This window comes from Bacillus rossius (assembly GCF_032445375.1).
Source record: "Bacillus rossius redtenbacheri isolate Brsri chromosome 9 unlocalized genomic scaffold, Brsri_v3 Brsri_v3_scf9_2, whole genome shotgun sequence".
Taxonomy (NCBI): Eukaryota; Metazoa; Arthropoda; class Insecta; order Phasmatodea; family Bacillidae; genus Bacillus; species Bacillus rossius.
This window is the reverse complement of record NW_026962013.1, coordinates 6,790,184-6,893,646: the sequence shown is the minus strand read 5'-3', so window position 1 is coordinate 6,893,646 and position 103,463 is coordinate 6,790,184. Positions and strand designations below refer to the sequence as shown.

The following is a 103,463-nucleotide window of genomic DNA, read 5'->3' as shown; positions in this document are numbered from 1 at the left end:
TTTTTTTTGGCCGGGAACTTTTTGTAGAACTAGATTGTTGACTTCATTGACAGTGTAGTTCCTAGGCGACACTATCGTCCTTGAACACAGCCAATGAAAGTCTCTATCGAGTAGTTTTTCAATGTAAGGATATACTGCATCTGTAAGATGCTGCAGACTGTGAACTATTCGACCTAGTGTCTCATTCAGTACCATTTCAGCACCGTTAGCGCTCCAGTTGGAGAAGAAAATACACCTCCAAGGTTGAGAAGTTGCTGTGGGAAATAATCATCCGCGTTTCCGCTAAGACGGGCTCTCGTGTTTGCAAATTCAGTCTTTGAATGGAACTCCACAAGAGAAATGATTTTGAGCGTGCTTTAATGATATCTGTTCGTGTCCCTTTCGTCACTACGGGATGTGTCTGCCGAGAATCACCAGCAAGCACAAAGGTTCTGAGGTCCTTTATCCAAACTTACAAACTTTAACTCTTTATAATATTAGTTTAGAAAACTGTTGTGTTGGTTTCGTCCTTTTCGTTTGGTCGTGTTTTTGTCTCGTTTTGACTGTAGTGATAAATTTTTTTGGGTTTTAATTTTGTGCTGTCATCATGTGTGGTTTTTTTTGTTTCTCTTTTGTTTTTGGAAAACTATTGTGTTTGTTTCGTCTTTTCGTTTTGCTGTGTTTTTGTCTTGTTTCAACTGTTGTGCTGAATTTTTTGAGTTCGATATTTTTGTGCTGTCATCATTTGTGGGTTTTTTTTTTTCGTTCTGTTAGTCCATTTTTCTTTGTTTTTCTTTGTTGACCATATTCCTGCTGTGGAGAATTGTGTGGTGTTAAATCCTGACAACAGCAATTTTTTGCTTAGTTTGTGATTTTTGTCATTTGTGTTTTTTGTAGTTTTCTTCTACAGACATACATGTGCTAAGCAATGGCGTATGTCCAAAAGCTTACATCAAGTAATATTAGTAGGGACCGGAAAAATTCGCGGATTCAATTACCTCTAGGATAGCCTCCATTATCCTCTGCACTTCTCAAGTAAACACGCGTGTTCATTGGTTACTAAATTGTGAGTCGTCTCCACTGGGTAGCTTGTCATTCGACGCTTCTTTGGTCGATAGTCTCTCATTGGCCCAGAGAGCTCCAGTTAAACCGCGAGCCAATAGCAGAACCAGCAGAATTGTACACATGTTTGAATTTCAACCTATCACGAAATTAATCAGCGAATTTTTCCGGTCTCTAAATATTAGTATAAATTTCCCCTTCCCCTGCACAACATCACCGAGCAAAAAAAAAAAAAAATCCTTGAGCCGTGCCTGCGCTTGGAAAACTCAGCAGTCTGCAGATTGCTGTGTGAAATCCTTCTTCGAGACACGACCCGAACGTTTTTTTTTTTTTTTTGCTTGTGTTCCTGAGCATGCACTCTATTGAGTGCCGCCCGGGGACCATTTATTTGCAGTTTGTTATGGAGTACTTTGTCCATACGACCTTTACCCCCCTCCCTTCTTTTTCCCCCTGGCCCAGGCAACGCGATATGGAGGTGATAAAGCCCACCTCCACACTATGCCCATTTTCTGCTATACCTTCTGCTATACCCATGGGTATAGAAGCGGGCTTTAAGGTTTGTATAGCAGAAGAGAAGAAAGAATTCGTGATTCAATATTCACGTTACCTCGAACGCTTACGGAAAGCCGTGCAATGGAGTTCCCGACCAAAGAAAGAATATCGGAGTAGGATAAACTAGTTTCTGTCCATTTAAATAAATTCTGAAAAAAATATGATAATTGCAATTATTTTTTTTTAAATTATTAGACCTGGTGAATGATTTTTTTTTGTATTTTATCTTATATGTTGCACTTGCAAAAAATATAACAAAGATGGTTTAGTTTTTAAAAAACAAATACAGAATAAATGGGTGGCACTCTGGCAAGTTTTGACAGTCACCAGTTTGCCAGTCATCTCCCCCCTTAATGTTGTATTTTTATGACACCCCGAGTGATTGTGAAATTGTAGTTATGGTAATTGGTGCATTAAGACAACACAATTTACATATATGTCTAACCCAGGATTCGAACACAGGGTCCCCGCACCGTATCCCCGTGTCTTGTCGACTGCGCTAGGGAGGCCGATTTGCTACTGACACTTAACGTAGTACCAAATGCAGACTAATAGTTGTTAATCTGTAACGCAGTTTCATTACGTATTTTAAAACATAGTAGTTCTTCTTTCTATGACTATTTTAATTTACCAAATATATTCCAGGGTAGTTTTACTATAATAAAGTTTCATTTGGCATACCTACTATTACGTTTTTGACGTGACGTCTAATAATTCGATGAACGCCGGCTGCACGCACGAATAAGTGTCCCGTTACGCACATTGTTCCGTTACGCTGTGTCCCGTTACGCTCATTGTACGCTTGCGCCGCATCTATCTCTCTTCCACTCGATTGGCCTATGCGTCCGAGGAGAAGAAAGACAGCGGCAGCACACAACTTACATCTACACGTGAACTGTTTCGTCGACTGTTTATAAAGTGAAGTGAAAAGTTAATGTGGTTTTCATTGCTTATTACAACAACAATTTCGGCAATAAAGGTTAATTATTCTTGCATTTTTAATATCTGATTACTAGTATAATTTCAAGTATTTATTATTTTCTTATTAAATAAAAATGATTCAATTTTATTCATAAAAGTATGCAATCATTTCATCAATGTTTTGTTATGTCGTTGTCACGTTAAACTATCGTCCGTAAACCGACTTTACAGACAACTAATTTTTTTACGTCCTCTAATGTTTACGAAAGGGACTAATATACGAGTTTATACTGCTACACGTGGGCCCGCCATCCTGTAGACTTCGGCTAGTGGGTATATCAGAAAAACGGAACACGTTCTATTGCGGTTTTGGCTAAGCCAGAACTCTTGGAAGGGTGCTGCAATGTTACCTAAACGAGAGCAGGCGCGCTAACAGGAACGAGAAGCCTAAGATGTACATCAAGTTCTGTCCCTGCCCGAACACGCCCGAATATTCACCTTCGGCCAACCTCGGGATTTGTTTTATTTTTGGGCAGGAAAAATGAATTCAAATATTTAAAGTGGTCGGTTAGGTTAGCTACATTAAAACACTTTAAAACACTATGGACGGTTAGTTAGGTTAGTATAGCTACATTAAAATAAACAGAGAAATATAAATATATATAAATAAACCCGAGGTTGGCCGAAGGTGAATATTCGGGCGTGTTCGGGCAGGGACATAACTTGATGTACATTTTAGGCTTCCCAACAGGAACAAGTATGAAAACTGCTCAGTGTGACGAAGTAGTTCACATTCATACCGCAGTTACAGCTTCTGCAGCACTCTTCAGCTCGTCTTTTTTCTGTGAATGTTATGCGCGAACAAATCCGAAAAAACTGGAAATTTGATATAATTTTTTTTACCTCCGATTCGTTTGAGAGTTTCATACATCGCACTGACGTGTGATAGGTACCAATCGATTCTTCACAACCTTGTCTGTTTCTCATTTGTATGAGCCGTCGTGTAACACGTACGAGATGAGCAATATTACAGAACCATGCACTGGTTTGAAGTTAAAACTGGTTGCAATTAACCTTAAACTTTGAGCATTCTCAGATATCGCCAGAACATAATGTTGAAAACTCAATCATTCCGTAATGAAATGTGTATCCAGTTATCACCTTTTCAAAAAAAATTCGCGGATTCATTTCGCGATAGACTAGAATACAAATACGTCTGCCTATTTTCTGCTTGACTGATTGGGCCACAGTTTATCTGAAAGACTCTGGGCCGATTAAAAACCTTCAAAAAAAAAGAAGTAACGAGTTACGAGCATCCCAGTTGACAGGTGTCACGAGCAGGGGCGCAACAACAAAGGGGGGGGGGGCAAGGGTATTTTACCCCCCCCCCTCTGAAACCTTGAAGTGGGGGCAAACGGGGGCAAATAAAGTGCTGTGTAATCAATTTTTAGATAGTAAAACTGCTTAAATAGCACCATTTTCCACCTTGAAATACAAATTTTTCCCGGGGGAGGACCCCAGGACCCCCCACTGCAATAGGGGGGATCAATGATTCTTTATAAAACGTTATATTGCCCCCCTTTGGAAATTTTGTTGTTGCACCCCTGGTCACGAGTCAGCAGCCAATGAGCATGTGTAATTTTCCCGAGTGCATAGAGGTTCATTGAGTCTCTCCTATAGGTCATTCAAATCGCGAATTTTTCCGGTCTCTAGCCATAGCGTGCCAGCTGGACACCCGGAGATAGAGACCTGAAAAACTTGCGGATTCATTTCGTGTTATGATAAAATTCAAATAATTATACCTTAGTGCTGCTTCTGCCATTGGTTTACTGTTAATCTGGAGGACTGAGGGCCAATTAGAGACCCTCGCTCATAGACGTGTCGAATCACAGGCCACCCAGTCGAGACGACTCACAAGTCAGCAGCCAATGAACAGGTGGTATTTGCCCGAGTGTGTAGAGGATAGTGGAGTCTATCCTGGAGGTCATTGAACCCGCGAATTTTTCCGGTCTCTACCCGGAGATTAGCGTGTTGAGCCAGGCGAGGCGGGACCGCCAAGTAGGGATGGCAACGATATATCGATATATCGGAAAAACCGTTATTAAAGGATTCAACTATCGAATTTGGTTCCGATAGTATCGAAATTGAAATATATATGTATATATATATTTTTTTTCAAGTAAAGGGAAAAAACAATTTCATTAAAATTATCTGTAAATATATTTGGCATAAAAAAATAATAAAGTTGTGGACTGAAAGCTTCGGGAGAAAAAAAATTATTATTTAAAAGGAAGGAATAAAAGGAAATATTGGAATTCTCACTAGTGAAGTTCATAGATTGGTAAGTGAAGCATTGCAATGCAGTGACAGGTCGACTGTGCAAGTAGATACGCGGACTTTCGTCTAGTAACTGATTTTATGTTCGTATTCAGTATTTTCAGTGTTGTAATGTGACAGAGTGATTTTGTATTCAGTGTTTTGACAGTATGGCTCCTACGTGTGGATGCACTTAACAAACCTCAGTAAAATTTATGCAAAGTGAAATTCTTTTATACAGAATTTCCATTAAATAATGTCCCTGTTTTCAATGGCATATTGAAACAGTTTAATTTAAACTATTTACAACAAATCATACATCAAATTTAAGTTTTTATTACAAATAATATTCAATATGTTCAGCTTTAGTTATACGGTACACATCCAAACTAAGTCTAATTCTTCCCACACTTTGGTTAACACGTCCGTAGTAATGGAAGCAATATCCTCTTCAATTGTGTGTCTCAACTCTGGCAAATCATGAGGTAGAGGCGGGACGTAGACACGATCTTTCATAAAGCCCCAAAGGAAAAATGTCAGATGAACGTGGAGGCCAGCGAAAAAGAGCTCTGTCGTCTCGAGGATTACGAACAATCCAACGGTCGGGAACTTCGACGTTCAACCACTCTCGTATCAAAGAGGTTCCATAGGGAAGGGGCTCCTCCATCCTGTTGCCAGATTCACTCTTTAGCAAACTGCAGAACACAAAACGAGTCGCCAATTCCGCGCAGGTGGCGCTGCAGGCGAGAAAACAACAAAGCAGTGTTCGGGCACGCACTTAACTTAAAAAAAAAAAAAAAAAAAAAAAAAGCTGTTTGAGTTATTCTTTAATTTTTACCTTTAACCAAAAATTCTACAACCATTACAGTTGATAACTATTAAAATTTATAACTGGTATATTCTTTTATGTACATACTATTCAAATAGCTTCATATCGATATTTTCCAGTTGATATGTAATCGGTGTCGATATAGTTCGAGCGATATATATCGAAAGAACGATGTATCGACGTGTTGAAAAGTTTTTGCCATCCCTGGCGCCACGTGAAGGAGGTCGAAAAGGCGCGAGAGAGAGAGAAAGAGAGGGGGAAGGTTGACACGGGGGAAGGGGGGAGGGGGTGGAGGGAGGGGTTGGTAGCGGAGGGGAGGTGTTTGGGATCCCCTCCTCGCGGGGGCAGCGGGTGGAAGTAAAACACAGAGCGCCTCTCGCAGGGAAGGGCAGTTCTCGCCCCAACGCCAGGGGGAGCGGACGAGCGGACGAGAGCGCCCGCGGCAGTGCGGCCAGGCGCCGGGACGCCGGGCGTCGAGCCAGCGCGCGGCGACGCGGGTGAACGGGACAGGTCTGCTCCCGCCTGCAAAAGTAAGTGCTGCTGCATCAGTTTCACGTCGAGCTCCTCCACCACCCCAACGAGTATCGCATTCGCATTCGCGCCAGTTCGATGAACCTTGAAAACAAAAACTGACTTCAACTGCAGTGGAATGATTTTACCCGTCTGGCGAATGCTGTACCCGGTTTACCAACCCGCGCTCATTCATACGGACAGCAACGTTGATTACCCGGAAACTCATCTGAAATAATTCAGGGGTATATCCTTATAGAACTTAAGGTAGAAAAAAATATATGTGTGTGTGTCCATGTGTTTGTGTGTTACTAAAAGCCTATAAGGATAGTGTTCAACCGTGAACATAGTAATGGTATTTCAGCGGAATATTGAAAATAAGATTTTAATTAAACTACAACCTCGAGGATAGCGTTTTATGCCAAGGAGGTTTTTTCCCTCGTTAAAAAAACTTTTAAAGAAAATAAAATTTTGTCTTCCGAAGTTATAGAAATTGTATGCAGTTTTATTGGGAACGAATCAAAATAACAGGAGTTGCCCAGGATTTACGCATCGCGAAAAGGCTCATTTTAGTATATTAAAAATTGCATAATTAAAATATATTAAGATCCATAAGTGAATAATGCATTAACAACGTAATAGCCATTGCTAGTAGATGCAGAAAGCATAAACAATGCAAAAGCCATTTCAGGAGATGAAGGAAGCATCAACAATGCAATAGCAAAACTTCATCAAGAAGTGCCAAAATTCTGCTTCAAGGATCGAGAAAAGGCGACAGGGGTGGTTTTCCGAAATCTCGTGTAGATAGTGACCTCTCTTGTTTTGAAAGTCAAGTTTGCACAATTTCGTGGAGATCGGAGTAAAGCTGTATATATTAATAAGCAAACAAATAAAGAAAGTGAAACTATTCTTCAATATATGGAAGAAATATAGATGGATTATGATCTAATGTACAAAGATTCTCTTCGTGTTGAAAACATCTGACGTATCGTTTAAGAGTACCACGTATGCAACAATTTCTAGATTGGCTGATTTTCCGTAAAAATAAAACAAAATTCTAAAATGAATGTTTTTTTTTCACCGTACAGACATTCCTGTATTTACTTTTAAAAGATATTTGGGGAATTCCTTCTGGATTCTGAGAAACTCGCTAGTGGGCAGTGCCATGAAGTCGAGAGAAACTGAGGGTGAGAAAATCCATTAAAAAAGAGAAAAATATTGAACAATAAACCTGTTTTAGGTAATTAAAATCTAATAATATTATATTCGTATCTTATCGCAACCTCCAAAATGGTTTGTGGCAATAAAATAAGACACATTTTGGATTATTTTTTTACGCAGAAGCCGCTACTGCGACATTGACAACAACGCCTGGAAGCGGGCAACACTTGGTGAACTCTCAGGCAAACACAGTTACTGATGCGGGGAAACGCATACATACACTGGTTGTCGCACAAAACAAACAGCAAACAGTTATAGAGGTCAACACAACCGGACGCAGGTATTGTGTCGATTTGTAAGGGGGAGGGGGGTATTTTATTGCCCGTCACAAAGTTGGAAAATAGTTTGCAAAATATCAGTAAAGGCGGTATGTTATTCTAGACGATGCATGGTGTACTGTTACGCCTCCAAATCCAACTGTGTGAGAAGCCACATTGTCTACGGCTACTTCTATAGGCCCATATGCCATTGTGTTAGCATAATTGGTATAGTAAATAATTTTTTAAAACACGTGTTCAAAATGTAATTTTTTTATCAGTCCCCTCCCATTCATGAAAATTGAATTTCTGTATCCGCCTCTGGGCTGGCATTCACCCACATCAACTGCCGTGACGTGTTTCAGTTGAGGCCGTCGTGTTCAGACATGCGTTAGTAACTTACCACGTGACTAACTCTGTATGCAGGAAGTATTGCCTACGTCCCAGGCAATGTATCACTGCCGCTCAAACATTTGAGCTCTGGCCAATACTTTCATTATTTCGCAAGAACCACTTGTTATATTCACCTGCGGCTTTCGTGTTAATGGAATTTAATGATAATGATCAATCAATTGTTTTAATCGGCATAATGCTAAAAAAATATTATATAGTACTACTAAAAAATATATTCAAAGTCAGTCCAGCGAACAGCAGCCAGTGTCTCGGAGCAGGCGAGTAATGCCGGGATGCGCGGCTACCCGCAGTGCAGGCGAGTAGAGCGGGAGGCCCGCACACAGGGGCAACCCCGGGCCCCGCGACGACCAGGCCGATGCCATCTGCTCGAGTCACGCGCCCGGCAGGCGTGGCTGCTCGCCGGCAGCCCCAGGTGACGAGAAGAGCGAGGTCAGACATCTGAGTGCTAACGCTCTGATTCCATTTCTGTGTGCGAAAGGATCTTCACCTGCCCCTGTGTGATGCCCCTGTGTGTAGGCTTCCCGCTTCACTAGTCTGCACTGCGGGTAGCCGCGCTTCCAGGCGCATTTGATTCCCAGGCGGCGAACTTCTATGCAGAGTGGTTACAGAAACTGGTACATCGTTACGAAAAGTGCTTAGAACTGAGTGGCGATCATTTTGAAAAATGAAGTAGATATGCAGTAAACTAAATCTATCAATAAAAACTTTTTTTTTAAAAATTAGTTGTTTTTTAATGACCAAACGTACCTTATTATTCGACTATCCCTTCTACATGTTTATCATGGTAAATCAAATTACATCTTTCAACAAGAAACTCGAAAATAAGCATTGATGGTGGGGTTTTTTGCTGCCGTATTAATTGCTGTCAAAAAATTATTAAAAAGACATAAGTTTAATATGCCAGAGGCATACGCTCGAGCCTGTAGCGTCTCTCCCTCGGCGGGCTTGGACCGCTGAGTGCGCAGCTTCCCGCCAGCGACTGGACCAAGAGAATGTGGTTGCTGCTGTTGGACGTCTTTTACTCGCGTAGGCCGTGACCGAATTGGCTTGTACACAGAAAATTATTTTCCGTACATTTACAAAAGATCCCTTTGGAAAGAGTTTATAATGCTACAATATACATTGTATAACCTGCTACAACACATGGGTATGTTTATTTTTGCATGCATGAAATACGTTTTTCGAGATAGTAGTGAGTATTTCTTACGAAAAATGGACCAAAATTTATACATTAATTTGTGTTTCATTCAAAAAATTTTTCTTAATCCATGGAAAATATAATCTAATATTAAAAAATTTGACTTCATTTTATTATATTATGCTTATTAACATGCGCAGTTAATACTACAAAAGCTATTCAGGGAACGAATAATATAAACTTTAACTATTATAGGTATTGGGAATACGAACCCAGTATTACTGTGAACAATATTTTGTAGTTTGTAGAGATACAGATGTTTTCGCGGTTATGCACAAATTTACAAATATATGTAATTTTTCATGAATATTTCTGTTCAACTAAGAAAAAAATTTACAGTTCATGAATTCGTTCAAAAACAACCGGGATAAATCGTGCATGTTTGAAGTTCTTTTGTTTTATTTATTTATTTTTGTTCCTGCTGGCATTTCGGCAGCACAGGAATCACCACACCACGCCGAGTCTGCTTGGAGAGACAATTCGGCATGGAAAATTAATGCCACATAGGTAACCAAAAAAAAATTTGTATCCTTATGCAAATCGCCATGAATAATGGAACTGCGAGTGGAGATGATTTCCTGCGGCAGGCGGTGGAATTCGCACACGCCCATTGCTCCCGAGCAGTTGGTTACATTGGAAAAAATTCAGGTTGAAGAGAATGAAAGAGCGTGCACGCGTTTCACGAAGGGTAGTTGGAGGGAAGGTTGCAGTACCATCCGTCAACTAGCGGTCTTTTTTGCTGAATGCGCTGTTGGAGGAAGGATGTGGAAGGCCTCGTTTTTGCTACCATCCTCGTTGAATGTGATACCCAACCACCTGGAATGCACCAACTGCATGTGGCGGTCTTTCGTGGGAAAAAATAATAACCCACTGCCGCATTCTTACGGAGAAGACCACTGGCCGAGACTGTAGTCGCGGGTATGGAGGTGACCTAGGGACGGGAGAGGGGAGGACCAAGCCCCATGATTGTAGGAGCCACACCCCAGAAATTAAAATTAGTTTACAGTTAGTTAAAATTATAAGTTCGCATCAGACAGCGGAGTGATGGTAAGATTACCATATCTTCGGGTAGGCCTTTGTTCTTATAAATTTCTGCTGTAGCAGTGGCTACATAATGATACACAATACTGTAACCAATTTTGGGCAGGGAGACTTCTCCTGACCACAAAACATACTAGAACAGCATGTATCAGTAATCCGGAGGTAAAAGAACACCATGTCACTATGTATTTTTTTTCTATTTTTTTAGGGTTATTTGCTTTATATAAGAATTTTTTTTGTGGAAGGTAAACACATTATTCTGGGTAGATGAGATGAAAATGCTATTTTTAAGATGTTCGACATTTATAATTGTGACAAACTATTTCATAAAAAAATTACAATGTTGTCATTACCTCCATATTACAGCTGTAACATTGGATTGTTGCTAAAATCAAGTGTAATCATTACTGTGAAATGTGCTTGCGAAGTCTGTTTTCTTGGTGGTCATACATTTTAAGATTAAAATTACACCTTCAAACGGCATATATTACCACTCTTCCCACCCCCACCCTCCAGATGAAGCGTGAACACCGAGCAGCACAGCGTGACCATCCTAGCCTGAAGCTCAGGGAAACTGGAAAATCCCGGAATCCCGGAGTTCCAGTTTGGAGCAACCTTTAATTACCAACATTACCAATACAGCACACGTTTAACATCAACGGTGGTAACTTCTATTTGTGTGCAACCTTTTTTCAGATAACATATATACTTATTATATTTAAATTATGCAAAGATTTAAGTTGATAGATGGATTGCATCCCGCTCCGTCATCTCTTCCCGGCCAAAGCGTGTCTTAACACTTGCTTGGAAAAAGCGTGTAGGCGAAGAATCGAGAAATATGAAGTATGACATGAGTTGTGACAGGCAGAATATGTTACAGAAATAAAATTTTTCACCCACTCGTTCACAGCGAGATTACTTGCGGCCGGCCGGAGCTATTAGCTTTGAATAACAGCCCGGGCAGAGGGTAATATTTTTTACGAGTGGGTAATACAGGTCTCGAAAGGATAGTCCAATCAATAGTTTTATTTATTAATTACATTGCAGAAATCTAAATCTACGACCACAAATTAATCACACTTTCGCAAGTCCACTTTTCACTCTCCCTTCTGGAGTGCGGCTCGACAGAGGCTCTCTCCACTGTTAGTCTGTTACCGTACACCTCGGTCACACACTGCCTCGCACTATCCACTCGCCCGTGCCGCGAACACAGTCTCCGATATCCCCCGATCTTCGCACGCGTAGCCCGTCACTCGTCGCCCGCTGTCGCTCGCCAAGGGGGTTCATCACCCTCTTCACTCCACTGCACTCGCACGCCGATCCCTCCCGTTCACATGCAGCTCATCCCCGCTCTTGAAAGGTCTCATAGCCCTTCGAAATGTGGTGAGAACGATGGCATCCTAGTTATACTTCACGCATATGGGGCTCTGGGAACTTATTGAACTCTCTCTCTCTAGAGAGACAGAGGGAGGGAGAGAGTGGTAGAGACGCACCGCTACTAATCGGATTACTGGTATAGCAGTAGTTGAGGGATGAGCTTGCCTGCATCGTGCCCCTCCCGCAGGCTGGCTAATTAGCCTCGTCGCTAGCAACCTCGTAACAATATGCATCATGGGCGAGAAATTCACAGGGGGGCCCCCCGCGTAGCCCGAGAGTTCTGTGCGTGGGGTTAACCGACACATGTCATCTCTGGATACTGTGCTTGTATGTTGTATACTGCCCATATTTGGCCTACATGCATGCCATAAACAGAAAACTTAAGAAAAATATATACAGAAAGTTTTGTCATCAAACCTGTTTCATAGTAACGTTTTTGCATGAGAAAGTGCCCCCCCCCCCCCTCAGTGAGGGGCTTTTCAATTAAAGGCTCCCCTCACCTCCCTCCCCTTCAGAGATCTACTCCCATGGTCTGGATAGTGTCTGATTAAAATTATATATATTTAATTCAACCACCGCAAGAATTTGTCACTGTCGTAAAATCATTTTGTGTTTCAACATTATTTGAAACACCCATTACCCACTCAACACTTGGCATCCATTTAGCAAACGATTTCAGTTTCATTTTAAGCATCCTAACGAAATTACTTTAACAAAATGGCGAAAACCAATAAAAATGAATATTTTCTAATTAAACACAAAAATAAATACTTCTTCAAAGAAAATAAACTCACGTAGGCAACAGCTAACTAAACATTGAAGAAAGTTACCGGAACCGGTTCACAAGAGCTTTATACCGTGAGTCATTATCAGCGTGATATTATTTTAGGTGGTAAATCTGCAGCGGAAGTTTGGCGGTTGAATTCTGACGCAGCCCATGAGCGGGTGTACGCGTCATCTTGTCGCGAGGAACTCGGCAGTCGCACATCCGGTCTGCACGGCGCGGCGTGGGAAGCGCGCGTCAACACGGGCTCACGCCGCGATTGCAATCGATACAGCTGTCTAACCTACACATTCCCCCTCCTCTCTTCTGACCCTTCACTTTCCTCTCGCCTGTCACTACGTCGTCAAAGGCTTCCTCCTCCCCACCCCCCCCCCTTTATGTGTGGGGCGGGAATAGGATTCGCCGGGCGGGAGAGGTTGATAGAGGGTATGTGGTGGTGTGGGTTAGCGTCCGCGACAACTCGGTCTGCGGGCCAGTGTTGCCAACTGCTTCACAGACTCACTATACAGCGTCTGTCTTTTCCCAAGTCTTTTCATTAAAATTGCAGTACGGGGAATAGACATTTAAAGTAGAGGGAAAAAATTTAAGTTAAAGAGTTATTGATGAATGCGCCTTGAGATCAGAAACTCTGTTTACCTTTAAGAATTTTTTTATTTTATCCAGACATTTAATTTACAAAAAAAAAAATTAAAGATACTTCAACTGTACTAAAATCATCCGAAAGATTGTTAACCTAGAATATATGAAAAATATTTAGTCCTAAAAAACAATTCCCTTTTAGTAATATTGAAGAGCTTAGATGCTAGTACAGTCACATCAGATGCGGTTCTGCGTTTTGATGTATTTATTCTCAATCTCACAATACAGCACACGGCAGATGCCCTACCTCCTTCCTCCACTAATGGAAACCACTTGACTTGGCGTGACTTTCTGGCAATTTAGTATAATGATATAAAACAAAGGCAATCATTTTTTTTCCGATTAAAGAAAAAATTTATTAATATTCAATATTTTTATGTATAGTACAAAAACTAGAATTATTTCTGGTGACTAGATACACTGTAAAAGAATTTTGATGAAATTCGTATTCATTAAGTGGAAGATAATCGCCTATACAATTAATAGTAAATTTACCGTGCTAATAAGATACTCTTCCTATTCATTTAACGTGTTGCTAAACAGGTGTAGGAGGGATATGTTATTACACTAATACAGGGTTTCCCAACCGGTACGCGTAACACGGTGGTATGCGGCAAAGGGAGCGTTCAAGTATTACGTAACGAATTTGGGGGGGAGGGGGGGTCTTGTAAAACGTTACGATGCGTTACAGGGTTGGGAGGGGGTTTTTTACCTACGCGTTACGTCACATTTTTTTTAACCCTTCAAAACGGTCGCGTAGAGACAGATTCTTTCACGCATTTTTTAAAACTTTTTTTTTCCTCAAAATTTGAAATAGCATGATAACTTATTTTTTTTTTTACCTTCACAAAATTGCTTCTGCTTGCTTTACAGGACTAGTGAATAATGTTTTTTTAACTCCAAACGTAAAACAAAAAATATATATATTTATCAACAGCTGTGATAGTTTTTCTCGTCACTCCAGTAAAGTTGTTAAAACAAACAAGCTCGTGGTACCTAGTCAGATAGACAAGGGATCATGCAAGTTTTCGCCACTTCTTGTGAGGTTGTCTGTTGATCTGTCGCCTGCTCTAGAAGGGTTTAAGCAGATGCCTTACAATTTATTTTGCCCATCAGTACAATCCGACCTACAGAACCGAGTATGCTCAACCTGTGGGATTTATTTTACACCCCACAAGAGTGAGCAAATGCACAATCGTTACGTGCATGGCAAGACTGCCCAAGACCTTCGTGAAAGTCGAGTACGGCCACAGCGACTTGCTGCAAGAAGGGCAAATGAGCTTCTCTGCATTGTGCGTCGCTGTGAAACATCGTCTGAGGATGCCGATTGGCTCGATGAAGACGAAGTTGATGCAAGCGGGTTAACAATTCCGGAACCTTCTTCGTCTGGTCTCCGGATGCCAGTAATGAAAGAATCTGAGTGGCTGGCAAACCCATGGACAGAGGAGCAGTAAAACTCAAATTGAATTGTTTTTTTTTTTACAATCTACTTATTTTAATTATGGCTAATTTTATTTTAAATGTTTTCGTTTTCGTTCGATCGTATTCTTAAATACGATTATATTTTGACAATCATATTTTATTTCAGTTAGTTTTATGTTTGTAATTGCATTACCAAAGGTAAAAATAAATTATTAGAAATAAATTTTTTTATTTGATTTTAATAGCTTTATTAGTAAAACGCTAAAATAGGAGAATCCATGAGAATAACAATGGCGGATAAAGCAAAAAGTATGTAAGGACAGGGCCAAGTCAGGAAAACGACGTAATTAAATGTATGATTGCTAAATGTATGATTGAGTAGTAAAAATTTATTAGGACAGAAAAAAACATTAGAAAGCTCTTGCTTTTAAAAACAAGACATTTCAAATGTTAATAAATAACATTAACGCAATTAAAACAATAACAAAGGTATTTTAGTGACTTATTCCGGTACGTTACGCCACATAATTGTAACTTTTAGGTAAAAATGGTCACTTGGGGTTACGTAACGTTTTACTAGGGGGGGGGAGGGGGGTACAGAAAAACGTTACGGCGCGTTACATAGGGGGGAGGGGGGGTCAAAAATATCCAAAAATTGCGTTACGTAATACTTGAACGCTCCCAAAGTCGCAAGTGCGCAGCAGTGGCGTACCCAAGAAGAGGGGCAGGTATTTAGAACATGGCAACAGTGTTCTTCTGTAGCGAAGCACGAGTGTGTAAGCTATTGGTAAATACAGGTTGTCCATATAAAAATTGTTTGTCTGTAAAGTCGTTTTACGGACAATAGTTTAACGTGACGTCATAACAAAACATTGATGAAATGATTGCATACTTTTATGAATAAAATTGAATCTTTTTATTTTAATAATAAAAGAATAAATACTTGAAATTATACTAATCAGATTTTAAAATGCAAGAATAATTAACCTTTATTGCCGAAATTGTTGTTGTAATAAGCAATGAAAACCACATTAACTTTTCACTTCACTCTATAAACAGTCGACGAAACAGTTCACGTGTAGATCTAAGTTGTGTGCTGCCGCTGTCTTTCTTCTCCTCGGACGCATAGGCCAATCGAGTGGAAGAGAGATAGATGCAGCGCAAACATACAATGAGCGTAACCGAAATTGTTGTTGTAATAAGCAATGAAAACCACATTAACTTTTCACTTCACTCTATAAATATATTCAAAGGTACTACTGACCAGCAAATATAAATAATCTGTTTATAACGGCGCATGCGAAATTCCTTACCCTTCCATGAACAATTCAGATATACTAAGCCCGGTTTATATGTTATAACTTTTCAAAATCCATCCTATTTTCGTTTCACTCCACGTTTCAAACTAGCATCCCAATGTATAAGACGTTTTCAGGTCGAACTTCGCTTGTGTATTGCAAAACGAACGGGCCATACGTATGCTCGGTATTGTAAATTACATTAAACCTACGGACATTTCAACGAAGGCCTCACGAATAAAAGAAGGGTTCTTCGTTCTTCCAGACGACTTCGTAAAAACAAAATACGCTGGATTTCATATTCCAATTTTAACTTTCTTTCGTTGCAAACAGAAAAGGATTTGCATGCGGAAAGACAAAAGAATTTTCTTTTTTCTGTGAACCTGAAAAAGTTTTTTTTAAAAAAGGCTTTTGTTAACGATCGAATATGATCTTGTGAGTTCGCAACTAAAAAGTAAGTAATATCGATAGTCGTAAATTTATGAAAATCCCTAGGTGATATATACATAAAGGTTAAGTGTAGCTACCTTAATATCTAGGTAAAAGAAACAGAAAATTTAATATGATCATTTATTCTAAAAGAACCCATGCAAATCTTTGTTCTCCTCTAATCCACTACGGTCTGCAAACGTCCTACAAACGTTAGTAAAGATTTATTTTTACAAGCGCCGACGGCTACAGATTAAACGTGATTTTAATCGGCTACGTAGCCCTTTCCACTGTTTATTATTTTGTTTAGATATTTTCAATTTATTTTAAATAATTGTTGAAAATTAGTTGGAAAGATTAATTGAAAAGAATGACAAATCGTTTTCTGTTTACGTTCTGCTGTGAAAACAAAGCGAATAATTGTTTGTGTATAATTAAAATATAATTTATCCAACGAAGCAGTCAGATGAATAAATAAGTCAATGTTTCAAGTAGGTATTCGTTATTGTAAAATATAATTATATTACATTTATCAATTTTAGCAAAATTTTATTTCGTATAGATTATATTTATTTTAACTGTTCTTAAAAAATATATTCCATTAATATACATTTAATTTACTTTTTTTATGCTGAAATTGAAACACATGGCTAATTTTCATAGCTCGCTGACGTTGTCATTACTCCTACGAAAGAAAAATATTTAAATTATTTATTATATCTGAGAGGTTAAAAAATTGATTAAACGTGATTTTAATCGGCTACGTAGCCCTTTCCACTGTTTATTATTTTGTTTAGATATTTTCAATTTATTTTAAATAATTGTTGAAAATTAGTTGGAAAGATTAATTGAAAAGAATGACAAATCGTTTTCTGTTTACGTTCTGCTGTGAAAACAAAGCGAATAATTGTTTGTGTATAATTAAAATATAATTTATCCAACGAAGCAGTCAGATGAATAAATAAGTCAATGTTTCAAGTAGGTATTCGTTATTGTAAAATATAATTATATTACATTTATCAATTTTAGCAAAATTTTATTTCGTATAGATTATATTTATTTTAACTGTTCTTAAAAAATATATTCCATTAATATACATTTAATTTACTTTTTTTATGCTGAAATTGAAACACATGGCTAATTTTCATAGCTCGCTGACGTTGTCATTACTCCTACGAAAGAAAAATATTTAAATTATTTATTATATCTGAGAGGTTAAAAAATTGTAATTGGAAATAAATAATTATTATTTTGTAAATGTACTGAGTATTTATTACAAAAAATTGGCGCCTAATTTTATTATTTAATTGATGTGGCATTAAGCATTTTTTTTGCCCATGAAAAAAAATAATAGAATATTCAACAATTTGAATTTAATTTGTTTTACCGCATTTCCCCCCCCCCTTTAAATATACTGTAGAATTGTAGTTTTTTTTATTTATTAGAAAATAAAAATCGTGGCAACTGCATTCCGAAGACAACAAATGGTAACGCATGATGGGAATAGTTAGGTACGTGGTGGGGGAAACCGGCAGAGGAGGAGACGGCAGCGGAGACGTAGAAATGACGCAGCATATTTGCACACTTGCATGCTATCACACTTTCATACTTGCACACTACATACTTGCACACTTTAATACTTGCACACTTGCACCCTTGCACCCTTGCACACTTTCATACTTGAGAAATAGCATAATTTATAGAGACCTGAAATATTCGCGCTTTCTATGACCTCTAGGATAGACTCCACAACCCCCTACATACTCAGGCAAATGCCACCTGCTCATTGGCTACTGACTCGTGACACCTGTCAACTGGGACACTTGCGATTCGATACTTTTTTTGGTTGAAGGTTTTCCATTGGCTCAAAGTCCTTCAGATAAACTGTAAGCCAAACACAGAAGCAATATAAAGGTACAGTTGTTTTGATTCTAGCATATAGTGAAATGAATACTTACGCGAATTTTTCCAGTCTCTAATAATTTAGCACTCGCATACTTGCATATTTATATATTTTTTTTAATAGCGACCTCCCAAAGAGCGTTTTAGAGACCGGAAAAATACGCGAATTCATTTCACGATAGGCTAAAATACAAATAGTTATAACTCAGTGCTGCCTCTGCTATTGGCTCACAACTCACCTGGATCACTCTGAGCCAATGAGAAACACCTAACCAAAGCTTTATCGAATCACAGGCTGCTACGTTGGGACGTCTCACAAGACAGCAGCCCAATGAGTGGGTGGCATTTGACCGAGTGTACGTAGAACTATGGAGTTCGTCCTGCAGGTCATTGAATCCGCGAATTTTTTCCGGTCCCTAATTACTAGAGACCTGCAAAATTCGCTTTTCGATGGCTTTCAGGATAGACTTCACATATCCCTGTACACTCGGGCAAATAACGCAAGTTCATTGGCTGCCGACTTGTAAGTCGTCTCAGCTGGTTTGTCTGTGATTCGATCCTTCTTTGGTTGAGGGTTTATAACTGATTGAGATTCGTCCAGATGAACAGTAAGTCAATAGAAAAAAAAATATTTAAGAGGTATATGTGTTTGAATACTAGCCTATAACCGAATGAATCCGCGAAATTTGCATGTCTCTACTAATTGCATCGTGTTTCCTGCCCTAGTAATACGATGAGCGAGAAGTCTCACCTCTGTCTGCAACTTTGAATATATATACTGTATAGAAGTCGCGAGTGGATAGGATTTACTCTACGTTTTTCAGAAGCGTATAATGAGCAGCTTGGGAACTTCACCGCTGCAGTGCGCTGCCGTAACGCCCTGTATCGTCTTAGTTGTTATTCACCCGTTAGAGCGCAGCACTGTCGCCCGCTGTCATTCCCCGCACCCTTCATCCATCATTCACTGCAGCTCAACGTTGTTAAACGGGAGGGGGAAGGGGTGTCTGAAGAGTTGGACACTTGTCCGCTAGGGACCACCACAAGTCGATGCCCTAGAGATGGTGGCGATTGCGGCGGTGAATTAACCAACTACCTCAAAACCGTATTAGAAATGTTAACCTGGGCTGGCGACTTCTATACAGTATATATATTCAAAGGTTTGCAAGGACGTCCCCCGCGCGTGTTGCAGATGGCGCCGGCGCCGCCGCCGTAGTCCGCCAGAGGCCTCGCCAGTCGGCGCCATGGGCCTGCTCTGCGGCGCCAAGTGCGTCAAGGTGCTGCTCATAGCCTTCAACCTGCTGCTGTGGGTGAGTCCCGAGTCCCGCCGTCGACCAGCCTTAGCCATCAGTAGAGTCCCGGAAATTTCACGGATTCCTCTGGCCTCAGGATAGAATTCAAAGTTATAAGTGTGTTCGACCCATGTTTACTTTCCCATTGGTTGATTTCTTAGCGAGAACATTTTATCCTTGTTGTTTGGCACTACCTGATTCGCTTACTTCTCTCCTAGCTGGGCGTCGTTGGCTCACGGTCGTATAGGGGCGTGTCCAAACAACTGCGGTCCAATCATGAACACAGAGCGAGAGTGTAGAGGTTTGCATTCTAGCTTGCGACTAAACGAATGCGCGAAAATTCCATCACTAGCCATCAGACGTGAAGCCGGTTCCCCCCCCCCCTTCCCCTTATTTCATTTCTTATTTTCACATACCAATATGGCGGACGTTATATTTGTATCAGCTGTCCGAGCCTACTTCGCCCCCCCCCCTTTTTTTCCCCATATTATATTTCTGATTTACACAAATATGGCGGACGTTATATTTTTAACAGCTGTCCAAACCCACCACTTTTTAGTAACGACATTATTTAAGCTGTTCGAAAAAAAAAAGATTGGAATATTTACTAGTTTGATATGTACAAAAACGAATCTTCATAATACAAAAATGTAATGATACCGAGTTGACATTTATCCCCGACATTTAACCTCCGAATACAGGCACGGCCGATACATTTTTGTGGTGTTATGGAGGAGAGAGTTAAGTCAAAAACATTAAATTTTAAGAGAGGTGGAAGAAAGTCTAATATTATTTTCACGATCAAATATTAGTCGATATATTATTAATTATTGATATCTTATACAGGAACACAAAACTACAAACCATATAAAATGTCAAAAGGCATATCCTTCAAATAATCCTTGACTTTCTTCCACCTCTCTTAAAATTTGATGTTTTTGACTTAACCCTCTCTTCCATAACACCACAGATTTTTAAACAATACGGCGGTCATGTTGGTACGTGTATTACACTAAATTCCCCCCCCCCTTCCCCCCCCCCCCAACTTTTGGCTTCGCAACCCTCATGTATATTTTTTTCTGACCTTGTGCTCTATCTGCATGCTTCCCTGATCACGAACGTCCCGGGATAATTTGTCAAACCCGTGTTCTGGTAGAATTGGAGGACAGCAGTTTCATAGTGTTTCAAGCTTTAGGGGGAGGGGGGAAAGGCGCGTCACGTTGATACCGTTAATGGTCACGAGACGTAATTTAATTTTGTAATTTAAGATTCTACACACAAACTTTTAAGGACATGAAGAAGCTTACCTTTCATGTTAGCGGGTAGGAATAAACTGACATCTTGTGACATCACGACTCATAGATAGGCTACGGCTGTGTGCGGCAAAGACAGTGCACTTTCACACAAAAAAAAACATAGACAAAAGTGGAGACTTCATTCCAACAGAACATAGAATTCAGTGTTACCAACTACGGATTTAGCAAGAAAAAGAAGAAGAAATCACGGAAATCGGTTATATATATATATATATATATATATATATATATATATATATATATATATATCGATTATGTGAACTGGTGTGATCACGACTCGAGTCGTTGGTCGACGAGAGGCGCGCAGTCCCTGCGACTGGTCGCGACACGCGCCGTCCACGGAGCCGACAGGAAGTCGCCCCCCCTCCCCCCTATCCAAATGCGGGAGTCGTCGGCACGCGCCGCGCATGTTACACGAGTCCGTCTCCCCAAGGCCGCTCGCTCGCGCGCGCCACGGAGCCAGAAGCTCGCACCTCGCCAACACGCCAGTGACGCTTCACCTTCCAACCTCGGGCGACGAGAACATTCGCGCGTGCGTTTCCGAGGCTGCAAATAACACATGCAAACGCAAAGCTACGACACGAAATTCGTCGCAGACTTATTTCAAGTAACGCCGAGCGTGTGAGAAAACACAAACACAAAAATTTCTGGACGCGAATCACGCGCGTACTTTCTGCTGCCCGCCGCTAGAATTCGCTGCCTGAATCGTGAAACGTTGCTCGCCGCCGTCAAAAACGCAGATAGCAGCCGGGGATGAGCGGAAATGGTTATTCGTACGTTATTCGTACGTTATTCGTAACCGGGAATGTATGAAGGTCTGTTTTTAAATCATTCACCTTTCAATTTGCAAAGAGTGACTAAAAAAAAATCATTACCGCCATCAAAATTATGGCTTGATTTTAACACTAGCATTGTAATTTATATTTTTTCATTCAAAAGAAAATAATATTTTCTAGTGGTTGCAGGTGTAAGCACGAACTCCTACCACCGTGATACTAAGCCAATTGGGAATCTCGAATGAGAATATGGAATATATTCAACGTAGGGAATGCCAGTTTTCTCAGGTGCAGGAAGAAACAAAATCCCTGCAAATATGCGAACACAACGATGAAGGTAAACAGACACTACGGACAACACCGACGAACACGGAAGGTTTCCTGTGACAAACAGTGCAAAAACTGCAACGGCGTTATGTCCAAGAAATTGTATTAAACCGTTTGTATTTTGTTCGGTATGGTATATGTATACATATATATATGTATGTGTGTGTGTATATATATATACACATACATATATATATATAGTTGTGTATTTCCAAAACCGGCCATCTCCACAAAAAAAAAGAAAAAAAATGGTTTTGTCCTAGAAAATCAAATTCCATGGTAACCCACAGTGAATAAGGAGCAGTTAATTACAAAAGCGGCCATAATCACTTAATAAACCGTCTTGAATGCCACATCATGGAATTGAGTAAACAGTTTTCCTCGATTTCTCGCAAAACTGTTCTGAGGGAGATGACCAGTTTTGGAAATACACGACTCATATATAGGTTCCGTGGCAGCGCAGTGAGTTGTAGAGCCGCATGTCCAGGATGTCCAGGGTGTCGAGGCAGACGGACGACCGAGGCTGCCGACGGTACAGATCCCGTCTCACACGATCGTCGGAGTGGCTGCCGACGGTACAGATCCCGTCTCACACGATCGTCGGAGCGAGTGCGTGTCCAGGCCACGCGGGGTGTGTTCCGGACAGCATCGCCGCCTCGTCAACGTTTAATCATTAAGTGCCACGACCACCGGCCTTCCCCTGAGATATCGTCCCCCCCCCCTCCCCCACCACGCGTGTGAAAACGACAGCGTTAGCCCATTAATTACCGGTCGGGCTAATGGAACCCTCACAACATTTTTAGCCCTACCTCCCCCCCTTTTTTTTATTCCCACCCTTGCGGCGTACTCTTTTTTTTAACAGATGGGTTTAATCACACTCGCACGGCGCCTTTTTCACTCGCGTGAATCCGCCGTTGGTACACCGGTCGGATGAACCTTTGATCAGGTCGACTTGCGCGAGCATTATTATTTGGGTACCAAACATCTGGTGTATTTTCTAAAATCAAGCCGCGTTTCTCTCAAGTAATGTTCGCATTCGTTCGTTTAGGGGCACTATATCGACCATGCGACAAACGAAACCAGATAGTTTGGGGAGTTAAAGTCTAAATCTTAGAGCTGTAGCAAACCGTATGTATTCGTTACTGAGTAACGGGTGCGGCATCTAGTAACGAGTAACGAAACGTTACACACGAATGCATTTCGTTACTCGCATCTTTCGTATGTTTCACGCATGCGCGCGCGTATTCGTTACAAAGAACGATGTTTGTTTATTAATAAAAGTATAATTTGGAAATTCGTCGTCCAAGTTTTTTACTGTTTATTAAAGGTACTGTGTGTGTAGACAAAGTTTTAGATTCGAACAGAAACAACGTATGAAAGTATTTTTTACAAATTATAAATATGTATGTTTTTGTTTTTTATAATTGCGTATTTTCACGTTTTATGTTCTTATCTTAAAATATATATTATAATAAAGCCGCTCTAATGAGAGTTAATTGTTTCTTGGTTAACAAAAGCTGTTAATTATCAAATATTTTTAATTGTTTATATTCGATTTATTTTTATTTACGCGACGTCATACTGTACGCGTACGAAATACGACTCGATTAGATGCTGTTACATAACATAGCATGTGCCATGTCATGCGGTATCAGAAGTAACGAGTAACGATACGAAAGTAACGAGTACTAATTGTTATAGTAACGAATACATACGGGTACACATTTTTTCGTTATTTTTACACCTCTACTAAATCTACTGAGATGAAAAAAAAAAAACTAATATTTCCCATATGCTGATTAAATCTGTCTGTTGTCCCACACACTGTCCATTTAGTGGCTTATCAAAAACAGAAAGACTCTTTTGTCATTAATAAATAGTTTTGGGTAGCTAAGACGTCACATAACATGGGACTTTACGATTAAAGATGTTTAAATTTTTTTTGTATATAAAACTTTAATTTAGTCCACGCATAATTATGCATTTAAAAAAACAGTTATAAAACGTGCCAACTTTGAATAATATGAAAGAGAGTGGACTACCAGTTCCATTACTAGGAACGTAATGATTTTAAAAATATATAGGCCTACCTGTTCATCTACATCGCGTTGTGTTCGCGTGTTTTCTGCGTTGTCCGGTTTTTTTTCTTCTGCATTTACTATTATTTTTGCAACTGTCTCGTCGTTGTTATCCTACTGTGTTCGTGTGTGTTTTGCATAACTAGATTCCTTCCACGGACTTCTCGTGCTGTCTGGTATTTAAGTTGGAATGTAATGGTTCATGATACCTGTTTAGGTACATCGTTGGGTATATCTGTTTGACATCAGCTGTCTTTTATTTTTATTTTCTTATTTTGCGTTTATGAAATTTTACCGTGACTAACAGTGGAAAACTGCAATGGAGTAAGTCCAAGAAATTTTATTAAATGGAAACTGCTGCAGTTGAGCTTGTTTTAAAAGGGTCGTTACCACAACGCCGAACGTGCAATAACGCCGAATACCATAATGCCGAATGCCAAATTGACCGCAACGCCGACAGCTAGAAAACTGCTGTGTACCACAACGCCGAAATACAGTAACGCCGAAAAATGTACCACAACCTAACCTAACCTAGGCTAGCCTAACCTAACCTAACCTAACCTAACCTAACCTAACCTAACCTTACATAACCTAACCTAACCTAACCTTTGTGGCAGTCCTGCAATGACATTTTTCGACGTTAATGTATTTCGGCGTTGTGGTAATTCGGCGTTGTGGTACACAGCAATTTTCTAGCTGTCTGCGTTGTAGGCAATTTGGCATTCGGCGTTATGGTTTTCGGCGTTATTGTACGTTCGGCGTTGTGGTATTTCGGCGTTGTGGTGCGTCCCCGTTTTAAAACCTGGGGCGCATAGCGGGCGTCGTCCACTCTGCGCTGCTATCTGCGAGATCTGAGAGTGAGACGCCCTGTGGAGCAGGATGGACGGCTGGCCCGGACAAGCCAGAAGCAGTACGTAGCTGCAGGAAGCGACCTTCACAGCGGCGCTGAAGCCTTTGAATATATATACTGTATAGAAGTCGCGAGTGGATAGGATTTACTCTACGTTTTTCAGAAGCGTATGATGAGCAGCTTGGGAACTTCACCGCTGCAGTGCGCTGCCGTAACGCCCTGTATCGTCTTAGTTGTTATTTACACGTTAGAGCGCAGCCCTTTCGCCCGCTGTCATTCCCCGCACCCCCCCCCCCCCCCCACCAATCATTCACTGCAGCTCAAGGTCGTTCAACAGGAGGGGGAAGGGGTGTTAGAATAGTTCGACACTTGTCCGCTAGGGACCACCACAAGTCGATGCCCTAGAGATGGTGGCGATTGCGGCGGTGAATTAACCAACTACCTCAAAACCGTATTAGAAATTTTAACCTGAGCTGGCGACTTCTATACAGTATATATATTCAAAGCTGAAGCCGAGACGAGCTGACGGCGATCTGACGGCAACACGCCATGGCGCAGCTCTTCGGGATAGGTCACGCGGGTCACCTTCTCCTGGTTATATTTGTCGACGACCGCCCGCGCCCCGCGACGAAATTTTTATTTTTCCCAACCTAACATAAACCTATGAGTGTGCGAGAGAGGTCTGGGTAGGGAAGACTCTTAAGTGCGTCTCAGGCCGAAGCCTATACGCTCTAAGCAGGGAAGCCTTCATTTCACAGACGAGAGAGCCACACCCCAAGTTCCCCGAAGTTCATGCTCGCTTTTTTTTCCCCGTATCTTTAATGTAGCTATCCTAACCAAATCAACCGTCCACAATGTTTTAAAGTATTTATAATGTAGCTAACCTAACCTAATTTACCATTAGTATCCTTTTATCAACACCGCCATATTTATTTACAATGAACCAAAAAAAAAAAACCGAAGAAGCACGATCGCTCGTTCGGCTCTCTCGTCTGTGAAAAGAAGGCTTCCCCTCTAAGCATGCGGGAGAGGTAGCATGCATCATGTGCTAGGAGGGGAATTGGCCAGCCATGGCTGCGATTGGCGACAATGACTGACTCCCCTCACCGACTATCCTAGATCAAAACTAGGTAAGTTGGGCCCAGGTAAAACCTGCATGCACACAGGGGAAAACCCCTGGGCTTTTTCATACGGGTTGCAAAAATCATGCGTTATGCGTGCAGGTTGGTTACGGGAAACAGAGGGATGGATCTGGAAGAAGATTTGGACAGAGTAAGAAAAGAGTCTACCCTGCGGGGGGTTGGGCACTTGGACATTGCTGTCCGCAGTGGTTTGGTTGGTGCCTACTGGTTGTTTCGGGGGCGGCTTTCGTCGTTTCCCGCCAGGCTGCCAGCCAGCCTCTAATTGCGTGACTAACAGACATTGAAAAGGGGGGGGGGGGGGGGTAAAAACATGTCAGCGAGTCTTTCACCAGAGAGTGTAACATCTAACCTCGGTAACAAGCAAATTCTTGGGTTCTCGTGTTGCAAATGCACTTATAAATACTGATCTCGGACACGGAATTTAACGTACAATTCCTTAAAACAATGCGCGAGCGTGAGAAATATACACGAATTGTATTTCCAACTAGATTTCTGGGCGCGAATCACACGTAGTTACTGCACCCGCCGCTAGAATTCATTGCTGGAGCAGCTACGTCGACTATCGAATCATTCCATTTGCAGACCGAAATTTTAAACTGTATAACGAAACGGCTCCGATAAAAGCGTAAAATACTTGGGAAAAAATTGGTTGTCTGTAAAGTCGGTTTACGGACGATAGTTTAACGTGACGTCATAACAAAACATTGATGAAATGATTGCATACTTTTATGAATAAAATTGAATCATTTTAATTTTAATAATAAAATAATAAATACTTGAAATTATACTAGTAATCAGATTTTTAAAATGCAAGAATAATTAACCTTTATTGCCGAAATTTTTGTTATAAGCAATGAAAACCACATTAACTTTTCAGTTCACTTTATAAACAGTCGAGTGGAAGAGAGATAGATGCTGCGCAAGCGTACAATGAGCGTAACGGGACACAGCGTAACGGAACAATGTGCGTAACTGGACACTTTTTCGCGCGTGCAGCCGGCGTTCATCGATTTATTAGACGTTGTCACGTCAAAAGACTTTGGACGTGATTTTCTACAGCAAAATTGTTATTAAAATACTACCCACCTTGTTAAAAATTCAATAAACAGTTGAAACTATAAAGTTTCATTGGGCTTTGTGAACTTTGGTTCACGCCATCCACCACAGATGTCAGCGCATTTCGGTTCAATGAGACTTCCGTTCCATTCAGGAAATTACAACCCCCCCCCCCCCCCCCCAAGTGCCGTACGCCGCGGACTAAGACGTCACCTATCAAAAAAAAAAATTCTGGTTGGAAATGTTTTGTGATGAAAGCAGAATTAATTTTTTTGCTGACTCACAAACAATTGATAGTGACAACTAATTTTGTTTGTAGCTGCTGGCAGTTTTTTTTTTACTCACTGCAATATTATTAATTTCGTCATCGCAAAAAAAAATTCGCAGGGTGTATTGTCGCTCAGTGCAGGATTTATAGTTCAGCCAATATTAACAATCGATTAAGGATATACATCAAAGTTGCAGCCACCATTGAATATATGCAGCCACGCATTTTCGCTTCCGTGAACTTTGCCGCTGTAACTAGGAGTTGAAGTTTCTTGAAAAAGAACTCGCCACTGGCAAAAATAAAAGTTTTGGTTTCAATCACAAATTAATTCAAACGAAGGATACAACTCGTGTTGAAGTAGTATAATGATACGAAATCAAAAGAAAAGTCCATTTGAAGTGAACCTAACTAAAGAGAAGTTCATTTGTAAGCATGAAATGGAATCGCGTGCACACTGGTACAAAGGACATCCTATTGGAAAATAGGGGGAAAATTGGGGGGGGGGGGGGGGGGTTGAATCTAATACCGAAATGTATTGCTTCTAAAGTTAAATGAAACTGCCGCATGACGTGGCTTCGTAAAACGTTTTCAAAGGAATAGTGAATTCACAATTACGTCGCAACGGTTTTGACATAGAAAACCTACTGTGTTCTTCGGTGTTTCGTTTTGTGATCCATTATACCTGTTCATCTACATCGCGTTTTGTTCGCATATTTGCTGCGTTGTCCGGGTTTTTTTTTTCCCTGAATTTTCTGTTGTTGTTGCAACTGTCTCTCGTCATTGTTAGCCCTCTGTAAATTTTCATTACGTGAAGTGATGCCGTTGTACCTAAAAAGTTTCAGTTCTGTTTTTACAGTTGATTCTCCTTGTTTGTACGCTCAAAATACGTAATTAAGTTAATCATGCAAAAAAATTAAGGTATGCGACGTGCATATATTTTTTCATTTCGTAAAACCACCGAAAAAATCCTACGTGTTTGCGGGTGTTGGACTCAAATATAAAATACGCACCGCCTCGTCAGGGGTGTATGTGTGTTGGTGAGGCGGGATGATAAGTGCGACGCTCGCTGGTGCTTCCAGCGCGGTATAGCCTCTAGGCGCAAGGCTCTGAACTGGCGCGCAGTCTTCTCGCAGTCACAGGGTAACTGTGAAATCTGAGCGGTGACCGTAACATTACATGGCTGAGTAATGAAGATACAGGTGTAATGCAAGTCCCTTAAGTGCGTTCAAGAATCTGTTATGGTTGATTTACGCCTAAAAATTACTCTGAAAACATGCGTTTTAGCCATTTTAACTCTTCTAAAAATACTGTTTAAAAGCTTAATCCGAAATCAAAAGTACTTTTTTCGGCCCTCAACGAACTCTTATATGCTTTTCGTAAGCAGACCCCACTCGGATAGGTATCTTGAGTAGTTTTAAAATCGCGTTGTTTTTCCTGAAGCTCTGCACACCGTGTGAGTGTCCGGGTAGACGGGGGCCTTAAGGGAAGCCTTCTTTTCACAGACGAGAGAGCCAAACGCCCGATCGTGCATTTTCGGTTATTTTTTGTTCATTGTAACTCATGATAACTAATGGTAAATTAGGTTAGGTTAGCTACATTATAAATACTTTAAAACATTGTGGACGGTTGATTTTGTTTAGGATAGCTACATTAAAGATACTGTGAAATCATGTAAACGGTTTCCTAGCCCTGGATAGCTAGCTACATATTAAAAAAATTGGTTATCTGTAAAATCGGTTTACGTACGATAGTTTAACGTGACAACGTCATAACAAAACATTGATGAAATGATTGCATACTTTATGAATAAAATTGAATCATTTTTATTTTAATAATAAAATAATAAATACTTGAAATTATACTAGTAATCAGATTTTTAAAATGCAAGTATAAGTAACCAGCAAACATAAAATGATTTCACAGTATTTTTAATGTAGCTATACTTACCTAATATAACCAACCATCCACAATGTTTTAAAGTATTTACAATGTAGCTAACCTATCCTAATCGACCGCAAAAATTTAATGCCGCACCGGTTCATACAATGAGATAGAACGGGGGGGGGGGGGGGGGAAGCGAGCATGAACTTGGGGGAACTGCGGGTGCGGCTCTCTCGCCTGTGAAATGAAGGCTTCCCGGGTGTTAAGGCCCCGCTCCACGCGCTGGTCGCGAGCGGCGCCGACACAGATGGCAGCACCGGGCAGCGTCGCCTGGGCCCGATCGAACAGGGACGGCCCGAGCGCCTAGACCCCGGCGGGGGGACGCAACACTCCTGGGACTGCGGGGGAGGGGGTTGTCGCCTCGTCCCTCCGTCGCGGGACCTGCGAAACTTTCCGCTCACTGCAAGAGTAGATGACTGCAAGTGGCTGATGAGATCGGGCCACTGGCTCCGTGAGCAGTTCTCCCCTTGCAGCTGCTAGCGGAGCAGTGTTCATCCACTGCTGGGATACTTGGCATATGTCCTCCTGGATTAAGGCACGCACCAGGAGCAATTGACTAACCACTGGTAAGTCAGGGCCCTAACGGGAACTGGCCCCAGTGGACAGTCCCCAATTATGGAAATACCTGGATTGACTGATGGGTAGCAGTGTGCTGAAGCATGTCCGGCAATTTGTATAGGGGTATATAATGGATACATAATCAATATAAAGGACATATAATGGACATGTAATGGACATATAATCAATATATAATGGACATATAATGGACATATAGTGGAATGTATATATATATATATATATATATATATATATATATATCATGGTGATTAGTTTGCTGGACTGTGGAAGCACCTGACTTGAACCCTTACCCGGATGTGGCTCCACCTGGGGATTTCAGCCTCCAGGTTCCTGTGAAGCCACTCTTCTAGCCCAGCGGGTGCTGTAGTGGTGGAGGGGACATGTTTTCTGGATCTGGTAGCTTCAGAAGGCGGAGCTCTGGACTATACAGGTCTGCAAGCAGACTCCCAATCTACCCTTAAAGGGCGCACATTTGGGAGGGGCGTAAGGAGGGTGCGTTGGCCTTCGGGCCTCCGAAAACATGCAAGAGTAAATCGAGTAAGATATTAAAACAATCCAATGTAATAATTAATAAAAATTACATATAAATTTGAAAATAAATTATTCATATAATAAGTAGAGACCTGAAAAATTCGCGGGTTCATTACGTGCTATGCTAAAATTCAAATAATTATACCTTAGTGCTGCTTCTGCCATTGGTCCACTGTTAATCTGGAGGACTGAGGGCCAATTAGAGACCCTCACTCGTAGAAGTGTCGAATCAACAGACCACCCAGTCGTGACGACTCACATGTCAGCAGCCAATGAACAGTTGGCATTTGTCCGAGTGTGTAAAGGATGTTGGAGTCTATCCTAAAGGTCATTGGACCCGCGAATTTTTCCGGTATCTAATAATAAGATATTTAATAGCTTTTATTTAATTTTGATTATTGAAAATAATACACGTATAAACTCTCTACATACTTACAATGTTATCCCTGACGTATCTATAACCTACAACATTTTTTTTAAATTTCCAAAAAATCTCAAATATTTACAATATACTATGAATAAAGTTTATAATATTTGTAGCATAATTGCAAATGTTAAATTTATTATCAACTAGCTAATGCTCGGCATGCGTTAAAATGCCTCATTAATTTTTTTTTTTGTAATTTGTTTGAAGTAGGTACACATATACAAAGCATATCTCTACGCCTCACAGTAACAGTATTTTAATAATAGTCTATAGCTTCTGCTCGGTAAAATTAAGTGGAATATGAGAATAAAATAAAATATAAAATGTGTCATTCATTGAGTCAGTAGAAATTTCTTCGTAATCATGCAAATAAATAATTTGCTTGGATCAAATTATATATAATTACATCTGCAACCTCTAAAAAATATTCTTCTCTTTCGAACGAAAAAAAAATACAATGCCAGTGTTAAAATTAAGCCATAATTTTAATGGTTGTAATAATTGTTATATTCACTTTTGCAAATTGAATAGTGAATTATTTAAAAACAAACCTTCATGGCCAATAAACGAATAACTTTAACCACCTAAATAACCAGTTATTCAATCGGAACCATAACTGCCAAAACTGTTATCAGAAAAATAACCATTTCGCTCATCCCCGGCTGCTATCTGCGTTTTGACGGCGGCGAGCAACGTTCACGATTCAGGCAGCGAATTCTAGCGGCGGGCAGCAGAAAGTACGTGTGTGTGTGTTTCGCGTCCAGAAATGTCGGTGTTTGAAAAAGCGACCATTCTACTTTATCGGTTCGTTTGTCACGTTCGGCGTTATTTCAGATAGGTCTGCGTTGAACTTCGCGCCGGGTAGAGTTAAGGCCGGTCCACACGCAACGTTTTGTACACAGTTTTGACTGCGCAGGAAAAACTGTGCAAACAAAAGGTTGCAGTTTAGCCGTGTCCACACAAAACAGTTTGCAGCCAAGTTTTATCCTATCAGTTACGAGAATTCCTTACTTTGGCCAATTCTTTCCGGTATACCGACCTCAAAGAATTAATTTTTTTTTTTGTGATTTTATCTCTGTTAGCCGCGATGTCAACCTCTTTGTATTTCTGCACAAGTGCTTCATACGCTTGACTTTTTTTGTCCCTATCGCTATATTCTTTTGATTGGACCCGCCACAAACATGGAAAAGACTTGTACAGACCAATGAGCTCTGTTAGAAATTCACGTGAACACAGTCGCAAATCGGTCATTGTTGAACAGATTACACTGTTCCGGGCACAAATACCGAAGGAGAACTGAGCCCCGTGTACGGAGAAGACGGAGGAAGTGTCCACACGCTACGACAAGTCTGTGCAGGTTGACTAAACTGCGCGGACATAAATGCTCTCGGCCACAGTTTTCCTTCTCCGTGTTCCGTCTCCGCGCAGTTCACAAAACTGCGCAGTTTTCCTGTCTACACGCTACGTCTTGTCTACAACGATGTGACCTGCGCAGGTAAATCGTTGCTGAAAACGTTGCGTGTGGATCGGCCTTTAAGCCCGGGCGGAAGTTCAGAACCCGAAGCCGTCCCGTCGAGACACGCCTGTGTGACACGCGGCAGAAGGCGTATCCAATCAGAGTTCCCCGTCATCTCCCGGGAGGTACAACGCACACGCTGCTGCTCTCTCGAGTGCCGCTTCGTGTGACATGACCTCCCGGGGTTGCTGCCAAAGCTGCTGAGGTGTGTGTGCTTTGACGAACCGCGTAGTCCGTTGCCGTTCACTTCAGCTCGTGTAAACCGGTGGAGGTATATCCTGGTTCACACGAGCAGGCGGTAGTTTCACGCCGCGTACATCACGTGCCGGGTTTTTTTTTACACGCGAATATTTACAACATCTTTTAGCACTAAAATAAAATACAAAATGAAATTGGTTGTCTGTAAAGTCTATTTACGGACGATAGTTTAACGTGACAACGTCATAACAAAACATTGATGAAATGATTGCATACTTTTATGAATAAAATTGAATCATTTTATTGAATCATCACTATTTTGTATGGATACAAAGAAGGAGTGAAATGAAATCTACAATTTAATTGATAAATTTACTTTTATTTTCACTCATTAATTTAAATATGTTTATTACTTTAACGAAGAGATTATTTTAACTATAACTTTTATACATGTTTGCTATTTAACTTCTTCCCATCTGTGTTATTCTGTTAAGGATAGGACGATGATAGGAAAAGTAGGAAACGAATGGGAGTGTTTCAAGTTTAATGTGCCTCGAAAAAGTCAAATCGATGGTTGTTCCAATCGAGTGGAATAGAGATAGATGTGGCGCAAGCGTACAATGAGCGTAACGGGACAATGAGTCATCCTTTTTCGTGCGTGCAGCCGGCGTTCATCGATTTATTAGACGTTGTCAAGTCAAAAAAAACTTCAGGCTTGAATGAATGTCCGTCCACTGTCAAGGAATTTCCGCCTGGTAAATGTTAATATGAAACTTCCGCTACATGGCCGATGTGTTTTACACTGTGGTATCTTAAAAAACCTACGAGTCCATGCACCCTACACTTTAAAATTTTTGTTGCATTCTCGTACTGGAAATAAATTATGGTACCCATGGCCCATGTTTAATATAGGAGAAGTTATCTGTTAGGTTTTTGGTACCATACAAACAACTGTTCCAGGGACACCCAGAACTATTATGAACTGTGGTTTGAAATGTAAGTTATATAGGTCATTTTGAGGCTGGCCGAGAGCTTTCCAACTGCTTAATGTAAAAATATTTTACTATCAGTTTCTTTTAAATATTATTATATATTTTACTAACTTTCACTGTACAATACCACTGACATTCGTAGAGGATTTTGAATATCCGAATTTTTCATTACTTTAATATATCTACTGATTATGAACCTGGAAACAATTATATTTTGAAAATGATAAAGAAAAATTTTAAAGCATTTTTTTTGTCGATTGGCTATCTGTGGCAACTCAATCATTTTCCAATAGAAACGTCATTTGTAAAAACAAAAAGTTTTTGAAAGTGATATTTTATGTATATTTTTGCATACGATCTTTTTTTTTTTTCCCCACAGCGCTCGAATCCAGCATCTGAGATGAGGAATATTGTGTTGAGTTGTTTTTTTGTGTTTGTGTGTGTGTGTTTACATTGTGACTGGTCGGAGTTCCTCGCGCGTCCGCCGGCCCAGGAAACAAAAAACAAAAAAAAGGAAAGGAAAGAAAAGGCGCGCCTCAGCGGCTAATGGCGCAGAACGCCGCGGCAGTTCGCTGGAGTGAACGGGAGGGGTGGGTTTTTATCGAGTATGCCACCCTCCATTGGCTGTTCTGTCGCGTGGATGCTGCGCGCTGCAGCCGCTACGCCACGCAGCTAAGGACGAAGGACGGGATAAAAAAAGAAACTCCGTGTGCAGAAATGGATCTTTGTGCCCCCCCCCCCCCCCCCCCCGACCCTCCCAGGTCCCATACAGGGGCCCCCTGATAGACCGACAAAACAAAATATTTGGGCTACAAAAAGTATGAAATAAAAGGCGAATAAAAATATTTTACAATAGGAAAAAATTTGTTCTTATAAAAATTTTATTTTAATTTTACAACAAAAAAATAATTTTATATGTATAAACGGAATTTAACCGTTATTATTTGAACATCATATTTCCTTAATTGGAAATATTTATTCAATTTTATCATTAAGAGTGATTGAAAACGGTAACATCCCATAACTTTGTACAACGCATGGATATGATCATTTTTGCACACATGAAATAGCCTGCGTTTTTTCGAGACTTGGAACATAAAATTATGCGCCAAATTTGGCGCATAAATGTTTTATTCTAATTGATGTTTCCTTCTAGCATAATATTTTAAAACCATGGAACAGATAATCAAATATTCAATCATTAGACTATATTTTGTTTTCTTATGCTTATTAATGTGTGCAGTTAATACTAAGAAGCTATTCGGGGAACGATTTGCAAATACTTTTAACTGTTGGAGGCACTCGGGGGAAACAAAGCAAGTAGTGTAGTTTTTTTTCATGTAAATGTACAAATTTACAAATATCTGTATCACTACAAAAATAGTGTTCGCAGTAACACTGGGTTCGGATTCTTACCCGGGCATTTATGCCTTGTTTTGTCCCAGCACCTCCGGCAGTTGAAGTTATTAGTAAACCGTTTCCTGGATAGCTTTCTAGTGTTAACCGCGTATATTAATAACCGCCAAAAAAAAAACTAAATAAATTCAAATAATTGAATTTTCGGTTAGTTTATCTATGGATAAGAAAATTATGCTTGAAAACATCGATTAAAATTAAAAATGATGGGTTGATTTTCGTAAGAAAGGCTCATTATTATTGCGAAGCAAGCATAAATAACCGCAGCCGTGTGTTGCACAAGCGTGTTTCTGGGAAACTGGCTCCGTGTAGACGGCGGCAGTCGGGGCCTTCCTCGGAAGGGAAGCCTTCTTTTCACAGACGAGAGAGCCAAACGCCCGATCGTGCATCTTCGGTTTTTTTTTTTTTGGTTCATTGTAAAGGGTTACGTTAGCTACATTATAAATACTTCAAAACATTGTCGACGGTTGATTTGGTTTAGGATAGCTACACTAAAGATACTGCGAAATCATGTAAACGGTTTCCTAGCCCTGGATAGCTACATATTAAAAAGTTATTTTTGCTAAGCAACCATAAAATGATTTTACAGTATTTTTTTTTTTTTAATGTAGCTATACTTACCTAATATAACCAACCATCCACAATGTTTCAAAGTATTTATAATGTAGCTAGTCTATCCTAATCGACCGCAAAATTTAATGCCACACCGGTTTATATACAATGAGATAGAACGGGGGGGGGGGAGGGGGGGGAAGCGAGCATGAACTTGGGGGAACTTGGGTGTGTGGCTCTCTCGTGTGTGAAATGAGGGCTTCCCTCCTCGGAACTGCGAGCGGGGTCTGCGCGCCCGTCACCCCGGGGGGCGAGGTCGTGTCACGACGTCAGCCCTCCCCCCCCCCCCACCCCTCGGGGAGCAGGGCGTCACGACGCAGTCGGGTGTCGACCTCCCGTCTCGGCGCCCGAGCAGGAGACGTCCAACTGCGGCCAGCGAAGCGCGCGCCTCCCTCCGGGGGAGACGGAAGCAGAGAGCGTGTTGCACGGTGCGCGCGCGGCTTCGTGCCACGCAGGGGCGTAGGAACCGGGGGGGGGGGGGGACAGGGGGGACGTGTCCCCCCTGAACTTTTTGGGTGGAGGGAACTTCCCCCCCCCCCCCACAACTTTCTAGACCGTGATATTTTTATTTTACAATATTATTCTGCCCAACTTTATTTGTAATTTATTCACTCTCAAATTTTATCTTAAGGAAACAATAATTTTAACATCGATGTATCCAATGGTTAGATACAAAAACTGCTTAAAAAGCGCTATTTTGCACTTTTAAAATCAAAATTTTCCGGTGGAGGACCCCTGGACCCCCCGTCTTAGTAAGAGGGGAATGGGTTTACATGACATCAAAATCATTATTTGTCCCCCCCCCCCCCCCAACTTTATGAACACAGCTACGCCAATGGTGCCACGTCAACTACGCTGTAACGTATTTTGGTTGCGTAGGAAAAATACGTCAACTACGCTGTAAGGTATTTTGGTCGCGTAGGAAAAATACGTCAACTACGCTGTAAGGTATTTTGGTTTCGTAGGAAAAATACGTCAACTACGCTGTAAGGTATTTTGGTCGCGTAGGAAAAATACGTCAACTACACTGTAAGGTATTTTGGTCGCGTAGGAAAAATACGTCAACTACGCTGTAAGGTATTTTGGTCGCGTAGGAAAAATACGTCATCTACGCTGTAAGTTATTTTGGTTGCATAGGAAAAATACGTCAACTACGCTGTAAGGTATTTTGGTTTCGTAGGAAAAATACGTCAACTACGCTGTAAGGTATTTTGGTCGCGTAGGAAAAATACGTCAACTACGCTGTAAGGTATTTTGGTCGCGTAGGAAAAATACGTCAACTACGCTGTAAGGTATTTTGGTCGCGTAGGAAAAATACGTCAACTACGCTGTAAGGTATTTTGGTTTCGTAGGAAAAATACGTCAACTAAGCTGTAAGGTATTTTGGTCGCGTAGGAAAAATACGTCAACTACACTGTAAGGTATTTTGGTCGCGTAGGAAATATACGTCAACTACGCTGTAAGGTATTTTGGTCGCGTAGGAAAAATACGTCATCTACGCTGTAAGTTATTTTGGTTGCATAGGAAAAATACGTCAACTACGCTGTAAGGTATTTTGGTTTCGTAGGAAAAATACGTCAACTACGCTGTAAGGTATTTTGGTCGCGTAGGAAAAATACGTCAACTACGCTGTAAGGTATTTTGGTCGCGTAGGAAAAATACGTCATCTACGCTGTAAGTTATTTTGGTTGCATAGGAAAAATACGTCAACTACGCTGTAAGGTATTTTGGTTTCGTAGGAAAAATACGTCAACTACGCTGTAAGGTATTTTGGTCGCGTAGAAAAAATTAATAATTCTTTTACGGCGCGAATTAGGAGCAGTCGAGCTCTGATCACTAACAAATCTTCAGTTCGAAATACAATTTCCGAGGGCGCCAACTTGACGTCAAGTTAGTCAAAAACAATATAATCATAGACACACAAACAGTGAGTTGTGTCATTTCTCTATGTCCGCCACGCGCTCATATAGTAAGGTCTGGAAACTTCCTATCCTTCTCCTTGGTGAGACCTGTCCGCTTAGTGGAGCTCGCGGTGGCTAGCGAACTACAGGGGCTAATAAAAGTTTAGTTTAGAACTTCATCAACAGTTGGCGTTGCGCGTCCGTCACGTCTTGCCTAGGGGTTACCTGCCTGCCCACAAAATGAAGCTGAAGATTGGCGTCCCGGTTTTGCTGATGCGTCGCCTTAATGCGCCGAGATTGTGCGATCAATTGGACTTTAGATCCTGATTTCCCTTTCTGCAAGGGTTTGTCCTACAGACTCGACACTCAGTAGTGATGTTCCTTGTATTATGGCGTGTTTAGCCCGGGAAACACCAGGTACTTATGCTGTAACTTGTTTTGTTTACACAGCACATAATTTCGAAACTTTGGCTGCTTGCAGAGCAAATTGAACACTATTAATTCGTGACGTAGCAACGATTCTAGAAAGTCTATATTTTCCATGGATGCCTACTTGACCTCAATTTGGCACACAACCTATGATCAGATAAAACTATTTGGTTTACGTAGCACTAATATTTGATAAATTTGGAATTTTAAGCTGAAGTGTGTTGTTTTATACAATTTTTGGACATAACGCAAATACGGTGCTTGTCTTAAAAAAAATTTTAAGAATACAAAATAAGAAATAAAAAATGAAACAGAAATGTACAGAAACAAGTCTGAATTAGCTGATGTCGAACAGGTTTAGACTTAGTTTCTGCGTATTTATGTTTCCATTTTAATTTTGCATTCTTGAATTTTTTTTCCTTGACAAACAGTGCAAAACTGCAATTGCGTAGGTATAAAAAACGTTTTAAATGAAAATTCCCCATTGCACGAATCATTTGAAGAGCCTGAAATGTGTGGGAGCTAGCTCACAATACGTCAGTTCCGTGGATGCGTCCTGCGTCTGGCTGATACACCGGCGCAGCGCCGTCTAGCGCAAGGGTGCGCTTGGTGCTTGCGAACATCGCCCTTATGTACTCGACACAATAGAAAAAAAATGATTTGTACCCTAATGGACTTAAATAAGTAAAATGAAGTAAAAAAACATCAAAAAGCTTCAAAAGAACCCTTTTATAACGAAATAAGTGTACTTTAATAGAAACAAATTTCAAAGATTAAATGCATAAATTGTAACGAAATAAATCAAAGGAAAGGACTCAAATGCGTGGAAATGTTATCTCATTGAAATTATTAATGTGAAATAACTGAAATAATCTTAAACGATACCTACCAATGGAAATGAAATAATTCCACATAAGTGTTCTGGTCTGGTGCTTATGCCACGCGACTGTTCCCGAGTCTCGCGAAGCCATCATGGAATAAGGTTGTAAATGTTATGCATACACAATCGTTCTGTCGCTTCTAACTCGGTTGATGGTTCCTGCCACCTTGTAAACCACGTATGACGTGATACGTCAGACGGGTGTTGCGCAAAGACTTTGAGAAGGTACGTTCCTGTTCCAGGTCATTGTTTTATATTTACGTTAAACACTGTTCAACTTGTGGACTATTTTATTGACCTAACTTTAATGCATACGTTTTTAGCGTTTAATAAACTTATTTGTACTGTACTGTACCGATAAGTAGAATTTAATTAATAACGGAACTAAGCCGATTTAAGGTTCGAAGTCGTTTCGTAATATGGTTTGAATTTTGTTCAGAAAAATTTTACCGCGTTTTTATTAAATCGGTTTCTTGTCTGTCTGTTTGTCTGTTGAGTACAAAATTTTCAACTGATTTTTAACTAACTTCCCGATGAGCTGGAGAGTTTAAACTTTGAACATTACTCATAACTGGATGACAATGCAATATCAACTCACTTTATTGTCTGTCTGTTCGCTACAAATTTGTTTGGTTTTGTTTAGCAATTCTCCCGGATTTGTAGCGTTAGACTACGAGCAGAACAGCACAGTGTTGCGGGATGCATAACGCAACACTCCGCAGGCGGTGCCTACATCACCGACTGCTCCAGACCTTTAAAGTTTTCAATAGAATGGAGGTCGGAATAACTTCATAAACATGATATAACATTTAACCTAAATCTTTTGTCAATTCTTCAGCTATGTTATTAGATGCTCTTAAAAAATTCACTAACACATTTAACCCTTAATTTCACAGGCTGAGAAAATACAAATATATATCATTTCTCTGCATTAAGACTATTCAAAATATAAAATATTAGTTTATAATTTAATTATTGTTAATTGCTTCTTGATACAACAAAAGGAGGGGGGGGGATGCATACAACTCAGATGCAACTGCAACTGGTGCAGATTAATAAGCATAATAAAACCAATTGAGTATTCTGTTATCTTTACATGTTTCCAAAAAAAATTATACTTGAATGAAACATCAATTAAATTATATACTAGGCGCCATTTTTCGTTAGAAATACTCAGTATTAACTCGAAAACGCATTTCATATATGCCAAAATAACCATAGCCATGTGTTGTGCAAAATTACCTTTATTGTAGTATTACCACATTATTTCTTGGCCACAGTTTTCCAAATGAATATTTTGTAAAGGTACAGAAAGATGTTCTGTGCAGCTGAGACCTGCCAGATGCGGTCTCGAAGCGGCCGGGCCTCGTGGCAGCGGGAGGGGGAGGGGGGGGGTTGGGACAGCCCTCTGGCAGTGATTGGCACAATCTACAGCTCACAAGGATGATAGCCACGACCACGACCCGAACAGTTCCGAAGTTTGCCGAAGCAAAAGTTTTAGGTTAGGTTTCGGTCAGAGTAATAAAATGATAGTAGTGCTTTTTTTTTCTTTTTCGGGAGGGTAGATTAGGTTAGGTTATCGTAACTTTAAATGAAATATTGGTTAGGACAGGTTAGCGTTATTTGAAATACTCCATGACCGTAAAATATATATATACGTGATTCCTTTTCACGGGCGATCGGCATACTTCGGGGAACTTGGAACTGTTCGGATGTGTCTCTCATCCCTGTGAACTAGGCTTCACCGATGGTTTGGTGGTGTGGAGGAGGGGGTAGAAGAGGGGCGGGCGAGGGTTTCCTGGATCGATACTCTCGCCTCGCCGCCCAGTGACCGCGCAGAGTCGCTTCTGTTCCCCTCCGCCCCCCCCCCTCCCCGCCATATATCACCCCTTCTTGCCGCGGCCCGACGAGCCCAAGTCGATCGATCCACTCCCCCTTTCCCTCCCCCTCCCCGTAGCCCTTCGCTGTTCGCTTCGACTCCCCCGCTGAGTCGGAATACATGCAGGCCACGGCCTGGGAGATGGTCGAGGGACGCCTCAGTGCCTGTGGAAACGACTCTGGAAGTAACATTTCAAACACACAAACACACGCCATCTTTTTTTTTTCCTCCATTTTCCAGCGATTGCGTGTTGTGTGGAATTTGTTTTTATTTTTGAACTGCAACTTCTTTGCATCCGGTAGGGTGAATCGAGGCAGTGACGTAACGTCAAATAATAACGGGGGGGAAAAAATAAAACTAACTTTCACGGTGAACAAAGTAGAGATTCGGAGAACTGTAACACTCTTTGCGGGTTTTTTTTTTTCTGTCGCCATGTTTGGTTTGGTTTCGGATTGTGAACCTACATTGAGTACACTGTTAGCTATCGAATTACTTGCTGAAAACACTGGTGGCAGCAGATGGCCAGTGTTGCCAAGGTAGTTGTTCATTTTTACCCGTATGTGAAAGCCAAATATACCCGCTTTTACCCGCCCTTCTAAAAAAAAAAAAAAGTATTAGTATGATTTTACTTCAGGCAAAATGAAACACATTTTTCTGGATATAAAACTTTATGATCGCTTAATGCAAATAAAAGGGTGGAAAATTAACAGTAAACTCTATTGAAGATAAGATTTACTAGTTTTGACAGTTCTAGAACTGACATTCGTGCTTTGACAGCTGAATATACTTATCAAATAAACAAAACAAACAATTCTACATGTAGCATTAGCAGCGTCAACCGTGTGAAATTGATTTGTTTGGTATATGTTTATAATATTAGTAATGTTTATAATATATGTAACGTGACTGTGAAAGCGTAGGCCAAAATAATGTTTTTAGTAGAATCGGTTTAAGTTACAACAATGACATCTTTGTTCAAAATTATTTATTTTTTTCCTTGGTAAACATTTGGCAGCCGTTACCTCATTTCCGTATTCTAATAGAGTCAATAATTCACAATCATTTGTAATGAATAACGCTCTCGATATTTGGCCGTAGCACTTAGGAAAAAAAAATCACAACCAGTGGTTTCATTTGCACCTGCTTGTATCGCAACTGCACGGTGCTTTTACTTCCACGAAGTTTAAACTAAACAATTTATCTGTAGTTATATTCCCTCGCAGTTGGTTTATTTGTTAAATGGTCGGTTGGGAGGTTTTTTTTTTTTTTTTTTTTTTTTTTTTAGTTTTTTAAGTTTTTGAACTGAGCCGAGCCGACAAGCGCGCAACTGTGACTCGGAGGTCGACCCGACCATCCTGACGCCTGATCCATAGAGACTTGAAAAATTCGCGATTTCAATGACCTGTAGGATATACTGCATGATCCTCTATGCACGCGGGAAAATTACATTTGCTCATTGTCTACTGACTCGTGACACCTGTTAACTGGGACGCTAGTGATTCGATACTTCTTTTGTTAAAAGGTTTTTCATTGACCGAGTATCATTCAGATAAACTGTGGCCCAATCACTGATGCAGCAAAAGGGCAAACGTTTTATGGATTCTAGACTATCACGAAATGAATCCGCGAATTTTTCCGGTCTCTACGTGGATCCATAATTCACTCCACAGTTTCAGACTTCCAGCCGTATGAAATAAATTACAGGTATACTGCTTTGTTTCGCAGACGTCAGAGTTGTAAATAGTAACTCCAACCGAACAAGGTTTATTCCCAGAATAGTCCTAACCTTCGCCTTTGCACCACGTCAAACAGCAAAACTAATACGCTGAGATCCGCAGATAAATATTTAAAATTACAAAATGGCGAGTATTGATCCATTTGAGACTCGGTACCATTGCTCCCGTCTTCTTGTTGGCCTTTCTTATTCGATATGTCTTTTTTTTTTTTCCTTCATTTAAAATGTTACCAGATACACCAACTGCACAGTAATGTGTTCATAATCAAAATTGCAACATGGTCACGAAACAAATGTTATTTTTCTGTGTTTCATCAGTTGGGTAACACATGTACCTGAAGCACCGATGTTTTGCTAAGATATGCCTTCGTTAAATTGCAAAGTGTATATATATATACCTATATATTATAAGCAGTATTTATTTACTCCGTCAATATAAGTATCGGGGCACTATTGGTATACCTAGATCACACTATACCTTATGTACCAAATATTCAAAGGATGGACTCAGCGGCCTTACACATACTCTCCGCTAGTCACTGGCAACTCGCTTGTGAGATGTGTTTGTTAACGTTTTTTTTTTTGACGGGTTTCTCATTGGCTCATAGTCCTCCACATGATTTGTTGTGCCAATCACAGCAGCAAGCAAACAATGTGTGTGTGTGTGTGTGTGTGTGTATATATATAATTTTAGTTCATAGCGAAACTAAACAAGCTATCCCTGTCCCTATTAAGGTAACATGAGATATAATGCACATAGATTTTTCATGTTATGTTAATTTTTATATGCTTAAAATTTATATAATGGACATATATATACATACATATATATTTTCCATTTGCGTGAGAAGCCTGGAGTAGGAGGGAAGTTATGGAAGCAGAAAAAATATATATATAACATGCTTTTTTTTTGTCCTTGTAGATAGGACTGTAGTAACCGAATTCGTTGTGAGTAGTTTTCAGTGGCTCTGATATATGCAGCTTAATTATAAATGTATTTCCAGAATGAAAATAAATAATTTCTTATATAACTTTTTGGTTCAGCTCGGGCATAAAATTTTCTGATACACTCCCATTGGGACGCAGTTTGCCCGCACGGAGAATGGAAGACGGAGCCACGGCTCACTGAACAATTCTCGCCTGCAGAATTTCAAAATGATTGCTTTTCTGTTGAGCACCTCTCTGCAGAGAACTCTTCTGAGAGCAGAGAACTCCTTTCTCGAGCTCACTTTAAATAAAGTCGTGGTTTGCGCACAATGGGTTATCCCTGAGGCTATCATCTATTTTTTATTCTTCAGTTGGTGATGGTGCGTTTTTTGCAGACAGAACAAAAGACCGCGACGCTGCAGACGAATGAGATAGACTATAACGCAGACAGGTGGGAATAAGGACTCAGCGGAGAATCAGGCAGACATTGGATTACTAGGATAATCACTCCTATTGTTTTCAGGCGAGTTAATAAAGAAAATGGTGCGATGCATATAGTTTTTCTGCTTTGAGGATTATGTTCCAAGAATTTACGCCGCCCTTATTTTATTATAATTTTTTTTTTTAGTTTAATTAGCAAGCTTGGAAAACTTGAGCATAGTTGGACGCAGAGTTACGCCTATTAGTATCTAATTACAAAAATAAACACTTTTCACGGAACTTTGCAAATGAAATTTTAAACTTACTCGCAGCCACATAGTTTGGCTTCATTATTTTACACACTGATTTATTTTCAAAGCAACTGACAAGTTTTCACTTTTTGTTTCCGAATTTAAGAACTTGCAGTTGGTTCCAGACTGCGTAATTGCGTCCAAGTTGTGTTATAACTAGAGACCGGAAAAATTCGCAGATTCAATGACCTCTAGGATAGCCTCCATTATCCTCTGCACTTCTTAAGTAAACACGCGTGTTCATTGGTCACTAAATTGTGAGTCGTCTCCACTGGGTAGCTTGTGATTCGACGCTTCTTTGGTCGATAGTCTCTCATCGGCCCAGAGAGCTCCAGTTAAACCGCGAGCCAATAGCAGAACCGGCAGAATTGTACACATGTTTGAATTTCAGCCTATCACGAAATGAATCAGCGAATTTTTTCCGGTCTCTAGTTATAACAACAACTATGTGCGCCTGTTCTTGATGACGCAAGCTGACGCGAGGTTGGCCCCGTTTGAGGGTAGCGACCCCTGTGCTGCGTGCCACTGATGTCTGTGAAACACCGAGTGTGTTTGTGTCGTGGTCGGCAGTTTCTCACCCCCCCCCCCCTTTCTCTCACCCCCTCCCTGGCGCGCGGGTGAAAATAGATTTATAATCGGCCGTTGCGCGTTAGCTCAGCAGTGCGTGTAAAACACTGGTGCGCTTCGCAGAGGCCGTATATTAAACCCCGCGTAATTAGATTTGTCGCGCCACTCGGTTGGCCGCGAAGTCAGCCCGACGCGACGCCCCATTTGACGGTCAGCGCGAGTAAACAACACTGTCCGAATCACACACGCGGGGATAGCGTTCGCCAGGCGCGTCAGAAAGTTGAGGAACAAGTAGAGACGTGGAAAAATTCGCGGAATCATTTCTGGATAGGTAGGGGCAGGCATTTTTCGCGAGGAAAAAAAAAATCTGCACGCCAATTAGACTGCAACAAGGTATTACCGCACCGGAGGTTACTTCCTTGTGATTGGCCGTCTGCGAGAGAAGTCGTTAACATGTTTAATCTTCGCCTCGGCTATAAAATAATTTCACTTATTTTTTTTTTAAAAATAACATGTACACAATTTTTTTTTTGATATTACATTTTTTCGTTTTTTTTTTTTTAATTTTGTGTAATTACATACAAATATTTCTTTGATACCAAATTGTACTACATGCTTCGTTTAAAGTAAACTACACATTTCTATTTAAACGTGAAGCCCCTTTAATTTACAAAATATTATTGATCATAATCAGGAGCGTATTAAGAATATCATTTAATGGTTGGGGGAGGGGGGAGGAGAATATATGGGGAATAAAACTAATTTTCCCGCAGTCACTCTTTCCATATGTTAATAGTTATGATTAGACTTGCCATACGTCCTGGTTTCGCCGGGACAGTCCCGGATATAAGTACTGGGTTGTCCCGGTGTCCCGCCCGGTTGTTGAAATTGTCCCGGTTTAGATTCAGGGCACAGTTTCTTGGAAATAACTGAGCACAATTATTAGATCAGAGAATGATTAATCTGCTCTTGTGTGATCAGTAACATTTTGGTAAGTAACACAGTAATACAAATTTACAGAAGTCGGCAGCAGAGAAGTCCGTTGGAGGCGAAGCCTGCAGTCGACGTAACCTTGAATCAACCAATACGCATCCCGCCCCCGCGTGATTGTCATTGTCAATATGTTTCCCCACTCTAGCAGCGCCAAAATATACCTACCACTTACGAAACTGCCCGACTTGTACCGAGCACTAACGGAATCTCGCGGTAGTCGCCATCTACAACAGTCCATCAGTCACGTACTACAATTTATGAAAAAATTAAAGAGAAGAAGGACTTATTGAGAAAGGTTCACTCAAGTGAAAAATACGAGTGGTACAACAAGTAGAAAACTGTTTTGTTTTGTAAAAATATCATGTTTGTGTACCATTATGAATAAAATAACAAAGATTATCTATTCTATATTTTAAGTGTTTTTTACATTACTGTTTTCATAACCCCCCCCCCCCAACCCGAAACCGACATCCCTAAAACCTAAAGTAAAAAAGACAGAACTGTCCCGGTTGGTCCGTGAAAAAATATGGCAACCCTATATGATAAAATTTCTATTTTAGGGTTTCGGGAGAGGGGAAAATATATATTTATTCCCCCTATACCTCTCCCTTTTGGCACGACCCTGATTCATAAAAGCACTAGTTCATTAGGTCGTCATGAAATTGGTATTCCCATACTTCATTACTTATTATAGTTCATAGTGGCTCAGATGCCAGCCGTCAAGGAATAGGTCGAAAGTTAGGTACTCCGCTCGTTCATTATTACTTATTTACTTAAAATTAATAAAAGGTGATAATTAGCATAGTTTATCAAGAGATAAATTCTATTTAAAAAATTCCAATTTTGTTTCCGGAAGAAGTACAAATTTAAATGTTAATTGTTCGTGTAAACGTACTAAATTATGATGTAACGTCGACTGTCAGTTGTGATAAATTTACACACGTGTTAATGTTTAAGTAAATTTATATCCCGCGGAGTAAAAATAAACCAACGGCTAGGAAATATTTACAAAATAATTGCAATTGTACTTAATGTTATTGATACTTAGAGCCAGGATTATCTCGTGGATTTGTCGGGTGGCGAAGTAGACTTGAAGCACATGTACGACAGCTTCACGTTGATGTCAGGACAACAGTGTTCTTAAGCGGCCCGCCTCGTCAGGGGTGTATGTGTGTCAGTGAGGCGGGATGATAAGCGCGACGCTCGCTGGTGCTTCTAGCGCGGTGTCGCCTCTGGACTGGCGCGCAGTCTTCTCGTCGTGCACAGAAAAACTGTGAAATCTGAACTGTGACCGTAACATTGTATGGCCGAGAAATGAAGATAAAGGTGTAATGCAAGTTCCTTAAGTGCTTCCAAGAATCTGTACTGGTTGTTTTACGCCTAAAAATGACTGAAAACATGCGTTTAAGCCATTTTAACTCTTCTAAAAATACAGTTTAAAAACTTAATCCGAAATCAAAAGTACTTTTCGGTCCTCAGCGAACACTTAAATGCTATTCGTAAACAGACACCACCCCGATATCTTGAGTAGTTATCAAATCGCGTAGTTTTTCGTGAAGTTCTGCACACCGTGTGTGTGTCCGGGTGGGCGGAGCCCTTGAGGGCCCTGAGCCAATTGTAAACACGGAGGAGATTTCTGCCCAGTCCCGTGTTACGACACAGTCGAGGGGACCGCGAGCAGCTTATGTAACAGGCAGTTACGCCGTTCTGCTCTTCGTACCGCTGTCCAAATGATATTCGCCCAATTCATCGCTCCTCTGAACGCGGCGACGATGCGTACCGGCGCTGCAAGATCTTCGCTCGCCTGAGCCCAAATTCACACGTTTTCAAAACTGCGGCAACCGGCGGGACACAGCTAGGTGCGTTCCTATTGGAGGGGCTGGAACGCCGTGACGTCGCCACAGTCGACAGTGCCATTGCAAGCGAGTGGTTAGTGTTGTCGCCACAAGCATGGGACTACCCTAAACGTTTGCGGGTCGCTGGGCCATTTACGTTTTCAGGGTCCTAATACTACTGAGAAGGGCCTTAACTTGAGGGTATGAAAAAGCAGGAACTTTAAAAAATATATAAACTCTGTAAAACAATGTTTTTAAGCCAACTTGGAACTTAAAATTCGACCATCATTTTTTTTTTTTTCAAATTTATCTTAAGAAATGTTGATGTTCTTTCTGGGAATTTTTTAAACATTTTATTTTAACGATCAAAATACTGGTGAAATCTCGTCACTATACGAGTTATTAATATCTTTGAAGGTATTTATTTTATAATCGCATTCTAATCAGCACTTTCAATTAAATGCTAATAATTTTGACGTGATAACGTCTTATAAATCAATGAACGCTGGCTGCACGCACGAAAACTTGTCACGTTCCGCCTGAGCCGAGCGTGCAAGAACCGACCAACCATCGTGCGAGAAAATCTTCTATACATCAAACAGGTTAAGGCGGGCTTTTTAACTAATTGTTCGTGATTACATTTGGATTTTGTTTTCATACTTTACTCCCTTTTTTTATGCACCGCCTTGATTATTTGTAGGACGGGTGTGCACTATAGACTATAGTCAGTGACTTTTACAAAAAGCTATTCTAGTGAAAAAAAATTTGGGGGAGGGGGGTGGTAGCTATTTGTATTTCCAAAATAAAAAGGTTCCTATACATTATATGTCGATCGATTTTATTCACAAGCAAAAATTTCGTTGCAATCTTGCTTCGTTATCGCTCCTGATTAACAGATAAGTTAATTATACATACGGACGTAGTTGCGCAATTTTATATGCTCAGTTTTAAACACCAAAACATTTTTTTAATTAAAATGTATTTCGTTAAACTTAAATGCATGATCTACGAAATTAACATGACAGTGGAAGAGCGTGTACAAACTTTCAAACAATGCACTGCATAGTAATAACACATTTGTTTTTATACTTTAAAAATTGCGATACCCTAAAAAACCTAGCTTAGTTAGCTTTGTACACTGCGTTCTTGGAGAGTTATGAAGTCAAAGTTAATTAATTGGATACTAACAAGGTTTAAATAACTTTTAACAACCACAAAGTGCATTGCGGGTTTCCAGTCAAAAACAGACGTCAAGCACCTGCAAACAGGCGAGCTCATGTGTAAAAGTAGACATACACGTTCCCACGGTACACACGAAGTAATTAAAAGGAAACATGGCAAATTCATGCAGCTAAGAGCGTTGTGCAAAGTCCCAGCCACAAAGTGAAAAACACAATGCTTGTAATTACAATTATGGACTGAACTTTGTACGGAACACCGCTAGAGCGCGGGATTGTATTAGTGTTAGCGAGGCGAGATAATAAGGGCGGCACCAGCTTGTTCTTCTAGCGCCATTATCGCCTCTAAGCGCAAGGATGTGGACTGCTCGCAGCCTTCTTCGTCGTGCGTAGGGCAACTATGGCATTTGAGCGGTTACAATAACATTATACGGCGGAGAAATTGAAGATAAAGATTTAATAAAAGTCCCTTGAGTGCTTTCAAGAATCTGTACCGGATGTTTCATCGCTAAATATTGTTCTGAAAACACGCGTCCGCTGAAAACGACACACGGAAATATATCTACTCATTCACCCTCAGCGCATTTTTAAACGCTTTTCCGCAAACAAACATCATTTTTATGTCTAAAGTAGTTTTAAAATCGCGTGGTTTTTTTTTCTGATACTCTGCACACCGTAGTGTGTTCGGGTAAGCGGACCGTTAAGACTTACTCAAAACTTTGCATAATACATAAACACGTGTTTCAAATTTAACATAATGGGTAACCTGTATCGTTTATAAATAAACATCGGATAATATTAAGTCCATGAATACTACTGCAGACTGCGTGTGTTCACTAAAGAAATTCATTTATTTACTCAAGAATAATTCCAATTTCATCCAAGATTTTTTGGTGTCTTTGACACTCGAGGATGTTAAGACTTTCTACTTAATTCAGGATCTCTAACCATGCGTAGTATACGTGTTTCCAGCTTCTTTTTTTTCGTGACAAACCTGCAGCCGAAGTATATGTTGATGAACGCGTCACGTTACGCAACCCTCCTTCCCTACTTTAAAAACTTGGGGGGGGGGGATGTGGGGTTAGTAATTCCCACGAGTGTGCTTCGTGTGACGTACAGGATATCCGGCCGAGATGCGCCCAGACCTTCGACGGGGTTTATCGCTGCTTCGCTTTACATCCGCGTCTGTCGTTTACACTTCAACTTTAGAGCGTTCTGTGGGGTTCGAGCCAAAAACTCACTCGCCAATAGTTTTCTGCGTACCGAAGAAATACAATGCCGTGACCATACACGTTTTTGTTGACAAAACCATCACCAGATGGTTTTATTTTCAAGTATTATTTTCAGTTAACTGAAAAGCATGCCTATAGTTTGCTGTTTTTTTCTTTTTTTTCCATAATTATTTATATCTTCTGTGATAAAATAATCAAATGATAGTTTAAAGAACACTAGTTATTACTGGGACGAATAATTATTCGTCAACATTTTTAAGAGATTGCAGGAATAACACCACAGCGTTTTTGTATGCCAAGATGAGGCTACAGAATACTTTTGAACCTTGAGCGTGCAATTTTTTTTTCTCTTTCAATTTTCACTGCCGTGATTTGGACGCAGTTATCTTTTAAGGAACCAAAGACCAGTTATTAAAAAGATTATTTTTTTTTTTTAAGAAATTGCTTAATGCATGAAAATTAAGTACTTTGAAAAGAAATCAATATGGAAAATAACGATGCCAAATTATGCAGCTGTGATGTAAGGGTGAATATTTCAATCAAAAGGCTATCCAAGCAAAAATAAATAAAATAAAAGTTATTAGGTACATTGTTAAAAATTTTCACCTTAAATGAACCATGAATGCTGCTTAAAAATTATTGGGGATCTGTTAAATTTACCGTAATTATTATAGTAAATTTACGGGTTATAAATGTACTTATTTTGAACATTAATCCACAAGAACAATGTTTTTATATTAACAAAATATTCTAAATATTTTATTAACTGTCTATTGCAAAAACACTCTCATTTCTTCCACGTATGTGTGTTTACCTTGTTTATAACGAAAAAATAATAATTCAAAAGTCTAAATATGGAGTGGTTTGTATGAGGATCCAGTTATCTGAAATCACGCAGAACACTTCGTTCATTTGACGTGAAATCTTATTTGAAAAGTCCGTAAATGTACTGTGTTTTCTAACAAGGTTGTTGGTTCCCGATGGTAGTACTGCTTCTATTTTTGCCCCGACCTGTTGGATTGTACATAGTTACTATTTACCCGGGGCTGAGGGACCTTGGAGGTCACAACGACCCGCTTTTCCCCTCTACACCGGGCAACCTGTCACCTGTATCCCCCTCTACGCCGGGCAACCTGTCACCTGTATCCCTCACTACGCCGGGCAACCTGTCACCGGTGTCCCCATCTACGCCGGGCAACCTGTCACCTGTATCCCTCACTACGCCGGGCAACCTATCACCGGTGTCCCCATCTACGCCGGGCAACCTGTCACCTGTATCCCTCACTACGCCGGGCAACCTGTCACCGGTGTCCCCATCTACGCCGGGCAACCTGTCACCGGTGTCCCCATCTACGCCGGGCAACCTGTCACCGGTGTCCCCATCTACGCCGGGCAACCTGTCACCTGTGTCCCCATCTACGCCGGGCAACCTGTCACCGGTGTCCCCATCTACGCCGGGCAACCAGTCACCTGTATCCCTCACTACGCCGGGCAACCTGTCACCGGTGTCCCCATCTACGCCGGGCAACCTGTCACCGGTGTCCCCATCTACGCCGAGCAACCTGTCACTGGTGTCCCCATCTACGCCGGGCAACCTGTCACCGGTGTCCCCATCTACTCCGGGCAACCTGTCACCTGTGTCCCCATCTACGCCGGGCAACCTGCCACCGGTGTCCCCATCTACGCCGGGCAACCTGTCACCGGTGTCCCCCTCTACGCCGGGCAACCTGTCACCGGTGTCCCCCTCTATGCCGGGCAACCTGTCACCGGTGTCCCCCTCTACGCCGGGCAACCTGTCACCGGTGTCCCCCTCTACGCCGGGCAACCTGTCACAGGTGTCCCCCTCTACGCCGGGCAACCTGTCACCGGTGTCCCCCTCTACGCCGGGCAACCTGTCACCGGTGTCCCCCTCTACGCCGGGCAACCTGTCACCGGTGTCCCCCTCTACGCCGGGCAACCTGTCACCGGTGTCCCCCTCTACGCCGGGCAACCTGTCACCGGTGTCCCCCTCTACGCCGGGCAACCTGTCACCGGTGTCCCCCTCTACGCCGGGCAACCTGTCACCGGTGTCCCCCTCTACGCCGGGCAACCTGTCACCGGTGTCCCCCTCTACGCCGGGCAACCTGTCACCGGTGTCCCCCTCTACGCCGGGCAACCTGTCACCGGTGTCCCCCTCTACGCCAGGCAACCTGTCACCGGTGTCCCCCTCTACGCCGGGCAACCTGTCACCGGTGTCCCCCTCTACGCCGGGCAACCTGTCACCGTTGTCATCCACATCACCGACATGCCTCCTCGCGTCTTCCTTTATAATATCCTCACTTTATAATATATCACTGTTTCATAACAGAGTGTGGTTTTTTTAATGGCTGCACTATTTATTTCATTTAAATTAACCTTCATAAAAAGTTTTTAAGGGACATGATTAATTCTTATTTTTTCCCGCGTGTTTCTATATTATGTTTTTTTTTCCAAGATCTAAACATTATTTATTGATTGTTGTTATGTACTCAGTTGTCACCGATGTCATGTACACAAAGATATGAAGAGAACAAGGAACTTCCTCCTGGTATATTTTCTGTATCAATAAACTACTTACTTACTTACTTACGTCTTCCTGACGCCGTGCTATTGGCTCACCGAGTGAGCGAGTGCCTTCTGTTTCTGTTCTTTGAATGATTATTGCAGTGGGGGAGGTTGATATATAAAACTGTCAAGACACAATTTTGTGGTCTTAGACAAATCAACAAATGGTAATTTTTAATAAATATGAAATTTTATTATAATAATCAATAGTTAGAGGCAAGATTATATGGTGAATAGCAATACAACTGAAATAAAGGCGAAATTGAAGTCAGTACACCACATAGCAGCAAAATACAAAATGCAGAAAAATTCAATCCAATTATATCATTTTGTCTCTTTTAAATTTAGCTTGATATGTGCTTATTATTACGTATGTTTAATCTTTAATGACGGTAAACACAAAAACAACTATTTTTTAATGACAAAATTAGTATTTTTTTAGACCATAAAATCTTGGTTCCAGCAATAGCATTCAAAATAATAATTTAACATAAACCGGGGAGTATCAATCTGGCAACAGCGGACACCATTTCCTCTGTACTGCGCAATCTAAGCGTGAAGACAGACTATAGTTACGGATTAAAGACTGACCTTTACGTTCATTCGCTGAAAACATCGGAGCTGCCTTGAAGAGTTGCGATTGTACGGCCCTTGGCCGAATGTCTTCAGCCCGCGCGGACACAGAAGTATTTTCTTGGCTTCTGGATGTAGTCCGTGTCAGGTAGTTGTCTTGCGACGTTTCGGCGGTCGTTGCAGCTGCCATCATTAGTCAGCTTTTTTGGTCTACCTGGTGATGGCAGCTGCAATGACTGCCGAAACGTCGCAAGACAATTATTATCTGACACCCAGAAGCCAAGAAAATGCAGACAAAAGCCGTGAAAGCCTGCGATTTTTATTGTGACAGAAGTAGTTACCCCGATTTCGCCTCTCAAGGATATCCGTCTCCGCGCGTAAAAGATCTCGCTACCTGCGTCCTCGGAGCAACCTGGTGCTCTTGCATTGCTCCGTTCGTTTCCCTAACCAGCTTCAAGCTGTTTCCATTTCGCATATCTTTTTTCGCCACTTAACCGCTTCTCGGAACTTCGTATACACTTTCTCTTTCTCTCTCTCTCGCCTTGCAACTTCCTTCCTTCCAATATTACAAGAACAAGTTTTCAGCTACCCCTTTTTTTTAAACTTATTCGTCATTACTGTTCCGTTTATCATGCTGGTCGTTATCATCTCCTTTTTTTGAACCCCCTCCCCCATTTTCCTCTTAACCTGGTGTTTCTTTTGAAACCCCTTTGTTTTTTTTGTACAACATTAGAAACTCGAAAAAAAGTTTTATCCCAAGTTGCAAGTGTTTTTTTTTATTTAAATTGGTTAATTGGTCAGTTGTTGCAAGGAAGGGGCTGTATTTTCAAACCAGCTAGATAACGTATCTGCCGAGACTTTACTTCCAGCGTGAATTGTAAATCGATAAAGCTCGCGGTCTATTTAAGGGTGCCTCCTATCCGGGCACAAACACGATGTACAGAGCTTCAGAAGAAAACATCGCGTTTTGAAAACTACTCAACATATCCTAGCAGTGTTTGTTTAGGAAAAGCATTTAAGAATGAGCTGAGGGTGGATGAGTAGTTCTGTTTTCCGTATTTCGTTTCGAAACAGTATTTTTAGGAGAGTGAAAATGGCTAAAACGCGTTGTTTTTTTTTTTTTTTTTTTTTTCCAGAATAATATTTTGACATGAAACGCCCGGTACAGATTCTTGAAAAAACTCAAAAAACTTGCATTATTCTTTTGTCTTATTTTATCCGCCATATAATAAAATGTTAAACGCTCGAATGTCATAGTCTCTCTATGCCCGACGAGAAGACTGCGCGCCAGTTCAGAGCCTTGCGCTTAGAGACGACACCGCGCTAGAAGCACCAGCGAGCGTCGCACTTATCATCCCGCCTCACTGACACATATACATCCCTGACTATGTGGGGCCCTTAAGATTCTGTTGCAGTTTGAAAGCTTTGGACTGAAGTTTAATTAACGTCTTTTATATCGGTTTGGCTTCACGTAATCTATTTCTTTTTCAATTACCAAACAAGCTAATTTTTTTTTTCCATCAAAAGTAAAATATGAATCAGACCTCCACATTATATTAAGTTGTTGTACAACGTCGTAAAGATTTACGAGAACAAAGATATCTTAAAGCGTTTCGCCACCACTAGCAATGCCGTAGTCATAATTCCATTTTTTTTTTTGGGGGGGGGGGGGGTGAGGTAGTTTTTGTTTGGAAGGGGGAAGGAGATACTTCCATTTCAATCTGTTGTCAAATTCAATTGACGACTTTTTGTATTGAAAGATTTAATACACAATATTTTTGCTTTCTTGAAAATTCACAGGTATATAAATAATTATATGGTCAGCTACTGCATAGTTTTTAGTATAAAATATGTAAGTTTTTTCATAACATTTCGAATTCTATGTTGTGCCTACTAAGGGAGTTATAATTTTTTTTTATCCTCCAACCCTTGTTTTTTTTAATCCCCTTGCAGTTATGGTTGGTCGTATAAAAAACTTATTCAGACAAATGATTTTGGTATTACTCCTGCGGGTTATAATACGTTCAAACGGATGTGATATTTTCTATATTATGGGAATTACAGCGATTTTTAAGTTTTTTTTTTTTTTTTTTTTTCAAAAAATCTTCAACAAATCTATCCCTTTGGTCCGATATTGCCCATTAACGAACTCAGTCTATATTTTCCGTGATAATATTTTATGTATCAGTTTGGAGGTGATTTTTAAAATTTGCGACAGTCGTCGTGTCCACAAAATTGTGATATAAAAATATATGTGTGTGTGTGTGTATAAACTTTTGAGTTGACGATGGTTTTGGGGTCTATGGACCTTGAAACGAAAAAATATATAAAAAATTTCCGAAAGTCACACCATGTAAACGGCTACAATAGGCAATAGGTAGTATTTCTTGGAAATATACCTCATTCACAATCACAAATTTACAGGACAATCTCTGTGGGGTTAGGAATCTGTATGGGGCTACGAGAACTCATATTATACCTTTTAGTCCGTTTTAAGACGTGGTAAATACATTTTTTATAATAACTTTTTTTTTGTTTGAAACAGGAGTGAGTAAAATTAATTTATTTTGTGTTTAAACATATACTGTGTTCTATGTCTGGATCTCGTCTTCCGCTGCCAGTGGGTAAAATATAAAAAAATTGGTTGTCTGTAAAGTCGGTTTACGGACGATAGTTTAACGTGACGTCATAACAAAACATTGATGAAATGATTGCATACTTTTATGAATAAAATTGAATCGTTTTTATTGAATTATCACTATTTTGTATGGATACACAGAAGGAGTGAAATGAAATCTACAATTTGATTGATAAATTTACTTTTATTTGCACTCATTAATTAAAATATGTTTATTACTTTAACGTACAGATCATTTTAACTATAACTTTTATACATGTTTGCTATTTAACTTCTTCCAATATGTGTTATTCTGTTAAGGATAGGACGTTGGCAGGAAAAGTAGGAAACGAATGAGAGTGTTTCAAGTTTAATGTGCCTCGAAAAAGTCAAATCGATGGTTGTTCCAATCGATTGGAAGAGAGATAGATGCGGCGCAAGCGTACAATGAGCGTAACGGGACACCGCGTAACGGGACAATGTGAGCAACGGGACACTTTTTCGTGCGTGCAACATCAATTTATTAGACGTTGTCACGTCGTAAAAAAAAAAAAATTAAACAGCTATTTTTTAAAGAGTCGTGTTGATCATCGTTGGAATATATTTTGACCGCGACGCTGTCGCCCTAAATTGTGTCGTTGGAGTCTCCGAGTCTCACGACCTCGCCGTCGGAAGGGACCAGAAGCAGTGTGAATAATTCAAGCGGGAAGGCATTTCGTGCACGCGTGGGGCGAGGCGACGAGGGGGGTGAGGGGAGGGGGTTCACAACTCCCTCCGCCGAAGATATGCGGCCGCGTTCCAGAGCCGCGACGCACCGACCATGTGATAAGGCGAACATCGTCGTCGCCCGTCGCGACGCCAAGTTCCGCGGATATCACACCTCCCTCCTTTCCCCTCTTCCTCGCGAGACCATAGAGGGCCTGCATGCCGGATCCACGCGGAACTTCAGAAAGTCACATCTTGGAACTGCAAATTCTTAGACTTCTCTTTATATATATATTCACACCTCACACGACTTTCAATCATAACTTAGAAACACATAATGACGTAGAAAACCACAACTCAACAAACACCGTAACTGAGAAAAATCATAGTTTAAAACTACCACAACTCAGAAACACCCGACGCCGAAACACATAACCTGCTGGCAACACCGGATGAACACGTGATCCCGCCGGCGCCCCCCTTCCACCCTTCAGCCCACTCGCTGCCACGGTCTTATCTCTGTCTGCGATCTCTCGCTCTCAGCTCCACCCCAACACTATCTGGTGACCGTGATTCACAACCGCGACCTTGAAGCTTGCCCTTAAGGGGCCCGCCTCATCAGGGGTGTATGTGTGATAGCGAGACGGGTTGATAAGCCCGACACACGCTGGTGCTTCTAGCGCGGTGTATCCTCTGGACTGGCGCGCAGTCTTCTCGTCGTACACAGGACAACTGTGAAATTTGAGCGGTGACCGTAACATTATATTGCGAATAAAAAAGATAAAGGTGTAATGCAAGTCCCTTAAGTGCTTTCAAGAATCTGTACTGGTTGTTTTACGTCTAAAAATTACTCTGAAAACATGCGTTTTAGCTATTTTAACTCTTCTAGAAATACAGTTTAAAAACATGATCCAAAATTAAAAGTACTTTTCGGGCCTCAGCGAACTCTTAAATGCTTTTCGTAAACATACCCCACTCGGATATCTTGAGTAGTTTTGAAATCGCGTTGTTTTTCCTGAAGCTCTGCACACCGTGTGTGTGTCCGGGTAGGCGGAGCGGGAAGGGGGCGAAAGGAAACATGGCAACGTCCGCCACGTTTCGCGCGGAGCTTCCGACCCGGGGAGGCGCCACCGCGAGAGGCGAGTGGCCATGAGTTATTGTATATATCATTGCACATTCTCTTCCTCCTTCCCACCTCCCCTCTCCCCAACCCCCTCCACCGGGCAGAAAAACCAATTTATATCTTCGCTCCCGGCGATGTTGTTTGTGCTGTCGCCCCAGTTATGTTGCGGATAGCAAGGGGGGGGAGGGGGCGAAGGGAAGGGGAGGGAGAGATGGCCAATTCCTAGGAGCGCACGCACTTTCGCAGGCGGCAGCAGCCGGGCCGGCGTTATCGCAAACGCCCATTGGCCCCGTTCGCAACGATCGCGAACAGTGGATGGTGGAAGAGTTGGGGGAGAGAGAGGGTAGAGGGGGGCAGTTGTTACCGGGAGCTTCCTCGTCCAGAACTCGCAACACAACTCGCAGTACACCGGGTAGAGCGCGCGTCGCTCGATACCTGCCGTCGACGTCACAGACAACCCCCCTTCCCCCGGCCGACGGTCCGCTCTGACCAACATAACAGGTTTTTTGAGGTTATACTTCTTTAGGCGCGTTATCGAAAAAAATGATAGGAGTGAATTTTTACGAAGCGCGGGCACCATGCAACGTAATTTTCACAGCATGAAAAAAAATACATACCAATAAAAATTGTATTTGTGCTTTTAAATCATATACGTTAGTGGTTGTAATTGAATACCTACTGATCCATATAATAAAAAATACTTATTTGTTGTGAATGTTAGTGATATAAATTGTGTTTATAACTTTTTTAAGTGTATTTATATAATTCAGCTGAGTTCCCGTATGTATAATTTATTTGCATTATAAATTATTAAATTTTTATTTAATATAAACAAATAAATTATTATTAAAATTAATTTTAATTACTTTACGAAATGATATAACTAATTTTATACATGGTTTATATTAGTACTAAATACTGAGTATTTATTTAATTTTTTAAATTTAATAAACCTTATAGTCTGCCAACCGTATTTAAATATCACTCCAGTCCATTTATTATTTTATTTCTACTGTATGCATGCAAACTTATATTCAGTTTTTTATTATGCCAAACTTCTAACGTGCATACATACGTACACACACCCATTTTTTTATTTGTTGAGTTTTCTTTATAATGGAATTTTAAAATAAAATTTATTGTCACACCTTAAAATTTCAGGGCATAGTGAACTTTTAGAACGTGAATTAAGGCGTGTTCCACAAAGACACATGAAACATAAAAATGTAATCGGATTACTGACCTGCAAGTTATTTACGTTTCACTAACCCTCTGCCGCTTCTACAATGCACTGAAACGTAACAAATGGCAACCAATGAGATTGCATTACAAGGTTACAAAAAAATTAATTAATTGGAAAGATTTTGAGCTCCTAGTTACTAAAACGGTCAGGATTTACATATATAATAAAAATTAAACCACATAGTAATGATATAACGCTAACTATTCTTGAACTTAAAACAATTTTTAACGTGTTTTAAACATAAACAAACATGGTTACTACGCGGCTGCTAATGCTCGTACGTAGTAACGTACACGAAAGATGAGCATTGTCGAGCTAATCCGTACGCGGCCATGTCCGTATGCGTGCCATTGTGGATACCCCGTTCCGTGAGATCCGTCTCCGTTTACGTGGTCTGTCTCCGTTTCCTTGTTGAAGTTAGCCCAAGGAATGGACGTAAAATTGACCCCACATACATAACTACAATGTCGCAAACATATAAGACTACGGAATCATTAGATGCGTATAGATATTTTTATAGGTATAAAATAATACAATCGTCTACGATTATTAAAAATATATGAACAGAATATTTTTCATTATTTTCTGTGTATATGAATTCACTGAACACTAATTAAAAAAATTGTTTTTTTTACTATTTGAATTTGAAATTTATTTTTTTGATGTTGGTGCCACAGCAAAATGTAAGGAGTTATATATCATGCCTCCAGAGCGCAGCACGTTACACTGCCTAGCATATAAATTCAATTGTTTATGATAAGTTATAGTGTTTGTTCAATCCAGACACTGTTATCTACGAAATAAAATTAAATGCATAGTTTTAATAAGTGATATAAGTCCTTCATATACGTCTTGGTGTTTCTCGTGAATAAATGTGCTGGGAAGAGGATGTTTGGATTACAACTAAACACATTGAGCGCGCCACTGAACGTGACGGTAAAGTTCAATTATAGCCCATAGAGAGTGCTGTAGTAGGTGAACAATAATAGCTGTTTAAAAAAAAAGTGCTTTATTTTCCTTTTAATAATTCAAAAATATAAAAATAAAAGACAGAATTGGGCGTTTAAAGAGCATGAAAAGGATATTTCGAAACATGAAAAAATATGAAAGCTCATCATTGAAAAGGTTACTAGCTGAGATCACAGCAAGATGTTACATTAGGTGTGTTGATTTCGAATGGGTAAAGAAGTTAATTCCTATATACAAAAAAAAAATCTGTCCATATTTGTTTAATGATCGTAGAAGATAGTTTTATTTTAAACCTATAAAAAATTATTTATCTACTTATAAACATTCAGACACATTTAAACTTACTTTTTATATACATTTAATGCATCATAAAGAACTATAATGCAAAATCTAAAAATACAAAATCTTTAAAAAAAATTATTATTTTATATATGTATAATTAGATTTTCACAAATAATTCAAAATGTTCCATTATCCAAAACACTTTCTATATCTATCTGAACATTGGCGTACGTAAGGAGGGAGTTTCCTCCACCTAAAAAAAATCAATTATTCTTACCAATGTATGGAAAAAAAAGACTTTGAAAGCAAACAGCGTGAAAAGTGGTTTCTGAATTAATTCCACAAAATATCATCGATGACCAAAAAAAAAAATACCGGCACTTCTGCTGTCGCAATCTTATTTAAAAAAAGTTGCCTGAATTAAAGGTGCGATAGTGTCTGGAAGGATGGTGTCATACATCAATCATTTCACGAATCATGTGTCGTTTCTTTTTCATTGTTGTCAGTGTATCATTTATATTAATAAAACATTACAAAATTCAATTACCGTAGCATCGGTGGTTCAGTGGTAGAATGCTCGCCTGCCACGCGGGCGGCCCGGGTTCGATTCCCGGCCGATGCATTTTTTTTATTTTTTACCTAAAGGGATTTATAACATTGTTTCACATGTTAAAATCAAATGGTTCAAATTACTTTGGAACAAATTTAATATCATATTTAGCAATTGAATTCTCCAAGTAAAAAAAATAATGTTATCTGAAAATTTGAATTAGTTGTTCCCTATGTTTCTAGGCTATTTCAACCATTATTTCAATATCAGCATCCTAGTGTGAAACTGCGTTGGCATTAATTATACACTGAGCTAACTGACGTTAGCAAAAAAATATACGTACACTTATTTATTTATTTATACAAAGACATGAGTTGTTGGAAGAGAGATAATTAGAAGTGGTTACATCAAAGGCGAATTCAGGGTCATAAGGGGGGGGGAGTGTAACAGGAAAAATAAACATACTAAGAGCAAGGAGTTGCAGTTAGAAAATATGTAACAAATACACGCAAACCATTGTAAATAACATAAAAACTATGGTTTTTTTTTCCTTCAAATTTATTGTGTATTATTGCAGGGCATCTTGGTCCCTCCTCCTCCCACGTGAAAAAGGTTGAATTCAGAATAATTCTAATCCCCCTCCACAATTTCCGTTTGGACCTTTATATACCCATACACCCACGTGTTCCTTACTACAACAATTATAATTCAGAGAACTCGAGGAAAAGCAAACACAAAATGAGAGAATTCGAGAATTCGATTCCTCCAGTATTGCGCGTAGCGTAGGTAGTTTACCTTTACGCTACTTCACCCAGTATATGCATGTATGTGTGTGTGTTGGGTGTACACACATACATACACTGCCTAACAAAAGTTGAAGACCATAGGCTTATTTAAAATAAAATTACCCTAGCTTTTTTTTTTTTATCATTTCATGAATATTTTGTGATAAGTATAGATCATGAGACATCTATACATTCAAAATACATTGCGACACGACATTTATTTTTAAGGATACGATTTTTTAATTTTCGATACTTACTATAAAAACCTACATTTTTAAATATCAAAAATGTTGTAATTACTAACCCATTTGGTTAGTTTCAGTATCAATTATTTTACAGTATTTTAAGAAATGTAAAATCATTTTAATATAATAAAAAATGTTCAAAATTTTTTGTTTATATAAGAAACTAAATTTATTCTACAAATTTCGAAAAATATAGGGAAAAAACAATGAAGTGTATTTGTAGGTTTAAACGTACATATAAATTTTCTCTATATAGCTAGAGATTCCGCATAGGCACCAATGAAAAGCTTTTACAAGCTAAGAAATGGTATTCATAAAATCTCGCTAGCTTACTCTGCAACGTTTCTATTTATATCTACGTACAAATATACTTCATTGTTTTTCCCTACCTATATTTTTTTTTTTTTTTTCAAAATTGGTAGAAAACATAATTGTTATGTTTTTTTTTTTTTTTTTTCAAAATGATTTTAAACATCTCAGAATACTGGAAAATAAATGATACTGTAATCAACCGAATGGGTAAGTAGTTAACAACATTTTTGATACTAAAAAATGTAGGTTTTTATAGTAAGTATCGAAAATTTAAAATAAAAAAATGTATCTTGAAAACTAAACGTCGTATCGCAACTTTTTTTTTTATCGATAGATGTCTCAGGATCTGCACTATTCACAAAATACCTATCCATGAAAAAAATTGGTTGTCTGTAAAGTCGGTTTACGGACGATAGTTTAACGTGACAACGCACAACGTCATAACAAAACATTGATGAAACGATTGCATAGTTTTATGAATAAAATTGAATAACTTTAATTTTAATAATAAAATAATAAATACTTGAAATTATACTAGTAATCAGATTTTTAAATTGCAACAATAATTAACTTTTATTGCCGAAATTGTTGTTGTAATAAGCAATGAAAACCACATTAACTTTTCACTTCACTTTATAACCAGTCGACGAAACAGATCACGTGTAGATGTAAGTTGTGTGCTGCCGCTGTCTTTCTTCTCCTCGGACGCATAGGCCAATCGAGTGGGAGAGAGATAGATGCGGCGCAAGCGTACAATGAGCGTAACGGGACACAGCGTAACGGAACAATGAGCGTAACGAGACACAGTGTAACGGGACACAGCGTAACGGGACATTTTTTCGTGCGTGCAGCCGGCGTTCATCGATTTATTAGACGTTGTCACGTCAAAAAAAAACTATGGATTTCTATTTTGAATAAGCCTGTGGTCTTGAACTCTTGCTAGGCAGTGTACACACTGGGCTCGCCACTGTCGCCCCCTCCCCGAGCCCTGTGACATCCAGTTATCCGCGCCGGGATCAGGGACTTACCTGCAATCAAGAGCCCTTATATCCCCGGAGGACTGGGTTGATTGCGTAAAGCCGCGCGCGCTCGGAGCGGAGTGGCTCAGCTGCCTGGCCCACTCGGATCACGCGAGCAATCACAATCACAATCAGCAGTGCGATCACCGGCTCGATCACCGGCGCGATCGCTGGAGGAGACTTGGCTTCGAAGCAGCGCGCAATGGCCGCCGGGTCGAGCCCGTGAAGAGAAGAAGTCAGTCATGGGGACCGTCGACAGAAGTGAAAACTTAAAATTTTGTTTTTAAATGTGTAATGTGAAATCATTTCTACGTCAAATGTACGCAAGATAATGATTTTGGTGTTATATCACTAGCATGTCGGTGACGCGAACCCATAAGTTTTGCCCCTACCAATAATAACTTTAAAACTAGAAGAAATAAAGTTTTTTTCATTGAAAGAATAAAAAATTATTAACTTCAATCTACAAATAATCAACATTTGAAGAAATAACTGCACATCGTAAATAAATAAACAAAAAAAACATAACCTCAACTTAACTACCAACTAAAAAAATATCCAATACTCGCAATATGTACCACACAATAACGTTAAAAATTCCTTGGAAAATAAAGATAAAAATTAAAAACCTTGTATCTTTAAAAATATAATAAATTAAGTTTTATCTTTGAAGTATAAAAAAAATAACACGTCACGTGACCATGTCGATGACGACTTACATGAATTTACTCCCTATCCAAACCTTCCTATAGAGGTTTTCACTTTAACAAAAAAAATGGGTGGGGTGATGGCAGCCACTTTTTTTCGTACCTCGTGTTTGAATTACTGCTCTCCGTGCGATAATGCTGCCAGGTAATTCCCGTTCTCGGTTTACGCTGTGTCCGAATCCGGCTGAAGTATGTACATACTTACACGTTTTTGCACCCGATAGCACCATCATTACGAGGGCTGTCCGTTTCGGACGTGAATTACGGAGTTCTGCAAGTAAATGCATCTTGTGTACTTATGGCGTACTTCAAGGTAGAGTACGTCACATTGATAAAAAAAATAAGTGTTTCGTAAGTTGTATAGGTTATTGGACACATTTGTAACTAAAAGACTCGTAAAATGAATATCACTGTATTATTTACCAGGATTAACATATTTAATGGGAAATATAATACATGCATGCACGTGTAATATATTATACCTTTCTTAATTTACGATATAAAGGTAGAAACGTGAGTAAAAAACTGCCATGCGAGTAAATTTGTGTGTTTTCATTTGAGTTTGAAAATGAACTATTTTCAACCTAAAATTACTGCTAAGTCAAAATTTCTTTGGATGAGTATGTATGGAGTTTTTGATAATGACTCGTAGAATAAGTTTTTGAATTGTAATAAGTGGCAAGAATGCCGTACCGCAGAACAGGCTGAAAACTAGCAAAGTAAACCATTCTGATTCCTTCAAAGGACAGTACAGACCTCTCTATTGTACCTTGCCGTGTGGTTGCTGACTTGTGTCTGCAGGCGTGTGGTTGCAGACTTGTCTCTACAGGCGTGTGGTTGCTGACTTGTGTCTGCAGACGTGTGGTCGCGGATTTGTCGTGTCTGCAGGCGTGTGGTTGCTGACTTGTCGTGTCTGCAAGCGTGTGGTTGCTGACTTGTGTCTGCAGGCGTGTGGTTGCTGACTTGTCGTGTCTGCAAGCGTGTGGTTGCTGACTTGTCGTGTCTGCAAGCGTGTGGTTGCTGACTTGTCGTGTCTGCAAGCGTGTGGTTGCTGACTTGTCGTGTCTGCAGGCGTGTGGTTGCTGACTTGTCGTGTATGCAAGCGTGTGGTTGCTGACTTGTCGTCTCTGCAGGCGTGTGGTTGCTGACTTGTCGTGTCTCCAGGTGTGTGGTTGCTTACTTGTCGTGTCTGCAAGCGTGTGGTTCCTGACTTGTCGTGTCTGCAGGCGTGTGGTTGCTGACTTTTCGTGTATGCAAGCGTGTGGTTGCTGACTTGTCGTCTCTGCAGGCGTGTGGTTGCTGACTTGTCGTCTCTGCAGGCGTGTGGTTGCTGACTTGTCGTGTCTGCAGGCGTGTGGTTGCTGACTTGTCGTGTATGCAAGCGTGTGGTTGCTGACTTGTCGTCTCTGCAGGCGTGTGGTTGCTGACTTGTCGTGACTGCAGGCGTGTGGTTGCTGACTTGTCGTGTCTGCAGGCGTGTGGTTGCTGACTTGTCGTGTCTGCAAGCGTGTGGTTGCTGACTTGTCGTGTCTGCAAGCGTGTGGTTGCTGACTTGTCGTGTCTGCAGGCGTGTGGTTGCTGACTTGTCGTGTATGCAAGCGTGTGGTTGCTGACTTGTCGTCTCTGCAGGCGTGTGGTTGCTGACTTGTCGTGTCTGCAGGCGTGTGGTTGCTTACTTGTCGTGTCTGCAAGCGTGTGGTTCCTGACTTGTCGTGTCTGCAGGCGTGTGGTTGCTGACTTGTGTATGCAAGCGTGTGGTTGCTGACTTGTCGTCTCTGCAGGCGTGTGGTTGCTGACTTGTCGTGTATGCAAGCGTGTGGTTGCTGACTTGTCGTCTCTGCAGGCGTGTGGTTGCTGACTTGTCGTGTCTGCAGGCGTGTGGTTGCTGACTTGTCGTGTCTGCAAGCGTGTGGTTGCTGACTTGTCGTCTCTGCAGGCGTGTGGTTGCTGACTTGTCGTGTATGCAAGCGTGTGGTTGCTGACTTGTCGTCTCTGCAGGCGTGTGGTTGCTGACTTGTCGTGTATGTAAGCGTGTGGTTGCTGACTTGTCGTCTCTGCAGGCGTGTGGTTGCTGACTTGTCGTGTCTTGCAGGCGTGTGGTTGCTGACTTGTCGTCTCTGCAGGCGTGTGGTTGCTGACTTGTCGTGTATGTAAGCGTGTGGTTGCTTACTTGTCGTCTCTGCAGGCGTGTGGTTGCTGACTTGTCGTGTCTTGCAGGCGTGTGGTTGCTGTCTTGTCGTGTCTGCAGGCGTGTGGTTGCTGACTTGTCGTGTGTGTCTGCAGGCGTGTGGTTTCTGACTTGTGTCTGCAAGCGTGTGGTTGCTGACTTGTCGTCTCTGCAGGCGTGTGGTTGCTGACTTGTCGTGTCTTGCAGGCGTGTGGTTGCTGACTTGTCGTGTCTGCAGGCGTGTGGTTGCTGACTTGTCGTGTGTGTCTGCAGGCGTGTGGTTTCTGACTTGTGTCTGCAAGCGTGTGGTTGCTGACTTGTCGTGTCTGCAGGCGTGTGGTTGCTGACTTGTCGTGTCTGCAGGCGTGTGGTTGCTGACTTGTCGTCTCTGCAGGCGTGTGGTTGCTGACTTGTCGTGACTGCAGGCGTGTGGTTGCTGACTTGTCGTGTCTGCAGGCGTGTGGTTGCTGACTTGTCGTGTCTGCAAGCGTGTGGTTGCTGACTTGTCGTGTCTGCAAGCGTGTGGTTGCTGACTTGTCGTGTCTGCAGGCGTGTGGTTGCTGACTTGTCGTGTATGCAAGCGTGTGGTTGCTGACTTGTCGTCTCTGCAGGCGTGTGGTTGCTGACTTGTCGTGTCTGCAGGCGTGTGGTTGCTTACTTGTCGTGTCTGCAAGCGTGTGGTTCCTGACTTGTCGTGTCTGCAGGCGTGTGGTTGCTGACTTGTGTATGCAAGCGTGTGGTTGCTGACTTGTCGTCTCTGCAGGCGTGTGGTTGCTGACTTGTCGTGTATGCAAGCGTGTGGTTGCTGACTTGTCGTCTCTGCAGGCGTGTGGTTGCTGACTTGTCGTGTCTGCAGGCGTGTGGTTGCTGACTTGTCGTGTCTGCAAGCGTGTGGTTGCTGACTTGTCGTCTCTGCAGGCGTGTGGTTGCTGACTTGTCATGTATGCAAGCGTGTGGTTGCTGACTTGTCGTCTCTGCAGGCGTGTGGTTGCTGACTTGTCGTGTATGTAAGCGTGTGGTTGCTGACTTGTCGTCTCTGCAGGCGTGTGGTTGCTGACTTGTCGTGTCTTGCAGGCGTGTGGTTGCTGACTTGTCGTCTCTGCAGGCGTGTGGTTGCTGACTTGTCGTGTATGTAAGCGTGTGGTTGCTTACTTGTCGTCTCTGCAGGCGTGTGGTTGCTGACTTGTCGTGTCTTGCAGGCGTGTGGTTGCTGACTTGTCGTGTCTGCAGGCGTGTGGTTGCTGACTTGTCGTGTGTGTCTGCAGGCGTGTGGTTTCTGACTTGTGTCTGCAAGCGTGTGGTTGCTGACTTGTCGTCTCTGCAGGCGTGTGGTTGCTGACTTGTCGTGTCTTGCAGGCGTGTGGTTGCTGACTTGTCGTGTCTGCAGGCGTGTGGTTGCTGACTTGTCGTGTGTGTCTGCAGGCGTGTGGTTTCTGACTTGTGTCTGCAAGCGTGTGGTTGCTGACTTGTCGTGTCTGCAGGCGTGTGGTTGCTGACTTGTCGTGTCTGCAGGCGTGTGGTTGCTGACTTGTCGTGTTTGCAGGCGTGCGGCTGCTGACTTGTCGTGTCTGCAGGCGTGCGGCTGCTGACTTGTCGTGTCTGCAGGCGTGTGGTGCTGACTTGTCGTGTCTTGCAGGCGTGCGGCTGCGCCATGGTGGTGGTGGCCTCGTGGGTGTTCGTCGCGCCCACCATGACCTACCTGTTCCGGCTGGCGTCCACGCGGGACGTCTCGCCGTACATGATCTACCACGTCGCCTACAGTCTCATCGCCCTGGGCTGCGCCGTGCTGCTCGTGGGCTTCTTCGGCTGCTGCGGCGCCGTGCAGGGGAGCAAGTGCATGCTCGCCGTGGTGAGCGCGCTCTTCTGTCGTCCCCAGTTGCCTTCTCCGTCAACTTCCCCAGTTGCCTTCACCGTCAATGTCCCCAGTTGCCTCCACCGTCAACGTCCCCAGTTGCCTTCACCGTCATTGTCCCCAGTTGCCTCCACCGTCAACGTCCCCAGTTGCCTTCACCGTCAATGTCCCCAGTTGCCTCCGCCGTCAACGTCCCCAGTTGCCTCCACCGTCAACGTCCCCAGTTGCCTTCGCCGTCAATGTCCCCAGTTGCCTCCGCCGTCAACGTTCCCAGTTGCACTCGCCTTCACTCGCGGAACCTGTCACAGGACTCGCGGAACTCGTCGCGGGACTACGTCATGGGACTCCGTTGCGGGACTACCGTGGAGGCCGGTTTCGCTGCTTTAAGTACTGGCGGGTTGTCTTTCCAGAACCGACGAGAGCGGCTGCGACGAGTCGCGTCATCCCGGGCCGACCCGACGCCCGTAAAGTCCAGAAAGGCGGCGTGCAATACACGCCACATTCCACGACGGCCCGCGGAATTCCCAAGGCCGCTCAGCGATAGATAACAGCGCCGAGGCATGACGATGCGCATGAGGCGGGGGAGGAAGGGGAGGGCGGTAGCGAGGCGCGCGTGGCATGCGTTACGTCAGCGGACGGCGCGTGACGTCAGTGGTCGTGCAGAGCCGCCAGCCAGCTCCGAACCTGGCATCGCGGTCTGGTCTCTCGCATTCGAAACATTATGTAAATTACCCAAAAGTTTAAGCAATTCATTTTGATCATTAAAATGCAGAAAATTGATTCGGTCTGTGGAGAAAGGAACGCGGTCAAAGTTAGGTTATTTCATGGAGGAAGAAACTAAGTCAATAAATAGTTCCTTACTCCAAATATCAACATTCTTAGATCTGTGATAAAAGATAAGGAACAATGTGATGTAGTTTTTTCCACCGCTATGTGTAGCGATTTTCATTTTATTGACAATGTGTATTATTATTTTTTTTTTTAAATAATGGCTCATTTCTCTCAATTACTTTTTGCCTCAATCGGTACCTACGACACTTCTCTGCATTTTTAATTGCTTCTGCTCGGGCGATTTCGCTTTTTTTTTCCTTTCTTTGCTCCAGCATAACCAGTTTTCGCTTTGGCAATTTGCGACTAATTCATTGCTATTCCTTTCAACTAACACCACTCGCTGCTCACTCGCGAGAAAATGAAAGTTTAAATCACGCAAATCGGTCCCATTACTCACTGACTTCAGTTCCACGCTCCCCACCATCTCTCATTACGTCATCACTGCAAATGTTAAGGGGGGATGAGTCGTACGTAACGACCTCGAGCAAAGTCTGCTGTACCAAGATATATTAACTTTTACTCTATGGATTTCATAGTTAACGAGTTTTAGGCGTTGTCGAATCCCCAGCCGAAGTGACACCCATCCCCAGACTAAAAGACATTCATAATCCTGTCGGAAATTCATGTGGAAAAATTGACTTGGTTCTTAAATAATGTTCGCAGGCTTTCACGGCCATTTTATGAAGTAGCTTGGCTTCTGGGTTTTAGTCGTGTACTTGGTAAATAATTCACCGACGTTTCGGTTGAAATTACAGTCGCCATCATCAGGGAACAGTTGTTACCTACGGCCACAACCCAGAAGCCAAGCTACTTCTCCGCAGAAGGACCGAGTGCGAAGGGAAAGCGGCTGACTCTGACCTGTCGTGCGCGCAGTTCTTCGTGCTGCTGTTCCTGCTGCTGTGCCTGGAGGCGGCGGCGGCCGTCGCGACGCTCGTGGTCCGAGACAAGTTCCTGGGCGCCATGGAGGGCCGCCTGGCGAGGCAGCTGGCGTCGCGCTACGGCCACGACACGGCCAACAACAGCGGCTTCACCGAGGCCGTCGACCTCATGCAGTACAAGGTGCGTACCTGCAACACGCCACACGCATACTTACTCCTGTTCCGAGCGGCGTGCTTATAGGTAACCACACTTCCAAGTTAGTACAGTTGTAATTCATAATACTTTCAAGTTACTACATTTCTAAGTTACGGCAGTTCTAAGTTACGACAGTTCTAAGTTACGACAGTTCTAAGTCACGGCAGTTCTATGTTACGGCAGTTATAAGTTTCTACAGTTATAAGTCACTACAGTTCTATGTTACGACACTTCTAAGATACTGCAGTTCTAAATTATAATACTTTCAAGTAACTACACTTCTAAGGTATGGCATTTATAAGTTAGGTATGACAGTTCTAAGTCACGACAGTTCTAAGTTACGACAGTTCTAAGTTACTACCGTTATAAGTTATTACAGTTCTATGTTACGACACTTCTAAGTTACTACAGTTCTAAATTATAATAATTTCAAGTTACTACACTTCTAAGATACCTACGACATTTATAAGTTATGGCAATTCTAAGTCACAACAGTTCTAAGTCACGACAGTTCTATGTTACTACACGTATACATAAGTTACGACATTTCTAAGTTACGGCAGTTCTAAGTCACGACAGTTCTATGTTACGACAGTTCTATGTTACGACACTTCTACGTTACTACAGTTCTAAGTTGTGTGTTTCGGCGTTGTGTTTTTCTAAGTTACGCTCGTTCTAACTTAATGATAGTTCTGAGTGGTGTTAATTTTTCGATGATTCTAAGTTATAATTGTTCTAAGTTAAGTGTGGATCCCACGCGACCACGCGGACACGTCACAGATTATACCAAATTAATGTGCACATCATAATACACCACCTATGTCGAATCCCTGTTGGAGCACGTGTTCTAGAGGTTAAGTGTTCTAATTTTCAAATTAATCTGATTCTTGTTGTCATTATTTATCTTCAAAGACTGATTTTGCAGACGGGCTCATTTTATCACTACAATTATCCTTGTTCTTGTTTATTGATATTGGTTCACAGTTCTCACATCTAAATTACATTTAATATCCTTTATACTTCCTTTTCATGACGTTTGGATTTAAATTAAACTAAATTGTTTCTAATCATGTCCATGTTCATAGCCGGTTATCTATCTTTAATATTCTTCTTTTTTATCTTCGTCTTATATCTTTCTTTTAAGTATTTCAGGATCTGCTCATCCATCAAATTGTCTTCTTCGAGTTCTCAGGCTTCCCCTTCCATACCTTCCATCTCCTACTTTCATTTCCATCCTCGGTAATCAACTATCTTCTCCATTTTGTCTTTTTTTCATTCTGCTCCCATGTTTTGGATCGTCTTAAAGTTCTTTCCAAAAACGTGACAATCGACAGCCAATGTGAGAGTTTGCAACTTTTGTGACCAACACCGAAATTAACAGGAGTTGTTTTTGTACTCATGGGTGCTTGGCCACCACGCGTTTTAGGAGTCAAACTTCCCAGGCTGGTTTTAGTTCTACTTCAGCTCACTAGCGGCGCTGCAGACAGCGCTTCTGCTGCCATCTGTGTTTCCGGCAAGTAACTTGATAGCTAAAATATGATACATAAATATGCGTTTCGAAGGGCTAAAACAGAACAATTACAAGTTACGAGTTTTCAATTTTTTTTACAAACTTGAAAATTTAATTTCTAGTATAATCAAGAGGCTTCAGAATAATTTGTGTGATGTGCAATTGAATTAGTCCGCAGCCAAAAGGCCTCACCACACCCAATTGCTTGGTGTCGCCATAGAAGTGCGAGTTGAACAAACATGGCGCCGAATAACAAAACAGTTGCACCGCTCTCTTCCTGATGGAAGCCTTCTTTTCACAGACGAGAGAGCCAAAACCCGAAGTTCCCCGAAGGTCATGCTTTTTTTCCGTATCTTTTATGTAGCTATCCTAACGAAATCAACCGTCCACAATGTTTTAAAGTATTTATAATGTAGCTTACCTAACCTAATTGACCATTAGTATCCTTTTATCAACACCGCCATATTTATTCACAATAAACCAAAAAAAAAACGAAGATGCACGATCGGGCGTTTGGCTCTCTCGTCTGTGAAAAGAAGGATTCCTCTCTTCCTGATCGTAACTCTTTGTAAAACACTCTGGGAATTACACGTTTCGCCAATACGGTACTTTTTTCGCTATGCTCACTTTAATTAAATACAAATCGTATTCGCTTGTAAAAATCATGGTGTGGAAAAAAAAAGTGCGAACATTCAAAGTTTGATGACCAAGATTAACGTGCTTTCTTAGTTATCTGCCTAAGACAGTACAGATAATGGCATGTTGACTTGTCCTCCGTATGTTTATGTCTTCATTTTGTAGTTTATTATTGTTTTTTTATCTATGATAACCAGTGTGAAACAGCAATGGCTTATTTTTAGAGAATTATTTCAAATCAATCTTTTACATTGCAAGAATTAGTGAAAGAACGTATGCATTAAGGAAGCCTAGTAATAATTACAACAATTATTCGTTAATAATCTCTCTGTGACCTTAAATGGTTACGATTTCGGCGTTAGTAATTCAGGGATGGAGTGCTTCATTTAGGGCCCATCTAGAAGAGTCCGAAACAGCGGGCGGTCCGTGACCTTGTTCCGGTGGAAATGACGTCACATTGTCGCACGGAACTGTCGTGCTGGTTTCTGAAGTAGTCGCCAGTGCGCAGTAAACATATTGCGCCAAAATAAGTTTTTTTTTTTTCCTTCGATAGTTTTTGTTTATTGTTTTCATGCATCGTAAATGAGTACGTGGCTAAGAATTTAATAATCATTTTATTTTGTGAAAGTTGTGGGAGTTAAAAAAAAGCATTTAGTCACTGGGTAAATCAAAATGAATGCTAATAAATTAATTGTAATCACACTGCCAAGAATAATGTATTGAGGCCAGCCGTCTGGTTTTTCGCAATAATTTTTTTTTTTTCAGAAGCCAAAAATCACAAAATATCGTCTTGGTCTTTTTTGTATTATTATCAAAACGTCCATTCCTTTCTGTTTGAGAGAACATTTTGAAACGGGAACCGGAAATCACAAATACCCTGAGTGTTCTTCTTCTTCTATGCTACCAAAGGACGCAGAATTGAGGCAAAAAGTTTACCAATGCATTCGGACCAGGGAGATTCGGATCACTGTCCACCCACTCACGACGTGGACCAATCAGCGACCAGTGTCCGTCGGACACAGTTGGGGAAGTTGCTATTGTGGACGGGGCTTTAAATGTCACGAAAAATTACACGGTGATCCAATTAATTTCCTCTTTGTTGCGCGTCCGGGCCATGCTCGTTACTGGTCGAGAGGCCGGGCGCACACAGAATGAGGCACCACAACGCCGAAATACCACAACGCCGAACGTACAATAACGCCGAATACCATAACGCCGAATGCCAAATTGACCGCAACGCTGACAGCTAGAAAATTGCTGTGTACCACAACGCCGAAATACAGTAACGCCCAAAAATGTTGCTGCGGTGAGGGGGGGGGGGGGGAGCACAGAAGCAAAATGAAAAACAACTGAATGAATTTGCGTGTGTTTCTTAAATGTATCTTAACGCCGAAATACCACAACCTAACCTAACCTAGGTTAGCCTAACCTAGCCTAACCTAACCTTTGTGGCAGTCCTGCAGTGACATTTTTCGGCGTTAATGTACTTCGGCGTTGTGGTACACAGCAGTTTTTTGGCATTCGGCGTTATGGTTTTCGGCGTTAATGTATTTCGGCTTTGTGGTGCGTCCCCGGCACGACGCAACACGACGTGACATTTTGCCCGATAGTAGTTGACATCCACGTTTTCATATAAAAGCGATGCAAACAGACGCCACAAAACTGCCGCGATCAGGCACGAGGCGTCAGACTGTCTGATGGCTGTAGTGTTCTGCGCATGTACGAGTACAAGAAAGGCTTGCCGTAGTGCCGTAGTGCCGTAGTGCCGTAGTGGGTCGCGACTTCGATCCTAAAACTATCAGAAACCATCGAATAAACCATCAGAAAAGATAAGAAAAAATCGAAACAAATCGAATTGTGTGCAAACACATATCTATTGTAAAATAAATAATAACTGGTTAGCTACGAAGTGCTTATATTTTGTCAACCATTTTCAATCAGAACACAAATTGTTGATCAATAATCCATCGTTATCTAAAAAAAAAAAAAAGGCATATATGTGTGTATATATATTTACAATATTTGATGGTAAATTATATATACATAAGGAAGGGATACGATACAAAAAAGGTTTTTTTACTCCACCCTGGACCGATAGACCGTGGAAGTATTCCTATAAGGAAAGGTGGGTCGCCAGCTGAAAAAAAAATTTATGAACCACTGCCGTAGTGTGTTTGTAGCTGACTGTGTTAAAGACTGGTTTTCGTAGTTACTTTAGTTTGAGTAAACATTCACTTCTTAAGTATTTTAATTGATTTGTCTCATCGTGGACCCAGATGCAGATCGAATTATATGTTCGGTACAGGAAAGAGCTATTTTATATAATCAACCTTTGAAGGAGTATCGCGACAGCAATTTAATTTTCAGAATGTTGATGGGGAAATAATAATGTGACGCAAACACGGCGTTAAAGTTGTCGCGAGGCAACATGTCGCGTCTTGGTTGATTCAGTGTGCGTCCAGCCTGATTTTGTGTGCGTCCAGCCTGAGAAGGTCTCTGTGTGTGCTTCGCCCGTCGGCCCAACTCTCAGATCGTTGCCAGACGTACCGAATTTGGGTACACGTACCCAAATTAAATTACTGTCACGGGCGTAGATCCCGAAAGAGGAGGGGGGAAATGTGCCAGCCCCCCCCCCCCCCTCCCGGAATAAATAAGCCCCTCACTGAGGGGACCCGCTTATTCTTGCTAAATCGGGACTGTGGAAACGGGGTTGATAAACGTAAACGTCAAAACTACGATTTATGGAAAACTTTCTGTACATTTTAAAGTTTTTCCACTTATTGCATGCACATAGGCCGAAATATCTTGCAGTATACTTTACACAAGCACCCTATCCAGAGATGACTTGTGTCGGTTAAAACCCACGCGTAAAATCTCGGTTTTGTCTCTCTCTCTCTCTCTCTCTCTCCCCCCCCCCCCCACCATCAAATCCTTCAAATTTGCGTCTGTGATGACTGTACCCGGTACCCGAATTTAGAAAAAAGAAAGAAATTGAAAGTCAAAAAATATTGAATAATATTCACTTGGAATGAAAAACCAATTTATGGTGGAAAACAGTCTTTGCACAGACCGTAGCGCACTGACATTAAACATCCCTGCATTTTTGAAAACAGCCTTTGGTACGCTATATTCCTAAGGCTCTCTGGACAATCACAGTATCAAGTTGCAGCTAGTATCAAGAAAACAGTAGGGCAGCGACATCAGTCTCAGGGATATCTCTCTCTATTTGAAAAAGTCTTGGCCTCACCATTAGAGCACTTCACAAATTTAAGTCGCGATGGAGCTATGAGCCAAGCCACTTCTGTCTTGAATGTTTTTTTCGCGCCCGGAAGTGCCCGAAAGCAGAGGCGAGTGTACCCGAACTGTTTTGGCAACGCCGTTGTGTGCTGCATCTTGGCAACGAAAACAAACCACGAAGATGCACGATCGGGCGTTTGGCTCTCTGGTCTGTGAAAAGAAGGCTTCCCCGCTGCTGTTCACAGCTGCACTGCTGCGGCATCCACGGCGACGGAGACTACAACTCGAGCCGCTGGAAGGACGAGAGCCAAGGCAGCAAGGAGCCGAAGAACGTCCCTCTCACCTGCTGCGTCATCGCCGACGACCAGGTCAGCCCGGCGGGGGGTCCCCCAGTCCACTTGCATGCCGATACCAGCTTTGAATATATATACTGTATAGAAGTCGCCAGCCCAGGTTAAAATTTCTAATACGGTTTGAGGTAGTTGGTTAATTCACCGCCGCAATCGCCACCATCTCTAGGGCATCGACTTGTGGTGGTCCCTAGCGGACAAGTGTCGAACTCTTCAAACACCCCTTCCCCCTCCCGTTGAACGACCTTGAGCTGCAGTGAATGATGGGTGGGGGGGTGCGGGGAATGACAGCGGGCGACAGAGCTGCGCTCTAACGTGTAAATAACAACCTAAGACGATGCAGGGCGTTACACGGCAGCGCACTGCAGCGGTGAAGTTCCCAAGCTGCCTATCATGCGCTTCTGAAAAACGTAGAGTAAATCCTATCCACTCGCGACTTCTGTACAGTATATATATTCAAAGATACCAGCGACTGTGGCGGGCACAACCTTTTCATTTTTTCGGTTGGAGGAATTTTGAAAGAAAAAAAATAATAATAGTTGAACATTAATAATGTTCGCAGGCTTTCAACGGCCATTGTAGCTCGGCTTCTGTGTTGTAGCCGTGTCCTCGGCGATAAATTCACCGACGTTTCGGTCGACATTGCAGTCGCCAATCATCAAAGGTGAGCAGTTACCTACTGCAGTTACTACCAGTAGGTAACTCTGCTCCCCCTCTGATGAGTGGCGACCGCAATGTCGACCGAAACGTCGGTGAATTTATTGCCAAGGACACAGCTACAATAGTTGAACATGTGAATTAAAAAATATATATATTTACAATAACACACTGACGTGGATTCTCACACAGTTACACACTGTCTTAAGGAGGTTCATTTTAGATCATGATTTTTATATTTACAGTAATCACAGATCAGACTCGTAGACTTTTTTAAATGGTGTAACTTCCCACGAAATGAAAAACACATACATCGAATACTTTTGGCATAATTAGCTGCCAAAGCTACGTTTTCTTTGGGACTTACAAATTTTGAGAATTTAATGGATTACGGAACTGAAACATTTTTAGTTTTAACTGCATGCTACTGGCTACTTCATGATATTTCAAAAACTCATTTTATGTTACTTGGCTGTCAAAAAACCTCAACAAATTTGAGAATTTTGGAATGCCAGGTAAAATGAAATAATATTTTCTGAAAGAAATTATAACCATTTCTTGAAATAGCCAGTATGTTTGTAGATAAACCTAAAAAGTTTTAGTCCTGTTTAACAATTAGTTCTCCTTATTTTTTTTCTACATCAAAAACGTTAAAAATATAACTTTGACAGCTAAATATGCAAAAAGTGTGCTATGTATATATTTTTAATTTTGTGAAAGTTAAACCATTTAAAAGGTCTATAAGTTGATCAGTGATTAATTTAAATGTAAATTCATTACCTGAAAGGGAAGACACCCCCTTAACTGATATTTGCAATTTTTTTCACAACTTGGTAGGGAGATATATCACCCGTCTCCCCCCCCCCCCTTTTCCTGCAATCCTCCATTTTCAACCACCTTTTAAGGAGGTTCTTCAAGACAAGGCTACAGTTTCACCGCAAAATTATCTGGATGCTCCCATCACTAATAATCTTGACCACGCTGTTATTAACGTTCACCTTGAAATTTTACGAACAACGCTGGTCACAAATTATCCACAAATCTCCATAAATATACTTATTTGGAAACACGGGTACAGAGATTGCTTTGAACGTTTTGAACATTATAAACGGTATCAATTTGTAATGCCGTTTACCATTTGGTAGACTATGGGTTGTCTCGCCCCAGTCATGATTACACTTAAATATTTATTCTTAAATCATAATATAAGTAGCCTACCTTATACCATACACAATATTAAATAGTTGCCACTAATAAGTACAAAAGTAAATATATAATGGTTTATGCAGTAGGTGCTTTGTGTTTCATCAGAAAATAAATTATGCTTTATGTACTTTTATCTAGTTTAATTTTGAATTTAATTTCGGTGCTTGTTCATCTATTTTAGTTATTATATTTTGCTTATTATTTTAGACAGTACTACTTTATTTTATTTTATTTCTTTAAATTTTCTGCTACATTCAGTAGCTACTTAGATTCTTATAAATGCTTTTTGTACAAACTTTGTAATTATTTTTCTTATTCGTTCGTTTTCTGACTCTATATTTAAGGTGACTAACTACACAAGTGCTGCGCAGTTATAAGTATTTTCCCAAGGTATTCTCCGGTAAAATACAGAAATATTTTTTGAAGTGTTACATGAATTTTACTGTAGGAAAATGAGAGTGTTCCCCACCAGGAATAAATCCAGAAAATAGATGAAGGAGCAGCAAAAACGATGGCAAGGAAGGAGATGCAGAGAGGGTTTTGCAACATGTTAACCAAATTTACTTTCACTGCTATTTCTTTAACACATATATTAACCCGTATGTGACAAACAAAGAATATGTATTTTTTTTTTTTTTTAATGTTTTAGAGATTTAATAAAATTAGGATCGCAAGCTTTTCGCTCACATTGTCTGAGGTTGCGTTGGCTTCTGGGTTCTAGCCGCGTCGAAGGTAAAAATCTCGCTGACGTTTCGGTACCCTGAAGATGGCGACTGCAATTTCGGCCGAAACGTCGGTGAAATCTTCTACTTATACGCGGCTAGAACCCAGAAGCCGAGCAATCTGTAACTTACCTAAATCGTGTGCCATCTAAAGGAAGAGGAATGTAACTCTAACCATATGGTCCCATTGTGAGCAATGTTGGACAGTCAGTAATGTTGTGAGTGTGAGAGTGGCCACACAGTGGTCAGCAGCTTCAGGTTGGCTGTGACGTAGTGTACACGGGCGAGCTGCAGGTGTCTAGATGCAGATGCAGAGCTGTGTGGAACTGTCTGTGGGAGTTGGTTCCCAGGCAAGCCCCTTTTCTTCCCCCGTAGGTGACCAACTCTGGAAGCCCCATTAGCGTAGTGTCGAGGGTTTTCAGTGGCACGGTGAGTACCTTCAGCTGTGTGTGACGTGGCTTGTCGCGCAGACCGGACCGAAAGCATGTCTCTCACACTTTGTGCTTCAGTTGTTTTACTTTTTTTTTTCAACATTTTTTTATCTATTTTTTATCTATTTTTTTGCAGCTGGAGCTGTTTCCAGACGGGATTTACAAAAAGTAAATTTGGCATGTTATAGAACTCGTTAAAGAAAGTATTTTTTATATAAAATTCTAAGAGTTTTGGTATGCCAAAAGATTTATTTATTCTCCGAAAAAAAAAAAAAAAACTATATTCGGGTAGTAGATATCCCAAGCGATCAGCATAATCTCTCGCGTGGAGTAATTCAACAAACACGGACGAACCCTCTCCGTAAAAAGTATTGGATCAGAGAAATCGTTGGTAACTTTTAAAAGAAAACTGTTTTCACAGAATTTGGGAGAAGTAGTTTTCTTTGTTCGTCTGAATCTTAACCTAAGACGAGTGTCTGCGGTTACTCAAAGGTAATCGCTTCGAATTCCCTGTCAAGCATATAGCGCGAAAGTAAACAGCTCTAGTATGTACCAATTTAGAAAGAAGTGTGTCAGATGGTGACTGCAAGTAACTTAGATGGGTTTTTTCGCCTCATTGAGTTAATTTTTAATGTGTCAGAGTTTAATAAAGTTGAATACAAATTTTTGATGTGTAACATCTTCAATCTTAGTAGGAATAATTTCGTGAATGCGGCGGAAGTAAAGGGACGGAATTGTGTAACAGACGGTGCTGCTATCTATGGCGGATGGCACGAACCAAAGTTTACAAAGACCAAGGGAAACTTTATAATATTAACTGTATAATGAATTTCAACACAAGATGGGCATTATTTAAACAAAATTCATTGTCGAAAAAATCAGGTCAAAATTGGGGTTACGTATTTTTTTCAAGTCTTTTTCGCTTTTATCGGAGCCTTTTAATTATATAGTTTAAAATTTCGTTCAGCAAATGAAATTATTCGATATTCGACGTAGCTGCTCCGACAATGCATTCTAGCGGCGGGTGCGGAAACTACGTGTGATTCGCATCAAGAAATGTAGTCGAAAACATAATTTTCACATGTTTATCATGCTCGACATTATTTTGAAGAAAATCTACGCTAAATTTCGTGCCCGATTTTCATATTATAAGTGTATTCGCTTCATGAGAAACGTTGCTCGTTACAGAGTTTAGATGTTACACATTACTGACGACTACTAAAAGACACTTTCAGTTTTTTTTTTTTAATAATTTGAACACAAACTCAAAAGTCGTAAATAATGACTCATAATGAAGGCCGGACAGAAATATTCACTGGTCTGATATTCTCTTGGCATGAATGGGAAGGTTATACGTGGACCATCACTGAGGACTACCGCGTCTAAGACTTTGGTTTTTATTAAATGCATTTAATTACATACAACACACATTTTGATAAATACTTATCTTATTTCATTAGCAGTGCCAGTTGTGTATTGTATTATTTAAAAGAGAAAAAAACATTAGTACTATATAAATGGTGAATCGGGGACAATGTATTTCTTATGGTACTACCGGTTAATAGCTCGATGGCTTGTTGGCTTACCAATCGGCTATGTTCGAGTAAGTCCGCCGCTCGAATCCTATGATCGGAACTCCGGCAGCCATCTTTAATGGCGTCATTTCCGCCATTTTGTTTTCCGTCGAGTTGAAAAACTGTAATAATTATTGAGCTATAAAATCGGGAAAATTTTTAAAATTTGCAAAAAAAAATATTTAAATACAATTTTGATACAATGTTTTGTAAAAAAACGTTGATCATCTTGGCCGCCGGAGTCTCGATCATAGGCAACGAGTGGCGGACACACCCGAAAATAACCGAATCCTCACGATTGGCAAGCCAACAAGCCAGGAAGCCATCAAACCGTAGACCCGTAAGAATAACTTTTTCCCCGATTCGCCATTTATATACTACTAACATTTAATGTTAGATACGGATCAGTGTACCCATGAAACTAGCTATGTAGTGGAATGTTTAAAGTATGTTAAATATTATAAAAATGTTCATTCATGAAGGAAATTGCTGATCACTATTTCTGGTCTCATGCCTAAGCATTCATTTTACTAAAACCATAGGTAGTGAAACAATATTGCTTTAAATTTTTTTACGCTACAAATAACTTGTGAGAGCTTATTGCAATGAATTATGGATCTGCATGCTTGGCCAAATAGGTATTACAAATGCAATTCACTACAACTTTCTATACCAGTTCCTTGAACTAGGCCCTGCTTTCCTGTAGAGGATCTGAAAACACGTGTGCTTTGCGCATTTTTACTCTGCCTCGAGATACGCGCGTCGTCTATCAGCCATTTGAATGCTCCGAATTCAATGGCGGCTTCAGGATGACTTTTCGGGAGGGGCTATCGCACAAAGAAAGGTCGTAGTTGAAAAAAATGAAAGTGGTCAGATATTGGCCTTGGAATATTATTTACAAATTACAGGTTTCAAATACAGAACCTTAGTAGCTCCATGCAATTTTTTGATGAGATAAAAGTTTAACATATGAAATTAAATATTTAAGTAAACATAAATACACAATAATCAATAAAATTGGTCTCGGGAGGAGCTATCGCCCCCACCGCCCCCCCCCCCCTTATGGAGCCGCGCTTGTGACCGAATTAAGAGGTCTTGTTCCAAATGAAACGATTTGGCAAACTTTTGCATGCTATACGGTTCAGTAAATTACAAAAGTAGAAAAAATTACTTGGGGCAGTTCGTACCATTGTTAATTGATGACAAGCAGTAAGAAGGTCCAACTTATCATTTTGTAAATCAACCTTTGTCTATTTTATTCTGTTAAGTTTTTTTAACACTGAGTTTTATTTTTGCTACAGCTCTTCTCAGATGCATGTTCTAGATTATTTCATTTGTCTTTTCCAGCTTTTGTTTTTTGCATGAATTCTTTACACGTAGTGTTACTCTAATTTTGTAACTGTTAAATAGTAGTAATGTTTAATTTGTTCACAGTATTCTGGTAACTATAAAAGCATAACATCCATAATACCTTATTAGCTATTATATTAGTGTGGATTTTTATTTAGTTTGCTTTAAAAAATCTGTTGTATGAAAATATTCCTGTGAATAAGTAACTAAATACCTGACCTTTAAGATAGTTTTTAAGGCCTAAATAATGCCATTTTTTGTTTAATTGTATTTTTTATTTACAACACTGCATGAAAACATATTAATTACTGTTATTTTGATCATTTTGGTTTTCTGTATATTAAATGCTGTACTAATATGTTTTAAATTATCATACTAATATGAGGCCATTTTTGCTATACATTATCGTGAAAATAAAATACCGACAACCCAAAAGTAAAAGATAAAATATATGAATAAGCTGTTTGGGTTGGGCGTTTTCTGTTGAGTCCAGTCAAATATTTATAAAATTATATTTACTGTGGAAATATCCTTAGTAAGACTTCGTAGTTTAGTCAAAGCTTCTCTTTAAGATTTTATTATGAATGAAATTCATTTCATTCATATATTGATATATAATTTAAATATATTTATATATAATTTAAATATCATTAAAAATTGATATATTTAAAATATTCTTAGTAAGATTTCGTTGTTTATTCAAAGCTTCTCTTCAAATACTTTTCATAACTCTTAAGATTTCATTATGTATTAAATTTATTTCATTGATATATTTAAAAATATTTGTTAAATAATCTTTTAAATAAACTGAAATAACAAATGCAGAAAGTTTAACCTACAATACAAACAAAATTACAGTGTGGTGGTGATGAAACTATAAAGTTTTAACTTACTTTCAGTTCACTATAATTTGTTAACTGTTAGCAATGTTTAAAGCATTTGTTGTTTGAATATTTTGTAGTTGTTGGTTACTGTCGAAAAAATACAATACCTAATCCATGCTCACAATGCACAATCTGCTGTCGACAGTTTAATTATGTGTGCAACTCGTATTTTATTTGCCTTAATGTTATTTTTTAGATTTAATTTACAACTAAACTTTCTTTCAGATATATTTTTTTCTTTTAATTACAAACTTAATTTATGTACTATAATTATGAGCAGTAAATATATACATATGTATACATATTTATGTGGTTATATTTTTATTATTAATAATTTTTATTTTATTTTAATATAAAATATTTAAATCTTTCACCAAATTTCTATTTGTGTTACGTTGATATCAGGTTTTTTTTTTTCCTTCACTCGTTTCCCTGAAGCTCCGCCCATTAAAACTGGATGATGATATGACAATAAATATCTGTTTTCATCACGTGATACCAAGCGAATAATCTTATTGGTCGGTATCATTTTATCAGTCGGCAGTCGGGCGGTCGGAACAGACTTCGAACCTTATCTGACGCTCGCTTGAACGTCTTGTGTTTCGTTTAAAGTGTGAGCGTGCACACGTCAACTGCCTACAGCGAGCTTGTGAACGAGGCCTTAGGGGCCGTTCAATGATTACGTAAGAACGATTTTGGCCATTTTGACCTCCCTCCCTCCTTCTTCTTCGTTTACCCGATGTAAGGACACACAAGATTTCTCGGACTCACCTTCCACCTTCTTATGTACGATTTTACCCAGAGTTTCCCTAGAAAAGCGTCAATAGTTAAATACCGTTATAAAAGGTTCAGTTGCACTAAATACGTTATTATTTGACATAAATCAGATATATTTTTACTTTCTAAAAAAACACGTATTTAGTTTTTTTGTAAAATGTGTATTATAACTAAAGGTACGATTGAATGCGTCCTGGTGTTTCTTGGGGTAATTTTATTGTGATGCTTGAACTCTTGCGTTACCAAAAGTTTTTTTTTTTTTTTTTTTTTTTTTAAGTGCAGGGCGAGTTTTGACTCGTCGTAAAATATTACGTAAGAATAGCTCCCCGAGGTAAGGTCATGTAGAGCTTTATTAACCCTCCCCTTACCCTCTAGGGACCATGACGTAATTAATGAACGGTCCCTTAGCGGACTACCCTGATCGAGTATCGAACGCGAGGTTGGATGCGTTGTAGAGCAGCGGCGGTTGGGTTGGGGGGAGGGGGGGAAGGACAGGATTACACCAAGGCATTCCATCGTGACACCCACCATTGTCTTTCATTTGTATAGTAGCTACAGTCTGCGAGTGGTCTGTTCACTCGCCTCCCACCAAGGATGACCTCCTTCGATTCACCGGCTAGGTAGAACCAGGGTTGTCTCGGAGAAACCCCGTTTCCTCCACCAATTCGTGCACACCAGTTCTCGTCCCATCACCCCTCGTCATCAGAAGTGATCCCGATGTCAACAAGACTTAGCGGGAGTAGTATCCTAACTCATTTTACTTTTAATATTTCGGGGTTCGTACATAACTTTGTAATACTAATACAACCATATTTAATTGTTTATTAAAGTTTTTTTTCTACTAAACAGATCTTTTTTAATGTTTTTTTTTATTAAATTAAAGGCAAATTTTTACTACGTAGGTTTCGTCTTTAAAAAACTGTTTTTAGTATATCATTCAAAAATAAATTTAACTTATGAATAAAGTAGAAAATATTTAAACACCTAACCTCTGTAACGAACAAATTCATTAGTTCACATGATGCAAATAAACTTATAATTCGAAACTCGGTCACGAAATTACCGTAGTATTTTTGAAAGTAATTCCGAGCGTGATAAAATGCGTAACGTATTAATTTTAGGGGGAAAAAACTGTAAACAATATTTCTTCTTTTTAAAACCTAACTATAATTCTGTTTAACAATATGGTAATAACCTAATCTAACTGAACTCAACCTAACTCAGGTTAGGTTAGGCTAATTATTATTTCCTACAATTCTTCTCAAAGTCGGTGCATGTGATGAGCTTCGGGTAGTTTCGGAACAGTTACAATGCAGTTCGTGCGCACGGTGTAGGCAAGTGTGTAGTCAAATTTTGATTTCGTTCTGGTATTCAATTCTGTGCGACAATCTACTCAAACATACTAGCACGGCCCGGTGGGTGGTGGGGAGGGGGGGGGGGGAAGGACTTTAAAAATAGCGAATATATAGAAAGAACAGAAGTTTTCACGCAAACAATTGATAAGTAAGTAAGCAACAGGTAATAAATTCATGAACATTAAAAAATAAAACTGACTCGTGACAAGAACAGAATAAAGGAAGGATTATGTTTAAATGTAGGTTACTTTAAAAATCTTGGTAACATACACAAAAAACAGCATAGATGGTAACAACACGCGAGCTAAAACACTTCAACACACACATACATACATACACACACGAATGAATGAATCACGTGGCTCCGCCATCATATCGAGATTTCTGAGACTTCCACGCAGACGCAAGCATTTTTGTGGTTACGCATTTTATTTCATTCACGAAATTACTCCTAATAAATGCCGTATACCGAGAGCTAAGATTATTATCTTTGAAAGATTTGTGCAATGGGAGTGCATGACTTGATGTAAGCTTTTGGACATACGACATTGCTCAGCACATGTATCTATGTCTGTAGAAGAAAACTATAAAAAAAAAAACACAAAAACACAAACTAAAATTGTTTGCTTAGTTTGTGTTTTTGTCTTTTGGGGTGTTTTGTAGTTTTCTTCTACAGACATACATGTGCTGAGTAAGGTCGTATGTCCACTTACATCAAGAGAGCTAAGATGTTTACACACCAAAAAAACTTTGTTTAACAATTAAATATGGTTGGGTTATGAATTTTATCATGATCACGTACAAAAAAACAAGAAATATTAGAAAGCAAAATAGTTGAGGGATTTTACAACCCCTAAAAGCACTCACGTTTGTGGGGGAATCCCTGCAACCTCACGGAGCTCTGAACGACCTCTGTGGTTCTCTGATCCGGCGCCAGGTGGAGGAGCAGTGGCAGCACCCGCGGCCCAGAGACGAGCAGGCGTGCCAACACCCGGAGGTGGAAGTCTACAAGGCGGCGAGGTACACGCAGGTGAGCCGCGATGCTAACACGTGCGCGGGTCAAATTGCATACTTTTTAATTTTTGACGTGGCAACGTCTAATAAATCGATGAACGCCGGCTGCTCGCACGAAAAAGCGTCCCGTTACGCTGTGTCCCGTTACACTCATTGTGCGCTTGCGCCGCATATATCTCACTTCCATTCGATTGGAACAACCATCGATTTGACTTTTTCGAGGCACATTAAACTTGAAACACTCCCATTCGTTTCCTACTTTTCCTATCATCGTCCTATCCTTAACAGAATAACACAGATTGGAAGAAGTTAAATAGCAAACATGTATAAAAGTTATAGTTAAAATAATCTCTTCGTTAAAGAAATAAACATATCTGAATTAATGAGTGCAAATAAAAGTAAATTTATCAATTAAATTGTAGATTTCATTTCACACCTTCTTTGTATCCATATAAAATAGTGATAATTCAATAAAAATGATTCAATTTTATTCATAAAAGTATGCAATCATTTCATCAATGTTTTGTTATGACGTTGTCACGTTAAACTATCGTCCGTAAACCAACTTTACAGACAACCAATTTTTTTTTTTTTTTTTTAATTTTCAAATATTATATTTTTTTTGCAAATTTAATTTAAATAATTTGTTTAAATATAATCACGAACAAATTAGTTAAAAAGCCCGCCTTAACCTGTATGATATTATAGAAGATTTTTCTTGCACGGTGGTTGGCCGGTTCTTGCACGCTCGGCTCAGGCGGAACGTGACAATTTTTTTTCGTGCGTGCAGCCGGCGTTCGTCGATTTTCAAGACGTCATCACGTCAATAGCAGTAACACTGACAGAAGGGCGTGCGCCACGCTCTCGATCCCACCGACTCAACAATAGCGCAGAGGACGGACGGTGTCGTGTGCACGGGAGACAGGTTCGCTCAGAGTTGATCGCTGTGATGAAGCGACCCCAAGCACACGTCACGTCCGACTGACATCTTTGAATATATATACTGTATAGAAGTCGCGAGTGGATAGGATTTACTCCACGTTTTTCAGAAGCGTATGATGAGCAGCTTGGGAACTTCACCGCTGCAGTGCGCTGCCGTAACGCCCTGTATCGTCTTAGTTGTTATTTACACGTTAGAGCGCAGCTCTGTTGCCCGCTGTCATTCCCCGCACCCCTCATACATCATTCACTGCAGCTCAACGTCGTTCTAGGAGAGGGGGAAGGGGTGTTTGAAGAGTTAGACACTTGTCCGCTAGGGACCACCACGAGTCGATGCCCTAGAGATGGTGGCGATTGCAGCGGTGAATTAACCAACTACCTCAAAACCGTATTAGAAATTTTAACCTGGGCTGGCGACTTCTATACAGTATATATATTCAAAGCTGACATGGTCCGTCTACAATAGTCCGAACCTGTGCGTGGTCCGTGTCATCCGAATGTGAGTGACGTCACATTGTCTCACCGAAAACTGCCCTGTCCACAATTGCGATGTCCGATGTCCGAATGTATTGATTTCTAAAGTTGTCACCAGAGCGCAGTAAATGTGCCAAACCAAATGTTTTTGTTTATTGTTTTGATGCTTTGTAGTTTGAGATTGAACTTATGAAAGTTGTGGGAGTTCAATATTATATATTTATTCAGTAAGGCAAAGTGGCGAATGTAAATGCTAAAAAATGAACTCATATCACATTTCAAACGGGAACAGGAAATTCAAATATCGTGAGTGTTCTGTTCTTTTTCTGTGTCCGAAGTACACAGGTTGGGACAAAAAATTCAAATTGACTAATGTCTTCGGACCAGGTAGGTTCGGACCTTCGCCCATTGACGCATGACGTCAGAGGGTCACGTGGACCAATCAGCCCGTGCAGGAGTCCAAGGTCGCGTGATGCGATCCCTAACCTCCTGATTTGACTGCTGTGAGTTTTGGTTTGGTTTTTTTGTATACAGTGTTTCTAAAAAAAAAAAACCGCGAAGCAGTGGTGATTACAAGCGGCCGAAAAAATTAAATTAAAATTTAATTTTCGTGTGGTGAATTTATATTTTACTTTAAAATCGTGGTGTTGTCCAGCCCTCCCTTTAAGTGTAAAAGGAGGGGGGGGGGGAGGTTGAATTTAGTTCAAGCTGAGCAGCTGGCCTTAGCTGCTCAGGCAATCTTGATGATATATGGGAGACAGGTCGTGCTCATAGAAGAAACGCATGGTGCAATAGCCAATGAGAGTAGAGTAGGAAAAAATTTAAAATTTTTTGGCGGGTCTAGAGAATTTCAATCATGTCGCGGCAAGAAACTGCCGTGATATTACAATGCTCAGGAGTAACCGAATTCGCACAAGTCGTATGCACAATCGTACACATGGCCTGCTGTGCACTCGTTTCGATTTTTTAATTGGGAACCCAGCCTTAGCTTCCGCGCCACTGTCACCAACCTTTGAAAAAAAAATCACTGCTCGTATCTGCAAATCGCAAGTTAGTCAAGTTGGCAGCAAATCAAGAAAATAGCTTTGACGTAGCACTACACGTCAAAAATAGCTTTTTTTAACGAACATTAGAAGAATATTATATGTAAAAAATAACAGATTTATGTTTACATGCAAACATGGGCTGTATCCGAATACATAGGGATGCGTCCTTATCACACACATCCCTACATCCCTTAGCAAATGCAGCCACAATGTAGAGGACGCATTTCTAATGGATGGATAGTATCCGAATACTTTTACTGCTAGCACCACCTGTTGACTGTCAGTCGTACTAATGTTCACGCAGCCATTTTGTGTAGGGACATCTACGAATATTTAGCAAAACGTAAATAATAAATACCTACCAATTAAAAAATAATGTAACGTGTATGTTATACACGTTAGCGATCCAAATAAAATACATTTTATAAATTGTAAACTTTAAAAATACTTATGAGTTTTGAATTGTTTAAATTCGTCTTCATTTGTCTCTGTTTAAGTTATCACTTTCGCTTATAATGTTTTAGACAAATCTTATGCTGAAAATCTGAAGTAATATTATACACAAACAAAATAAAACCCGATTCCGAAGCTAATGGATGTAGGGACGCGTTAGTGGATGCGAGTGTCGCATCCCTAGAAATCTCGAATTAGTTGATGCGTGAAGGGATGCATCGGCATCCCTTGTGATAATTCGGATTCAACACAAAGATGGCCGCGTCCACTACGATGCACTTTTAGTGGATCCCTTAGCTAAGGGATCCATTAGGCCAGTATTCGGATGCAGCCATGCAGTTATACCCATGGCAATGTTGTAAATGCCAACTAGCGGAGAGATAATTAAAGTAGGTTTTATGATTATTAAGCACAATAAAATGAATTATGAAATGGCTGTTGCCAACAAGGTTCATATTGCAGCAGGTAGGTAGCAGTTATTCAACAAAACAATGATAAGCTCTTAAACTCAGCGTTATTTACAAAATTTCAGATTATTCAGAAGAGAGATAACAAAACTGCTACTAATTTAAATATTACAACCACTTCTTTGGTGAAATACCCTATTTTGAGTGTTTAAAATGCTTGCTCTATTTTTTTTAATGCTTTAATAAGGCTTTTCATGTCATCATTATTACTTTTTATTTTGAATTAATTTTTTTTAGTCAAAACGTACTAATTTTTCAGACTGATTTGATTTATATTATCTTTTAAACAGCAGTATGTGTTTCAGTCGTTATTAAAATTGAGCCAGCGGCCGCATGTGCTGCTATCTTGTGTGAACAGCATTAACCATTGTCTAGCCGTGTCACAATCGATTGTAGCGTATTGGAAACGTATGAACTTTATTTAGTTCACGCGAGAGACGTGGTTTAGTTCCAGCATTGAATATATATAATGTATAGAAGTCGCGAGCCCAGGTTAAATTTTCTGTCCGGTTTCTTAGAAGAATTGTTGTAGTTCCAAGCTCCGCCGCTGCGATCGCTTTCATCGCTGGGTATCGGCCGTATACGCCCCTGGCGGTATTTGGCAGAACTAGGTTAACCAGCCCAGTCGTGACATCATCCTTCACCCCCCCCCCCCCTCCTCCACCCTCGAAAATCCCAGACCAGCGATTCAAATTACCCGGCAGGTCTTATCAGCATCGTTAGGCGACCTTGAAGAGGAGCTTCCCTTACCGTCGTTTGAGAATGATGAAATCCCAAAAGAAGCTAGCCACGGAAATCACTGAATGATGGGATTCTGTACCCGAGTGAAGTGAAAATTTGCTATTAAAACTTTGTATTGGGCCAATAGTCAGTGGTACGTTCAAAATATGGTTTTATTTTAAAAGTAAAATACTTATTTAAAATATATTTCGCGTTTGTACAAATTTACTTTTAGATATTGGCAAGGAAAATCAACATACCTTAAACAACCTTCTCTTATTCAACGTTATCTATTAAATAGTAAAAGGGGTAGATATTATTTAAAAAAAAAAATGTAACCCACTAAATCAGTATTGGCAAGATATATATAAATTCAATATTAAAATATGCACATTAAAATTTTTTGTAATTAACTTTTTTCGGTAATAAAAATTCAGGATGATTTTGGTTTAATTGGTTTACGTATATTGCTATATTTTCTAAATCACATAGAAAAGGGAAAACAGTGCATCAGTAAAAATTCAAAAATTTAGTTTAAGTAATACTAGCCATACCAAAAGTTCAATATGCGAGATAAGAAATTTGGTAACTGCTCTACATTTCAAATAAAAATGCATTGGTTTCATGAATACTGAAATGTATGCGTAATAAGGCATATTATGTTATTTTACTAAGCATGACTATAACTAAAAAAATTACAGTAATTTAAAACGATGGCAGTCTTAACATACAATAAGTGCGCGAGTCTTAGTTTATTTTTTAATTGGCTTCTTTGTCAGATGGAAAAGAGTTAAGATTTCATCAAGGAAAAATATATTCTCAAAGTCACTAAGCGGGAGATGGAAAATAAGGTAGGTACTTAATTTTAAATAAAAGTTAAAATAGACTTACGCTAAACCAATTAAAAATAAGTCGTAAAAATATTTTTATTTATTAAATATGTTCTATACTTGACAGTTCTTTGTGTATAATTCTTCAAAAATCTTTGAAATTTAATACATATTTTCTTAAAATGGTAGAATATCAGCAATACCCGGAAATTACGTGAGCAAAGCCACGGGTTATTAGATACACTTTTATTATAAAATAAAAACAATTATGCATTTGTAGTTCACGAATGTGATATTTTGTTTATTGCTTCACAACATTCATTTGCCAGTCTCAAATTTCATCGTACCACTTGTCAGAAATGTCACCAAAAATGAGAGATAGTTTTTTTTTTTACGAATTTCAATTACGAGGAAACCTTTCGCAAGACTTTTTTCTTCGCAGTAGTCACTGGGACACCATTAATTTAAATCCACTAAGATAATAAAATTGTATGTATAATGATTTGTTTTTGTATATTTATATAACTTCCCAACCAATTTTTAATGATTTTCATGTGAATAAAAACTTGTAAAGCAATTTAATTAACTGTGTCATAATACTTCTGATTAGATGGAAATACAAACTTTTCATCAGTAATATACGATGATAAAAATATTTATTATTGCAAAATAATATTCACTGTTCAAATGCAAATTTAAATAGATTATTCGTACATGTTTCCTGCTAATTAATGGTTTAAAATAATAATTTTTTAGTATAAAATCATTTTTCTCTTTTGTTGAAATGGGTTGCTAAAATGAGGAATTATATGTCACTTACTAAGTCCGTGCACAGATTTACACAAAACAGCAATGTAGATAATCTTTTTTGGTAGTTTCTAATTTTGTGCCCTGGATAACATGAATTTGGTTTAATTCATACCAAAGTGAATTTTTTGAACAACTTAAATTGATGTCATAAATAAATATTTATTTTATATTAAAAATCCACAAACAGTTTTTAAAATATAATATTTATCACGCCAGATGGAATAATAAACAAAAAATAGCTCTTATATGTTGTCTGTGTTTAAAGAATTGTATTATATTTCATGGAAATAATATCTACCTTTCGGTTATTAAAATAAAATATATTTGTATTCAAAATACTTGCACATCGTTTTTACGAGCATAAAGGCCGGGATACATTTGCAATAGCACGCAAACAGCACACAGATGATAGCACACACGCACAGAGATAGCACAGAGCTTGATGCTACATTCACGCACAACACAACACAAAATAATACCGGAAGCATTCAAAAAAGTTTTTTAAACGTAAAACTCCCGTTCACAATTTTGGTCACTGAAGTTGGCATACGTGACGTTTGTTTAGATTCGTGTGTTGTTATTATGGTACGGTTTTCGTTAAACCCAGAAATATTTTAAATATTTCAAAGTTTACGTACAAAACACAATGAGCATTCAAAAATATATATCACTGTTTATTTCAAATCCGGCTTCTTTAACACATTCAGACACAGACTTCCAAGCATTTAATTTAGCTTCTTCATTTTTGTATCCTGCGGATCCCCTGTCATACAAAATATTTTTACTTTCTATTACAGCTATCAAAAAGCTATCAAATGTGCCTTCCATTTTTATGTTATCGCGTGTTTGAAAACAATAACAAACTACTCAAGTCAAGAGCACCAATACTTTCGTGACAATTGTTCTTTTATAAGCCCACTCGAGTAGTACTTAAACTGTTTGCTGATTGGCTACCACCATGGTCGCGCACAGAAAATAACCTAAAAGTTAAAAGTTAATGAACTTTCTGTGCGCCGATCCTGTGCTATTTTTCTGTGCGCGTGCTATTTGCCAATGTGGCAGCTCATATCTAATAGTGTATGTTGAACTTCTGTGCGTCTGTGCTATTTGCGTGCTATTGCGAATGTAGCCCGGGCTTAACTTGTGTATCTAACCGCAAAGCAAGGAATATAAAGAGTGGGAACTCAATGCTATAACAAACACTCTTATTTTCTTTGGAGATCCGGGAAATGTGCGTTATTTATAAGCAACTTAACATAGTAAATCGTTAACTTTTCAGATCTGTGTTGGCAAAATTGATTTTTTTTTGTGGTCATTCGCTACTGGGAATATTCACCATATAACGTTTAAGATTATTTATTTTGAATTACGAAACAACCAAAACATTATGTAAAAATGCTTCATCTTATGTTAAAAAAAAATTATAAACTGCATAGCCACAAAGTATGACATCATACCATTAGTTTCAGTTACTAAAAACAACACGTGCACGCGTTTGAACAGTCATCGCAGCCATAGTTGTTTCATAGCTACCAAAATCATTCAACGTTGTCAAGAATTATTCCAAATTATGTTTTGCCATTTTACTCAATGCGCCACTCCGTTAACACAACATTTTATAAATTCTGAACTACGAATGTCAGTGGGAATGTACACTATACTGTACATTCCAATCTGATACGCTTTAAGAAATTTCTGTAGTTTTCTTATTATTAAAACTTAATTTTTTATGTTGGCATCTTTTAACCGCACTGTTTTTTTTTTTTGTTTTTTTTCTGTGGCCGTACTCCTCCAATTCAGTTGCGCCCGCCGGTATCTAAGCGCTCGGATTTCAACAAAAGGCACCGCCTCTCGATAGAGTGAAACAGAGAATTACGCGCACGACCTTGAAAAAAGCGACGCTACAGCGCTCTGGCGTGGAAGCTGGTAACTACGAGTACCCTCTTGTGGAAAGAAGAGCTGTCTAGCGGCGGAGCTAACAACTACCTCAGTTTTGGATCCGAAAATTGGAATAATAAATCCTATCCCCTCGCGACTTCTATAAGTTATATATATTCAATGGTTCCAGTAATTGTTGGCGCAACATTTAGAGGAATGATCCAACGATCATTTTAGGGCTATAATCGTTGGGTCGTCGATCGAAGAGCAGAATGGTGCTACTGGTCATTCACAAATTTACTGTGTTTTATTCTTAGAACTCATCGTTGATCAAAGGTTTTAAAACTTCCCTGCTATCAAAATTATCGAATATCTTTAAGTACCTATGTTGTCGCGTAGGTATGCTATTTGTACCATTATGTCCTCTCGCGGTCTTCTCTTTGGATGTGTAAATGTGAAAACGACACTGCAAAAAGTTTAAAAAAAAAAAAACCTCCAAACTTAGTTATGAGGTAGCAATTTTAACCGTTTTAAAATCACATTTACCCGATTCACATCTAGTTTAACACTTACATTGTCAGAACCACCTCAGAACAAAAATTTAAGCAGAACCTTAGTTTCAGTATTTTGATTGTGTTGAGTATAGCTTTCAAATCACTGAAAAAATGATTTTTATTGTGTTGCAGGGGTGTTTCAAGGAACTAGAGCAGTGGTTCAAGCAACAAACTCTAATTCTAATAGCTGCTTTTACTATCATCGCTGTGGTTAAAGTAAGTATAAAACAACTTTAGCTTAAGTAAAAAAAAAAAATGTATTAAATGTTAGTCCTATGATTTTTAGAAATATCCCAAATAAAAAAAAATTGACCTTAACTCTCACTAATGTGTTTTAACTGGAAACTTGACATTATAATGATTTATTCAGAGAATTAATGTCATTGAGGCCTCTTGGTGTACAAAGAATTTCAACACAAGATACTGATTCTCAAAACATTTTATTGGATCGTCACTCGGTGCCTGTTTAGTAATTGACTTTTCATTGAATATCAATTGAATAATAATGCAATGGAGCAGTAGTCGAATTACTGAATATTTTGAAAAAATGTATTTATTTATTGGGGGAAAAAAATTCCTTATTTCGTGATCATTAAAAACATTTTGAACTATTATCTAAAATTATACACTACGAAAATGTAATTTCCTTTTATAATAATTTCAGTTATATTCATACCGCATGTGTAGCTGACTGAAAGACATAACCATTAATTTTACCATTACTGTCATCCGACGATTTCTTAAAGTCAAACGCATGTTTTATAAATTAGAAAAATTAAAACTTTTAATATTTCTAAAACAAAAAAAAAAAAATTTTTAAACACTCGTCTCCAAAAGAGGATTTTGTTTACAGCAAAACATTTCTAAGCCCTCGTTAAATATTTTTTGTTCAGAGATATTTTATAGAAATTCACCCTGCTAAACGCTTGGTCGTTACCTAACCAAACGTGGCCTAGAATCCGTGAACTACAAAAAATAATTGGAAAGATAACAAAAAATAAATTACCCCAGTCCACGCCTGATCTTTAAAGTCGTTTCGATAATTTTTTTGTAGAAATGTTTAGGTTTTCATTATTTATGGTACTGAATGTAATTTATTTTTAAATTCAGCACTTTTAAAAATGAGATGAATAATGGTTATAATAATGATTGCAAGAAGTCATAAATGCGTTAAAATAGCCTTTTTTGGACTCATCAGTTAACTGGAAGGTATTCCACATCTCCCAAAAAAACGTTCGGTTACTCCATTAATTATGTATTATATATTCAACAGAGCAAAAAAATGTTAACCTAAAAAGAACTGATGTTAAAAATATTGAAACAAAGATGGCGTCTTTCAGTTCCGAAATTCTCATTCTAGATTTTCCTTTAAATAACATTATTTGTGCATTAAAAAAATTTTCATTGCTGCATAAAGTTGTGTCTAAAACGTTTGTGCTTTTGGGTATATCTGGCAACAAACCACACTGAAACCAGGACAACGTTAACAGCAAATATTGTGGAAAGGAAAGAGTGAGTAAGGGCCGTATTCCAAGACACAAAAATAAGGGTTTAGGTGTTGAATATGCAATACCTTTACCCTAACCATATTCCAAGTGCACGATAGGACACTAACGGAACTTTTACGATTACAATTCCCCCCCTAATATCTTAAAAAACAGCAAACATAAATACGGCCAAAAATTCATCGTTTATTCTTGTACAACCAAAATTAAATATTTTATTTCACATTATAATTCCATAGTTTTAAAAAATAAGCTAAAATTACGATGGATTCCACGAAGTACGACTGTTTATAGCCTCGCACAAGTCCTCGTTTATTAAAACGGCTGCCGATCTGATACCTTAAAGCTTACAGGGGTTCAGTTAGGACACGTTTTGGAATATGACCCGAGAGTTAGGATACGGCAGTTGCCCAACAAGGCAGTGCATATTCGCTATCTTACTCAAACGTCTTGGAATACCGCCCTAAATGACCATTAAAATGCACACTACGCACTAAGGATGAGACACGCTTTAGAAATTAAAAGTTAGGTCCACCGCTGCACGCACATCAGTCCGTGTCGGATATGAAAGCCACATGCACAACCCGGGCAGTTTCGAAGTTTACCGAAGTAAAATGTTAGGTTAGGTTCGTTCAGTGTAATAAATAATATTTTTTTAGAGGGTATTGTTAGGTTAGTTTAGGTTAGGTTATGTTAGGTTATCGTACCTAAAATGAAATGTTGGTGAGGTTAGGTTAGCATTATGTAAAATGCTCTTTGGCCGTAAAATATATAAATCCTTGCAATATTGTGTTTTTTTTCACGAGCGATCGGCAAACTTCGGAGAACTTCGGAACTGCTCGGGCGTGGCTCTCATCCTTGTCGCAGGTGTTCGGCATGGCGCTGGCGGCGTGCCTGTACAGAGACCTCGGCTCCGGCGTATAGCCCGCCGACGTCACCGACGTGACGTCATGCGGCGGTATGTGACGTCACGCGGCGGGGAAGGTGCTCTCTCGCCGCGCCGCGCCACGGAAGAGAAGAGTTAAGGCTCTGCGGCACCCTCCATGCTGGATGGACTGCGTTGTCGCGTCGTCATTATTGTCTAAGGAGCAATTACTACGGGTACACTTGCATACACATTACTTTATCGCTGTCAATGATAGCGGAAAATATGCTCTACACATCAGCTGCTCCTTGTAAAACGTGGGATAAATATTTACAAATAAAACTTTTACATGGATAATTTATTTATAGCAAATGCTACAGAGCTCAATACGGAACACTACATATTTGGAAATATTGGAAACCACTCGTTCAGCGCGTTCGTAATCAGCGTTAAAGCTAATTTGTAATAGTGGTGAAATTTTGTTATTATCAGGAAAATTGTAGTATATTTTTATCTAAACTGATTTGTACACGAGTGTAGAGTGAAGAAATATGGACTTTTTTTTTACATATATGTGTTATTGAAGTGTATGGAAAAATTATTAAAAATTCGTATTAAAGAGGTTGGGATCCTTTAAATTTAATAAGGTGTACGGCAAATTAGACAAAAAAAAAGTGCAATATATGGCTGTTATAAATTTTGATCCCAGAAGAATTTGAAATCTCTATGTTGTGTTGTGAAAACACTTTTCCATTCTATAAATTTTACCCTGTTAAACTATCAAAGAATTTAAGGACTGTATATAGTAAAAAATATTGCGTGATCAATCGAAGATAAGTACATAAAGTTTTGAAGGATAAATATTAATTGGTTATGTTCATGGTAACTAGAAGTTCATTTTCATATTTTCCATTGCTAAGTATTGCATAAAACTTCGCTACTATTGTCCTATTTCAGAAGTGTTTTGTTTAAAGCTCCGTGATTTTAAACTGTCCGACATGGTAGGTGGAAGAGAGCCTTAACTAGTTACCTAACGAACTATAAGAACTGATGTCAAAAATATTTTTATGGTTGTTTTTTTAAAGGAAAGGTGGAACAGTAATAAGTAGTTTAAGAAAATAAAAATAATATTTTGGAATGAGCTTTTTTTCCCAGTTTGTTAAATTTTCTAATGATATTCATGTGTTAACAATAAATTTGTTGTAACGGTGCCTAGAACAGGTTGTGTGAAATTTTGTGTTCGAAGCATTTAAACACGTCCACAGTTGTTTTAAGTACGTGTTCCATTAGCTGTTTAAATTTAATAATATTACTGGATACATTAGGACTTTAAAACAGTCCTAATACCTATTGTAATGGAGATTTATATGTTAGTTGGTCACACAAAAATCTAATAAAATGTACCTAATGCACACGCGTATGTAAATTTCTCAATGAGCGTGAAAGTAACGGGTGTTGACTTAACACGAATTTTCAAAAACAGTCTTGGAAACACGGTTGCAATGTGAGGAATTTTAAGATGTATTGCAAGTTTCGTTTGTTTGTTAATTAGCATTAGTTTGATCATTTTTACATAATTACACTTGGCCATCATACGCGCACATTGCTATACATGGGCAAATTTTCGGGGAAAAAATCAACAATGGTGACCTTTTAACAAGCCTCAAAATGTTCTAAACTGATGAAATTATCTGTACTAATACTGTAGAAAAAAAATTGTACATATATACAACGAAAACTCAAAAAAAAAAGCCAATGTTTACAATAAATTTGCAACCTGCGAATCATTTCCTTAAGGCGACGAGATCAGTTAGAAACCCCTAAAATTTGTTGTTAGGAAACTATTATAATGTTACCAAAGGAATTGATAATTAAAGCATGACGCTGTGAAAAAATATACAAAAATATTGCTGATAGTGTTGCTGTGTTTTTTTTACCCAATTTGTTTTTAATATACATTAAGCATAAGTAAGCAGCTTGCAATATTTTTTTTCCCCCTAAGTTTTATAGAAATGGTCTAGAATTAATTACATGTAACTTATTAATTCTAAAAATTGTTCAATGATAGGTCAACATCGAGCAAAATACAATAACATTATCTGCCATCTTGTGGGCGCATCAAAATTTTCTTCCCGACTGCCATAAATTATAAAATATACTGCACTGATCATTAAAGAGTTTTTAATGTAGTTACTTTTGCGATTCGTCAATGCGTTTCTAGAATTTTTCTACTTTACAGCTGTCTCTTAATTTTTTAAGTCTCGATTATCAACTGTTCAGCTGTAATTTTATTGTTAAATGTTTCTTACGACGTTCATTCTGAAGGCTGATATGATAATTTGTCGTCGCTGAAACCAATCTAATGTTTTGAATAAAGCCTCAAGGAGGATTGGGAGTATTTGTAAGTAATATATAAATGTATTACATGTTATAAAATAAACTTTATTCCTTGAATATGACACGCAAAACTTTTTTGAGCAGTATGATAATCGCAGTCAAACGTGATAAAATTAAAATAAAACCCATTAGCTGTAATACTTTGTCTATAGCACAGAATATTTGTTCATAGTTGAAAATATAGGTAAAAATAAAAACTGATGAATTCAAAACAACAAACACAATCCTTCTTAATATTATAGTAAACCAGTTCATCTTCCATAAAACACACAACACTTTTTGCGTTCTTATTATTCAAGAAAGTGCCATTATACCATATAACAAATAAAAATACGTCATTCGCACATATTTTTGTCTAAACCGTAGAATGTCTAAGTTGTTTAGAACTATACGGAAAAATTGTATTTAGATAAACTAGTCGATTAATTATACACATGCCTGTTTGTTTTATGTGTAAACAAAAAAAAACACTGTATAATCAGCAAATTGTTATCAATTAAAGTTGTATACATTTGTAAAACTGTTTAAGTCGCAAATAAATTAGTTGAAACTTTGGTGTGTGATCAATTGTGATTTTCCTGCACGCACATGCTGTGTTCCCGGCTGTCGACCGTATGTTGGGCAAATGTTGGATCTTAATCCTCGAGGTATAAGCGATGACGAGTTTACCATCATTGCTCGCCAGCCAACCAGCGCCGTTTGACGGAGTAGTGGCGTCTGGGGTTTGAATAGATTCCGTGGCCCTTTCGGTACCGTTGTCTAGCAATTTTAGCTTTAAACCATGTATAAGATACAGTTCTATATTATTATCTTTTCGTTCTCTTCTGTTTTTGGAAAACTATTGTGTTTGTTTCGTCTTTTCGTTTTGCTGTGTTTTTGTCTCGTTTCAACTGTTGTGCTGAATTTTTTAGGTTCGGTATTTTTGTGCTGTCATCATTTGTGGTTTTTTTTTTCATTCTGTTTGTCTTTTTTTTCTCTTTGTTTGTTGACCATATTCCTGTTGTGAAGTATTGTGTGGTGTTTATATCCTGACAACAGCAATTTTTTTTGCTTAATTTGTGTTTTTGTCATTTGTGTTTTTTGTAGTTTTCTTCTACATACATACATGTGCTTAGCAATGGCGTATGTCCAAAAGCTTACATCAAGTCACAGTTCTACATTCTTACTAGCTGAAGTACCCGGCGTTTCCCGGGCTAAACACATCATAATATAAGGAACATCACTACCGAGTTTCAAGTCTGTAGGACACACACTTGGAAAACGGGAAGTTTTGATTTTAAAGTTCCATCGATTGCACAATCTCGGTGCATCAAGACTACGCATCAGTAAAACCGGGACGCCAATCTTCAGCTTCATTTTGTGGAAGTCGTGAAATCAACCCCGATACAAGACGTCACGGGCGCACCAAACGATGGCGCGATACAAATTCAAGGTAACGCCATCTATTAAAGAAGCTCTAAACTAAACTGTCATTGGCGCCTTTGGTTCGCTGGCCGCCGCGAGCTCCACTAAGCGGACTGGTCTCACCAAGGAGAAGGATAGGAAGTTGCCAGACCTTACTATATGACCGTGTGGCGGACATAGAGAATTGACACACATTCACTGGTTTTTATGTCTATGACCTATGATTTTTTGTTATAAAAATGAATCTACCCTTGTAAATCGGTTGAACGATAATATAGAAGTTGATGCGCTGCAGCGCCATCTAGCGGAGAGTTACAATTGAATAGCATAAAACTCTCTGTCCATGAAAAAAAAAACTTTGATGTGCCAACTCCATGATGATCGATCACACGGAGTCGGAGTTTATCAATCTCAGATATACATATATATACACACACATATATATACAATTATATATACAGTGAAACCCCTCAAACCCGAACCCCGGAAATCCGAAATCCTGGGAAATCTGAACGAGTTTTTTTTTAACATATTTAACTTTGAAAAACACGTGCAAAAAAGATAAACTTATTTATTTAGTCATAAAACAATTATATATTCTACATTATAGCCTTATTTTACATAATTAGTTGAAAATTAACAAATAAGTACAGTTAGCATACCTAACAAAAGTGTAAATGTGTCTACATACTTACATCATCCAGGATTGAAAAACAGTAAAAGTTGGTTATTGAAATTCTTTATGTTAATCACTTTGCAAAAAAAAAAAACGAAATAATAATAATAGAAACACACAAAATATCACTCAATCTTTCACTTGAAATCAGTTATCTTCAATTGTCGAAATGACGAAAACCTTGCCGCGGAGGCAATTGCGCGCAAGCGTCGCATGAACATGACATAGTTTGGCGTGGCTGCTGGGTTGCTGTTCTACGAAACTCGAGACGATGTCAAGAGCAGAGGCAAGCATCAGTACATGTTACATTGACTGTCGAAGTTCCTATTGAAAGATACATACATGTATGTAGTTAAATATTATATATATATATATATATATATATTGGTATTTGTCGCGTACCATCCAACTTGCGATGTATTAAAAAATGAAATGACTGCAAATAAATATATTCATTTACCAACTAAGTTGAATAAAAAAAACTGGAATAGTGGATTTAAAGTCGATATGAGGTGTCATCGGGAAAGGTTACGGTTTGAAAAAAAAAGGTGTTGAGGAGGGGGGGGGGGGGGGAGGTTAAGATGAGTTTCTGCCTCGGGTGGAAATTTAAAGTCTAGTTACGTCCCTGCTTTTAACGTACAAACAAATTAGCAAAAACTCCCGTCGAAATTTAAGTTCCTGGTTGATACATAAACCTCGTTTTGAGGTGTTCAATGAGAAAATTTTCTGAGAGTGTGTGTACAACCCACCCCTTCCCGAGACCACTCGACAAGCCCCCCCCCCCCCTTTTCTCCAAAAATATCAGGGCCGCGCAGAAGCGCTGGCTAGAGGTGCTCAGACTGTATGCTTGATCAGACAACACCGCGACTCAGTGTGCCGCAAACTGTATGTCATCACAGCACAGTGGCGGATCCAGAGGTTCGCCTCGGAAGGGGGGCACTCTAGGACTTCAGAATAGCCAGAGAAAAAAAAATGTCTTAAAATTACTAAATTTGTATATAATCTACTCACACTACACATAACATCCAACCACCAGATTTTTATGATTCTACAAGAAATTAATTAATTATATTAAAATATTTTATTGGTTTCAGAAACAATCATTTTTTGTAGGTAATATTAATGTAGCAGACAACTGGTTTTTCGGAGGGGGGGGGGGGCACTTGCCCCTGGTGCCCCCCCCCCCCCCCCTTGGATCCGCCACTGTCACAGCTACTGCGGGCCTCGTGGTCCGTGTGCCAGAACCCAGCATCGAACCAAGGACCCGCGAAGAGTCCCAGGCCGCCCGCTGCCTCTTGTTGATGTGTGCATGTCTGTGAGAAGGACGATACTGGGTTACTTCCGAGGTGACGTTGAAATTTTGTTTCTTTGGCGGGATCGCAGGAGGAATTTGAACCCACGTATGCTGCTGAGGGCAAATGATGAATAAAGATAGCAGTCACTTCTTTTCCTAGAGCTTTGAATATATATACTGTATAGAAGTCGCCAGCCCAGGTTAAAATTTCTAATACGTTTTTGAGGTAGTTGGTTAATTCACCGCCGCAATCGCCACCATCTCTAGGGCATCGACTCGTGGTGGTCCCTAACGGACAAGTGTCGAACTCTTCAAACACCCCTTCCCCCTCCTGTTGAACGACGTTGAACTGCAGTGAATGATGGATGAGGGGTGCGGGGTATGACAGCAGGCGACAGCGCTGCGCTCTAACGTGTAAATAACAACTAAGACGATACAGGGCGTTACGACAGCGCACTGCAGCGGTGAAGTTCTCAAGCTGCTCATCATACGTAGAGTAAATCCTATCCACTCGCGACTTCTATACAGTATATATATTCAAAGCCTAGAGCCATCTGCAACCGATGTACAGTAGGCGCATTATATCTAGAAGCCTGAGTGACCGTTACGGCCAGGGCAAGCAGGCGCTTGGAGGGGGTAACCCTTGTGACTGCGCATGCGCAGAGCAATTGCGGTTAGGCTCATACTATCGGACCAGAAAATATAAACTTTTTTTTTCTGTAGTTCCTGTGCAGGATTCAGCCAGATTGGACAGCCCGATTTTGTCTGCGCCTTAGAGTCATCTGAATTCGCTACATGATGTGCTTTTTGGTGTTGGTTGTCTGTGTTTGCCACGTAAGAAGTTAATGTTTTTTGGTTACAATATAGACACTACGGTCGCCTCCCTACCTTGCAAGCGCGGCTCCAGAAGGGGGGCGGTGGGGGCGACAGCCCCTCCCGAGACCAATTTCATTGATTAGTGTATATTTATGTTTACTTAAATATTTAATTTCACATGTTAAACTTTTTATCTCATCAAAAGTTGCATGGAGCTACTAAGGTTCTGTATTTGAAACCTGTAATTTGTAAATAATATTCCAAGGCCAATATCTGACCACTTTCATTTTTTTGCAACTACGACCTTTCTTTGTGCGATAGCCCCTCCGGGAAAAGTCATCCTGAAGCCGCCATTTGCCACCTTGTTCCCTTCCCTCCTTTGTCGCAACCCCCCCCCCCCTCCCACTACTGTAAATCTGTTACGTGTCCCAAGCTTCTAGATATCCTGCGCCTACTTGTAGGTGATCTCTTGTGGACACGAGTGAGACGACACACTCACTGCACAGGGCGACAGGCTCGCTCCAGGGGACTGCTGGCTGGAGGTGTTGACGGGCGGCTCACACCTGGCCATCACACCCGGAGCACCGCCGCTTCCGGTCGGTCCCCCCCCCCCCCCCCATCACACACACGCACACCTGGTGCCCTCCCCCGGGGCTCGGCGGAGACAGTCGGCGCATGCGCACAGCTGCGAAAAATAGCTTTCTCGCGCAGCACATTTTTTTTTTTTTTAATTAATGCTATTGGGCCTTAAACGCAGGTGCGAAATTCTGTTTGATTCCCGTGGGGAAGGGGGGGGGGAAGGCCGCGGAATTATGTTCCTCATCCCACTATCACAGTTACGATTTTGCAAGCGTGTCCCCACAGTGAGTTTTTTTTGAAGTGAAACTTCCTCGATGATGAGGGTTACAATATTTTTGAGCGTTACGAAAAATTTCCCGATCGCACGAGGGGAATAGTCAAGTACGTGATGGGAGGGGGAACCTGTAGAGGAGGAGATGCGTCAGCGGCTACGCCACTCCAACGCACGCGCTAGCGGTCGAATGGGAAGACGACAAGGGAGGTACGTAGCGTAGCCAGCATGCTGTATGCTAGTTGTAACGGCCGGAAGGGGAGACGGCACGGGAGGAGAGGTAGAAATGAAGCAGCAGCGAAGCTGCGGAGTTCTCGTAACGCTGTTGAGTTTGTCTACCCCTCTGTTTTCTGTTTCATTTGAGATCATACCCACATCCTTACTATTCTCGAT

General features: G+C 40.0%; 1 protein-coding gene and 1 non-coding gene across 3 annotated transcripts; both read left to right on the top strand.

The window, feature by feature from the left end:
* The first annotated feature begins 6,049 nt into the window (after positions 1 to 6,049).
* On the top strand, positions 6,050 to 98,584 carry LOC134542794 (tetraspanin-1-like). Of its 2 annotated transcripts, XM_063387323.1 has the most exons (8): positions 6,050 to 6,189; positions 19,341 to 19,458; positions 67,269 to 67,481; positions 69,189 to 69,374; positions 75,018 to 75,140; positions 85,016 to 85,108; positions 93,396 to 93,479; positions 95,636 to 98,584. In XM_063387323.1, the coding sequence occupies exons 2-8, from the start codon at positions 19,393 to 19,395 to the stop codon at positions 95,690 to 95,692; spliced, it is 822 nt and encodes a 273-aa protein (XP_063243393.1). In that variant the 5' UTR covers positions 6,050 to 6,189; positions 19,341 to 19,392; the 3' UTR covers positions 95,693 to 98,584. The 2 variants fall into 2 exon arrangements, with proteins under 2 accessions (XP_063243393.1, XP_063243394.1); XM_063387324.1 differs by lacking the exons at positions 85,016 to 85,108; positions 93,396 to 93,479; positions 95,636 to 98,584 and adding an exon at positions 78,083 to 78,175 and having other exon boundaries at positions 6,051 to 6,189.
* On the top strand, positions 60,399 to 60,469 carry Trnag-gcc (transfer RNA glycine (anticodon GCC)). The gene has a single exon. It is a non-coding gene; the product is annotated as a tRNA-Gly (tRNA).
* Positions 98,585 to 103,463: the final 4,879 nt, after the last annotated feature.

Excerpts from the sequence above, each read along its gene's own strand:
- LOC134542794 (XM_063387323.1), top strand. The coding sequence starts at position 19,393 with ATGGGCCTGCTCTGCGGCGCCAAGTGCGTCAAGGTGCTGCTCATAGCC. Across the intron at positions 19,459-67,268 it reads CCTTCAACCTGCTGCTGTGG|GCGTGCGGCTGCGCCATGGT; the intron begins GTGAGTCCCGAG and ends CGTGTCTTGCAG. Across the intron at positions 93,480-95,635 it reads CTATCATCGCTGTGGTTAAA|GTGTTCGGCATGGCGCTGGC; the intron begins GTAAGTATAAAA and ends TCCTTGTCGCAG.